The 105,605-nt window shown below is 44.9% G+C and overlaps 2 protein-coding genes across 3 annotated transcripts in view; both read left to right on the forward strand.

Annotated features, from left to right (window-relative positions):
• Positions 1–927: 927 nt before the first annotated feature.
• On the forward strand, positions 928–80,894 carry CORO1C (coronin 1C). 2 transcript variants are annotated; one of them, XM_060118387.1, is made up of 12 exons: positions 955–1,026; positions 17,404–17,645; positions 29,409–29,608; positions 50,214–50,336; positions 69,382–69,511; positions 72,333–72,514; positions 73,698–73,817; positions 74,678–74,782; positions 76,274–76,419; positions 78,417–78,474; positions 78,576–78,821; positions 79,921–80,894. In XM_060118387.1, exons 3-12 carry the CDS (start codon positions 29,414–29,416, stop codon positions 80,038–80,040), a joined length of 1,425 nt encoding a protein of 474 aa, XP_059974370.1. In that variant the 5' UTR covers positions 955–1,026; positions 17,404–17,645; positions 29,409–29,413; the 3' UTR covers positions 80,041–80,894. The 2 variants fall into 2 exon arrangements, with proteins under 2 accessions (XP_059974371.1, XP_059974370.1); XM_060118388.1 differs by lacking the exon at positions 17,404–17,645 and having other exon boundaries at positions 928–1,026.
• Positions 80,895–101,516: 20,622 nt separating this feature from the next.
• The window catches only part of SELPLG (selectin P ligand), a 5,063-nt gene continuing 974 nt past the window's right edge, over positions 101,517–105,605 (forward strand). The window contains exons 1-2 of the mRNA XM_060119245.1: positions 101,517–101,582; positions 105,087–105,605. The exon at positions 105,087–105,605 is cut by the window's right edge and continues 215 nt beyond it. Of these exons, the coding sequence (XP_059975228.1) occupies positions 101,531–101,582; positions 105,087–105,605 (571 nt within the window). The 5' untranslated portion in view covers positions 101,517–101,530. The remainder of the gene's footprint in view (positions 101,583–105,086) is intronic.

The raw sequence follows: 105,605 nt of genomic DNA on the forward strand, positions 1-105,605 counted from the left end.
AATCCCGGTGCTCTGACTTTCAGGCCTGGGCCATCCATTTATTAAGAGAGGGTCTTTGGCCAGGAAAAGGAAGGGAGGGACCCTGTATCCTTCATTTCCTCACCTGCGAAATTGGGTCAAGATAGGCCCTTCTGTGTAGTGGGGGCGGGATATGTGGGTGTGGTCCAGCCTAGGGGCCGCCACCGTGTGCTAGCAAAGTGACAAGGTGTAGTGGAAGGAGGATCATAGCGTCGGGAATCCCCAGAAGTGGTGGTGGGAGGGTGTGAGGGCAGCAGAGGCGGAACTTCGGGAGCCAGAGGCGGGGATTCGAGAATTCTGGGCGGGGCTTGGAGAATTAACGCTGTTAGATGGGCAGTGGGCGGGACTTGCGATGCTGCGAATAGGGTTACCAGCCCGTGGGCGGGACTTCTAGAAGTTGGGGCGGGGGTTGTGGCGCAGAAGGGCCAGTTCTGAAGGAATGAGAGGGGAGCTGGCCTTAGGGAGCCAGGATGCTGGCAAGGGGTTTGGATGGGGCAATGGGCGGGGTTCAGAGCAGCTGATGTTACGGTTTTAAGGGACTCTGGGGGAATTTTTGAGGAGCCGGGGGATGTGCTCCTGCCGAGCCAAACAGGTCAGTGGGCGGGGCTCTAAGGTAACCGCTCCTGGTTCTTTGGGGTCAGTGGGCCTGGCCCTCCGGCCACTCAGAGGACTAGCGGGCGGTGCTTGCGCTTGGGCACCGCCTTCCTCCGCGGCACTCCCGCATCCCTCGGCGCGACCAGAGGGGGCGCTAGAAAGAGTGAGGCGTGGAACGCAGGGTGGGAAGCGGGCTTCCCCTCCCGGAAGTGGGCGTGGTGCTCTGCAACCCCGTGGCCCTGGTTGGGCGCGGTGCGGCGCGGGGGCGGGGCCTGCGTGCAGCGGCGGGGGCGGCTGTCCGCGCCCCTCCCCCGCGCGGCGCTCAGTGCCAGGCGGGAGGCGGTAGCAGTTGGAGGTTTCTCCGGGCTTTGCAGCGGGGACTTCGGCAGCGGCGCCTCAGGCACCTCAGCCCTGGTGAGCTGCGCGCGCCCGGCGGGGCGGCTTGGGAGCGAGCCGGACGGGCGGACGGACCTGTCCTTTAAGCGTGTGCCGGCGCCGGCTGACAGGAGCGGGCGGGGCATGGGACAGGGCTCGGTGGAGCGGACAGGGCTGGGTGGGCGCGCGAGGCGCGGATCCTTGGGCCGGGGGTCCGCCCTGGCCGGTGTACGTGGAGTAGGGGTAGGGGCTGCCGCGGGAGACTTGGGATTCGGTGGGGAAGGGAGTTGGGGACCGAACCGTTCGGCCTGGGGAGAATGAACCCAGGTTCCTGTGGGGAGGAGGCTGCCCTGGGGAGACTTTTAGGGGTCCGGAACCCTCCTGGCCGGGCGAGGAGCCGAGGGGGCACGAGGTTGCCCCGGGAAGGATTTTAGGGGTCAGGGCTCCGCCAGGTTGGGTGGGGTCTTGGGTGGGGAGGGGCTGCTAGAGGCTAGAGCGCAGAGCCTGGGGGGCGCCAGGCCTGGGAGGCGGGACTTGAGCCGCCCTGGGGAGCGAGTGGGTGGGGGGTGGCTAGGGGGCGGGCTCACATGGCGCCGGGGGGAGCTGGTCCCTGCGTGGGAGGGGCGAGGGCGGTGGTCCGGCCTGGGGGTTGCCAGCTTTGGGGTGCGAGGCCGGCTCTGGGCCCTAAAGAGCTGGTTTGGGGGTCTGGAAGGGCGGGGCAGGGCTGAAGCTGGGGTGATGTGGGTGGGGGCGACTCGGGAGGAGGATGAGCCGGGCGTTGGGAGCGGAGGGCTGGGACTGGCGGGGGAGGGGCGGGGGGGCGGGTTGGGAGAGGAAGAATGGGGCAGGAAGGCTGCAGGGTCGGGGGCCTGGAGCGTCCGCGTGAACTGGGTGATTCAGAGATACGCTCGCCTAAGAGCGGAGCAGCTGGCGAGGGACGCAGTAAGAAGGAGCGAGGTGCAGGTGGGGCTCCGCTGCGCCTAAATGACTGAGGATGAACTCAGACGTAGAGGTGGAAATGCAGGGGCCGAGCCCTCTCCCGCCTGTCCCCACAGGCGCGCGCACACAGCTCTGTGTCTCTCAAATGACTTGAATGTGTTGGGGGGAAGTGGCAGGCTGCGGGGAGAGCCGAGAAGAAAGGGGCTTCCTCTTGCAGGGAGGCGCTGGCTCTGCCGTCCTTTTTTGGGAGTGTTCAAAGGGTTTTTGATCGCAGGGAAAGGAAACGTACGCTTTACTGCATGGCGGTTTAGAATCACATCCTATATTTGGCCTTGATGTAGGCTGTCCTTGTTTTGTGGTGTCTGAAGTCCTTGCTCTACATGTTGCAAACGTGGGATTCAGTGTGAGAAGCAAATTGCAAGGCGCTCATCTCCCCCAGGAGAGCAAGAGGCCTTTCTTTCCTATAATACATTAAAACAGAATTGAATATAGTGCGCGTTTGTAAACTGGTACTGGGTGGCGAATGTGTTTACTTTTGCAAATAGTTATCACAAAATATAATATTAGGCCGTCTCACTGCAGCCTTCCTGCCCGGGATTACATCCTCAAGCAGTACTTGTAGGGCTCGTAGTCACTCTATGTAATAATGCATTTCATTGTCCTTATCTGGCAGAGCTCTCCTGACACCAGGGCCTGCTAGAATAGACAGAAACATGATTAAGTATAAGCAGTTGCTTTGCACCGTCTGTTCAGTTGTGAAGGCAAATAGATATCTGTGTATATGACTGCACTTTCTTCATTCCCTATAAAACTGAAGAAATGGGAAAAATCTATTTTGGACTTGATTCTGTATATTTCAGAAAACTAAGGACACTAATTTTTTTTTTTTTTTTTTTGGCTTGGAGGTACATTTCAGAGTCACAATGTTTGGATATGAAGCCTAATAGTAACTCTTGGGTCTGAGAGGTTGCATCATTAAGTGGGGGGGGGGGGGGGAAGTGAAATAAAAGTGGGAATTGTATATTAGGCCTTGAGGTGACATGTTTTGTGGTAAATGTTTGTCGGGTGTACTGGGTGTTAAGGTTGGGTACACACCTTTTTGACAAATCTGGAATGTGCCTTGTCCGTATTTGGTTTTCATTATTTGTGGAAGGTACATAAAAGCTTGATGGATTCTAATAGACGCATACCAATGAGAGATCACTGCACAAAGTATTGAATTTTTCATGATCATTTGTTACTTTGCCTGTAGATTGTGCTAATCAGAAGTTATGTCTATTACTTTATATATAATTTGGGATTAGATTCAGGGTTGACAGATAGGACTTTCGATGTGTGTGCTACTTCATTATTTTTTTAAAAATTGAGGTATAATTGACATGTAACATTATGTTAGTTTCAGGTGTACAACATAATGATCTGATATTTGTATACACTGAAATGGTCACCACAATAAGCCTAGTTACGGTGTGTCACCATACAGAGTTACTTTTATTTATTTTGTGACGAGAACTTTTAAGATTTATTCTCTTGGCAACTTTCAAATACGCACTGCATTATTATTGACTAAAGTCACCGTGTTGTCCAGTACATCCCATGACTTAATTCATTTTATAACTGGAAGTTTGTACTTCTTGACTTCCTTCACCCATGACATACAGCACTTTTTAAATACTTGGATTTTTTTGATGTAAGTTTTGTGCTTAACGCAGCTGTCACTTTTGAGATTCACTCCAACCATGAGGAGGGTCACTCAGATGCCTATGAAATGGAACGTTCAAAAGGATAAGTGATCACTTCTTAGTTATGTCACTGGGGGTGTGGAAATTCTGTATGATGGCAAATTATTTCTTAATACTTTGATTTGTCACAAACGGTGCTTTAGAAACATTATATTAACCAGGTTGTTTTACCTTTGACTTCTTTTTTCAGAGGTGGAACAATAATAAATTTGAGTGCCATTTCAGATTCAGGGTACAAATCCTGTTTGTTTTCCTTTTGATGACTTCCCAGTGTCACCTTATTACTGTCAGAGCTCTTTTCTGACACTTGTATATCTTTTTAAACTTAAGATGCCTTTTCTTTATTAAAACATGGAAATACTCATGAATATTTCAGTATGACCTAGTACCTAGAATGTTAAGTAATAGAATCTCTCTGGGTTTTCATTGCCCTAGTTCAGATGCTTTAAAATGAGTGAACAAGATTCTACACTGCTTTTGAGAGCTTATCTTATATTTCAGTGGCACATAATGGAATCTTTTTTGTTTTATAACCACTTTATTGAGATATAATTTACATACCATACAGTTCACCCATTTAAAGTGTACAATTCAGTGGTTTTTAGTATATTCACAGAGTTGTGCAGTCATCACCACAATTTTATTTTTTTTATTTTTTTATTTTTAAAAATAAATTTACTATTTATTTTTGGCTACGTTGGGTCTTCATTGCTGTGTGCAGGCTTTCTCTAGTTGCGGAGAGAGGGGGCTACTCTTTTTTGTAGTGCACGGGCTTCTCATTGTGGTGGCTTCTCTTGCTTGCGGAGCATGGGCTCTAGGTGCGGACTTCAGTAATTGCGGCTTGCGGGCTCTAGAGTGCAGGTTCAATACTTGAGGCACACGGGCTTAGTTGCTCCATGGCATGTGGGATCTTCCCAGACCAGGCCTCGAACCCGTGTCCCCTGTATTGGCAGGCAGATTCTTAACCACTGTGCCCCAAGGGATGTCCCTCACCACAATTTCAGAACATTTTCATTGCCTCCAAAAGAAACCCCATACCCATTAACGGTCCCCCCCCTGCCCCAGTTCTTCTCCCTCACCTGCCCTAGGCAACCACTTATCTATTTTTTTGTCTCTATGGATTTCCCTTGTTTTGGACATTTCATATAAATGGAATCATGCAATATGTGGTCTTTTGTGTCTTTTATTAAGCATAGTGTATTCAAGGTTTATCTATGTTGTAGCATGTATAAGTACTTCATTCTTTTTCTAATGGTTGAAAAATATTCCATTGTATGGATATATACCACATTTTGTTTTTCCATTCAGCAGTTGGTGGATGTTTGGGTGTTTCTCCATTTTGGCTATTATGAATAATGCTGCTGTGAACATTTGTGTCCAAGTTCATGTGTGGATATATGTTTTGCTTTTTCTTGGGACTTACTGGGTCATAGTGGTTACTCTGTGTTTAACTGTTAGAGGCACTGCCAGACTTTTCCAAAGCAGTTGCACCATTTTACAATCCCACTAGCAGTGTATAAAGGTTTCCGTTTCTCTACATCCTTGCCAACACTTGTTATTCCCTGACTGTTTGATGCTAGCCATCCTAGTGGGTGTGAAGTGGTATCTCATTGTAGTTTTGATTTGCATTTCCCTAATGGCTAATGATGTCCAGCATCTTCTCAAGTCATTAGTGGACAATTGTATATTTTCTTTGGAGAAACCTCTGTTTAGATGCTTTGCTCTTTTTAAAATTGGGTTATCTTTTTGTTGTTATGAGTTATTTATATATTCTAGATACAAGTGCCTTATCAGATATATGACTTGCAAACATTTTCTACAGTTTGTGAGTTATCTTTTAAAAAAAAATAAATTTATTTGTTTGTTTGTTTTTGGCTGTGCTGGGTCTTTGCTGCTGTGCACGGGCTTTCTCTAGTTGTGGCGAGCGGGGGCCACTCCTCGGTGCGGTGTGCGGGCTTCTCATTGCGGTGGCTTGTCTTTGTTGCAGAGCACGGGCTCTAGGCGCGTGGGCTTCAGTAGTTGTGGCACATGGGCTCAGTAGTTGTGGCTCGCAGGGTCTAGAGCGCAGGCTCAGTAATTGTGGCACACGGACTTAGTTGCTCCACAGCATGTGGCATCTTCCTGGATCAGAGCTCAAACCTGTGTCCCCTGCATTGACAGGCAGATTCTTAACTACTGCGCCACCAGGGAAGTCCTGAGTTGTCTTTTCACTTTCTTTTCTTTTTAAATTTAATTTTATTTATTTTTGGCTGCACTGGGTCTTTGTTGCTGCGCACGGGCTTTATCTAGTTGCAGTGAGCGGGGGCTACTCTTCCTTGCGGTGTGCGTGCTTCTCGTTGCGGTGGCTTCTCTTGTTGCAGAGCACGGGCTCTAGGTACGTGGGCTTTCAGTAGTTGTGGCTCGAGGGCTCTAGAGCACAGGCTCAGTAGTTGTGGCGCATGGGCTTAGTTGCTTCATGGCATGTGGGATCTTCCTGGACCAGGGATCGAACTCGTGTCCCCTGAATTGGCAGGCGGACACTTAACCACTGCACCACCAGGGAGGTCCCTCCTTTCACTTTCTTGATGGTGTCCTTTGAAGTAGAAAAGTTTTTAATTTTGGTGAAGTTTAATTTATGCATAATAGAGTCCAAACTGATAATGAGTTAGAAATTATTTAGACCTTAAATCACATCCTTACTGGTAGTTTGGTTATATAAATTAAAATCCAAATGTGAAAGGATTAGGGAAAGATTTGAGTTAGTTCTACATCACAAAGGGTTCATCAGGGAACATATCATTACCTGTTTAAATCCTCTCGTGGTCTCCCACCCCACTGTCTGTGGTTAAAGTTCAGACTTAATGTGGTTGTGGATGAGGACAGCTCTGATTTCAGCCTGTCTCATCTCTCACTGCTCCCCTTCCTGTGTTTTCATCTCCACTGCCACTCCCTGACTGTCCAGCCTTAAGATCTTGTGATGCGCTTACTACTCGGCTCACCCTCCACCTGGTGAATCCCTCTTGTCCTTTGGGATTCTCCATGAAACCTTCCTTAGTCCTCACAGGCAGACATTGTCCCTGCCCTCATGCATCAGACATTCATCACTCCTGTCTGCTACGAGGAACTGGATTTGAACTTGAATCCACTGTCTGAAGGGCGTCTTCCCATAGAAGGCAGAATGTGGGAGAGAAGTTCACATGGAAAGCAGACCGAGATTCTGTTGCTCACAGCGTGGTCTCTAGTGCCTACTGGATATTTGCTGAATGAAAGATTATTTTTATTGAAGTTAACTGGAAAGATCCTGAGGTCAGTGGGTTTCTCTGGTTATTATTTACACTTTTGTTGCCTATGTTAAAATAACTTGAAGTACAGGGGTAATTCCTCTCTGCCTTTCTGGCACCCAAGTCCAGCTCTTACCAAAAAATTGCTCAGATGTAAACCGAGTGTTTGAAACATTTTCCTGAGGGCAGAATATTCTTGTCCACGTTCTTTCCCCCTAATAAACAGTGATGACTGGCGCACAGCCTTCTCAGCAGGGCAGAGGGCCAGGGAGCACATTTGGTTTGGGATGATTTACCAAGACCAAATGCAGCAGCTTAGCCTCGTGGTGTTGAGGCAGTCAGTGCTGGAACTACCCCAGTGCACGCCTGATGGTGGGTGTAAATTGGGTTTTAGAGGTGCATACTTCCTTCCTTTTCATTCTTTTGTTCGTGCTCTTGCTTTTCTCAGAGCATCTGGTTAATACTTCAATTAAAAATACTGCACTTAGTATCTTCTTGAGAATTAGGAGAAACCAGTTGGCCATTTGGGGTATGTTTTCTGTGTGTTCACTGAAGTGATTGGATTGTGGCAAGGTAGTAAAAAGAAAAATAAATTTCAAATTTGTTCTTTGTCTCCTTAGGCTCAATGAGCTATCTGTACTTATATAGTTTCTTGCTCTAAGAGTTCTGTCTAGAGAAATTGAGGCAGTGAAGGGTGCAGACCTTCAGGGCCAGACTGAGCTGGGTTTCACTCTCTGCTATGATTTTGTCAATTAACCTACCTCCCTGAGCCTCTTCTGTAATATGGAGATGCTAACGGTACCTTGCTGGGTTTTGAGTAGACACCCAATAAATTTGTGTTCCGTCTGTCTTCACTCTTAAATGTCTGTTTTGGTTTTTTTTCTTAATTAATTAATTTATTTTTGGCTGTGTTGGGTCTTTGTTGCTGTGCGCGGGCTTTTCTCTAGTTGCAGTGAGTGGGGGTTACTCTTCCTTGCAGTGCGTAGGCTTCTCATTGCGGTGGCTTCTCTTGTTGTGGAGCATGAGCTCTAGGCCCGTGGGCTTCAGTAGTTGTGGCCTGCAGGCTCCGTAGTTGTGGCTCGCGGGTTCTAGAGCGCAGGCTCAGTAGTTGTGGCGCATGGGCCTAGTTGTGTGTGGGATCTTCCCAGACCAGGGCTCGAACCCGTGTCCTCTGCATTGGCAGGCGGATTCTTAACCACTGTGCCACCAGGGAAGTCCTTAAATGTCTGTTAATGAATGGAACTGGGGAGAATCAAGTGGGGTAAGTTTACTATATTTTATTTCTGATATTAAGCTATTGTTGTGTGGATTCCCACTCCTGCCTCAGCATTTTAGACTTCAAATCAAACTTGAATCATTGGAGAGGAAAAAAGTGTCTAATTTTAGGATAGGAAGGTAGTGTTAAAAGTGAGGCAGTTTTTGGCCATCTATCTGAATTGGAAATGTCTATTCAGACAGACTTCTCTTATTTAGGCCTTAGGCTTCTATTCAGTCTGTCTGTCTGTCTATTTTAAGGAAAAAGGTTTAGTTCCCGGCAAAAGATTGATCTTTTTAGGGTTTGGAAGGAGATTGCACTGCAGGGTGTGAGATGCTCATGGGATTGAGTATGATGTGAATGGCAGCATTGTGATACAATGTAACATTCTGTGTGGGAAAAGAGCCTCCATAGTCTCATGGGATGTTAAATTAGGCCTGTCATTTGAATCTTACATTAATGACAAAAATTGTTCCTCCTGTTTGTCATAGTCAAGAAAAATCAAATTAATGCAAAGATCGGAGTAAGAGAAACTACTATAAATGGGAGTAGGAAGGCTTGTATTTTGTATGACTGAAGGTGGGAATTTCACAATACGTGTTTTTCCCCCTTCGGTCATGCGGTTATCTACATTAAAAAAAAATTATGAATAGTGGATCATACTTTTAGCCCCAGTATCTCACCACCTTTTGAAAAATATATCGTACTGGGCGTTTGGGAGATTATTTCTCACGCCCAGAGGTCCTCAACTTGATGCCCGTGAGGCTCAGCTCTAGACCTTGGTCAGTCCAGCTGCCTGGGCTCCAGCTCCCTGGGCTCCAGCTCCCTGGTGACGCTGAATCACAGCCAGAGTGGAAAGTACCTTGCTGCCTTGTTCCTCATCTGATGGACGAGGGGACTGTGGTCACAGGTGCTTGAAAGACTTGCCCAAGATCAGGAACTTGACTGTCCCTCCCTTCTGCCCCCACCTCCTTCCATGGGTAGCGTGAATTCATTTTTGTAGTAGGTGGTGTGGATTTATACTATAGTGTGGATTTTTTTTTTTTTTAACAGTGTGAACCCAGTGTTCTTTCCCTGAGTTTTAGTCCTTGACCCAATGCAACAATTCCCTCTTAAGCTTCTGCCACAGTCTTTTGCCAGATTTACAAACTGAGCCTACTCACTGTTTATCGCTTCAGTTCATCATCACAATTGGTAGTTAGTACCAATGGGTTCCGCCCCCCCCCCTCACATCTTCAGATTGTACATGTATTCAACTATGAAGCTTGGTCCAGATTTTCAGGGTTTCTTTTTAGATGCAGTTTGGGGAAACTTGAAAATACGTGGAATCTCTTGGAAAAGCCTTTGGTAGACTTGATTTCCTAGTTTTCATGTAAAGTTCCTTGACAGTGTTTTATTGATCCCTTTTTGTGTCCTCAATCATGTAACCTGACCATTAGGATGTGGTCATGGTAAGGATTTATCTTGGGTGTTTCAAAGACCAATTAATATCGCAAAGGTCAGCCCTGTTAAGCCATCCATATATGAAAAGGCTCATTTTGACAGGAACAACATCCAGCCAGTACTGGAACTACAGACAGGCATAATGAAAACCCCGTGGCATTGGCCGAAGTTGATCATTACTTCACAGCGTGTTCATTCTATCTCCAGGGAACCAAGGCAGCCTGGTAATCTGGGCACCTGGCAGTTTGGTGTAAGAGCCTTTTTTGCCCCATTGTGGACTCAGATGTGTGTCCCCATGTTCTGACAGTTGCTGAGGCCTTCATTCTGGATGAACAAAGCTGTAGTTTTTCAGTTTCATGAACAGCCATAAACACACATGGGAAGGGAAGTGTTGGGAGTGTGAAGCCTTTGGGGGTGTATTTCCACTCTTGACATTGTCAGGGCTCCCCCTCTGTAGGACGAATGTTTACTCACCATTATTTGCTTACTTCACGTGAAAGATACTTAAATTCCTTTTCATAATGGTCAAGCATTCTTTTCTAGTTAAAGACTCTAATTCCTTTCATTCTTAGGAACTTAAAGAATTGAGGCTGGTTTATTAATGTAAGAACTCAAATGCTGCCTGAGCGGTGACTGAGAAACACACATAAACTTGAGCTATCATCTCCGTTAAGCAGAAGGATTTATTAGGAGACTGACTAGTCACTTTACAAGCTAGATGGTGAATTAATTTTGCGGTTAGTAGTGTCTTTAGCTTAACAATGTCATCCGAGTTTTTCTTGGCAAGCAAGAGAAAGGCCAGAGCCAACAAGTGCTGGCCACAGCTCTTTGGGGTGATATTTAATAAGATGCATGTTGTCTGTATTAGAAATAGAGTAACCGTCCCTTAGGCTCTCTCTCTTATGGGAACCGCTGTTGCTTTACAGTGTTACATAGGAAAAGGGAAATTGGAAGTATTTATTTATTCATTCATTCATTCATTCATACATACATACATACATACCCTGAAACGTCCCTGGTCTTCTTATGCAGTATAGCGCTGTCGTGCATGCACTGGGCTGAATTATTATACATTGTCAAATGATACATCTTACCTGCAAAGGATAGTTGTGAGCCATGTGGCTCTCTAACCATGAAAGGTTGAGAGCCGAGAGGCAGCTTCTGTTTTGGAGGCAACGTGTACATTCAGTCCCCAACCCAGGACTGGGTTGTGTTCCAAAGTCTAACTCAGTTATTTGGAACTGAGAAGGCATTTTTGGGTACAGATTCAGTGTTACAGTGGTGGGTAGGTTCCCATCCTAGAAGAAATCTGTTTAATTCACAGCACAGCTTTTTAAACTGTTAATTATGATAGCTGAATTCCGGATCTTGGAAGCTGGGAGTCATGTGACAAAGAAGTATGGAACCCTGCTCCACCCCAGATGCCTGTCTGTGTAGGCTGTGTGGCATCCAGCAGCCTCATGCCACAGCAGCCCTCCAAGTTCATCTTCCTTCTCTCTTAACTTGAAGCTTCCACTCCCCTGGTTAAGCTGATCTCCTTTAAATAGTAGTCGCAAAGCATATGGTTCAAATTCATTTCTGCTAATGCGCTCCTGGATGGCTACAGTTCCTACTAGACTAGCACTGTTATTCAGTGCTAGAAGGACTACGGGCTTTGTCTTATTTCACTCATGTCTCAACCCTTTTAGAGCTACAGTGTTAATATTTTTACAAAGGAAGCTCCTTATTGATAAACATCATCTCTCTGAAATGTTGGCATGTAGTCAGTATAACAGTGTTTCAAGGGGAAAGTTGAAGGAAGGCGAGTGGGGTCAGACAGAGCCCATATAGAAGGCTAGCCCTGGTTCCTGGAATCGGGAAGGAGCCTTGCCTGCTTTAGAAAGGTTCCTCCTGTAACCTCGAAAACAGTGAATCTGCTCAGCTTTTTTCAAAATACACAGGATCCTTTTTTTTTTTTTTTCCTCTCTTTTCATTTGGGAAACACAGCTTGAAAGGGTCTTATGTTTTAGCAGTGACTTGGTTTCCAGGACCTTTGAGAAGTAGATCAGGGCAGGGTAATGGTTGTGAGTTGGGGGCAACTTGTGCTGGCCAGAGCTGTGTGCTGGTCCCCGTCTATATCTCTGTCCCTTTATAAACTCTTACCACAAAGCCCCTTCTTTCCTCAGAGGGAAATAATTGATCTTTCCTTTTTGTTATTGCCTCTTTGAAGGGTTTGGATTGTCTAGTTTTTAAGAACGTCTTATTCAAGCATTTTATGATGCTAAGTGTGATAAGGATTAGGGACTTAATTTTTCTGATGCAGTTAGAAAAAGTCTTGTTCACAAAGTGTTAATGGCAGGCTTAATATTTTGATTTACTTTTAAACGGTATAATAGTTTTAAAAATACGTTACAAGCTTCTTCTAGCCCCCAAGTATGTAATTCTTGACGCTGAATTCTCTGTGTGGAGCCTGAGCTCTGCGGGGGTTGAGAGGACAGGGTGGTGGGGAGTCAGTGTCTCTGGGACACTGGGTCGAGGCCCTGCCCGAGGGTTTGCAAAATAGCACTGGGCTGACTCAGAGGAGGTGTAATTGGGGAAGAGCAGTGTCAGATGGATAAGGGAGATGGCTCAGATTGTCCAGGGTCATGAGAACAGAATACACATTTATACGGTGTGTTTGCGTAAAAGGTAAGCATAGTTTAGATATAGAGCTATAAAGGTAGCTGGAAGTGTAATTTGTGGGTGTCCCTAACATTATTGATTTCTGTGCTATTCCTAATTACATTTTGGATTAAATGAGTAGAAATTTTAAGTAAACATAAGTGTGGAATTATTATTTTCCATTGTGTGAAAGTGAACACTAGTACCCACTCTATGCCACGTTCCGTGAAGGCAGAGAATGTCACAATGTTTTTGTGCCTCCGTTTCCAAGCGGGCTGCGTGACACATGGTAGGTACTCAGTAAATGTTAGTCGAATAATTGAATTTCAGTTTTACATGGTACACTTGTGATAGTGATTGTTAGTCTTCCCATTTTCCTAGAAGATGAAAGGAAAAGAGGAAATTTTCTGTGGTGTAGAAGGACTACTGATTGTAAACATTTGCCTAGTAAATTATCTTATGATAAGCTAGTCATCATTTTCATTTAAATAAGTGTGTTAGCATATACACACATTTATTTACTGAAACGTTTTATCTGTAAAGCAAATTTTGGAGTTCTGGTTATTTAAAGCGTGAATTCTGATGAAAAATAGGGTGGCATCACATATTGGTACTTTATTGCAAATTTACCTAACTTTTTTTTTTTTTTTTTGGCGGTACGCGGGCCTCTCACTGTTGTGGCCTCTCCCGTTGCGGAGCACAGGCTCCGGACGCTCAGGCTCAGCGGGGATCTTCCCAGACCGGGGCACGAACCCATGTCCCCTGCATCAGCAGGCGGACTCTCAACCACCGCGCCACCAGGGAAGCCCCTAACTAACTTCTTGAATAAATTGAAAGTACTGGTGGCATGGAGTCCTTAGGGCTTTGATTTGTGGTTTGGTTAGCAACTTCGACTTCAGAAAGAATCCATGAAGGAACGTCCTAGTGGAAGTGTGCCTTCAGCTGGAGAGTTTTTGTCAAAACAGATATGGGAAGAACCCTAATTTGTATCAAGATGAGGATTTAAAGTTAAGGTAGCCCTCGAAAAAGCTGAGTTTCCCTTTCTTGTCGTTCTCCTTTCCTCGAGTTTCTTATCTTTTAATCGACTGCCTGTAAAGTGTCTGCATTGGACATTGAGGGGCCCCTAGGCCCAGCCCCAGGGGAATCACAGGGCAGGTCTCAGCTCATTTCAGTGGCTTCTGGATCTCCAAGGATTTAATGTGCTTGGGTTCATTTAACTTGAGAAATTGACAAGAACCAAGTACATTAAGAAAGGGTGAATTGGGCACCCTTTCAGCTGTTGAATCATTTAGGAGTTCATTTGTGCAATATTAAAATTTGAAAATCTGTAGGCTTTGGTTTGTATCTTATTAGTAACATGTGATCACAAAAAAAGAATCATTTTGTAGCTGCATTTTTGTGTGTGTTATTTCTGGCCGTTTTTAGAGGTTCCTACAAACCATACATGTAGTTTGTTTGTTGTAAATGTAGTTTTTTAGAAGAGTACTGTTAGGGGTGGGAAGCCCCTGATCTTTCTGCTAACCTTCTACTCAAAATGCTTAGAAAAGGACTCTTCCTGCTTTCATTTGAGGTGTATGGAATTTCCCTTTTAGTTACTATTATGCAGTCCAATTAATTTAACATAAAGGATTAAGGACTATGATTTTCTTTTCAAATCTTTATCCAGTTTGGAGGGAAATTGGATTTGGGATGGTTAAGGTTACAGTTTTACCAGCTAAGGCTGATAAAAGCTTCTAGTAATAGAGAATCCACTCCCCAAATACTTAGCCCAAATGTTTCCTCCTGAAAGTGAGTTTTGTTTGTCTCCACTTCCCCGGAGGTATTTTCATTTTATTGGTAAAAGGAGATGTGTGGCATTTTCCCCCTAAAGAACTGAGACCTTCAGAAGGTGTTGGGTGGTGGTAAAGTATTTATTTGGTAGTAACTACATTTCCCCCAGTTTCTTGTACTCTGTTGTAGACACTGATATTCTGAGTTTTTTGTTTTTCCCCTCTTTAGAAGAGAGGTGTGCTGATAAGGAAATAGTTTGTAATTTTACCAAAAAGGATCAGACAAAACAAAACAATTCGTCTGAAGGTGCAGTAAGATTTCAAGAGGCACAGGCACACCTCATTTTATTGCACTTCACAGATACTGTGTTTTTTACAAATGGAAGGTATTTGTAAACGGCATTTGCTCACCTCATGTCTGTGTGTCGCATTTTGGTAATTCTCGCAATATTTCAAACTTTTTCATTATTATACTTGGTATGGTGCTCTGTGATCAGTGATCGTTGATGTTACTATTGTAATGGTTTTGGGGCATCACAAACCACGCCCATAAATAAGATGGTGAGCTCAATAAGTGTGTTTTCTAACTGCTCCGCTATCTGGCCATTCCCCTGTCTCTCTCCCTCGCTCAGGCCTCCCTGTTCCCTGAGACACAACAATGTTGAAATTAGGCCAGTTAATAACCCTACACTGGCTTCTAAGTGTTAAAGTGAAAGGAAGAGTATTATGTCTCTCACTTTGAATCAAAAACTAGAAATTATTAAGCTTAGTGAGCGAGGCATGTCGAAAGCCGAGATAGGCTTACAGTTAAGCTTCTTGGGCCAGTTAGCCAAGTTGTGAATGCAGAGGAAAAGTTCTTGAAGGTCTCCAGTGAACCTGGAATGATAAGAAGCAAAGCAGCCTTATTGCTGATATGGAGAAAGTTTTAGTGGTCTGGAGAGAAGATCAAACCAGCCACAACATTCCCTTCAGCCAAAGCCTAATCCAGATCAAGGCCCTAACTCTTTTCAATTCTGTGAAGGCTGAGAGAAGTGAAGAAGCTCCAGAAGAAAAGTTTGGAGCTAGCAGAGGTTAGTTCATGAGGTTTAAGGAAAGAAGCTGTCTCCATAACATCAAAGTGCAAGGTGAGGCAGCAAGTGCTGGTGTAGAACCTGGAGCAGGTTATCCAGAAGATCTAGCTCAGATCATTAATGAAGGTGCTCACTAAATAACAGATTTTCCACATAGATGAAACAATCTCCTACTGGAAGAAGATGCCACCTAGGACTTTCATAGCTAGAGAGGAAAAGTCAATGCCTGGCTTCAAAGCTTCAAAGGACAGGCTGACTCTCTTGTTAGGGGCTCATGCAGCTGGTGACTTAAGTTAAAGTCAGTGCTCATTTACCATTTTGAAAATCCTAGGGCCCTGAAGAATTATGCTAAATTTACTCTGCCTGTGCTCTATAAATGGAACAACAAAGCCTGAATGACAGTACATCTGTTTACAACATGGTTTCCTGAATATTTTAAGCCTACTATTGAGGCCGACTGCTCAGAAGAAGATTCCTTTCAAAATATTGCTGCTTGTTAACAACTCACCTGGTCACTCCAGAGCTCCGGTGGAGAGGTACCACGAGGTGAATGTTGTTTTCATGCCTGCTAACAGAGTATCCACTCTGCAGTCCGTGGATCAAGAAGGAGTTTCGACTTTCAAGTGTTACTATTTAAGAAATACATTTTGTAAGGTTGTAGCTGACATAGATGGTGATTCCTCTGATGGATCTTAGCAAAGTCAATTGAAAACCTTCTGGAAAGGATTCACCTTTCTAGATGTCATTAAGATCATTCATGATTCATGGGAAGAGGTCAAAATACCAACCTTAATAGGAGTTTGGAAGAAGTTAATTCCAGTCGTCATGGATGACTTCAGTGGAGGAAGTAACTGCAGATGGGATGGAAGTAGCGAGAGAAGTAGAATTAGAAGCGGGGCCTGAAGATGGGACTGGATTGCTGCCATCTCATGATAAAACTTGAACAGATGAGGAGTTGCTTCTCATGGATGAGCAAGGAAAGAGGTTTTTGAGGTGGACTCTACTCCTGGTGAAAATGCTGTGAAGATTGTTGAAATGATAACAAAGGCTTTAGATTTAGAATATGACATAAACTTAGTTGATAAAGCAGCAGCAGAGTATCGGCCCCAATTTTGAAAAAAAAGTTCTAGTGTGGGTAAAATGCTATCAAACAGCTTTTCATACTACAGAGAAATCTTTCGTGAAAGGAAGAATCAATTGATGTGGCATACGCCATTGTTGTCTTATTTTAGGAAACTGCCGGGAATTTCCTGGTGGTCCAGTGGTTAGGACCCTGTGCTTTCACTGCCGAGGGCGTGGGTTCAATCCCTGGTCGGGGAACTAAGGTCCGGCAAGCCATGCAGCATGGCAAAAAACTAAAAAAAGAAAAGAAAAGAAAAAGGAAATTGCCACAGCTACCCAACCTTCAGTAACCACCACCCTGATCAGTCAGCAGCCATCAACACAGAGGCAGGACCCCCAACCAGAAAAAAGATTATAACTCTCTGAAGGCTCAGATTAGATAGTTGGCTTTTAACAATAAAGTATTTTTAAATTAAGGTGTGTACTTTTTTTTAGGCATAATGCTATTGTACGCTTAATAGTGTATAGCTACAGTATAGTGTAAACATCACTTTTATATGCACTGGGAAACCAAAAAATTCTTGTGACTCGCTTTATTTTGAGATTTGCTTTATTGTGGTGGTCTGGAACCAAACCTGCAATATTGTTGAGCTGTGTATGCCTGTATACTGCTGCTTTTCCTATAGGATGGCTGAAAATTCATTTTTATTTTAAACAGTGTTAGTTTCATTTTCAAATAGCCCGTTCAATATGTTTTTTGTTTTTTTGGGGTTTTTTTGGCTGCGTTGGGTCTTCATTGCTGCATGCAGGCTTTTTCTAGTTGCGGCGAGCGGGGGCTACTCTTGGTTGCGGTGCGCGGGCTTCTCATTGTGGTGGCTTCTCGTTGTGGAGCATGGGCTCTAGGCATGCGGGCTTCAGTAGCTGTGGCAAGTGGGCTCAGTAGTCGTGGCTCATGGGCTCTAGAGCGCAGGCTCAGTAGTTGTGGTGCACGGGCTTAGTTGCTCTGCAGCATGTGGGATCTTCCCGGACCAGGGCTCAAACCCGTGTCCCCTGCATTGGCAGGCGGATTCTTAACCACTGTGCCACCAGGGAAGCCCCTGTTAAATGTGTTTACCTTCGAGCTCTGGGCACCTCTGTGGGCAACTACCTTAATTTTGAAGCCATGGATCCAGTTATTAATCTGAAAAGGCACAATAAGTAATTTAAATATTTTCCCTATGTTTTTGCTCTTTTCAGACACCCTACTTGTAAAGAGAAGGCTCTTGGGAGCTGCTCCTAAGAAGTGGTTCTTCGTCTTGTATTGACTCCCTGCCCCCGTGAACTTCTGTGTCCCAGTGTTTGTCGCAGCAGCACAGTGACGTTGGTGTGAATAATTGATTGTGGTGTCTCCTCCTGGAGACTGTCAACTTCTTGAGAGCCGGGCCCGTTTCCTTGCTCACCATTGCATCTGCAGCGTCTAGCATCACGCCAGGCGCACGGTCAGAGTTCAGTAAATAGTTGTTGAATAAATGCATGATGAGTGACTGGGATTAAAGACCTCTTCAGCATTCACAGTCGAGTGTATGTGTTATGTGTATAACCCCGTGGGTGCTGCTAACTCTGTTCTCCTTGAATTGTGTGTGTTTTATTAGGGGATGTGGACTGGATCCCAGTGAAAGAAGCGTTCTCTATAGATTTGTAGGCTTTAGATTATAATAGTTATATTAATAATAGGACCCTAGAAATAATTTATTTTAGTTCTCCTATTTTATAGATGAGGAAACAACCAACCATAGCGCTAAAATGATTTAGTGGTTAGGTGACTGTGTCAGGATAAGCTAGTCTTGAATCCAGGCCAGAGTTATTCCTACTCTTAGCTCCTCTTGAAATATGGTCAGGGGTATGTTTATTTAATCACTGCTTGCCCAGGGTATAGGGTATTAAAAAGGGAAGACAGAAATTCTTCAGTTGAAGGAGATTACTCTTTTTTTGACATTGCTACTTTTGCTATGGCTAGCCTTATGAGGGTCTTCATAAAAATGCCTTAAAAAAAAAACCACAAAAAGATCTTGGAGTCCAGTAATTTCATTTCCTGGTATAAGTATATTGCCAAAGAATTATGAAAATTTTATTCCAAGAGACACTCCATCTGACTAAGTAGTGGAAACAGACTTAGCAAGTTTGAACAGTCGTACACAGTGTGCTTTCCCCCAGTTGTTGATAAGAAAAGTAGGTCATCAGTATAGAAAGAGTATTTTGAAACACATTCGTCATTAATTTTTAAGTGAGAGTGCTGGGCCAGTCATGGGGGTAAAAGTTCTGCAGTTGGGATGAGAGCTCTTGGGATTAATTTGGCTCTTTGAAGAGAGCTTCCGAGCCTGACCTCCTGTGGGGCACCTTAGGAAGATGGTGGCAGCCCAGAGGCTTCTACTCAGTTCCACTGCATTGTCTGGGCAGGCAACGCCTGCTGCTGTCTGATGGGGGTTTCTTCAGCAATCCCTTCTCAAAGCTCCAGGGAGGGGTATAGTGGGTGTGTTTATAAAGATGCTGGTGATAAGCAGAAAACTGGGAGATAGAGGGATTGTAAACATGTCATCCTGACACATTATCTTCTGAAAAATCTGCTCTTCCTTTGATAATGTAGTTAAAAAAAATTCTGTCATTGAAGAGCTAGAGATGACCCATACACCCTTGTCATCTCCTGTGTAGTAACTGTAAAATTCGTGTTGTGTCATTCTTCTTTATTTTAAGGGAGTTCCAGGCCCTTTTCGGGCATCTTTTAGTTGTAAAGGGTCTCTTTTTAATACAAGTGTGAGAGAGTCGATTTGAGGATTTGGGGTTTCTGTATTTAGGATCTTTATCTGTTGCTATTTTGCTGTCCATGTCACACTCATTTCTTTTTTTTTTTATTTCAGCCTCACTGAGTGTAGTTGACACACCGAGTTGTAAGATATTTAAAGTGGGCCTCGCGGTTAGTTGATGTACGTGCATAGCTCGTTTGGTCTCTTGTCAGACTGCATTTTCAGCAGTCACTCTGAGAGCTGCACGTCTCACTCTGTCATCGGGAGCAGGGAGCGCCTATGTTGATGGCAGGCAGCCCCCACTTCTTTTTGTAACCAGTTCCTAAAATGAGTACAAAATTGTAAAGTGTGAAAGTCAGAGTCCTTTTCTTAGAAAGCTTTAAAAGGAGTAAAAGGGGCTTCCCTGGTGGCGCAGTGGTTGAGAGTCCGCCTGCCGATGCAGGGGACACGGGTTCGTGCCCCGGTCCGGGAAGATCCCACATGCCGTGGAGCGGCTGGGCCCGTGAGCCATGGCCACTGAGCCTGCACGTCCGGAGCCTGTGCTCCGCAGCGGGAGAGGCCACAACAGTGAGAGGCCCGCGTACCGTAAAAAAAAAAGAGAAAAAGCCTGTCCGTTGCACCTCACCTTTTAGAACTTGTTCTTGATGTGTTGATTCCAGCCTTTTAGGCATGTCGGTTCAGGCTCTTGGACAGTTGAGCACAGAACCCTCTGGCCTAAGCCTGAGGGTTTTCAGTCAGAAGCAAAGATTGGTTTCCTTTGGCACAGCTAATGCACCCTCTCGTTGATCTCAGCATATTTGAATGCGAACAGCCAGTTTGTGTATTGTATAAAGTGTGAGCCAAGCGCAGTTTCCTATTTAAAAATGGCACCAACAGGCCAGGTGGAACTGTGAGCTGTGGAGACGGCACTCCATGGAGCGGTTCTGAGAGGCCTCGCTGGCTGACGTGGGAAAGCCAAACTGTATGTGTGTGGAGTTTATCACTGAAAAAGTATGAAAGTTCAGGGGGTGAAAAGTTGAATTGCCTCGTACTTTGTGGTTCGAGGTCATCGTGTCTCTCTCCGAAGTCCTTTATCTTTGGGCAAGTCACACAGTGTCTCTGGGCTGAAAATGAAAGGCCGGAACTGGTGACCCTTTTTACTCCAGGCTTCTGTGAAGACCCAGCCTGGATGTTTCTTGGTAAATCTGACTTGCATTTCTTTATCTTTTCATTCCAAGAAACGTTTAAAAACCAAAATGATAATGGGTTCTTGAGTCGAAACAGAGTGCACTTAGAGTCGGTATGCCTCCTTCTTGGCATTTTAACCTAGTACCTGGGTGGATAATGGGATGAAAGCGTTTGGAAGGCTATAATGAGCGTGAATTTTCGCCCTTTACTTTCGCCATTCTTGGTGTCATGATAAATTGAACCAACATAAGGGCTGTTCCATACTTGCAGTCAGTTGTCTTAAGTGGAGTGCAAACCTTTCAGCCTTAGCTGCTGTGTATGAGGAATGTTGTGTATCTATCTGACTTTCTCCTGTGCTTTATATAAAGCAAATTGTTGCATGCGGTCTTTTTTCTTCCTTCGTAAAACAACTTCTATTAAGGTAGGTAAATTAGGCGTATTTTTCTTGAGTATCTCATATATGAATCTGTTAATTAAGGAATTGGATGCAGTACAAATGATTTGTTAGGTGAACTCTTCAAGTGTCACTGATGAATTTTGTTTAAGGACATTCAAAAAAAAGCACAGCCGTCTCATATCTAGAATGATGAATGTTGAATTTTTGTATTTAATCAGAGCACCTCCCGTATTTGCTTTCGGTGTCTGCTTTCTTGTGAATGTGTCTTCTATGTAGGCTTACACATTACCTTTCTAACCTCTTACAAAGAATTTTTAACTGTTGGCATTGCCATTGAAATAGCTGATTTCGGGACATTTGTTTCCTCCTCTGCTGTCCTGCTTGCCACTTTCTATTAAATAACGTGTCCGATCTCTCCCACATTAAAAAGGGCCAGAAAAGCATCAACTTAGAGGGAATGCCCTATTGGGATATTCTGGAGTCTCCTGTGGTTGCTACTGGCTAGGGGACGTGCTCAGCCTCCTGAGTCCTTGAGTAATTGACGCTCTGGAATGGTCTCAGCTAATGTGCCGAGCAGGATTTTGCTGCGAGTAGGAGTTTTCCTGTATGTGTTCCTAGCAGGATGTGTTTCCTTTTATACAAACCATAGAAGTGCATCTGCTGGAATCTTTAAACAGGAAAATGTCAAAATTGTCGTCATTTTTTACAAGATTGATGGAAGTAGACAGAAGAGAGAAAAGGTAGTAACATTTATTCAGGTGTTTTGAGTATATTTTATTTGGTGCCATTATAGTATTGTAAACACCCTGTCTTGTCTACATTTTTCCCTCCCAACACCCATCACATTTCTTGTATGGCCTGTGAAATAAATTTTCTCTATAACTTGACTAGGCAGTACCATAAGAAGCACACCTTCACACTCTCCTAGAGGTTGAGGATGATGAACTGACTGTAAGATGGAAATTTTCTTCTGAGAATGATTTTTAGCAAACTTTACTCTGATGCTTATAAAATAAGTCCTTAAACCATGGACCTTATTTTTACAGCTTGTTCTTGGTTAAGATGTTTACCCAACATGTAAAGAAAATTTTAATCATTTTTGTTTCCTTAGATGAGCTGCTAAGTATTGTGGATCTTGGTAGTCGGCTTTTAGATTTTCTTTATTTGGAGCTGAAAACGAGAATATATTATCTACTCATTAGAAATTTATGTGGGAATGTAAAATTGGTGCAGCCACTATGGAAAATGGTATGGAGGTTCCTCAAAAAATGAAAAATAGAGCTACCATATGATCCAGCAATTCCACTTCTGGGTATTTATCCAAAGGAAACTAAATCACTGTCTTGAAAAGATATCTGAACCCCCGTGTTCACTGCAGTATTATTTACAATAGCCAAGGAAGTGGAAACAACCTAAGTGTCCATTAACAGATAAATGGTTGGGAAAATGTGGTATGATGGAATATTATTCAGCCATTAAAAAGAAGGAAATCCCGCCATTTGTGACAACATGGATGGATATTGAGGGCATTATCCTAAGTGAAGTAAGTCAGATAGAGAAAGACAAATATCTTTTCAATATATCAGGGGTCCACAGCCTGTTAGGAATCAGGCCACACAGCAGGAGGTGAGTGGTGGGTGAGCGAGTGAAGCCTCATCTGCTGCTCCCCATGGCTCGCATTACCGCCTGAGCCATCCCCGCCACGCCACCTCGCCTCAGTCCATGGAAAAATTGTCTTCCACGAAACCGGTTCCTGGTGCCAAAAAAGGTTGGGGACTGCTGCTGTATATCACTTACATGTTGAATCTTAAAAATGAAAACAAAAACAAAACAAAACCCAAACTCATGGAGACAGCACATTTTGGTGGTTGCTAGAGGTGGTGGATTAGGGGGGTGGATGAAATGGGTGAAGGGATCTAAAGGTACAAACTTCCAGTTATAAGATAAGTAAGTCCTGGGGATGTAATGTACAGCATGGTGACTATAAAAAAGATAGATAAGTTAAAAAGAGGTTTACTACGACGGCTGCTGGACAATCAAGACTTAACTCTTGCTTGGCCTTCAGTATCATCTAGAACCTTGGGCAGAGGAGACGTGTCTTTGTTTCTAAAACTGAGGTTTCAACCACATCCCAGAGAGAGCATTTCAGAATTGGGCCTGTGCTCTCAACCTGCTCTCACATTGTCTTTCAAAGACACCTCAGTTTTTATTATAATGAAAACCATTCTAGAATAGTCCCAGTCTTATTGGAAATTTGGGCAGGCCTATTATAAGGCCTTGGGTAAGGTTTGTAATTCCCAACATTTTGTGGAAATTAAAAACCACGTTGCATTTTTTCTAAAATCAGTTTATTTTGAAATTTGTAAACATTTCTTTCATTTGCTTAATGAAAGACTTATTGCTACATTGTCTCCCTCTTTATTACTACGAGGATCCTTTATTACAGTGATAATTGCTAAGAAAAGGCCCTATGCAGTTTGAAGAATTTGTACTTGAAAGACCTAATGAGCAGACAACCTCTCCAAGGTTGAACTCTGACAAGACATTTAAAATTGAGGACTTCCCTGGTGGTCCAGTGGTTAAGACTCCGGGTTTCCACTGCAGGGGGTGTGGGTTCTATCCCTGGTGGGGGAAGTTATGCATGCCTTGGGGTGTGGGCCCCCCCCAAAATTGAATGTACTCTATCCTTGGACTTGGTGTCTATGTATTAGTTCAGGATTCTTTCACTTACTCTTTTTAATATAACTGAAAATTAGATTTCTTTATAAAATGCTTTAGTTTTGGGGACACTCTAGTTGTATAATTTGGAACAAGATATTTAATAAAAGGACGCCTAAGTTTGATGATATGACCGTTTGGAAATTTATAGCCAAGCGTTTAAAAAATTGGTGAAACACTAATACCATTTGATAATGCAGGCCTTTTTCTCGAGAAGAGGGTTTTTTTTTTCTGTAGTAAACAGCATGCTGAGGTGGGAGAACATAAAATTTTGTAAAGGTTCCTCGATAACTGATACTAGTTCATTAACATGAAAATCATACTTTTGGCTCATAATCAGTAGGAAATTGATTTGGGTTTTCTCCCTTGGGTAGGGAAACCTATTAGCAGTCTCTTAAGTAATAATTGTTGACATTTATTGGACAGTGCTTATTACTATGCTTCAGATTCTATGCTAGGTACTTTGCAGATTTTTAAAGAACAGCTTTATTTAGGTATAATTCACATATCATACAACTCACCCTACTTGAAGTGTACAGTTCAGTGCTTTTTAATATGTTCACAAATATGTGCAACTATCACCACAAATTACAGAATATTTCCATCACTTTGGAAAGAAACCCTGTGCTCTTTAGCTGTAACCTCCTATTCCGTAGTACCCCTTCCTCCCCTCCAAGCACCGCTAATTTACTTTCTGTGTCTCTAGGTTTCCCTGTTCTGGGCTTTCGTGTGAATAGAAATCATAATATGTAGACTTTTGTAATTGGCTTCTTAGTGTAATATTTTCAAGGTTTATCCAAGTTGTAGCATGTATTAGTAAGTACTTTATTTTATTTTATTTTTTAAATATTTACTTATTTATTTAGGCTGTGCTGGGTCTTAGTTGCGTCAAGAAGGTTCTTTAGCTGCGGCATGCAGAATCTTTAGTTGTGGTGTGCGAACTCTTAGTTGCAGCATGCATGTGGGATCTAGTTCCCTGACCAGGGATCGAACCCAGGCCCCCTGCACTGGGAGCTCAGAGTCTTAGCCACTGGACCACCAGGGAAGTCCCCTACTTTTTAATTTTATTTTTAATTGCCAAATAACATCCCATTGTGTGGATATATCACATTTTGTTTTTCCGTTCATCCAATGGGTATCCAACATATGGGTTGTTTTCACCCTTTGGCTGTTGTGAATATGCTGCTATGAAAATTCCTGTACAAGTATTTGTGTGAATACCTGTTTTCAGTTCTTTGGGGTATATTCTTAGTTGTGGAATTTCAGGGTCACATCATAACTCTGTTTAATCGTTTCAGAACCGCCAGACTGCTTTCCAAAGCAGCTGCACCATTTTACATTCCCGCTACCAGTGTATGAGGGTTCTGATTTCTCTGCGTCCTCATCCATGTTTGTTATTCTCTGGCCTGATATTAGCCATCCTGGTGGGTGTGAAGTGGTATTTCATTGTGGTTTTGATTTACATTTCCCCAATGGCTAAAGATGTCCAGCACCTTTTCACCTTTTATTGTATGTTTGTGTATCTTTTTTTGAAAGATATCTATTCAAGTACTTTGCTCATTTTTAAATTGGATTATTTGTCTTTTTGTTGTTGAGCTGTAGGAATTTTTTATATATTCTAGATACAAGTGCCTTATCAGATACATGATTTCCAAAAATTTTCTTCCATTCTGTGGGTTGTCTTTTCACTTTCTTGATGGTGACTTTGAAGCACAGAGGTTTTTAATTTTGATGAGGTCCATTTTGTACACTTTTTATTTAGTTGCTTGTGCTTTTGGTGTCATATCTAAGAATCCTTTGCCAGATCCAAGGTCATGAAGATTTATTCCTGTTTTCTCCCAAGAGTTTAAAAGTTTTAAGCCCTTATATCTTTGATCAATTTTGAGTTAATTATTTTATATGATGTGAGGTCAGGGTCCAGCTTCTTCTGTATGTGGCTATTCAATGGTCCCAGCACCATTTGTTGAAAAGACTTATTTTTCCCCCCATTGAATGGTTTTGGTACCCTTGTTGAAATCGCTTGACCAAAGATGTATGAATTTATTTCTGCACTTTCAGTTCTATTCCGTTGGCCTATATGTCTGTCCTTGTTCTGATTTTGTCAGATTTCTGCAAGATGATCATGTGATTTTTGGGTTTTATCTGATTGATACATGTTACATTAATTGATTTTCAGATGTCACACCAACCTTGCATTGTGGGATAAGTCCCACTGGGTCATGGTGTATAATCCTTTTCGTATGTTGCTAGATTTGGTCTGCTAGTATTTTGTTGGGGATTTTTGTGTCTATATTTATAAAAGATATTAGTCTAGTTTTCTTGTGATGTCTTTGTCTGATTTTGGTATCAGAGTAATACTGGTCTCATAAAATTTGTTTGGAAATTTGTTCCCGTCTATTCTTTGTAAAAATTGGTGAAGAACTGGTATTAATTCTTTAAATATTTGATAGACTTCAGCAGTGAAGCCATCTGGACCTGGGATGTCAGATGTTGTTTTTAATTCTTATGATGGGTATCATCCCCTTCATTTTATAGATGGGGAAACGGAGGCTCGTAAAGGTTAGTGGCAGAGCTGGGATTTGAATCTGGATTACCTTATGTAAAGTACTAGGATGATAACAATAGCCGACATTTATTGTGTATTTAGTTATGTGTTTTTAACCGGACAGGGTACTTTAACGAAATCATCTCCTGCTATAGTCCCATTAGCAAGTGCTCATTTAATGATCACTTTAACTTTATATGTAATGTACCCATTTCCAGATAGAGAATCTGACACTTAAGGAGATTATGACTTTGCCCTACTGAACCACGGCCAGGAAGCAAATGGTACAGCTGTGCTTCTCACTCACAAGGTTGCCTGACTCTGGAGCCTGCCCTCTTAATTGCCTTTCTCTATTGTGTGCAGCAAAAGCAGCTGTGCCACATGTGGGCAGCTGAGCCAGATCAGATTTGACCTTGGATGTGAATGGCCTGGCCCAGACAGCACAGCACTCCGGGATCCCCAGCTTTTCTCACTCTCTCTGCTCTGTAGCTAACTGTCCTCCATGGCTGTAGCAAAAGAACCTGTCTATCATTCTGACTTCGTGTAGTTAGATGAAAATTTGTGTGACATATGTCACTCTGTAATACAGAAATGACTTTTAAAGGTGTGTCAGCCAGGGCCTCCCTGGTGGCGCAGTGGTTGAGAGTCCGCCTGCCGATGCAGGGGATACGGGTTCGTGCCCCGATCTGGGAGGATCCCATATGCCGCGGAGCGGCTGGGCCCGTGAGCCTGTGCTCCGCAACGGGAGAGGCCACAACAGTGAGAGGCCCGCATACTGCAAAAAGGAAAAAAAAAAAAAAAAAAAAAAAGGTGTGTCAGCCAGCCGGCAGATTTGTGTGATGTCGTTCAGTGAAGACATTCAAAGCACTTTCCATATTTATGTTAATATTCATATTGTTGGTGAGATTAGATGGTATCTTGGCCTATTTGAGTGAAGAGGAAAGATTGTCTCCATTTTTCAGGTTGAAGGGCTTCCTCAAATGTCTGTTCACATTGAATAGTGGGCCCCAAAAAGCTGACCCAATGCCTGTGTGGGTAGGGGGGCTGGGTGGGTGGTGGACCTCACAGAGGGCGGTGAGGGCTGACTTCCTGTGGGGCAGGGCGGGTGCTATCTCAGCCAGGCAGCCAGCCTTCTGGGAGCTCCCAGAACACAGGGCTGGAGGCTCCCCTGTACAGGACCAGGTCGTCTGTGTGGTACCTGCTGGTACCCGTGCTCACCTGTGCTGGTGGTGTCCTGTCCAGGGCCTGCCCTGTGGCTTCTGGGGCGGGCGAGGGGTGGCCCCTGACGGTGCAGCACTGGAGGAGCAGCGCTGGGTGTCTGGCTGCTCCTAGTTAGGCTTTTGGTCAGTTTTCCCTGCAGCCCCTCTCCCACATCTGTTTCCCTGCTGAGCGCTCGGCGGTTTCACAGTGGGCCTGGTGTCCTTCTGTGAGCCTCTCCTCCTGAGACCTCCGCTGAGTGGAGAACACTCACTTCTGTCAGTTACACTTGCCTGACAGCTTTCCTCTTCCACGGTCTTGTGGTCACATTTGCTGTCTTGTAGGCTCCTTTCCAGTGTCCTTTCGCTTGTCCTTTGGTGTTTATACCAGCTTTTATTCCTTTCCTGTCATTTTGTTAGGATTTCAGGAAGGAGTGGCGGTAAATGCCATTTGTGTTTCTTTTGTAAATTAACTCTTCATGTCCTTTGTGTAATTTCCTACTGGGATTTTCATGTTTGGAATCTATAAAAACTTCATATATGAAGGATATCAACTCTTTGGCATATGGTGCAATTCTCCCTTCTTCTTTGTTAACTTTACTTTTGAAACACTTGCTGGAAGGTAATGGCAGGGATTCTGGCTTCTGCTGACTTGTGCGGATGGTGGGGTAGGGAAATGGATCCTGAGACCAGCTGGCTGTACATTGGCTTTTGTGTGGATGTGCTTTTCTTTTGGTTTTCACCACCTCGTGGAAGCTGTCTTATCTCCTCCAGTTTGAGAAGTATTCATACTGTTTCACAGATGGAGGACCCCGGCCAAATGGAAGCAAGTCATTTGCCGTCTCCTCCACCAGGTGATCTCAGCCTCTGGTCCTGGTGGTCAGCTGGGAAGGTCTGGCAGCAGCTGGGCTGAGGAACACGCCTGCTCACCAGCTTGCCTAGGCTTTGTCGCCTCAGCCCAGCCACACGCCCTAGGCTTAGAGAGAGGCCGCTTCTGTACATGCCTTGAAAGGGTAGAAGGAGACTGGCAAAACCAACTTCTCTCCTTTTGTGCTTAGCAGTGGGCCCAGAGCCACGAGGAAGGGAATTCAAGGGGAGGAACTAGCAGCAGCCCCGCATGTGTCCCATTTGGCATGAGTGGATAGGTGTTAGTTAGCCCTCCTGTCCTTGGGGATCAGGGGGACTGGTTTTCAGCTGAGCTCTGAAGGTTTGACTGTGTTCCATCTCCACTTGTGTTTTCCCGTGGCTCCTTCCTCCCTAGCCAGCGTGAATGGAATGTCCTGGCATTAACAGACAGGAAGAGGACACTGTGGTGCAGCCCGGGAGACCTCAGGCAGGTGGGGCTGCTGATCCTAAAGCCTGAACGCTGTCAGTGCGCATGTCAGGTGGACAACCCAGTGGAAGTTGCAGTCCAAAATGACCCATGGGGAAGCCTGGGAACACCAGCTTGGTGTCACTTCCTGTCCCCTAGGCCCTCTGGTTTACTTGGGAAGTGGCTGTGGTGAGTGATCAGCTCTGACATCCTGGTTTCTGTTACCCTCCCTGAGTTTTTCTGTTCCTCTGTCTCACTGCCGCTGCCGGGATCACTCCAGGCCTTTCTCAGGCCTGGTTCACCATCACAGCCTCTTAGCCCAACCCCTTGCTTTTCGCTTCTTGCTGTCTAAGAGGTCCAGTGTGCTAGCGTCAGACCTCTTGTCATCCTCGTCTCTACTTTCCATTAAAATTTTTGCCACTCTTTTCCAAGACCTGGCTTTTGCCCCATGGTAGCAGTCTGACTCCTGGTAGCAGTCAGCACCAGGAGTTTGGTTCCGAGTTGCTCTGATTGTCCTGCCTGTGTTGGAAGCCTCTTGAAGGCAAGGGTGGTTTGCTTGTGTTGGATTCTCCACTGCATGTAGTTGGTCTTGTGGAAACACTCGTGAGCAGTCTCCGCTCTCAGACTAGAGAGCTGATGTCTGGAGAAAAAGCTGAAAAATGGAAAAATTACCTTGGCAGACTGAGGAAAAAGCCACAGTATCATAATTTGGGAGAGGAAGGATTCCTCAGTTTCAGGTCTGTCAGGTAACTTCACTTTGGAGTTTCCTTGTCTGTAAAAGGGGAGGGCGGGTTAGAGTGGATTGTCTTTCCATTCCCACCCAACTCTGAAAGGCTAATTTCCCTTCATTCTTTACCTTGATCTTTCTCTTGAAATTAAAACTGATGAGCTGTTTCTGGATCATGAGTTAGGAATTTTTCATTTCTTTGTCATTCTTGCCCTGACACATTTTGCAGTTTTCTCTGGGTATATGCTGCTAAAGGAAATTTGGATTTGCCATTTGGCTACATTTTAGGAGAGCAGACAAAATGCCATACCATTCTGTTTTTTTTTTTAGCTTTTCATTTGTAAAAGTAAAGCTTTCACTCGGGGGCATGATTTTAATATACTTTTTGTTCTCCCACAGACACGATGAGGCGAGTGGTACGACAGAGCAAGTTTCGCCATGTATTTGGACAAGCGGTGAAAAACGACCAGTGTTACGATGATATCCGGGTTTCTCGAGTGACCTGGGATAGTTCCTTTTGTGCTGTCAATCCCAGATTCGTTGCCATAATCATAGAAGCGAGTGGGGGAGGAGCGTTCCTTGTACTCCCTTTGCACAAGGTAAGTCATCTGACTTTCCATCCTGTGAGACACCCTCCGGTAATCTCTGTTTAGTCTGTAATAGATTGATTTTGGAGATTGATAGTCACTAAGCATTGTGTGATTTCTAGGACCATTAGACTTGGATGTAATTGAGCTTAAGTTCCACACGCTTTACTAACCACATCAGTTTTTCTCTGACAGAGAATCATTAAACAGAATGGCAAATTCTGTTCTGGGTGTGCCCTCTACGGATGAAAAAGATTCTTATAGTGATGCTGTGAGCATGGACAGGCACAGGAATTTTATGATTTGGTTCATAATCATCCAGCCTTCATAAAAGTTTTTCCCAAAAGTGCAATTTTAGAAACAGTTATGTTTTTAAATGGGCAGAAATTGATAAGATTATAAGAAAATCTTTTTTGTGTGTGAGGTCATGAGGACTCAGACCTTTTGGTTTTGCTTTGTTTTTGGTTTTGAATGGTAAATGGGATGAGGGCTCAAGAAAATGTCCCCAAACAATGCAGATTTCAAGTCTGGACAGTAGTAGGTTTCAGCATAGGATCTAAACAGCGTTAACAAGCGGTGGAAATAAAGGCTCTTTATTGAAAGTGGTTCTGTGTGACTTTGAACCCGCTGGGCTTCCTAGTTCTCCCTTCTCCTGACTTTATCCTTCCAGACAGCCCTCTCCAGTATGGGGGAGAAGACTGGAGATCTGTAATTTTCTGCCTGTTCTTGAAAATTGTAGATGAAAGTCTGTACTAGCTTTAACAGGAAATCCCAGAATTGCAAATCTTGGGGGGTGGGAAACACCGTGAAGAGAGATCTTGGAAAGAGTCATTTTCTGATTAGCTTTTAGGAGGAAAATAAGATTGGTGAGTCCTGAGCCCTAATGATAAGGATGCAGATGTTGGGTCATGTTACAGCTGTTTCCACTCTGCTGGGAACAGTGGGTCTCCCTGAGTCGGAGCCATGCCTAGTAGAGGCATGTCTCATCATATTGGACCATGTGATTCTGAAAGTGGTTACAGTAACATGAATTTCTGTCAAAGTATTGTATTTTGGTGTTTTTTCCTTAGGAAAACTCTTGCTGGGAAAACTTCCAATTCTCTTGTACTTTTCATTCTCTCAGATGCTCATGACTAACTTGTTTTATTTTAACATCTGATTTGTATCTCAGTGGCTGGATTGATGTGATATTACACAATAGAACCATCTCACTACAGACGAGATGGATGCCTTTGGGGAACAAATCTGACATACGTTTCCAAACGTACTGTCTTATTGGCAAAGTTGTTAATCATGTTTTAAAGGAGAATCTTTTCATTAAATTGAAGTTAAATTTTCTACTCAGATACGTTTGCTTTTGTGGAGGAGATTGTTTCAGTGGTGAACAATACATTACACTATTGTAGCTGTACTTACCTGATTTGGGAGTGGGGGTTGGAGTTCAGTGCCAGTCGCGTTTGATCTCCACAACTTTCTAGTCGATTTGTTCACCAAGAGCAAGGAGCGTTTGGAAACTTGACTTCTCAGTGGTGGGTCTTATGGCAGCCAGCTGAGAAGACACCTTGCCTCAGCTTGTCAGCCAAGGTCAGGCACTGAAGTACCATGATCTCTTCTGAGTTCAAGAGGGATAAATTTACGACTTTTTGCTTCAAAGAAGGAGAATAAGCCAATTAAGAAGCCCCGAATAAACTTTTGAACGGCTAACCTTCCTCCAAGTTCAGACAGTTCTCTTCAAGTCCCACACTCACAAAAGGCTCTGTGAGTCCACCTTTGCTTTCACAAACCATGGGAAACTTAGAGTTACATTTATACTGTTTAAGGGAGCCCTGTGTGCAGGTCCGAAGCTAACTGGATCTTATGCTTTGGTTTTCAGTTGCATTAAGTGACCAATACCTAATAAATAGGTTTTATTATTTTGTTCTTCAACCAGCTGTATAGGAATTGGGACAGAATAAGTTGCTTCAGAAATTATCATGTTTGAACGAAACGTTGGTTTTTGGAGGAGCCTCGAGGGTCTGTCTTTTTCCCAGGCTTATAATACATTCTGTGTGGCTCACTCCTTAAATATTAATTTGTGTTGGAGGAGGTGACATTGGCATAAACTAAGCCCAGTGACACCCATTGGAAATAAGGTCAGTACTTGGGGTTATTGACTTTTATAATCAATGGGTTCACACGTACTCTGGGATTTTTGTGTATTAGAGTGTGTGTATTGAGCCCTTAGGGTCAGTGTGGCATCGAGGAAGGAACATGGGTCTGGAGCCAGGGGTTCAATCCTGTCTTGGTCCCCGACTTGTGGTGAGACGTGGATATGTCGCTCTGTCCTTATGCTCTCCCATATCTCTATCTGTAACGTGAGGGGCTCTATATAAAAGTGATTTTCTAAATGGTTCTGAAGAACTTAGGGGCAGGATAAAGATGCAGACGTAGAGAATGGACTTGAGGACACGGGGAGGGGGAAGGGTAAGCTGGGACGAAGTGAGAGAGTGGCATGGACTTATATATACTACCAGATGTAAAATAGATAGCCAGTGGGAAGCAGCCGCATAGCACAGGGAGATCAGCTCAGTGCTTTGTGACCACCTAGAGGGGTGGGATAGGGAGGGTGGGAGGGAGATGCAAGAGGGAGGGGATATGGGGATATATGTATATGTATAGCTGATTCACTTTGTTATAAAGCAGAAACTAACACACCATTGTAAAGCAATTATACTCCAATAAAGATGTAAAAAAAAAAAAAAAGTGGTTTGCTACCCAAAATTCAGCAAAGGAAACACTGTTATTCCTTTTTTTTTCCCTCCCTGGTGCCAACACGTAACTTTGGGAAGTAGATGCCTTTTTACTCGTGGCTGCTTTTCCGCCAAGGGCAAGGCTGAGCCCAGCAAAGAAAAGTGGTCTGTGGCTCCTGTAGACAGTTCTGTGTCTTGGGAGCTCTTAGAAGGATCCGCTGTAATGGCAGGGCCTAGCCTGGAGCCCCGAAGTGTCAGGTGACAGACACCCACCTTTCTTTTCTTCATAAGACCCTGTCCCTTGACTACTTACTATCTAGGCTTTTAGAAAATAGAACTATGTTCCACGTTGTCAGAAAACCTAGATTTCTGCCTGCTTTAAAGGGCTGATTGCCCTCTGGATATCTATTTCATTATAATTTTAGTATAATAATGAATATTTGAATAAGGATCGTAAGTTTTACATTTCTACAGATGTTTCGTTGTTCATGTGGTACGAGGTCTTCACTGTTCTTTGACTCATGCACGTGTGGTTTGATCGTCTGTAGACTGAGTGTCTGCCGGGTGCCATCTTCTTTCTCCAGGAGCACTGCGTCTACTTTTCATTGCGGTCAGTTTCCTGACCACCTCCCGGCCCCCAGGAGATTGCTGGTACTGCGGTGTTTGTCTCACCTTTAGAAGTGCAGCCTTGAAGGACAAAAACATTGGGGACCTGAGTACATGGTGAACCCATTGATCCTAATACAGGACTCTGCCCTGGAAAAGAGATCCTACAACTTCAGTGTCCTGGCAACTTTGAAGTAGTTTTACAACGAGGTGCTGCCTTTGTTTAAAGGCAAAGAAAAACCAAATACCCACATATAATAAGAAGTGATGCTTGAAATGAAGACTGTGGGAAATGATGCTCTGGGTGTGTACTGGGCTCCTGTATGTGTTGATAGCAGTCTAGGATTTCTCTAAACATGAACTTAGGGAAGTGGGTATGGTTTTTGTGTGTGTGTGTGTGGTACGCGGGCCTCTCACTGTTGTGGCCTCTCCCGCTGCGGAGCACAGGCTCCAGACACGCAGGCTCTGCGGCCATGGCTCACGGGCCCAGCCGCTCCACGGCATGTGGGATCTTCCCGGACCGGGGCATGAACCTGTGTCTCCTGCATCGGCAGGCAGACTCTCAACCACTGCGCCACCAGGGAAGCCCTGGGTATGGTTTTTAATCACTATCTCAAGAGACTTCTGGCAGTGTGTATGTGTCTGTGTGTCTGTGTCTGTCTGTCTGTCTGTGTGCCCCCGCTGCTTTTTTTTTTTTGCTGGTTATAGTCAGCCAGGTTGGTTTTAGTGATGCTTTTGGGGCCTTCTGTCCATGTTAAAATTGAATATGTGTGTACTGATCTTAAGATGTATTGTGACTCTTTCTGAAAGGCTCCCATTTTGAAACATGGCCTTCCATGAATTCTTCAAAGTTAGTTAGCGTCAGCAGTAAATAGGACTTATTATTGCAACCTCATGAGGCTTATGATTAGATTCCAGGAGAATCATGGTCTCTGTCTTCCAGGACTTAAAATTAAAAATGGAAAGAGTGGTAGAGACAAATACATTGACACATACACAGCAAGAGGTAAGCTTAGGAACGAATATATGTTTATTTAAGTGTATGGTTTATGAGGTTTTTGTTTGAAAGTTTTTATTAGAGAAAGTAGGATTTTAAGAGGTCACTGCTGGAGGAATACGGAAAGTGCTCAGCCCTGAGGTGGGGCGATTTAGATTAGCCCACATGATTCAGGGTTTCTTTTGTAATGCTTCCCTCAAGCTGTGGCATGCTGTTCAGTCATGACTTCTCAAGGTGTGGCTTAGTACATTTTCTTATTCTTTGGTCTTTCATAGGATGAATAATATCAGTCTTGTTGAACAGAAGTTGGCTTTGTGGTTTTGGCCATTGCGTTCTCCCCGCAGCTACACAAGCTTTCTCGTCAGGAGCACACAGGTTCCAGCCCCCTGTGCACTACCACTTGGGCACGAAGGGCACGAAGGGCACGAACGAGCCTCTCCTTGTGCAGGAGCCACGCTCGTGATGTGAGACCAAGGCGTTCCCATCCCTGTTGTGAGCCACGGTGGCTCCTACAAATAGCAATGTTAGATGTCTGTGGGCACAGGCGTGCGCATACACACTAAAACTTCAGATCACAGTGAACCTGGAGCAAGGGTTGAGGGAGCTGGTTAGAATTCTACGCTCTTGATGTCTTAACATCCGCGTGGACGGAGGATGCAAATTGGAGGGCTCCTGTCTTCCCTAATCGCTTTCTCCCTTCCTCCCTTGACTGTTCTTACTTTGGAGGATTGGAGTGATGTCTAATTTGGTCTTCCCAGTAATTGCCTAGGAGAGCAGCTCTGCTCTGGGCCATGATGGGATGGGTGTGGCCAAGTCTTCGTCAGCCTTTTGGGTCACTGTCTCCTCTCTCTTCTTGCTCCTCTGGTGTAGCTGTGAGGTGCCTTCTTATACACAGTTATGTTTCTCTCGTATATTTTAAGAACTGTGTGTGGGAATATTTGGGATCTTGCTTTATTTATGTCTGTGAACTGTCTTTTCAACTCATTTTGTAGTCTTTCTCAACTAGAGTTTTGTGAAAGAATTCAGCACCCCCTACAGAAAATCATTTCAGTGAATATTTTCTTAGTTTTCTCAAGAAAGGGACATAGCTAAGCCTTATAGATGGATAGGAGAGAAATTAATCCATTACATAAAGTAGCTGCCTTAGGGCATTAGGACTTAATTCCTTCACAGAACCCAGGTTGACAAGGGCTGCTTTAGAGTATTTTTCTGTCATATTTATTGAAGAAGAAATTTATTGAGGAAGAAATCTTGGTTCATTTCGGTCAGTATTCTAAGTGCTCCTTCTTGATGTTTAGTATCCAACTCAAATTTTATCTCCAATTTGCTGAGACAGTGGAAATCATCCTTTGGGATTCCTTAGCTGCTTGTCTCATGCCACTAGTACCACAGGCTGCATTATCACATTGTAATGTAATTATTTTCTTAGCCACATAACAGATAACGGGAGGGTGGTTGGAATTATATGCTCTTGATCTCTTGACCTTCGCTTGGATGGAGGATACAAAATGGATGGGTGTATGGTGGGGTTCTCCAGCATCTCACCTTACTCTCTTGTGGTAGCAGCCTCCAAGGTGGGCTCCAATGGTTCTCGCCTCCTTGTGTCTTGCCGTTGTGTGGTTCCCTCCCACATTAAATAGGGCTGACCTGTGTAGCCACTAGGATAGGGAGGAATTGATGGAATGTGACTTCTGAGACTCGGTCATAAAAGCATATGGCTTCTACTTTATTTCTTTTGGAGCTTTCATGCTGTAAGTACACTCAAGCAGCTCTGTGGAGAGGTCCACAGGACCGCCCGCCAATAGCCAGCACTGACTTACCAACCACGTGAGTGTGTCATCTTGAAGGTGGATCCTGCAAACCTAGCTGACACCTTGACTTAGGAGAACCCTCAGCCAGAACCACCCGGATACGCTGCTTTTGAACTCCTGACCCACAGAAACTGTGTGAGATGAGAAATGCTTATCATTTTAAGTAGCTAAATCTTAGGGTAACTCATTAAGCAGCAGTGATAACTAAAACATGTACAGTTGACCCTTGAAAACCCAGGGGTTAGGGGTGCAGACCCCTTGGCAGTTGAAAGTCTCTATATAAGTTTCCAGTTGGCCCTCTGTGTCCATGGTTCTGCATCTGCGGATTCAACCAACCGTGGATCTTGTAGTACATATTTTTTGGAAAAAAATTGCATATAAGTGGACCTGCATAGTTCAAACCCGTGTTGTTCAAAGGTCAGCTGTATTCTCAGGATGTGGCACTTGACTCAGTAATGTTAGGTCACACAATGCACAAATAAATGAGTAATTCAAAGCGGCCTAAAAGCCCTTTGGATAATTTTAAACACTCTTTCCACCTCTCCTTTTAAAAAAAATCTGTATAGTTAGCTACATACATATAGATATACAGCATTCTATAATAAATCTTAAATGAATAATTGAGGGATTCTGTAGTAGTCATATCAGAAATATTACCAAAGCTCTATGAAGAGCTAATTGTTGTTTAAGCTTAAGTGAAATCTAAAACAGTACTTTAAAAAAATTACATTAATTCATTCACATACTTATTTCTCAGACATTTGAGCACCTGCTCTGTGCCAGGACCTGTTTCGAATCTTGCTCTTAAAAACGCTTTGCTAACAGTTGACCTCGATCTCTCCAATGGGGAGGTTTGTCTGTGTCTGAAGGGCTCTGACACAGCGATGGGAGATGAGTTCTAAATGAGGCTCAAGGAAGGTGTCACAGAGAAGGTCCTGTTGGAAGTTGGGTTTCTCCTGAGTGCAGGAGGAGCCAGGGATGAAACGGAAGAGGAGCCCAAGCAACTCACTAAACTGAGGTGTTAGAAGAGGGGCTCTGTTCCCAGGAGGGTGAGGAACGAGGGGGGCCACATTCCTTCTTTCTGCGTTGGGATGGCCTCTTCTCATATTGGAGAAATGGAATGCTTGACTGGAGGGGGATTGGGAGGAGCTGTAGGACAGCTTTTTGGTAGAAAAAGTACACACTTCTTGGCTCTTTTTTTCCTTCACTTCCAGTGTAAATAGTACAAAACTGCTGTTCTCCTTCATCGTTATATGGAGAAGAACCAGGATAAGCACTGCTCTGCATTTTAGGATTTTTGTTAAAACTGGATCTACATGGCATCTTTCCACTGTTTCCGCTTCAGGAAAAGGCGGTGACTTCATGTTATATTCATAAAAGTAAGGCTGCAAAGTGACATCAGAATGTGCTTGGAGGGTCCCCTTCATATATGATGTCTTAGTTTTTGCACACGGTGGGGTGGCTGTCATACCTCTGTTCTACAGTTGCAGAAATTGAAACTCAGGCTGAGTGACTGCCCGGGACTGTGGGGTCTTCCGTGGATTAGAACCTAGGTCTCTGAGTCTTTATTTGGTTTGTACATGTACATTTTTGATTAACATTTTTTTCCCACTGAGTGTGAAAGATTTTTTCATAGAAACCGTGGTCAAATTGACACTTAATCCTTTGCATTCTTTCTCTGGGATTAGAAGGCTTAATAACAAAAACACTAGCCTGTCAGGGCTCTGATTCTGGCAGCTCGGAGAATTGTCTCAGTGTTTGGAAAGTGCTTGGTCTCTACCATGCCTTGCGAGTAGACAGTGGCAGTGATGGAGTCGCAGCAGCTCACATCATTGAGGGCTTCCTTTAAGTGCCAGGCGCCGTGCTGATAAGTGCCTTCTTTCATGGACTAGTTCAAAAGAAATGGCAGTCTCCCGATGGTGCTTTTCTCTGTGACCCCCAGTTACTGCCAGCACCTGCTGGATTTGCATTGGCTGTGCCTCCCCCTTACTGTACGCTGCTGACAGGCAATTTCCATTCCCACAAACAGCGGTGCCCCATTTTGGACAAGGGTGGCGACGCTAGTAGCCCTTTGTACAGATGTGGACATCTGGCACAGGGTAGCTTTGGTGTGATGGGCAGGGGCTTTTATTCAGTGCCAGCGTCCTGATGTGTCCTGGGATGCCCATTCACCGCCTCCTGAAATAGATGCTGTCTGTCTGCTACCCTGAGCACCTTAACTGTCAATTGTGTGGGCTGTGAAAGGCCGGGAGGCAGGGCAGGGACGCCAGTGGAGGATGCGGGGTGGGGGGCACCAGGTGCAGAACAATGACTTCCAAATTACTTCCGAGCTGCCAGCCCCACGAGCACTGCACGGCCTCATTACCACATGAAGCGCCACAGAAGGACCTTTTCATTTGCTCCCAGTGACTGTTTTCCACAGTCTTGTTGGGGGGGGGTGATGGGAGGGGGACACCCTACTCACCCCCAGTTAACAATGGAGCACAAAGTCCTGGCAGAAGGAATCTTACCATGTACCCTGGGGCTATTTTTGATTACAGTGAGTGGCTGTGACTCAGAGTGTGCCCTGGCAGATGACGGCTCCCCCCTCCCCTCCCCTGCCTTCCTCCTGCCCCCTCCCCTGGAGATGAGCAGGCAGCCTGTCCTTTGTGCATTTCCTTGGCCAGCCTCTCACGCTGCTGCAGTTCACTGATATGTCCACAGCAGCCGGCCTGCAGGCCTGACAGGGCTCTGACAGTGGTTTTTACCATATATGGCCATCAGAGCGCTGGGGCTGTCAGCCGGCCAGGATCATTTCCTTCCTTTGCTTTGATTGGCTGCGTGGCTCGGAGAATGGTGGGATCTGGGAGTGTGTGGTGAGGGGAAGCCACTGAGTCAAGTGCAAAGAACATTTAACTCTTTCCTGGTTTTCTGGAGCGTGAGTCTGAGCTGAGCACATGGGCAAGTGCTGCTGCCAGAAGCCACCTTGTATAAACGTGATGATGACCCAAGTCAGGGAAGCAGCGAAGAGCAGGTTTCTGAATACTGATTACTCTAATAAAATAGACTCCAGGTGCAATGGACAGCTTTCTGCTGTCCCCGTTTGTCCAGAAGCCTCTTTATAACCATATGTAGTAAACGTTCTGCTCTCACCAAGTTGAATTCCATGCTAGTTGGGGGTGGGACCTGAGCTGAGTCCAGGGAAGGCTGAGCCTGGAGGGCAAGTGATGAGCACAGCACGTGTTGGCTTTCTCAGAGGAACGGGGACTTGGGTTTCCTTTCTGGCTGAGCTTTAAGTCGGGAGTAAATGATACAGGCTACTGAATTGGGTCTCTGCTCCAGTCCTCCTGCTGTTTACAACCACTGCAAGATGTGAGCTGCCTCGGCCGTGCAGCCCAAGGCATTTGCCTAAAGAAAAAAAAAAAAGAGAGAGATGTGATATTTTTCTGTTTTTCATCCCCACTTCAAGAAGGGTGGGGTTTTGTTCTGAGGCTTTTGGGTAAACCAGTGAAGAACTGGGATTGGAAGGGGTAGCTCTGGGGCTTTTCCTCATTCACCAAGGGTCCCATGGGAGGGATCTCCAATGTCATTGGAGATGACACTCAGTACCAAGGGTTAGGCAACAAGTTACTCTCCTTTCTGCTTGGATATTAAATGCTTTGTTTTAATTTCCTATATTTGTACTTAGTTCGATAGTTCTTTTGCTTTCCAGTTTTTCCTGTCGAGCTGAATTGTATTTTGACTAGGTTCTACCTCATCTTGGGCTCCTAGTTTTTCTTTGTTCTCAGACCAGAGGGATCATATGGAATTACTTGTCTGCATTGATGAGGTTTTTGCTTTATAAATTTTCTGCTAAGTCAGGAAGTTAGGAAATAGAGCTTCTCCATTTGCTGTTGTGTATTTAGGTGTGGTTGAGTAAGGAAATGCCAACTCTTCCACCTTTTTGCTTTGTGATAATAAGATATCCATAGTTTTGTAGTAACTGCCCTCAAGTTCCTAATGGACTTTTAAAATGGTCTGTTCACTCTTCAACCCAGTTTTTAAAGAGGACCTGTGATGCCAAAATGGTTTGCTTGGCATTTTCACTTGTGCCCATAAAGACTGTTCCTTTTCACTCACGGGCAGGGGAGGGCTCTCAGCACCATGCTGCCTCTCCCTGGCAGCTGTGGCGGCTGGCTCACTTTCCAGGACCCGGTAACCCAATCTCTATGTTCTATTCCAGAGCACCTCCTCTCACCCTCAGGGTTGGCGTTTCTGGTTCCCTTAAAGTAAAACCTCCCCAGAATGTTTTATTCCTGGGCCACGAGCTGTCACTCTTGGTGACCAGCCTGTCAGCAGGCCCTGTATTGTGTGCATCAGTCTTCCTGGTAGGCTGCAGGGGTCCCTGTCTTGCTCTTCTGGCCAGTCTCTCTCCCCTGTGCCACGACCACTGTCATTGTAGCTCCTCCCTGTGAGGGAGCAGGACCTGAAGAGATTGCAGTGGAACATGTATCCACATAAATAATACTGTTCCAAGAAAAAGGAAGTTAAAAAAAAAGGAAAACCCACTTCAATAGATATCCTTTTTTGACTCCTTTGAACTCTGCACAATATGAATGGAGGCCTTATGCCCAGGCTGCAAACTTTTTCCTTTGCTTCCGAGCACGTGTTTGACTTAACCGTTCTCCTTGCGGAGGGTTCAAGAATTCTCAGGGTATTACTCCAAGGCCAGTAATGAGGTATTATCTGTGCCTTTGAAAAGATCTTTTAATGTATGGACAATATGATAAAGTTACTGAACTTTGGGCACATCAAGTGATTTTGATCAGCATTTTTTCCTAAAATGAAAACCTGTATGAATATAAAGTAGGGAATGAACAGTTTGAAAATCTTTGTTCCTTGAGTCAGGATGGGGGGTGGAGTGGAGGCTGTTTGGGCCTTACATCTGAGGGTGGTGTAACCAGTTTGGATAATAAGCTCAGATTATAGTAATGGATTATAAAGTGGCTGGATTATAAGAAGAATGCAGATGAGAAGTTTGGAGGGAGGTCCTGGGAGCTTCCTGCTCTGGACTAGCTGAGGGAGATGGCCTAGGAGGCGGTCACAACCCACCGCCCCAGAACAGCTTGCGTTTCTAGGACTGAATCCACAGTGTAAAGTAGAAGGACGTTGTATGTGGAATACCCTGATCATCTTAAAGGGGAATATTTGATTTGAGTGATAAAAGTAATGGGTGTCACTTTTTGGCACCATAGGAGTTTTTTTTTTTAAATTTTGTGGAAACGTATGTTAGTTGTGAGAAAGAATAAGCCTGCTGGGTAAAGTGTTATGTGGCTTTAACCAAATGTTACTTTTGGAAGGAACCAGTAATTATTAGATTGAGCCTCGTTGGCACCAGTTTGGTAGTACCTTCAATCTAATATTGAGTGAGCTAATGTGTGGATCGAAAACAATTACCATGTGAGGGCTCCGTTTTACACTAAGAAACAATCATTCTGAATGATTAATGCAAAGGTCATATGGGAAGCATCCCAATGTTGTATTTTGAGACTTTGAGAGGGTGAAAATGTCTGCACCTGTAAAATACGCCATTAGCTTCCTTGAAAATACATCCCAGGGTGGAACTCCTTTATAGAAACATCTATGAGAAGATTTCTGTACATGTCTGTTTGTATATATTAGAATTCTTTTGATTGAACGGTAGTGTCTTCGGCGTGTGGGATGAGTGCGCTTCCTAAATATGGATTCCTTTTTGAAAGGAGATATGACAGATAAGTAAGATAGGACCTCTCTGGTGGTGCAGTGGTTAAGAATCCGCCTGCCAATGCAGGGGAAACGGGTTCGAGCCCTGGTCTGGGAAGATCTCACATACCGCAGAGCAACTAAGCCCATGTGCCACAACTACTGAGCCTGCGCTCTAGAACCCGCAGGCCACAACTACTGAGCCCACATGCCACAACTACTGGAGCCTGCGTGCCTAGAGCCTGTGCTCGGCAACAAGAGAAGCCACTGCAATGAGAAGCCTGCGTACCGCAACGAAGAGTAGCCCCCGCTCGCTGCAACTAGAGAAAGCCTGCGTGCAGGAGTGAAGACCCAACACAGCCAAAAATAAATAAACAAGTAAAATAAAATTACTAAAAAAAAAAAATAATAATAAGATACACTATTTGATGTAAATGGAAGCAGTTGTGGTTTCCTATTCAAACTAATGGGAAATACCTTTACAACTAGAAATATCATTTCATAAGAGTTACATTGAATTTTGTATGCCTAAGGAGGAAATGTTTTTGCCAACTTATTTAAAATTATAAACATTCCTTCTTAGAGCAGTTTTACAAAGATATGTATTTACTGATGCTTAAATTTTGATTTTTCACCCCCCCACCCAAAAAAAAAAGAAGAAAGAAAGCCTGTAGGAGGAGAGTATTGCCTAACTCTGTGGGCTTAGTTGAAGCATCAGTCTCCAGGAGCTCTGCTGAGGCTTTTGGCTGCTTTGAAATTTTTGAGGACCTTCCCCATACCCAAAGTGAATGATAGTGCCGGTGTCTAGGTGGTTTTCTGCCACCGTAAGGGTTGCTAGCCAGAACCTGTCAAAGCCATCAACCTCAGCTTGGGCCGCCACGTGGAAATTGTGCTGTCACACCTCTCCCTCGTGCCAGCTGTACACACACTTTGGAGGCTGCATTTTCCCTGGGGCTCATATTGCTGGGCCTCCTGCAGGCCACCGGATCTTTTAGATAATAATAGTCCTTAAGCCAGTGCCCTGACCTATTTCACCAGTGTCCCACAACTGTATGAACTGGGGTCTGGGCCAGAGCCTTTGGGAACCTTGGTGTTGGTCATTTTCGCCACTTGAGTTGACTTGCTGGTAATTCTCATCACTTGGAGTTTTAGCTAGAGAGGAACAATAAAAGCTCTATGGCATGTGATCGAGATAACTAGTAAGTAATCAATACATTTGAATAATTATTTAAAGCAAGAAATCTGAACCTCCAACTGGCTAGTCTCAGCTAAACTTTCAATTCCATGCTAGCAAAGTAGTAATATTCTAGGTGTTGTAACTGAGGTGATGCATCCTTAATGAAACAGTGGACTGATTTGTTAGTAAATGAAATTATTCTATATATAACCCTTGGGAAATTGATGAGTAGTTCTTAAATCACTGTTCAGCCAAAAAAGATACTTTAAAAGCTGTTATTAAGTTCTTGTCAGTCTTTCTGCCAGCCTCGGCATTCATTTAAATTTGCTGCTTAGACGTGCAGGTAAGCCGTGTTGTCACCATGACTTGCAATGATGTCTTTCTGAATGGTCCTTCACAATCTAGAATTAGACATGGATTCCTTGGTTTATTCACTGGATGATAAATGAGGATGTGTCATGATTATGAATGAGAAATGCATTCTCATTAGATCCCAGGGCAAAATGACTTTCAGAAGTGATGTGCCCTCATCTTTACCATATAAGGCCGTTATTGTATGGTTTCCTTCAGTTTCCATGGACTTGAGCTCTCAGCAGTTTATAATTGCCCAGCTCCGCCCTTTTAAAGATACATACTTATGGGTGAAATATGTTGTTGTGCTTTGGGTTTGATTTTGTTATGGGTAAGAAGCTATTTGGAGGTGCAAGCCCTTGGAATCACAGCAGCTGATAACTTGACTGTGTGTGGAGCACACCCTGTGTGTAAAACCATCATTGCACATTTAAAACGGCATTTTTTTCCCTCATACTTCTTTCTGTTCCTCTATCACTGTCAGACATTTAGTCGATTCCCTTTCTGTTGTGCTGCAGGATGATGCTACTTTCCCTGTTTTATTTGTTGTAAGGATTTATGATGATGTTATAACCAGAGGAAGCAGCTGTTTGCAGGGTATCATTTTTTTATTAACTTGTGTTTCTGATGACCAGCTGCCACTAATTTCAACATTACTCTTGTGCCTTTTTCACAACCCCATGGCATAGTGAAAATTTTCTTTCTCTGTAGAAACCTAGTAGGATTGTCAGTGATATTTTAGATCTCTGCTTCTTGGTTTTCTCTGTTCCTATTTCTTTATTTAGGAAGTGGGAATAATAGAGTTGCTGTTTCATGAAGGTAGTTGTGATAATGCACATAAAAGATTGTCATACAGTTCTTAGCATGTAACATAAGCACTCTGAAAGCGCTAGTGATTTTTATTACTAATTACTTGTTTTTGATAGAAAGGGGGGAAATAAGTGGCAGTTGTCTTTTAAAGTACATTCAAGTTCCCATGAAAGTGTTGGGCTCTTTATTACTTTTATGCTATAGACTTGTCGGGGCTGAGTTGAGAATGGCAGAAATGCTTCTTACTATTCTCAGATATCTTACTTGATTGAAGAATACTGGTGAGTAGCTATTTACTTTTGGCCAGGGTTGTATAATTTTATCCTTAAAAAGAAAATTCATTTAGTAAGCTTCTGAGTATAATTAAGAACAACTAGTATTTTTTTTTTTTTTTTCTTTTTGCGGTATGTGGGCCTCTCACTGTTGTGGCCTCTCCCGTTGCGGAGCACAGGCTCCGGATGCGCAGGCCCAGCGGCCATGGCTCACGGGCCCAGCCGCTCCGCGGCATATGGGATCCTCCCAGACCGGGGCACGAACCCGTATCCCCTGCATCGGCAGGCGGACTCTTAACCACTTGCGCCACCAGGGAGGCCCAAGAACAACTAATATTAATGTACTTCCAGATTCCCCTCAAAATTGCTGTGTATCTGAGCAAAAGCTCTTCTTAGCCCAGATTGAAAAAAATTATTTGGTGTCCTTGGATGTTTAGAGTTCAGTTACTATACTCTGCCATCAAGGATGCCAGATGGGGTGTGCTGGGGTGAGCCTCAGAATGCAAAGACCCTGAGATACAATAAAACATTTCAGGTAGAAAAACTTTTTTCCTTGGGCTTAAAGGTTTTTTGGGGTTTTTTTTTAGATTTTTAAATTAATTAATTAATTAATTAATTAATGGCTGCGTTGGGTCTTAGTTGCGGCACGTGGGATCTTTGTTGAGGCATGCAAGATCTTCACTGTGGTGCGCGGGCTTCTCTCTAGTTGTGGCTTGTGGGTTTTCTCTTCTCTAGTTGTGGCACACAGGCTCCAGGGTGCGTGGGCTCTGTAGTTGCAGCACGTCGGTTCCAGAGCACGTGGGCGCTATAGTTTGCGGCTCACGGGCTCTAGTTGAGGTGCGTGAGCTCAGTAGTTGTGGCATGCGGGCTTAGTTGCCCCACAGCATGTGGGATCTTAGTTCCCTGACCAGGGATCGAACCCACGTCCCCTGCATTGCAAGGCGGATTCATTACCGCTGGGCCACCAGGGAAGTCCCATAGATTTTTTTTTTAATGTAAATTAATAACAATACATTGGTGTGTTTCTCAACTTTATTATATTTTAATTATTTTTTTAAAATAGGAAACAAAATAATAGGACACTCATGTACTCACCTACAAGATTAAATAGATGTTAATATTTTGCCATGTTTGTTTCGTATCTCCCTTTTTTGAAAACAGTAAAGCATAACATATGTAGTTAAAATACCATTCTCCTTTCCATCTTTTCTCCTTTCCCAGAGGTAATTGTCTCCTCAAAGTTGGTATGTATCATATATTTGTACTTTATTACCTGTGTATGTACCTATAACATAGACTATTATTTTGTATGTTTTAAACTTTTATGTAAGTGATATTTATTCTCATACCAAAGGAAAGTTACATTGCTTTTGCTTTTTTCACTGTTTCCAACAGTGCTGCCATGAATACCCTTGTGCAAAATTTGGGAGCGTTTCTCTCGCACAGACCATCGAGAAGTGATATTGCTGAGGGGTGGGCAACTTCAGCTCCAATTGTTTCCAAATTGCTCTCAAAAGGAATCATAGCAGGATACTCTCCTGAGCGTAGTTTTTATGAGTTCCTCTTTCCAAACATGTTTGCCAGCACTTGTATTTAGACTTCTAAATTCTTGCCAATTTTAATAGGTGTCAAATATTACCTTATCGTTTTAATTTGCAGTTCCCTGATTACCAGTGAGATGGAGTACTTTCCATACATCATTTCAGGCTTCCTTCCCTGTGGATCCCTGTTCATATCATTTTCCCCTTATTCTGTTAAGTTTTTTGTTGATTTTGTCAGGTATATATTTTATGTATACACACATACATATATATATATATATATATGTATGTGTGTGTGTGTGTGTATACACATACACACACGTAGATATAAAATCTTCTCCCAATCTGCAACTTGTCTTTTCACTTTACTTGTGTTTTTTGAGAACAACCCACACTGCTGAACTTGCATTGCTTCTTTTCCCCCTCCTTTTTTGAAGGGAGTTTGCATCAATATTTATAAGTCACACAGGCCTAAGTTTCTCTTCCTTACCCTGTCCTTCATATCAAGGTGGTACATTCCTTATGTAGTGAGTTCAGCAGTGCGCCTTTATTTTTTATTCTCTGGGAACACTGGTTTGAGATGATTTCTTACTTGAATGTTTGGGAAAACTCATCTGTAAAACCATCTGGGCCTATTATTTTTGGTATTTACTGATTGATTTTGGGTGGGCAGTGATGTATGGAGTTACAGTACTGGTTCTTTTTTAAATTTTTTTAAAAATTTTTGGCTGCATTGGGTCTTCATTGCTGCACGCGGGCTTTCTCTAGTTGTGGCGAGCAGGGACTACTCTTCGTTGTGGTGTGCAGGCTTCTCATTGCGGTGGCTTCTCTTGTTGCAGAGCATGGGCTCTAGGTGCACGGGCTTCAGTAGTTGCAGTGTATGGGCTTCAGTAGTTGTGGCTTGCGGGCTCTAGAGCGCAGGCTCAGTAATTGTGGCACATGGGCTTAGTTGCTCCACGGCATGTGGGATCTTCCCGGACCAGGGCTCGAACCCGTGTCCCTGTCCATAGTGACTAAAGCTTTTCTCTGAATTGTTTCTTTAAATGTTAAAATGTAATCTTAAATAATGCATTTCACCTTAAAATCTATTTGTTCTAGTATAACCACCTGGTACATATTTTTATATCCCTTCCCCTCCTTTAGTTGCCTTTTTGTATTATTATTTTGTAAATGTGTCTTATAGCTGGTTTTAATCTGATCTGAAACACCTCGTCTTTTAGCGGGTGAGTTTAAGTCATTCATATTTACTGCAGTTTGTGATTTATGATTGGTTTTATTTCCACCATCTTATTTTGTGCTTTCTAGTTTTCATGCTTTTTCTTGCCTTTTTTTCTTTTTATTTCCTCTTTCTCTTATATTGAATGAGTTTTTAAAATCCCACTAACCTTCCTCCCACTCCATACACTTTTTGGAAGTTATATATTCTCTTTTAGTGTTTACCCTTAATTTTAACATACTTACATGACTTAAAGTCTAAAACTAGTCAAATTTTCTGCCTTTTTCTAGGGAAGTGCCCTGAAACCTTTGAATTCTGATCATATCTTTCTATCTTACATGTTATTGTTGTTTAGTGTTTTAGTTCTGCCTTGTCTTACCTGTACTCCAGTTAGTCATAATTACTACTGTTCTATACAGTCAATGCCTATTTACAGTGACCACATTTACCAGTTTTTTTGCTCACTTCTTGTTTTGGTATCCCAGTTCTTTCTTCTGGTTCACTTTCTTTTCTTGAAATAAGTCCTTGAGCTTAGTTCTTTGAAATTAATTTTGAAATTCTTTGAGATAAGTCCAAGAACTTAATTCTTTGAATAAGAGTCTTTAAATGGTAAATTTTCTGTATCTTTTTGTTTAAAAATGTTGAGGTTTTTGTTTGTTTGTTTGTTTTCTTGGTCATCACTTTTGAATGATAGTTTACCTGGGCATAGAATGCACAGGTGGTTGTTTTTCTTCCCATTTCTGAGATAGTTTCTGATGTCTTTGTTTCTGTACTTGCTTTTGAGAAGTCTGCTCACAGCCAGTCTAGTTATTCTCTCTGTAGGTAATCTGTCTTTTCTCTATGGCTGCTTTTGTTTGAGATTTTATCTTTGTTTTAGGTGTTCTGAATTGCACTAAGATATTCTACTTGGGACCTGTGCCTCTTCAATCTGAAGACTTATGCCCTCAGTTAAACTTGGAAAATCCTCAGCCCTCATCTCTTCAGTGTTTTGTTTCTCTTGCATTCTCTCCTTCTGGAATGTCTGTTGCAATGTGTGTCAGACCTCAACCTGGCCTTTGTGTCTCAGAATGTTTTAAATAACTAAATATCACACATTCAAGAGAGTAACTATATCTATAGTTTAAATAATAATAATACATAATAAAACAGTAATAATATTAGAAAACAAGACACCTGTGAGTTCACCGCCAGCACCTTGAGTAGTAGACCATTATGTGGGGTAGGAACTCCGGGGAGGAGCATCACAGGGGGAATTAGGTAAAACTACCTGGCTTGGGTGCTCAGTAGCAGTTCCTTCTTTAAGGAAGGGTACAGTCAGGGATGTTGGTACAATGGATTCTGGCAGTTGTTAAATTTGGGGTAACATTTTTTGAGCACTAGAGGTGCTGGGACGGTACCAAGTGCTTGACCTTGATCGTCTCAGTTAATTCTCACATCAGCTCTTGAAGAAAGAATTCTAGGGTTCTCGTTTTACAGGTGAGAAACTGAGGTCACCAGATGCAGTAATTTGGCCAGAGCCTCAGGGGAGAAAATGGCAGTGCCACACCCCAGCCCTGACAGCCTGGTCCCTGACCCTCACTGCTTCTTGGCCTGTCAGTGACCCACGTGGCTTCTCATACAAGACCCAGGTTCTCTGTAATATTGTGTTTCTTCCTTGGTATTTTCGTTTATGAATTCCTGTTTTTGGTGATGCAATTCAGGAGACCGAAACTCTGGGTTGAATTAGTTTTGCAAGAGAAAGGGGGAGCATGTGAAAAAACCCAGGCCTCAGGTCCGTAGGCTGGTGCACTTTCACACCTCAACTCAGAACTCACCTTTCTGCACAGAAAACCTTCCCAAAGGCTGGAGCCCCCGCACAGCTGCTTGAATGTCCTTCTTCTGTGTTCCTGCCGCCTTGGGCCTGTCCTGGTGCTGCACGTCTTGTGCTGCGCTCTAACTGGAGCTTTAGATGGACTCCACACTTGGCCAGGACGTAGAGGGCACCCTGCTCACCTCTGTGTCTCCAACACTCAGCTCAGTGTCTGGCCCAGAGTTCACGGATAACACACGCTTGTAATTCTTAATGATTGAGTAAGTTAACATTATACAGGAGGAACTAATAGTAAGTGCAGGCTTTTTATTGAGTATTTACTGTATTCTGGGTACTCTAATTAATTTTTTACACACCTTATACAGATAGTTATAATGCTAGGTTATGATTTACCTCATTTCTCATTTACTCTTCACGGTAATCCTGGGAGGTAAGTATTACTGTTACTCATTTTACAGATGACGAGCTGAAGCTTAGAGAGATTACCTGTCTGAGATCACACACTGTTTAACTAAGAGAGCCTGGACTTGAATCCTTATCTGTCTGACTCTGGAGCCTGTGGTCTTTGTGCTTTAGCACACTGCTTCTCTGGAGATTTCCACAGTCAAGTCAAAGTGGAGAAATCCAAATTTACTGATCTTGAAAATTTTCCAAGAAGCCTGCCCCCGTGTTGTGACAGCTGGCCATAACAGGAGAGTAGCATCAACCAAAAAATAGGTTCACTTTTGCATTGTGGTGATTCCTTTCTGTTCACCTGCGTTTAGCATATGTAGAAGAACGTCAGCAAGGACTGGCATTAACCTTTTTAAAAGGAAGCAGCTTTTGTACAGCTGTTGTAATAGCATTTGTCTTGGTTAACACCAGACAAAATTGGTCCGATAAGCCAGATTGGCTTGTTAGGTTCAAGTGTGTAACATGAGCACGTTGTGATGGTTGCTATGACCAACATTAGAAGTTGAGTTCTTAATGAGATGTGGATCTGGGTAATGGCTGAGAGCTAAGGTGTGGTTAATTAGAAGGCCCGGCTGGCGTTTCTGTTGATGGAAGAGACCGCGACGTTGAAACATACTATGTCCTTCGGCCCCGAGCAGTGGCTAAAGCTTTTCTTTTTATTACCTTCACTTTGCTTGCTCACTGGAAGTGCCATCCACTTCCAGAACTGTTCATTTGTATATTCAAGGGCATTAGCTTATCATATTAAAGGTTATATTTTACATTTTGAATAATACCAGGTTTGTTTTTTTTTAAACAGTAAAAACACACCTATAATTTACAATAGGCTATTGTTAGAAGTGTATTGTGGTAAAAAGACTCTTGTATTCTCTTTTGCTGTGTCTATTAAGGCCGTTGATTAAATAAAATCTCTGTGGTTTTGGAAATGTAGATCCTTAATTTGATGGAGTATCCTTGGTAGTAACTGTTTCTAGAAATGCAAGTTGACATTTCTTAAGAGTTGACGTTGGCTGATATGAACGTCATAATTTGTAGATTCTTGAGAGTTTGGGGTAGAAGTAATAAAGGAGAAGTGGGTCTGACAAAACATACAAACTCTGTGGCATTGATGTTACATAATAGGTCTATTTCTCTCTCCTTTCAGACTGGTCGAATTGACAAATCCTACCCCACAGTGTGTGGTCACACAGGACCAGTGCTGGACATAGACTGGTGCCCACATAATGATCAGGTCATTGCCAGCGGCTCAGAGGACTGCACGGTTATGGTAAGTTCCCTCAGTGTGGCGGGCACACAGGCCAGCGAGACTCACCTACTGCCTTCAAAGAGTGTGTGTGTGGAGGCTTGAAATGCAGAAAATCATAGAGTTTTGATTGTCCATTGGACTATACAAGAATTTAGCGACACTGAAGTTTAACTGCAGATAAGCCGTTTTACAAGTTTATATCAAGGAGTTGTACTCTCTTGTCTTTTTTCTTCTTTTGCTTGTGTGTGTGCACATCCTTGTTAACAGTTGACACATCTGCTTGATGGGAAGATTTTAGGGAAAGTAAAATGACTTTCAAATAATTCTGTGAATGCCATTGCACCACATGACCTCCCTCCCCTCTAAAAAAGGAGAGAAAAAATTGCTAGCATGAATTGCATATTACAGTGAAATACGATGCCAAAGGTTATATAGATAGATGGGATATGAAACAGATATTGAAAGATAGTAAAGAGTTTTTGTAGGTGCTTATTTCCAAGCTAATGTCTATTGGACCCTGGTTAACGAAGTCCTTTTTATGCAGATGTACAAATAACCAACTTGAAAGATTGTTAAAGTAAGTTCTGTATGTTCCCCAGTTTAGATTCCAAAGGTAGGTTATGTATGAAACCAGGCTTTGGAGTACTTGTGAATGTGAAGCTTCTTATTCTTGATTATGTTCTTCTTAGCCTTCAAATGTAATTATGAGTTTGGATCCATTTTTAATCCTAGCCTAACATCTGCTGCAAAGACTGGGCAAGAGCGCAGACAGGGAGCCCTGAAGTTGTGCCTGGAGTGGAGGCAGGTCATCCCTCAGGCAGCCTCACACCTGGCAGGTGGAGAGCTGCGAGAACTGCACTTTGGTTATCCCCCTCTTGGTTTTCTGTGTACTGAACCAGACTTAGAAACATTGTTTGGAAGGCTTTGTTAATTACAGTTATTTTACATAAACAGAAATTAATTCCTGAACTGTGCCATTTAAACGTTTACCCATTTTTCCTCATGGACTTTTGGCTGAGGATAACTCCTCCTGTGATCTCATGATTTTGGCAGCCAAAGTGTATTAAAGAAATATGCTGCTATTAAAAGGAATTGTTCCATTTAACATGCCTTGCTAAATTGATCATTTGAATGGCTACAGACACATTTTGCTAAGGGAAAGGAACAGTATTTAGACCTGATGCCCAAATCTTAAACTAAGAGTCTTAACCTTTCTTGGAGAAGTGGGTTTGATCCATCCCTCCCCATCTCCAGCATTATTGGTCACATTGCCCTTTAAAAAAAAAACCTTTGTATTATAAAACACACTAAACAAACAGTTAAGTGAGTTCAATTAAGTGAAAAAGTGAATTGAGGGACTTCCCTGGTGGCACAGTGGTTGGGAATCTGCCTGCCAATGCAGGGGACATGGGTTCGATCCCTGGTCCAGGAAGATCCCACATGCCGCTGAGCAACTAAGCCCGTGCGCCGCAACTACTGAGCCCACGCGTCTAGAGCCCGTGAGCCACAACTACTGAAGCCCATGCTCCGCAACAAGAGAAGCCACTGCAATGAGAAGCCCGTACACCACAACGAAGAGTAGCCCCCGCTCGCCACAGCTAGAGAAAGCCCACACACAGCAACAAAGACCCAACGCAGCCAAAAATAAATAAATTTTAAAAATTCATAAAAAAGAAAAGTGAACTGAGTTAGGAGATTTATTACTGAGTGAACACCCTGTGACTGCCACCCAGGTCAAGAAATGGAACTTTCCCAGGCTTCTCAGTCTCTTCCCTGTGCCCCATCCCAGTCCCCATCCACCCCTCCCTCTCCAAGTAACCAGTAAAACTCACTTCCTTGCCTTTCTTTGTGGTTTTAATCACTCAAGTGTGCATCTCTAGACGCTAGAGCTTAGTCTTCCAAGTTTTAAACACTTGATATGCCTTTTAAGTCTTTCCTAATCTACAGGTTCCTCCTCCATCCTTTTCTTGTTGGAGAAGCCTGATCTTTGACCTGTTGCTTCCGTAAGTCCAGAGTTTGCTGATTGCACCCTCGTGGTCCAGTTCAACCTGCTACTCTCTTTCAGATTCCTTGCGAGTTGGCAGCTGGATCCTAGAACATGATTAGATTCAGATTCCATCCCTTTGACAAGCCTAGAGCTCGTGCTCTGGTCTCCCCTCAGGAGGCACGAGGTGTCAAGAGGCCTGGTTGTTTGCTCTTTTTTGATTTGTGCAGTTATTGATGCCCAGCACCTAGATCCAGCAACTCATTAGGGGTTCTCAAAATGGCGATATTAAATGCTATGATTTTGTTTTCAGTTTTCACCTGGTAGAATTTTTAAGGTGGTGCTCTCTGTTATCTACTATTTAGTTACCCAGGAGTATAGTTCATAATAGGAAAGCAGGGTAAATGCTTGATTCTTTCCTTTTATTTACCCAGTTTTCAAAATAATGAATTGGTTCTTTATCTTCCTCAGAAGGTGACCAATTAGTTTTTCATTTGGAGGTTTTTTTCCCCTTTCATTTCATTTTGAACTGAAGGGGTTTCGATCCATTACGATTCTTTTCTCAAAGCTCCGGGGATTCAGTCTGTGTTAGTGGGAACCTCTTCACAGTTCCTGAGTCCTCCTGAAGGACCCTACTTGTTTCTGTTGCTTCCTTGCTCTTCGGTATGTCCAGGTGTCCCAGGCCCATCCCTGACCTCACACCTCAAATCCACCACTTCTCTCAGAAGCTCTGGTTTGTTTTAATGGAAAATGGAGTTTCTAGATCACTCTCTGAGTGCTTAGGGATGCTCATTGTTACCGTAGAGATCATTGTTTTTAAGACTTTGCAGTAAATTTGGCTAGAATATATATATATATATATATTTAAAGATATAATACCTTGTGACTTCGTCTTAATCTTTCCAGTTCAAATTCAGGACTGTATAGTTTTTACCTAACTTCTTTAATAATACATCTCTGTCTCCTTTCTTTCACACCAAGAATCCTGGTTCTCAGGGGTTCAGGATGAATTAGAATATCCTAATCTATCTCATTTGCTTTTTCATAGTATACATACAATAGTCTCACACTAAAACTACTAAGAGTATCACCATCATTATGATTACTGAAAGCAGTTTTAAAAAAAAAAGGCACTTGGATCATCTGAAGCTCCTTCTCTGGTAGATTCTAGACCCCAGTACTCTGGAAACCAACCAGAGAGGGCTCCCTTCCGGGACAGGCCCCACCCTGAGGAGCAGTTCCAAGGGATGGAATCAAATAGGAAAGGCTCGTGGGAACTGTATTTTCTAAGTTCTTCTATATTGACAATAGCTTGTTGTGACCTTTATACTTAAAGGTGAATTTTTCTGGATATAAAATTCTTGGCTTGCAGTATTTCCTTGAGTATCTAAGTATTTCATTTTCTTTTGGCATAAAGTGTTGCTGTAAAAATCAGATGATCAGAAAAAATCTGATTTTCTTTTCCTTATAGAGTATATGTTCTTTTTGCCTAGATGTTTATAAGATTTTTTTTCTTAAAATGTAGTAATTTTACTAGACTATTGTTGGTTATTCTGAGTTGGTATTTCTGTGTGTGATGTGCTCTTTCAATATATATGGTTTCAGGTCTTCCCCGCCCACCCCCACCCCCAGGAAAGTTTTCTTAACTTAGAGTCTTCAGTATTTGTTCTGTTCCTTTGCTTTGGTTTTTCCCTTCGGGGACTCCTGTTATCCAAATGCTTTATCTTATTTACCTATCTTCGATATTTGTCAGTTTCTCTCCAAACCTTTTTTCTTACTCATTTCTTTTAGGCTAAAATTTTTCTGCTTTTTACCTTTTATTTCTTTGGGGACATTATTTATGTTTATTTGCTCTTAGTTTCTTTGTTAGTCTTCGTTTCTAAAGTACTTTTCCTTTTATTTCTATTTTTTTTCTTTGTTAGTCTCCGTTTCTAAAGTACTTTTCCTTTTTATTCTAATTTTTTTCTTGACTTCCGCCACCTTACTTTTGAGTTTTTCAAGTTCTGATTTATAATGTTTCCTGTCTTGTATTGTTTTCTTAATAACGTCTTTCGAAATGTGTGTGATAGTTTTTATCTTTCTTTGGAGCTGGTCGTATTAGCATTCTTGTACTGTCTGCAGGGATGTATTCTCTTTTTTTCTCATAGTAATTTTGGAGCCTTGATTTTTTTTTTTTTTTTTCCTCTCTTATTTTTATGTGAATTTAGTTTTCCCAAGCTTTCAGAAGCTGGCTTGGTTCATAAAGCTGTTCTAACTTCACAGAGCTCCCTCTTCTGTCCTTTTCAGGTAGTGTTCAGAAACATGGTGGCTTGCTGTCAGATTTCCTGACCTGCTTTATTTTGATCTTTCTGATTCCTTTGTCCATCTTATTTCTGTCCTGCTCAGATTTGATTCCATTTCTTGGAATTTCCACTCAGTGTGGGCCTGTCTCAGAAGGGAGTCCTCTCTGGTTGGTTTCTAGGGTATTGGGGTTTAGATTTCTCCAGCCCCTTCCTACCTTTTTCGTTTCAGGTCCCTGTTCTCACCTGCTATCGGAGAAGGCAAAGCCCCTTCCTGTTTCCATTGTGGCCTCATATTGGCCTGCTCTTCTCAGATCTGTGGGGCACCCCATTGCTGCCCCATGAATTTTTTTGCACAGAGGCCGACAACACACGGGTTGTGTGGCTGTTGGTGGTTTTCCTCCACACACTTGCACTTGGGTTATCACCTAGTTTTATGTATATATTGTCCCTGTGTTTTTGTTTTGTTATCTGCCTGCTCTGTGTTTTTCTTGAGGGACTTGGGAAGATCCCAAAGCTGTGCTGTCACTGACACCACCATCGTCCCAGAGTCCTCTGACGTTGCCCCCTTATTGGTATTGCCAGAGTGAACATTTTGTAAATTAAATAATGCTTTGGGATAAATGTTCCTCCTAGTTTTTTTTTTTCACTCTCTTAACTATGGTGCTGATATTTTAATCACTTGATGTCCCCCAAATCATTTGTTATTATTATTGGGGTAATTACAAAATGCTCTAACAACTCAGTAGTTGAAAAAAAAATTTAAAGAAGTATTTGATCTTCTACCCCACCAGCTTCTTTTTTTAAAATTTTAAATTAAATTAAATTAAATTTTTATACAGCAGGTTCTTATTAGTTATCTATTTTATACATATTAGTGTATATATGTCAATCCCAATCTCCCAATTCATCCCACCACCACCCCCATCCCTGCCACTTACCCCGCTTGGTGTCCATACATTTGTTCTCTACATCTGTGTCTCTTTTCCTGCCCTGCAAACCGGTTCATCTGTACCATTTTTCTAGGTTCCACATATATGTGTTAATATATGATATTTGTTTTTCTCTTTCTGACTTACTTCACTCTGTATGACAGTCTCTAGGTCCATCCATGTCTCTACAAATGACCCAATTTTTTCCTTTTTATGGCTGAGTAATATTCTATTGTATATATGTACCACATCTTTATCCATTCATCTGTTGATGCACACTTAGGTTGCTTCCATGTCCTGGCTATTGTAAATAGTGCTGCAATGAACATTGGGGTGCATGTGTCTTTTTGAATTATGGTTTTCTCTGGGTATATGCCCAGTAGTGGGATTGCTGGATTATATGGTAATTCTATTTTTAGTTTTTTAAGGAACCTCCATACTGTTCTCCATAGTGGCTGTACCAATTTACATTCCCACCAACAGTGCAAGAGGGTTCCCTTTTCTCCACACCCTCTCCAGCATTTGTTGTTTGTACATTTTCTGATGATGCCCATTCTAACCGGTGTGAGGTGATACCTCATTGTAGTTTTGATTTGCATTTCTCTAATAATTAGTGATGTTGAGCAGCTTTTCATGTGCTTCTTGGCCATCTGTATGTCCTCTTTGGAGAAATGTCTATTTAGGTCTTCCACCCATTTTCTGATTGGGTTGTTTGTTTTTTTAATATTGAGCTACACGAGCTGTTTATATATTTTGGAGGTTAATCCTTTGTCCGTTGATTTGTTTGCAAATATTTTCTCCCATTCTGAGGGTTGTCTTTTTGTCTTGTTTGTAGTTTCCTTTGCTTTGCAAAACTTTTAAGTTTCATGAGGTCCCATTTGTTTATTTTTGTTTTTATTTCCATTACTCTAGGAGGTGGATCAAAAAATATCTTTCTGTGATTTATGTTAAAGAGTGTTCTTCCTATGTTTTCTTCTAAGAGTTTATAGTGTCCAGTCTTACATTTAGGTCTCTAATCCATTTTGAGTTTATTTTTGTGTATGGTGTTAAGGAGTGTTCTAATTTCATTCTTTTACATGTAACTGTCCAGTTTTCCCAGCACCACTTACTGAAGAGACTGTCTTTTCTCCATTGTATATCCTTGCTTCCTTTGTCATAGATTAGTTGACCATAGGTGCATGGGCTTATCTCTGGGCTTTCTATCCTGTTCCATTGATCTATATTTCTGTTTTTGTGCCAGTACCATATTGTCTTGATGACTGTAGCTTTGTAGTATAGTCTGAAGTCAGGGAGTCTGATTCCTGCAGCTCCGTTTTTTTCCCTCAAGACTGCTTTGGCTATTCAGGGTCTTTTGTGTCTCTATACAAATTTTAAGATTTTTTTGTTCTAGTTCTGTAAAAATTGCCACTGGCAATTTGATAGGGATTGCACTGAATCTGTAGATTGCTTTGGGTAGTATAGTCATTTTCACAATATTGATTCTTGCAATCCAAGAACATGGTATATCTCTCCATCTGTTTGTGTCATCTTTGACTTCTTTCATCAGTGTCTTGTAGTTTTCTGAGTATAGGTCTTTTACCTCCTTATGTAGGTTTATTCCTAGGTTTTTATTCTTTTTGTTGCAATGGTGAATGGATTTTTTCCTTCATTTCTCTTCCTGATCTTTCGTTGTTAGTGTATAGGAATGCAGGAGATTTCTGTGCATTGATTCTGTATCCTGCAACTTTACCAGATTCATTGATTAGCTCTAGTAGTTTTCTGGTGGCACCTTTAGGATTCTTTACATGTAGTATCATGTCATTTGCAAACAGTGACAGTTTTAATTCTTCTTTTCCAATTTGTATTCCTTTTATTTCTTTTTCTTCTCTGATTGCCATGGCTAGGACTTCCAAAACTATGTTGAATAATAGTGGCGAGAGTGGACATTCTTGTCTTGTTCCTGATCTTAGAGGAAATGCTTTCAGTTTTTCACCATTGAGAATGATGTTTGCTGTGGGTTTGTCATATATGGCCTTTATTATGTTGAGGTAGGTTTCCCTCTCTGCCCACTTTCTGGAGAGTTTTTTTTATTATTATTATTTTTTTTCACATCGTTATTAGAGTATAATTACTTTACAATGGTGTGTTAGTTTCTGCTTTATAACAGAGTGAATCAGCTATATGTATACATATATCACCATATCTCCTCCCTCTTTTGCGTCTCCCTCCCATTCTCCCTATCCCACCCCTCTAGGTAGTCACAGAGCACCGAGCTGATCTCCCAGTGCTATGAGGCTGCTTCCCACTAGCTATCTGTTTTACATCTGGTAGTGTATATATGTCCATGCCACTCTCTCACTTCATCCCAGCTTACCCTTCCTGCTCCCCGTGTCCTCAGGTCCATTCTCTATGTCTGCGTCTTTATTCCTGTCCTGCCTCTAGGTTCTTCGGGACCTTTTTTTTTTTTTTTTTTTTTTTAAGATTCCATATATATGTGTTAGCATATGGTATTTGTTTTTCTCTTTCTGACTTACTTCACTCTGTATGACAGACTCTAGGTCCATCCACCTCACTACAAATAACTCAATTTCATTTCTTTTTATGGCTGAGTAATATTCCATTGTATATATGTGCCACATCTTGTTTATCCATTCATCTGTTGATGCACACTTAGGTTGCTTCCATGTCCTGGCTATTGTAAATAGAGCTGCAGTGAACATTGTGGTATATGACTTTTTGCATTATGGTTTTCTCAGGGTATATGCCCAGTAGTGGGATTGCTGGGTCGTATGGTAGTTCTATTTTTAGTTTTTTAAGCAACCTCCATACTGTTCTCCATAGTGGCTGTATCAATTTACATTCCCACCAACAGTGCAAGAGAGTTCCCTTTTCTCTGGAGAGTTTTTATCATAAATGGGTGTTGAATTTTGTCAAAAGCTTTCTCTGCATATTTTGAGATGATCATATGGTTTTTCTCCTTCAATTTGTTAATATGGTGTATCACCTTGATTGATTTGTGTATATTGAAGAATCCTTGCATCCCTGGGATAAATCCCACTTGATCATGGTGTATGATCCTTTTAATGTGTTGCTGGATTCTGTTTGCTAGTATTCTGTTGAGGATTTTTGCATCTATATTCATCAGTGATATTGGTCTGTAATTTTCATTTTTTGTAGTATCTTTGTCTGGTTTTGGTATCTAGGTGATCGTGGCCTCATAGAATGAGTTTGGGAGTGTACCTTCCTCTGCAATTTTTTGGAAGAGTTTGAGAAGGATGGGTGTTAACTCTTCTCTAAATGTTTGATAGAATTCACCTGTGAAGCCATCTTGTCCTGGACTTCTGTTTGTTGGAAGATTTTTAATCACAGTTTCAATTTCATTCCTTGTGATTGGTTTGTTCATATTTTGTATTTCTTCCTGGTTCAGTCTTGGAAGGTTATACCTTTCTAAGAATGTGTCCATTTCTTCCAGGTTGTCCATTTTATTGGCATAGAGTTGCTTGTAGTAGTCTCGTATAATGCTTTGTATTTCTGCGGTGTCTGTTGTAACTTCTCCTTTTTCGTTTCTAATTGTTTTGATAGGAGTCCTCTCCCTCTTTTTCTTGATGAGTCTGGCTAAAGTTTTATCAATTTTGTTTATCTTCTCAAAGAACCAGCTTTTAGTTTTATTGATCTTTGCTATTGTTTTCTTTGTTTCTATGTCATTTATTTCTGCTCTGATCTTTATGATTTCTTTCCTTCTGCCAACTTTGGGTTTTGTTTGTTCTTCTTTCTCTAGTTCCTTTAGGTGTAACGTTAGATTATTTATTTGAGATTTTCTTGTTTCTTGAGGTAGGCTTGTACAGCTATAAACTTCCCTCTTAGAACTGCTTTTGCTGCATCCCATAGGTTTTGGATCATCATGTTTTCGTTGTCATTTGTCTCTAGATTTTTTTAAATTTCCTCTTTGATTTCTTCAGTGATCTCTTGGTTATTTAGTAACGTATTGTTTAGTCTCCACGTGTTTGTGTTTTTTATGTTTTTTTCCCTGTAATTGATTTCTAATCTCATAGTGTTGTGGTTGGAAAAGATGCTTGATATGATTTCAATTTTCTTAAATTTACTGAGGCTTGATTTGTGACCCAAGATGTGATCTAATCTATCCTGGAGAATGTTCCGTGTGCACTTGAGAAGAAAGTGTAATCTGCTGTTTTTGGATGGAATGTCCTATAAATGTCAATTAAATCTATCTGGTCTATTGTGTCATTTAAAGCTTGTGTTTCCTTATTAATTTTCTGTCTGGATGATCTGTCCGTTGGTGTAAGTAAAGTGTTAAAGTCCCCCACTATTGTGTTACTGTCTATTTCCTCTTTTTTTTTTTTTTTTCCGGTATGCGGGCCTCTCACTGCCGTGGCCTCTCCCGTTGCGGAGCACAGGCTCCGGACGCGCAGGCCCAGCGGCCATGGCTCACGGGCCCAGCCGCTCCGCAGCATATGGGATCCTCCCAGACCGGGGCACGAACCCGTATCCCCTGCATCGGCAGGCGGACTCTCAACCACTGCGCCACCAGGGAGGCCCTATTTCCTCTTTTATATCTGTTAGCAGTTGCCTTGTGTCTTGAGGTGCTCCTATGTTGGGTGCATATATATTTATAATTGTTATATCTTCTTTTTAGACTGATCCCTTGAGCATTATGTAGTGTCCTTCTTTGTCTCTTGTAACATTCTTTAAAGTCTATTTTATCTGATATGAGTATTGCTACTCCAGCTTTCTTTTGATTTCCATTTGCATGGAATATCTTTTTCCATCCCCTCACTTTCAGTCTGTATGTGTCCCTTGGTCTGAAGTAGGTCTGTTGTAGACAGCATATATATGGGTCTTGTATTTGTATCCATTCAGCGAGCCTGTGTCTTTTGGTTGGAGCATTTCATCCATTCACGTTTAAGGTAATTGTCGATATGTATGTTCCTATTACCATTTTCTTAATTGTTATGGGTTTGTTTTTGTAGGTCCTTTTCTTCTTTTGTGTTTCCCACTTAGAGAATTTCCTTTAGCATTTGTTGTAGAGCTGGTTTGGTGGTGCTGAATTCTCTTAGCTTTTGCTTTTCTGTAAAGCTTTTGATTTCTCCATCAAATCTGAATGAGATCCTTGCCAGGTAGAGTAATCTTGGTTGTAGGTTCTTCCCTTTCATCACTTTAAATATATCATGCCACTCCCTTCTGGCTTGTAGAGTTTCTGCTGAGAAATCACCTGTTAACCTTATGAGAGTTCCCTTGTGTGTTATTTGTCATTTTTCCCTTGTTTTTTTTCAATAATTTTTGTCTTTAATTTTTGTCAGTTTGATTACTGTGTGTCTCAGCGTGTTTCTCCTTGGGTTTATCCTGTATGGGACTCTCTGCGCTTCCTGGACTTGCGTGGCTATTTCCTTTACCATGTTAGGGAAGTTTTCAACTGTAATCTCTTCAAATATTTTCTCTGGTCCTTTCTCTTTCTCTTCTCCTTCTGGGACCCCTATAATGCGAATGTTGTTGGGTTTAATGTTGTCGCAGAGGTCTCTTAGGCTGTCTTCATTTCTTTTCATTCTTTTTTCTTTATTCTGTTCCATGGCAGTGAATTCCACCATTCTGTCTTCCAGGTCACTTATCTGTTCTTCTGCCTCAGTTATTCTGCTATTGATTCCTTCTAGTGTATTTTTCATTTCAGTTATTATTGTTCATATCTGTTTGTTTGTTCTTTAATTCTTCTGGGTGTTTGTTCCTTAATTCTTCTAGGTCTTTGTTAAATATTTCTTGCATCTTCTTGACCTTTGCCTGCATTCTTTTTCCAAGGTCCTGGATCATGTTCACTATCATTATTCTGAATTCTTTTTCTGGAAGGTTGCCTATCTCCACTTCATTTAGTTGTTTTTCTGGGGTTTTATCTTGTTCCTTCATCTGGTACGAAGTCCTCTGGCTTTTCATTTTGTCTGTCTTTCTGTGAATGTGGTTTTTCCTTCCACAGGCTGCTGAATTGTAGTTCTTCTTGCTTCTGCTGTGTGCCCTCTCCCCACCTGCTTCTTAATACCTCATTTTCCCCTTTGTTCTCCTGAAGATGAAAGACCAGTGTACCACAAATCAAATGATTTCGAACAGCAACATTATTAATTAAAAAAAAAAAAAGCAGAAAAGTTCTCTGTAGTTTCCCAAGCATAGCCTCCTGGTAATAATAGCCCAGGACCTGCAAGTGTAGATGGATATCAAGGGCCAGCTCCAGTAGAGAAAGGATGCTGAGATAAGCCCAGGTCACTTAAATGCTCTCAGCCTCAGTTGCCTTACATGCTTAAAAAACTAAATTAAATAAACAAGCCAACTGAGAGGATCAAGGAAGTATAACAAGTTACTAGTTTTTACAGTGAGTTTTGATATATACTTATAGTGGATTCATGGTAGTAAGAATATCTTTAGCAAATAATTCAGTAGAAAAAAACACAGTAGAAACAATTTACCAAATGATCTGTAAAATGATTAACTTAATTAAAAAATACTTTTTGTATTTATAGTATAATTCCATTATGTCCTCTGCATTTAAGCAGCATTTTATTCACTGTGTGAGAATTGATTCTGTGGCAGTCATGTTACATTGATTGCAGTTTTAGAGAGGGAATGCCAGCCTTATGGTACATTCCTCCATCTTTTAGAGATGGCTTCTTTAAGCAGCCGAAAAGTAAATTATATTGGCATGGTTTGCCTTTGGTGTACTACCTTTTTTTTTTTTTTTTTCTGTTTTTTGGCCACATTGCTTGGCATGTGGTGTGGGATCTTAGTTTCCCAACCAGGGATCGCAACCTGTGCCCCCTGCAGTGGAAGCACGGAGTCTTAACCACTGGACCGCCATTGGAGTCCTGGTGTACTACTTTTGAAGTGATGTTTTGTATGAGCAGATAGCAATGATATTAAACCCTCTTCCCAGAAACTATACTCTGCTCCTAGGTTTTCCAGGTTTTTGGTACTGTGAGTTCTTTTCTCTAACTCCCCTCACAGAGAGTTTTAAAGATTGTAGCTGTTAAGTATTTTACTTAGGAAAATTTTAGCTCTAAGAAAATAACAGTGTTTAAATAATAGAAAGGGCAGCCAAGGGGAATTCCCTGATGGACCAGTGGTTAGGACTCTGTGCTTTCACTGCTGAGGGCCTGGGTTCAATCCCTGGTAAGGGAACTAAGATCCCACAAGCTGAGTGGTGCGGTCAAAAATAAAAAACTAAATAAAATTAAATAAAAGAGCAGGCAAGGTAAGTTTAGTGAATGATGTTGATTCAACACTGTCCCTTATCTGCAAACACGGATGCAAAAACTGGTGAATTCAGACAGTGGCGCTGCCTGACTGGTTCTTCCAGAGTCTGGGAGAGGGAAAGATCTTGCAGGAGGAGCATCTTATTTGCCTTTACCTAGATATTCTGATTGGTCCCAAATGATGAAGTTTTAAATGGACATTTTTCCCTTTTCTCAAATCAGTCTTAAACTCCTGTGGAAATCAACAAAAATAAACTCCCTATTTTACCCATTTTTGCTTCTGTTGTAAATTTTCCTATTGCCGTTTTTGCCTTGAAATAAAGGTAGAAGTGATGTGGTTGGTGATGGGAGCACATTCCCCAGGAGTCTGAGCCTACTCAGTCCTTCAGCAGGACTTCTTGTTATTTCCATTCTGTACAGATTGCGTCTGGGCCGTTGGCCAAGTGGGTATTATAACCTTGGCACATCAGAACCCAACTCTCACTTCTTGATTTTCTCAAAACCAATGTTGTTCTCAGTGTCATGGTTCATTTAGGGATGTCCTGACTCTCTGCATCCTGCCCCTTGGGGTGTTGGATCAGTGGCTTCTGCAGGGGGTTTGCTGCTCTGCAGCTGCTGCAGAATCTCAGACTCTCCCTGTCTCTTTAGATCAGCTCTTTCCTTCATTCTGCCTTTGGAATTGGTTTCCTCTACATTTTAAAAATGTGGCGTTTTGGGGGAATAGCCCTTTTTATTGCTGTAACTCTAGTGCCTAACCTGGTAGCAAGTTCATGATGGGTGATTAAAACAGGGAGGCAGTGTCTGGAAACACTTTGTGTTTGCTTTAAATTTGCACTGTGTTTGAGAAATGAAACCATCAAATAAATGTACTTTAAAATGACCACTTAAGAGAAACCCACTTTTCTTAACTTTCCTCGCTTTTTTTCTTGTTAGAACTGTTCTCTTGAGCTGTCCTTTTTCCATATTTAGAAATTCACATGGGAAGAGGATGCCAGTGATATAGTCATTCCTGAATGGATGCTTAAAGTTGTTTTTTCCAGAACCATGTTGGGTTTTCACCGATTGATTCACTTTTTCATGTGGAAGCCCTAGAGACTAACTGTGTTTTTTTTCCTTTCTTTCAAAACAAAACAAGACAAAACATTGCCATAGTAATGTGTTGTCCACATAGAAAATTCCAGAAATACACAGTATTATTTTTAAAAAAAGAAAAGAAAAGAAAAAATCAGGAGGAGAGGGGATAGCTTGTAGTGGCTGCCGTACTGAGATGCCCACTCAGGGCACAGCAGAGGGTGTTTGATGCCACTTTTCCTCTCTACTCACCGCATACGTTTTTGGAGAGCCGAGTGGTATGAGAGTCCTAGCCGCAGCCACGGAACAGAGAGAAGCTGACGGACCAGCCTGGAAATCAGAGCCGATCTCATTTGTGCTAATTGGCCCGAGCATGAACTGGAGCTTTCACACATATGATATCTTGGATATGAACAGGCCTGCAGTTGGGTACAGGGCTGAATTAATTTGAAGACAAATTAATTTCATTCCATAGAATCCTGCTGTCCAGACTTAAAATTACATGTTGGGGTCATAGGGGTCACAGTTCCAGCAAGAAAAATAATCATGAACATATAGTAGATCCTTTTTTTGTCAAGCGCCGTTTTAAGCCTTTATGTGGTGATTATATTTAACCATTGTTAACAGCACAGTAAGGCAGGAGTGTGTCCCATTTTACCACTCAGGAAACACAGGCCCAGGGGGTGACAGTTTTGTCAAAGGTCACCCCGTTTGCAGTAGTTCACATTCGGGTAGTGCTTGGGGGTGCAGAATGTATCAGCTCATTTGACCTTTGCATTAGGGGGCAGAGCCGCTGCTGTCCCCTGTATGGAACGAGGAAATCGAGGCTCCCGGAAGTGAGGCCCCTTCTTAATGCCGACACATCCAGTTAGCGTCCCAGCTCTGGTGGAGACCGTGTCTTCTGATGCTCCAGGCCAGCATCCTTTCCACCACACCAGGCTGCATCCCAGGTTATGCACAAGAAAACTAAACAGGGACCGAATGGGACTTCTGCAACCTCTCCAGTCCAAACTGGAAGGCCGTTGCCGGCTGCAGCAGAGAGCCCTACAGAGGGCCGAGAGCCGCATACCGACAGGCCTGTGAGCAGGGCCAGCAGGCCCGAAGCAGGGCTGTGTCCGCTTCGTGTGGAAGGACTTACAGATGTGCCGGCCCTTCCCCACAGGCTGCCTTTCTCCCCACAGAGGCCGGAATGCCACACTGTCTTTGCATTTTATCGTACAGGCTGTTCTGGTCACTCTCCCCTGCCTCTGGGAATCCTCATGCTGGTGTTATCTTTCTTACTCTGGTGACTTTTCCCTGGCAGCCCCTCAGACAGCCTCTTTGGAGCATCAGCTCTTTAGAAAATTGCTCTCTGCATCGGTGTTTTTTTTTTGTTTTTTTTTTTTTTTTTTGCGGTATGCGGGCCTCTCACTGTTGTGGCCTCCCCCGTTGCGGAGCACAGGCTCCGGACGCGCAGGCTCCGGACGCGCAGGCTCAGCGGCCATGGCTCACGGGCCCAGCCGCTCCGCGGCATATGGGATCCTCCCAGACCGGGGCACGAACCCGTATCCCCTGCATCGGCAGGCGGACTCTCAACCACTTGCGCCACCAGGGAGCCCCTGCATCGGTGTTTTTTATTTTGAAACTGGATCCTTGATTTCCTTCCTTCCTTCTCCCCTTCCATCTCTTTTTTTTTCTTTATAAGTTTATTTATTTATTTATTTTTGGCTGTTTTGGGTCTTCATTGCTGCATGCAGGCTTTCTCTAGTTGCGGCAAGCGGGGGCTACTCTTCGTTGTGGTTCACGGGCTTCTCATTACGGTGGCTTCTCTTGTTGCAGAGCACGGCTCTAGGCACGCAGGCTTCCGTAGTTGTGGCTCGCGGGCTCTATACCACAGGCTCAGTAGTTGGGCTAAGCATGGGCTTAGCTGCTCCGCGGCATGTGGGATCTTCCCGGACCAGGGCTCAAACCTGTGTCCCCTGCATTGGCAGGCGGATTCTTAATCACTGCACCACCACGGAAGTCCCATCTAAGTGCTTTAGATTCATGTTACCACATTGGTCTCCAGACAACCCCAGTGAGGGCAGGTTCATTATTATTCCCATTTCATTGACGAGGAAACTCAAGGCCCAGATAGGTTAGGTGAATGTCCCCAAGGTCATACAGCTGATACGTAGCAGAATCAGGATATTCTTTACCCCTGCACCGTACTGGGGACACTGACTGTGTGCCAGGCACTATTCCAGGACTTCCTTAACTCAGTCCTCACAGCAGCCCTAGGAAGCACAGGTACTGATGCTTACCTGTGCAGTGATGTTGAACTGTTTGCCCAGGACCATCACAGTAAAAGGCCCGAGCAGGATTGGAACCAGGGTCTCTCTGGCTCCAGAGCCCATGCTCCATCCAACTGCTTGTCTTTGCTGTCTTTTTGACTTTCAGCCTCATAGACAGCTCTGCTTTGTTAGACCGTAAACCCTTCGAGAGCGGGACCTGGGTTTAGTTGTCCTTCCCCACTTGCCTGGTAATGGGCCTGCATTACGGTGGCTACTCAAGAAAAGTGCTGCACAAGTGAGTAACCGAGGTAGTGAGATGGGTTAGGTGCCTGGATGAAATACATAAGCCTCATTGAGGGAACCATGGAACCTGCCAAAAGTGAGATAAAGAAAGGGACAGAGAGTTTCCTCATTTTTAAAATTATATAGTAAACGTTTTGTTCCATCATTAACATCTCCTCGCCATCCAAGGAAAAGATGGATGAAGAAGCTAGAGAAAGGAAAAGATGAAGTCCCGTTATGAGCTCTCATGTTTAAGACAGGAAATGCTGCTTATATCCAAAGCCTCCCATCACTCCACGCCTCATTAGGGATTTAGAAAACGCACAGCTTAATCTCGGTCATTCAGGCAGTGAAGGTTTTACAATCCTTGCGGGAAAACCCAGCAGCCCGTGGTCACAGTGCCCCCTGGAGACGGCAGGTGGAATTACCACGCTTTCCGTCCTAAGCCTGAGTCGGAATTCATCTTGCAAAATGCATTTCCTGTTGAGTCTCTGAAGTCTCGTTTCATAATTGTTTCTCTGCCGACTTCGTGCTTTGATTAAACCGGTCGTTGTTTTCTGTTCCTTCTATTCACAGTTTCAGTCCTGCTTTACATTCAAATAGCCAAGTTCAATGTGGAGCTGTTTTACTGTTCATAAACCCTTGAATAAAAATAGGTGAAAGCAAACAGATAGCTCTGGAGGGTAACAGATGCCCACACGCGGAGTCTGTTATGTTTGGTGGAGAGAGGCAGTGGTCTGGGTGAGGGGTTGGAAGAGTCAAGGTAGATTCCCTTTGCCTTCCATTCTTGTTCATATCTGCCGTGTTTAAAATCTGCTGAATGAGGAGCGTGCAGGGGAAATTAGGTGACGTCCTAAATTTACGCCCTCAGAAGGCAGGTTTATGAATGATCACTTAATTCACGACTTTCCTGCAGTCCTCAGACTGGCAACATTTTTGTTCTGATTTTTTTCAGGACAACAGAACTGAGCTGAACCTTAACCACTCCTAATTCAGACTCTGCCTTTCCACCAAGCAGTCGAAAACAGACAGTTGTTTGTCTCCTCCTTAAAAATCCCCAACAAGGGAAAATTCTGTTTCTCACTTGTTCCACTGTTGAGTATGATTTTTTCCCACTGGCAAGTTCTAAATTTGTTATGAACTAGTTCCATAAGATTTTTTTTGGTAGAAGATTTACTCATTTTAATCTTCATACAGAAGAAGATAATTGTTTTAAACTTTAGCCTGTTCACAGACTTAAATGTTACTTAATATCTGGTTTTAACAGCTTTATTGAGGTATAATTCACATACAGCTTACCCATTTAAAGTGTACAATTAAGTGGTCTTTAGTATATTCATAGATATGTACCACCATCACCACAGACAATTTTAGAATGTTTTCACCACCTCAAAAAGAACCCCCCCAAAAAAAGAAACCCCATATTCTTTACCTGTTGCACTCCTCCCCCACCCCCAGTGCTAAGCAACCACTAATCTACTCTCTGTCTCTATGGATTTTCCTTTCTGGACATCTCATATACATGAATCCTACAATATGTGGACTGTCATCACTGGCTTCTTTACTTAACCTGACATTATCAAGCTTCATCCATGTTGTAGCGTGTGTCAGTACTTAATCCCTTTCTGTGGTCATATATTCCTTCACGTATCACATTTTGTGTATCCATTTATCAGTTGCTGGACATTTGGGTTGTTTCCACCTTTTGGCTGTTATGAATAATGCTGCTATAAAATTTGTGTACAGGTTTTAGTGTGGACATATATTTTCATTTCTCTTGGGTAGGTACCTAGGAGTAGAATTGCTGGGTCATAGGTAACTCTGTGTTTGATCATTTGAGAAACTTCCAAACTGTTGCCCAAAGTGGCTGCACTATTTTTCATTCCCACCAGCAGTGTATGAGGGCTCTGAATTCTCTATACCCTCGCCAATGCTTGTTGTTATCTGTCTTTTTGATTCCAAACTCCTAGTGGATATGAAGTGATATTTTATTGTGGTTTTGATGTGCACTTCCCTGATGGCTAATAATGTTGAGCAGCTCTCCATGTGTTTTTTTGCTGTTCATATATCTTCCTTGAAGAAACATCTAGATTCCTTGCTCATTTAAAAAATTTGGTGGGCTTCCCTGGTGGCGCAGTGGTTGAGAGTCTGCCTGCCAATGCAGGGGACACGGGTTCGTGCCCCGGTACGGGAGGATCCCACATGCCGCGGAGCGGCTGGGCCCATGAGCCATGGCCGCTGAGCCTGCGCGTCTGGAGCCTGTGCTCTGCAATGGGAGAGGCCGCAACAGTGAGAGGCCCACGTACCGCAAAAAAAAAATTGGTTATTTTCCTTTTATTGTTGAGTTGTAAGAGTTCTTTAAATATTCTAGATAAAAGTCCCTTTTCGGATAGATATATGACTTGCAAATTATTTTCTCTCATTCTGTGGGTTGTCTTGTCACTTTCTTGACAGTGTTCTTTGAAACACAAAAGTTTTAAATTTTGATGAAGTCCAATTAATGTTTTTCTTTTGTAAGAAGATTTCTTTAGTACATGTTACAAAGCTATTAGCTACCTTTTCATTTTCTCAATGTAAAATTATAGAAAATATGATGTTTGAGAAACTGCGCCACCCCCCAAGAAGGTTTGGTGGATGGAGTTTGCTTTCCCCTCAAGAATCATGGACTTAGCTAGGGGTTTTCACTCCAATGCGTCTCTTCATGGGTGCTTCAGTCATTTTGTATTTTTCTTTCAATTTTTTGGTATGCTTCTAACTGGAGAGTTTTGAACTTAACAGCGAATTTAAAATAAAATCTCTACTGATAGTAAATAAAAGCAGAGAGGTCTAACATTTTTAGACCTTATGGATATTCTGCTCTTTGCTCTCCTACTGCATTTGAAAAACAGCTGTACGTGTTTCACCACATTCTGCCTTTCATCCAAAGACCACTGTATGTTCTGTTTATGTAGAGCAAGGCTTCACACTGGATGGTCACAGTAAATGTGATAACGAAAGACGACCGCTTTCATGTGGATGACCTTTCTTCCTTTGCCAACAGGTATGGCAGATCCCAGAAAACGGACTCACCCTTTCCCTGACTGAGCCCGTGGTCATTTTAGAAGGCCACTCAAAGAGAGTCGGCATCGTGGCCTGGCACCCGACGGCCCGCAACGTGCTTCTCAGTGCAGGTAGGAGCCAAGCTGGCCTCTGCTTTCCCCTTGCCCTCGCTTCTCCTGGCCTCTGTGTGGAGGGAACAGAAGACGCATGCTGACTGTGCTGGCAGTTGTGAAGCAGATCATTGGAGCCCACGACAGGGTGCCTAAATGTGGGAGTTCCCAACACCCGTGTGCATGTGTGTGCGTCGAGGCTACTTGGGCAAAGCCAGTGGAAGCTGTGGACTTCCTGCCTAGAATTAGGAACAGACACATGCTTACTTATATAATCACATTTCAGCAGAGTCGTAGTTCCTGCTGGGGCCCTCCATGCCTCCATGACCCTCAGTTGTAGTTATTCCTGATGTAGTGGAAGGAGCCCGAGTGGGAGCCAGGAGCCCTGGGTTCCAGCTTTGGTGTTGCCGCCAACTTTGGGGTGGTTCTATTAGTCAAGTACCCTCCTTCCTTTTAAAAAATATTTTCATCTTTCTCCTTATACTTGTAGTCCATGTATACTATGGAGAATATATATATAAACAAAAGGGAGAAAAGAAAAATCATTTACAATCCCACCACCCGGAGGAAACATCATTATTACCCTTTGATGTTTCTTTCCAGAGATATTTCTGTGCCCATAAACAATTTTACATACAAAGATGGGTTCAGACACTTTACATGTGACCTGCTTTCTGCACTTGCTGGTACACTGTGGTCCTTTTCAGGTGCCATTACATGTTGTATGATATTTTTAATGACTCCATTAATAGTCCATTGTCTGAATACCTCTGTTTATTTATTCAGTCCCCTATTTTTGGACATTGAGGTTGTTTCCGATTTTTCACTGTTAAACAGCACTGCAGTGAACCCTTGTGACCAAGTCCTAGTGTTCCTATTGGTTTCCCACTTGTGTAGTTTCCAAGTTTCATCTTAAAGAAATCTTTTTCTTTGTCTAAAATCTGAGATTTTATCTGCTTTTTTTTTTTTTTTTTTTTTTCTTTTTGCGGTATGTGGGCCTCTCACTGTTGTGGCCTCTCCCGTTGCGGAGCACAGGCTCCGGATGCGCAGGCCCAGCGGCCATGGCTCACGGGCCCAGCCGCTCCGCGGCATATGGGATCCTCCCAGACCGGGGCACGAACCCGTATCCCCTGCATCGGCAGGCGGACTCTTAACCACTGCGCCACCAGGGAGGCCCTATCTGCTTTTATAGAAGCAATACGAAGGACAGGAAGGAGCTTTGTGGGGTGATGGAAATGTTGATCTTGACTGTGATGATGGCTACATGAATATGTACATGTATCAAAACTTAACCAGTGTATACTTATAATGGGTTCACTGTATTTCATACAAACTATACCTTAATAAGATTGGCTTATAAAAAAAGCAGTGCTAATGTTAGTGGTAGAATTTTAAAGATCTTTCTCCTCACCAGTAAAAAGGAGAGGAGCAGTTCAATTTTCAACGGGGTATGAAAGGTACTTGTGACGTAGTGAGTTAAGTTAAAAATCTAGTGCCTGGAACCTATTGAAACCAAGAACTACTTAAAAAAAAAAAAAAGTAAGACTTTTTAAAAATCACAATTGACTATAACTGGGAAGCCTTCCAGTGTTCTACTCAGAACCTCAGTCTGATAAGGAGAGAAAACAATTCCAAAGGTGGAATTCCCTCATGGAAAATACCCTACTGGCCGCCTCGTTGAGGTCAAATCTAGGGTATCATCAGCAGACTGAGCCCAGTCTCCCTTTTACATGCAGAGTAGAATGGTTGATTGCAGCGTTGTGCATAGTTTAAGACTATGTGATCCATCCACAGTGGCTGAAGTTACTCATTTGCCTATGATGAACGAGGCAGAGGATGGGTCAAATCTCCATCGGCAGAGTTTAGCTCCAACTTTTTATACTGTCTGTCGTACAGTTTTTTTCACCCATTTCCTACTTCTGACCCTAGGTAACTTAGGTGTCCTGGTTATTAGTGGCTAATTTTTCTAAGTGCTTGCAGAATTGGCTTATTGACAAGAATCCATCTTCAGGATGTCCATCCCTTATTTTGCTTCATCCTTGAGCTAATGTCCTGGAAGCAGCAAATTGTGCCTCTTTTTAAAGGGGCCTCGGGGACTTGGGGCCAACCCTGGAGGGAAGGGAGGATGGAGCTGAAGAGCTGAGGGGCTGTGGCTCAGTGGACCTGTGGCCTCTTTGGGGATCAGGTTCTGAATTCACGTGCCTACTTGACGACAGTCTGTGCTTCTCAAATCAGGCCAGTCTTGGCCTATTTTTCTCCCCTTTTAAAGATAAAGATCTGCTGTGAGCAGATGGCTAGGCATTTCCCTTCACTTGTAATTTACATGCTTTTGTGCAAGACCATGTCTTAACAGTATGGTTGATGGGAATAACCTGCTATCCAGTCTTTGTCTTGAGCCTCCTAAACCACCATTTAAACCCTTTATTTTTAGTTCCTCTGGAAAAGAAAGAAGCTGTATTCGTTCTGATGCTTGTTTTACTAGAAAAGGAAACTTAAGATCACTCAGGGTCCACCAGCCCAGTTAACTCTTAAAAAAACACATAGGGTTCTATTTTCCTGTTGTTCTTTGTTTTTGTTTGTTTGGTTGGTTTTGTTTGTTTCACATGAGCCCAAACTTCACAAGCTGTATTTTTCCTTTAATGTGTTTCTTTTACACAAATTTCTTTTTTTCTTGGTCACATCAGTTTTTGACTGCCAGTAAGTAAGGCTTCTTATAATTAACATCTCCATTTCAATACATAGGTGTGTTTATCCTCCCTGTGTTTGTATCGATAGTTTTCACAAATGTGTTGTTGTGCAGGCGTTTCTCATCCCTGAGGGGTGTGGTTCTGCTTGCTTTCAGGCTGTGATAACACCATCATCATCTGGAACGTGGGGACGGGGGAAGCCCTTTTAAACTTGGACGATATACATTCGGACATGATTTACAACGTGAGCTGGAACCGGAATGGCAGTCTGATCTGCACAGCCTCCAAAGACAAGAAAGTGAGAGTAATCGATCCTAGGAAACAGGAGATTGTTGCTGTAAGTATTCTTAGGACAAAAGCCCCAGTATGTGTAGCGCTTTAGGGAGTGAGAACTTTCTGCGTTTTAAGGCAGACCGTAGGGGCTGGGACTGCCAGTCTGTGGACCCTTGCTGTGTGCAGACGCCAAACTCTGAATCAGAAAAGTCTCGGCCAGGCTTCGGCCTCCCAGTTGCCCTTCTCTCCAGAGCTGTGCATTTCTAGCTTTTACCCCAGCCTTCCCTCTCACTTGGCGACCATTTCTCACAAAGAAACAAAGTTTTTTTTTTATCAGTTTGCTTAAGAATGTGCAAGTCTAGGGCAGCTAACTCACAGAGTTTACTGCATGCTGGCTTAGGACTGCAGATGGATCTGTTGATTCCCTCCCCTGCTCCCCAGTCGGTCTTTAAAGGGCCTGACAAGATGCCATGGGTTCTCTCCACAGCTCAGCGTCCCCGTTTCTGCCACCTGAGCTAGGCCTCCACAGAATCACACATCACGGCAAAAGATGGACACTTGGGCCTTTAGTCAGGTTGACGCTGCAAGTGTTGAATCCAGAGGTGCCTCACTGCCACCCCACTCTGTGCCTCGTCACGGCCCTTCTCTGAGAAGGTGGCTCTTAGCCGGTGATACTTCTCCAGAGTCGGGTGGCAGGCATGGCTGGTGCTTATCAAGGCCCCGTACCCCGTGCTTTCTCCACTAGAACCTTCCAAGGGGTGGGGCTGGTGGGCTCCCGCTGAAGAGATGAGGCTAAGGAACGGGTTAGCCAGATTCGACTTTCTGTCCTATGAAATTGCTAGATGCTGTAGTGACTGTCCACCTTCAGGTTATTATCATACTCTTGAGAAACAAAGGCTTGGCAGAGCCGTTTCGTGTGTTTTGTTTTTGCAGAGCCTGGACTTGGTTTGGTGGCAGGGGCTGGTGGAAGGACTGAGGCCTTTCAGTCCCGCCCGACCTGGCGCGATTGCTCGCTCACCAGCCGAGGGGCCTTGGCCAGATCCCTTGGTGTCGCTTTGTTTCCTCCTCCTTCAGAGAGGGGAGGTGGCCATTACTGACACGCTCGTGCACATATGTGCACACTCACACACACCTTTGACATGAGTGCCATGTGGGGTGGCGGGGTTCGCTGTCTGAGCCCCCGCTCTCCCCCACTTTTCCTTCCCGCAGTCTGACTGTGTAAGCTGCCTCTTTGCTCTCTCGCCCAGGAGAAGGAGAAAGCACATGAAGGAGCCCGACCCATGAGGGCCATCTTTCTGGCTGACGGCAACGTCTTCACCACTGGTTTCAGCCGCATGAGCGAGCGGCAGCTGGCCCTCTGGAACCCGGTACGCCCCTACCCAGCCCTGCCACCCCTTCCCCAGCCTCGAGCTTTCTCTTTTCTGAGCGGGCCTTTGGGTTGGTCAGTGGATGATAGGGTTCTCAGTGTCGTTTGCTGAACTCCTGCTCGTCTTAAGTTGGATGTGAAGTTCTCATCCTCACTGGAGACTTACTGCGAAATGTATTTTAAAAATGCATTCTTGATACTCCCAAGGAGTCTGTGTTGACTGTAGATTTTAGAAAGAATGCGTGAAGAATCCAGTGTTTTAGACTTGGGAAATAAGTTCTAAACTTAGTTAAAATATTTCCTAAAGAACATGATCAAATGTCTAAATCAAAATAGTCATGCTTGGGAAAATGTTCATGACAGCACAAGTGGGAAAAACGTACTGAACTGCATATATGGTATGATCCCAATCTGTGTGTGCTTCTGTGTTGGAAGGAAATAGGCCAAAATGGTAATTGTTTCTATCCGCCACTGGACCGTGGGGTTACAGAATATGGGATGATTTTTTTATTTTTCCTTGTACCTTCTAATTTTAAAAGAATATGAGTTTATTTTTGTAATAAGAAAAAAGTACTTTTAAAAAAGAAAGCAGTCACAAAGGAGATAGGCTCTCATCTCTGTCATGGGATCACACTGATGTGTGCATTAATTATGTTGCCAAATCAACACAATTTTCAGTGAGTTGGATCTCATCTAGTATTCCTATTGGTAATTACATGTATGAATATCATATGTGCATTGTTTAAACTTTCATTATTTTAGGGAAATGGCTAACTTAATTAGGGATGAAAAATGCATCATCTTATAAAAATTCACCTTTTAAAAATGTGTGTGTGTGTGTGTGTATTTTTTTTTTCCCAGAAAAATATGGAGGAACCAATTGCTCTTCATGAAATGGACACTAGCAATGGGGTGTTGCTACCTTTCTATGACCCTGATACCAGTATCATTTACTTATGTGGAAAGGTAAACAGTAATTTTGCTGTTTGATCTTAAATTTAATCCTGTAAGAAGAAAAGTTTATCCTTCAGAGATTTAGTAGATGAGCAATTAATTGTATAGAGAATAGTGCTCCGTGGGTACAAGCTTTTGAGGGCCTCAGAGACTCTCCAGAGGGTTCTCGCTCCTGGAGTTCAGTGTTAAGGCCCAGGCCTTGCAATTACATGGCCTGACTCCAGTGTCAGGAGGTGACAGTTGTTACAAGAAGACCCCGCACTGAACTCAGGACACCTTCCTGCTGCCTGGTGATTCCTGCCTAACTGAAGTGTTGGTAGCTTTATTATCAGTACTGTTACCTGAGTTTAGAAGGTAAAGACCTCAGTATTCCTTCTTCTTCTGTAGGCTCAGTTTCCCTTAGAATTTTTGTAGTTGAAATAAATGAATTAATACAAATGGAGCTGTTGATGTGTTCCCTTCCCCAAACCTGTCAGATAGTCCCTTGCTGGGGATGAAGCTGGGGGTGTTTTACTTCTGTTCACAGTTGATGGAGTGGGCTGCTTGACATTTTTATAGGTCAGTTATTTAGAAACTGAGATCTTGTCTGTGTCCTTGAAAGTGATTTTACTTGAGATGTTAACAGCTTCCATAGACTGCATTGTTACCCAGATGTTACTAACACTGGGTGGAAAGTTACTGTGAGTATGTAGAAAACAAATAGTGTATGATTAGCTTGTCTTCCGTTGCTTTAGATAGTTACATCATTGAAACAAATGGAAATATGAGAAAGGAGAGGGTTGTTAGGGCAGAGTACTGCCTAGCTATTTATCACTTCTTCTTACACACACATCTCTCCCCTCAGGCAGGATTGCCTTCATTGTTCAGGTTCACGTAACTGTGCTGCAGTTATTTACACTGAGAGGCTAGCACGTGCTTCAGGTCTTCAAAAAAATCTGACCATTCTAAGCCCAATTATCACAGAACTTGACACATTGTAATGGGATAGCATTCTCCTCTTCTCCTCTGAAGTTAAAGGTTACTCACTAAAACCAATGTCTCTTCATTAGAAAAATCTTACTTCTTATTATCCGATTGTCTGGTGTTAGTGCCCTCAGGTCTGTGCCCGTGGAGGTATGCTGAAAAATCAGTAATTGCCTGCTAGCCCCTCTTGGTCTTCTGTTTGTTTGTTTGTTTGTTTGTTGTCGCGCAGTTGTTGGGTGGAGGTGTTAACCTTTCCGCTCCGACTCTGACTCGGTGCCAGACTCAGTGCAGGAAAGTCAGAACCTTCAGGAGGAGGCGGAGGAGGCTGTTTAAAGGGCGTGCTAGCCTTGCATAAGCGAGGGCTTGCTCTGCCAGGAAGAGAAACCATCATGTGCTCGAGGCAAGCCTCCTAAGGGGAGGAAAGGTCAGCCAGCGTAGCGGAGCCCCAGGCAGTGCTGGGTGTATAGAGGAGAGAGACACCCACCTAAATCAGATATTTCGGCTAACGTGAAACACAAACCTGTCTCCGATTTCTTGTAGGGCGACAGCAGTATCCGCTATTTTGAGATCACGGACGAATCCCCGTATGTCCACTACCTCAACACATTCAGCAGCAAGGAGCCTCAGAGGGGGATGGGTTACATGCCCAAGAGGGGACTCGATGTCAACAAATGTGAGATTGCCAGGTAAAGAATCGGTATCGGAAAGTGTTCAGCCTGCTTACGCCGTTCGTGTCCACTCCTGAGTCTTTCTACCTGTGTGTGTGCAGTAGAATCATAGAATTAGTATCTTGTTTCCTGCCCGTTCTTAGAAACGTGGAGTTTGAGAGCAAGAAGAAACCCTTCAAAATCATTTCATCCAGCTGTGCCCTCCCCATCCTTCAGATGATAAACTTGAAATGCAGCGGTTAAGAGGCTTCACTGGGGCGTATCACACCCTAATTTAAGTAGTGAAACCATGGTCTCTTGTCTTCAGGCTACAGCTGTGGCCAGCGTCCCCTGGGAGGCAACCAGGAAGAGCCTGTCCCTGGGATGGAAATGAGGGATGGTTTTCCTGCCCTGCAGAGGGATCAGCCAGGTTCCAAACCCGGTTGTGGAGCCCACAGATCCGAAACTAGAGAAACAAAGATCCACAGCGGGTGTTAGGTTAGCTTGGCGTAGGAAGCTCAGCTGTGTGTTGTAACTTCCGCCTCTCTGGACTACTCTGTGGAGTTTTTATAACACTGCATTTATATGGACATTTTTCTAAGTGTGCTGACCTGGTCACACAAATAAATAATTGACACGTCTTTAAAAATAGAAGAAATTTTTATGAGCCCTTTTTTTTATATTAATCACTGCACGGGTTTTTTTGTTTGTTTTTTTAATAATACCTTCAACTCTATAGCTAGAATAATGAAGGAAAGCTGTCACAGATAATTCTAAATTGTGGCTTAAATCAAACTAATGAAAATGTGGTTCAAAACAGATTGAATCTGAACTTCAAAATTACATTCAGGATTTGGGAACACATTTATTTTACTGTCATCTAAAAGTTTAAAAGATGTAGTCGGCCCTTTGTATTTGCGAGTTCCAAATCCAAGGATTGAGCATATTTGGAAACAAAAGTTCCAGAAAGTTCCAAAAAGCAAAACTTGAATTTGTGGCGCATGGGAAACCATTTACGTAGGATTTACTTTGTGTTTACAACTGTTCACATAGCATTTACATTGTGCTGGGTATTGTAAGTAATCTAGAATGACTTAGAGTATAAAATGCTGTGCCATGTTATGAAAGGGACTTGAGCATCCGCAGATTTTGGTGCCCACAGCAGGTCCTGGAACCCATCCCCCGCAGATACCGAGGGATGACTGTATAAGGAAGTCATTCAGGACGCCTCCTGTTTCCTCAGTATTTCTGGGGTGTTGGTTACGTGTTGGGCACTGTGCTAATCACACGGCCCGGATCCCCTTTCTCTTCATACCCATGCTGTGAGGCGGGTGCTGGTTTACCCCCCATGTGGATGAGGAGCTTGAGGCTGGGTCACGTGGGCACGTGCCTAGGTGTGGGGGGTGGAGCTGGCCATCCAACCCAGGCCAGCCTTCCCACCACTGAGCCAACCGCACAGGTTTTGGGCTTGGTCTTCCTACTCTTCCCACACCCTGGATAATTCCAGACTTTTCTTGAGTGTTATGCATGATGTGGTTTGCTCGGATGCCAACATTTAATTCGTAGGATTGTTTTCGTTTCCTTTTTAAAAATCCTATTTACACTCAACGAAAGTTCAGCCACTTCATGTTGGCAGCAGACGTGGCATCCAGGTCATAAGTACTCTTTGAGACATGGGTGTTCATTGTCTTCTGGCTTGGTAATTGTCTTCTGACTTGGTAATTTTCTCATAAGCGGTTCATTGTCGGTGGTGTTAATCATTTCCCCACAGTTGATTTGCCCCCAGGTAATTGGAACTTGACTGTCACCATAATGCATAGGCCTCTGTTCGTGTCTCCTATCCGCTGTTCCCTAGCATAGCTACTCTCAGCTTCTATTTTCTCCTCTGTGAAATGGGAATGCTGAATTCTGCCTGCTCCCCAGGATGCGTCAGATGAGGTGATGGGCAAACACAGAATGTACGAGTGAATTATTAAGCCCGTTACTTGGCCTCCTGTTTCACTTAATGCAACTTTGCCTTTATTTCTCCTTTGAAGATTCTTCAAACTTCACGAGAGAAAGTGTGAGCCTATTATCATGACTGTCCCCAGGAAGGTAAGTGCCCAGTTGTCTCTGCAATCCATGTTTTTAAAAAGTTTTAAAAACCCCAGAGCTTCCTTCCTTACCTGTGGATTTCTCCACTGTGTCTCGTGTAGTCTGACCTTTTCCAGGATGACCTGTACCCTGACACGGCGGGGCCCGAAGCGGCGCTGGAGGCGGAAGAGTGGTTCGAGGGGAGGAATGCAGATCCACTCCTCATCTCCCTGAAGCACGGATACATTCCCGGCAAAAACAGGGACCTCAAAGTGGTCAAGAAGAACATTCTGGACAGCAGGCCCACGGCAAACAAGAAGTGCGACCTGATCAGTGTCCCCAAGAAGACTGCAGACGCGGCCGGCGTGGTAAGGACCGCAGGGCCTGGGGCGTGCTGGGCCAGCTCGGCCTGGCCCTCCCGAACACGCCTGCCAGCCTGGGCGTCTGCGGGCACTGCCCCCGCTGGATGGATGGGGTTCAGTCATGGTAACAGGCACTGTTTGTAGGAACCACCTTGATCACGTGACATTTATGAGTTTGACTCCTTTAGCTCTCTTTTTTATGATGACCAGGATAGAAGTCAGTCTGTTACCGATGCCGGGAAGATGAGGTCCCAGGAAGGAGGGAGTGGTGAGAGATTTTAGAAGTTGCTAAGTGTTTGAGTGGCAGAAGGATCTGGGGTGAGTGGGACTTAGAGGCAGAGATGATCCTGGGCATCTTGGCAAGAATTGTTTCAGGGGAGTGATGGAGACCAGAGGCTGACAGTGAAGACCCCTGTGGCCACGGGAGAGCAGCAGGGTCGAGCCAGGGAGGAGAGGGGGCTGGCGTTGGCAGGCTGTAGAATGGAGTTCGGGGGCCAGGAGGGGCCAGGAATTGTCGATGTGGAGGTGGCAGAAACAAGAGGCAAAGTGCCCTCAGGAGCTAGTGTTTTGACTGTGACCGAGCAAGCCACATGAGGCACCACAACTTTGGGGACTGCAGGGTTTCCTGCAGAAGAATCAGCTCCACGAGGGAGAAGCTCAGGCTCTTTAGAGGAGCAGGCAGGGCAAGGGATATATTTCCCAAGGACCTTTCTAGGAGCTGATAGGAGCTCAGTAGCCTCTGGAGGGTCACCCGTCACCCTGGTCACATAGAAGATGCTCCTGCTGGAGTTGGCTGATCGGGGTGGTTGGGATATGGGGCAGCCTTGCAGGGATCAATCTCTTCCTGCAGTTTGGTTGTGTCCCAGGAGTCTCCATCCAAGTAGGCGCACAGGTGGGGCCAGGAGCCGTGATACACTGTTGCTTTGCTGTGGGTGCCAGTTGGCCCAGCCAGCATTCCTGGCCTGCCTACAAGGCTCAGCGGGGCCGCTGCAGCCTGCCACTTCCAAAATGGAAGGTCACAGTTATACCCCGTGCATTCTACCTGTGCTGAACATTGCTGCTTTCTAGTCACCCTCTTCCCTCCCCTCTTTTTTTGTTTCCTTAGCAAAATGAAGCCAAATTGGATGAGATATTGAAAGAGATCAAATCTATAAAAGACACAATCTGCAATCAAGATGAGCGTATTTCCAAGTTAGAACAGCAGATGGCAAAGATAGCAGCCTGAAGGTCCACCCCCCACCCCGCAGACGGAGCAAGAACGCGCGCTCGTGGCTGGTAGTTGGTGTGGTCCCAGGGAGGGCGAAAGGGAGGCACTGCCACTTGGAGACATTTCAGATCTGTCGACCAGCGATAGGCCACATTCCAGTAAGGACTCAACTCGTCTCCCAAATTTGCAGAAACAAAATGTGATTTAAAAGCTGAGCTTTTTACCAGAAAGCTTTTTTTGATGTTTTAAGTGTTATGTGACTTGTGAACTTCTAAAAGACAAAAGTGCTACTTTGAAAATCCCAGATATTCTGAATTTTAGAAAACCAACCAATTCTGATTCAGTGTCCTGCCCAAGTACCTTTGGTTTTTTTTGGGTTTTTTGTTTTTGTTTTTTACAAACAGGGACCAATGCCACATTGCTTTTTATATTTCTTTTTTTTTTTTTTTTAATGTTGCCAAAACCAAAAGTAGCTTTTTTTTCTTTGTATTTTGCTACTTTGCAGTATTTGTGTGTGGGGTTTTTTTTTCTCCTTAATTTGAAAGGGACAGCACTGTGTATGTTTATAAACTAAATGAAGATATTATTTTGTATAAACATTCATCTGAGAACAATCAGAGCAGTAGCCACACTGTGCTGGCTTCTTTGCAGCACAAACCTGGTCATCTTAATGACTGTACAAAAGGAAGACTTGAAAAATCATGTGGATTCATATTCCCACCCCTCCCTTTCCATTGAGTCTTCTGATCAAAAAAAAGCTCATATCGAATCGTTTCCTTTCTCTTTTCTAGAAATTGGGTGGTTGTACCAGAATGGAACTTTGCTTCTTGGTTATCCTGTGCTTCAGATGATTATAATCGAACCTAAACTAGCATGTGTTTCTGCGGTTTTGTTACACACATAGAATCTATTACCTTCATCACTTTAACGTCATGTTCCAGGTTTTGGTCAGTACCTGACAAGGGTGTCCAGGACGAGGAGCCACACGTGCTGTGGGATGTTCCTACTTGTCCCTTTCAGCAGCTGGCCTGGCTCCCGAGTACCCTGGGATGGGGTGAGACAGACTAGGAGACCTGGAGGGAAGCGTTCGCCCCGCGTGATCCTCTGCTTTCCCGCGTGTCCCGTGCTGCCCCCTGGAGCTCCTGCCCTTTCTTCTCCCTCCTGTATGCAGCCCCCTCTCTCAGGGCTCCCTCGGCCGGCCGGCCCTCCCTCCTCCTGCCTTTCGGTGCTAACTGCATTCTGCTAAGCTGAGGCCAGAGGGTGCTGTTGAATATTGATATTGAGACTGGGGTGAAGGGTCGAGAAGGAAGTAGACGTCTGCTGTAGCTTGGATGGTGCAGCTGGTCCCTGCGCACCCTCTTCACGAACTCCCCCGCGCCCCCCTGTAGCTGCACCGTGGCTGGGTCCGAGCACAGAGACTACCCAGCCCCCGGCCAGACACTGATCTCCCATGGCCTGCCCCACACCCGGGTTAGCTGGGACTTCTCTCCATTTCCATTTTCTCAGAGTGCGTGCTTGAGAAACAAGATTTAAGGAGCCTCTGCTTTGGAAGGGCTGAGTGCCTGTGGTGGAACGTGAATCGTGTCATGCATTAGGACCACGGCAGGGACGCTTGCGCGTGCTCTTGCTGGCGTGGGGACGGTTTGGGCCTGGCTGGAAGCGTCTGTGCGCGGGGACCCGGGCTGAGGCAGAGCGTGGCGTCGGTGGGTTGGGCTGCACGGTCAAGCCGTCCTCGTGTCTGGGTAGAGAAGAAGGTACCGTGTTCTTTACCAGTCCTGGGATTGCCGTCTCCATGGTTTCAGGGCATCTGAATGTTTGGTGTGGTTTTGTGTGTGCGTGCATGTGTGTTTTAAATATTAAAGTGGATAATGAGGTGTTAAGAAAACAATAACAGTGGTTTATATTCAAACCTGTATGTGTTTCTTTATCAACATAATCTGCTGAGGACCTTCATTTTTAAGATTCAGAAGTGTTCTAAGGTTCTGACACCCAATTAATTAAGTGAACAAAATTGTTGATGGCGGTGAAACACCGTAGGGAATGCGGTTCGGAGAGAAGAGGAGGGCGAGGGTGAGTTATCCTGATCTTAGTGTGTAGTGTATGGCTTATTTAATGAACGGACTCCCCGCCAGTCTCAGTTGGCGCCTCAAGCTCTGTGGATTATTTTTCCTGTTTTGCCTTTTTTTTTTAAATCCGTGCTATCCCAGAGGAAAACCAGTGAATTACTCCTAGATCGGCTCTTATAGAGCGGCCATCGTATTCTGTCAAAACACTTGCTTCCATTTTCAAAGATAAAAAAAAAAAAAACCATTGATTACCAAACGGTGTCCGTGTTTGTTTTGCACGCCCACTGTCTTTGAGGCAGCGTGCAGCTTGCTGCCTGACCCAGCATCTCTGACTCGGTGGAACCACCCTCTCGGGGGGTAAGTACGGGGCACATGTGGGTGGGCCCTGGGTTCCGCAGGTGGAGTGGGGTCTATCCTGCCTCCAGCCTCTGCCAGGGGCGGATCTGGGGCAGGTAGCCTAGTCTGGATGAGCCCCGAATTGTGAAGGAGGGACGAGACTTGCGTAGAGTTCAGGTGAGAGGAATAGCCGCGTCTGGCCACCCAAGGAGCCCACTGCACGGCCACCATGGGTCCTACGACAAGCTGATTCCCTGGGAATGGGGGCCTTGGAAAGCAGCTCTTTCTTCAGTAGGAAGCCCAGTACTCTTGGCTTAGCTGTGCTTTTTATTCCAGCAGAAGGTTTTCAAGGTCACTCGAATTTCTTGGCCCTCTCTCCGCTTCCCTTTGTGCACTGAAACATTGTCCCATGACATCTCAGTGATGGTAGCAAAGAATTTCCCTCCATTTGGTTTCTCTAAATGTCACTATGATGACTAGTTGGCACGAAGCCTCCCGTCCTCAAACACCCTCTTCCTGAAGTTGCTGTAGTCTGTGAGGAGAACGGCAGCCAGGGTCGTGGTCAGCCCGTCTGTGGTTGCAGGAAGTGGAAGTCGGCTGCTTCCGTCTGCAGCCCCTCGGTGCCCCCAGTCAGGGGGCAGATGCGTGGTGCAGGGCGTTTACGACCAACTGGTTTCTCACCTTGGCCGCCTTGCTCCTTTGCCAGAAGACCCAGGGTTACCACGTTAGCCCCAGACAGCCAGCCAGGCCCCGTCGAGGGAGAACTTCCACTTTTTAAAGCCTACTTCCCTTGCTGTACTTGGTGTTCTGTGTCCAGAAGAATTTTGGTTGGCTCTTCAGAATCAGTTAACTCGAAGCAGCCCGTCCCTTTATGCTGATAGCACGTTCCCACGTCCTAAAGCCATCATTGGGTCACAGACCCGAGACGGTCAAGGACACACACCTCTCCTTCTGCAGGTGGGCAGCTGCACAGTGCCCTTTGTTCCTTTTTCAGATGAAAAACGTTTTTTCCTCCACTGCCGGAGGGAGTGTGTGTAAACTGGTACTCCTGCCGAGGGCAGGTTGACAGGGTATATCAGGAGTTTTCGACTTTCTTACCTGTTAGCCCAGGATTTTCACCTCTGGGAATTTTGTCCCAAGGACAGTAGCGGGAGGCATGTTTGGGAACTGGAAGAGTGAAAATTAGTCCAGCAGAGGGTGGCTCAGTTATTAACCACCCCGGAATAGATTGTTTTTGACAAATCCTTTTAGGGATATGTGCCTATATTGATATAATGAATATTTCTGTGTAGGGTAAAGACCACAAATGTTGCTATGTAGGGTAGCAGTTGTGGGTAATTTTTCATTAATTGGATTTTTTCTGAATTTCTAAATTAGGTTGGGAAGCAGTTGAAAAGCAAGTGGACAGATCTCTTCTGTTACCAGAATCACTAGGTGCTGAGTTTTTTTTTGTTGTTTTTTTAATGGAGGCTTCCTCATGCTGATCTGAAAGACTCAGTGACTATTTTTGGAAGGGATGATGTGGTGGGTTTGGAGCAGCACTGGAGAGAAATGATTCAGACAAAGGCCCGGCAGACAGTTGTGGGTATAGGGAAAGCTTTGGGGTTGAAAGAAACAGACAGTCATCAGTGTCTGAAAGGGGAAGGACAAGGAGCTGGCCTGGTGTCGGGGGCTCTGCTTGAGGGCTTCAAACACAAAGTAAGTACCTTCCGCACCTTCACGGCCAACTAGTCCAGGTGATGCAGACCGATCACAGTGTGAACGGGTCACGCACAGCGTCCCGGGGCCCCTGAGGTGCTGCAGCAGCTGAGGGGGGAGGGCAGGGCAGCCTTCACCTTGTTCACGGCCCTGCTATCTTCTCATTACTCATTTCTAAACCACCCCTCCCCACCATGGTTCCATTCATCTTGGCATTCACTGAGGAAATACGAGATTTTAAGAAGCCTGCAGAAAATTGGAGTGGAGCCAGTGACCAAGTGGCCCAATTGTTTGGACTGAAGCTCAGTTCCCTGAAGGTCGAGAAATCAACCTTCAGGGTTTCAGCAACAAAATCCAAGCTTTGGAGCTCTAAGCAACAAGGTCTGAGAACTGGGAAGTTGCCCCATGTATAATAGGAAGTTGTTGCAGTTTCATTTCTGTGCCAAGTTGCTATTTGGATTGTAGAAGGTAGACAAAGCACCTCTTGGTTAACGTACTGCCATTCTCAACGGCCGTTCCCAAAGTGACAAGCGAGCTCTTACCGCCCTGGCCAGTTTCTACCAGGGCAGTGGATTAAAATGTCACAAAAGACGGCAAGGTGGAGATTCCCATATGGGCATCTGGGCACCTGCCAGAAACCCCCCCCCCTTGTAGAGTGACCAGCCCATTGTTTGAACAGCCTTGTAACTGGTTCCTCTACCTCTGCCCGCCTGTTCCCTTTTTGCTTCCAGAGTGATGTTTTCTAGAACAGAATCTGTCAAGATCTCTGAGAGAGACGCAAGTGGTTCCCCTCTTATCTCCAGCTCTTCAGCTTCCCTTAGGAGAGCCCCCTTGACTTGCCCCTTCCTCCCTCCCACCTGGTTCCTGTCTCCCCTCAGCCACTCATGTTGGCTCCAGCTTCAAAATACATCCATATTCCAGCTACTTCTCACACCGCTGCTGTAACCCTGCTAGTTCATGCCCCCATCATCTCTGAAATGAACTGAGCTTCTTCTGTGTTCTCCAGAGAAACAGAGCTAATAAGATGTGTCCATATACATAGTGAGAGATTCATTATAAGAATGGGCTCACATGATTATGGAGGCCAAGTTCCCATATCTCCAGTCAGCCAACTGGAGACCCAGTGTTTCAGTTTGAGTCCAAAGGCAGCAAAAAACCAAGCTCAGAGGCAGTCAGGCAAGGAGTTCCCGCTTACTGAGCCTTTCTGTTCCAGTCTGGTCTTCAACTGATTGGGTGAGGCCCACCCACTCACACTGGGCAGGGCAGTCTGCTTTCCTCAGTCCACCAGTTCAAATGTTCATCTCACCCAGAAACATCTTCACAGACACACCCAGAATAGCACTTGACCAAATTTCTAGGTACCCTGTGGCCCAGTCAAGTTGACACGTAAAAGTTAACCATCACATCTTCCAAACCAAGCTTCTTGTTGTCCCCTGCTTTAGTCTGTTCTCAACACAGCAGCCAGAGTAACCTCTTAAGGTGTGAAAGCAGGGTTGGGTAAACAAAGGGCCACAGGCCAAATCCAGCCCACTGCAAGTTTCTGCACAGCCCACAAGCTAAGAAGAGCTTTTTTACGTTTTGAAATGGCTGGAAAAAGCCCAGTGACAAGTAAAAATTCCGTCAAATTCAAGTTTTAGTGTCCATAAATTTTATTGGGACATAGCCATGCCCATTTGTTTGAGCAGCATCTATGGCTGCTTTCACTGTACACCCTCAGAGTTGAGTAGTTACAATGAGACCCAATGGTCACAAAGCCTGAAATATTTACAATCTGGCCTTTTAGGAAAAAGTTGGCTGACTCCTGTTTTTAGGCCCCAAACCCTCCATTGGCTTTTCATCCCACTCAATAAGAGCTATAAGATCCTCACAATAAGTTGAGGCTGGCCCTCGACTTCCTGACCTCGTCTCCTGATGTCCCCTTGTCACAAGGCCTCCTACCTCTGAGCTTTCACATGTGCTGTTCTCTCTGGACCACCCATCCTTCTCCCCACCCCCAGTGTCTGCAGGGCTCATAACACCTATCACCACCAGCTCTATCAACTCATTGAGTTTCTGTCTCCCAAATTGAATGAGAACAGGACGGGAACTTGACTATGGTATCCCTAGATTCTGGCATATGGTGTTAAAAAATACTTGCTGAATGAGTGAATTGAAAATACAGACATTATTATCTGAGATGGGGATACCTATTGGATCATCTGGGCAACAGTGCTTTGCTTCCAGATTATGACCCTCCCCTGACCACAGTCCACCCCAGGCTGGACCAGCAAGCCCGCCACCTTCAGTGCTGGCAAATCTGAGTTCTCCTTTACAAAGGCCTGGGATTTGGGGGTGCAGGGAGCTAGCAGGCAGGCAGGACAGGTACCCAGTGATGGAGAAAGCGCTCTGGGTCCCTTCTGCTCCCTAAGTCCATGCCCGAGATGCTGCTGCACTAGTGACCCCAGGAATCCTACTGCCACCTAAGCCGGTTTGACTTGAGTTTGTCTGCGACCAAAACCGCTGCCTCGTGCAGCTCTGTCTCCCTCATCAGAGCCCCTTGAGTTCCGAGGTCCAGAGTTCTACGTCTTTGTACCTTTAGGGCCAAGCCCAGGCCCAGTGCTTGGGGTGGCTCCTTGGAGGCATTGATTTATTCAGCTGCTGTGCTCCTTGGAAAAATCATGGAGTCTGGAGCACTTTTTTAGATTTGACTGCTGTCTGGCCTTCTAGGTCTGGGACCAGCGCCTGCGCTGGCCACTGTCCACCCTAAGCTGACCCAGTGAGCCCTGGAGAGTCCCCGTCCACTCTGGAGGACTGGCTTACTTTGCAGGCTCCCATCCCAGCAGCCAGCTCCTGAGAGGCAGCCAGAATCAGGCTGAATGTGAACTCCTCAAAGTTCTGTTCCCATTTGAGAGGGGAATTGTTGCAGGAAAGGGGACCCCTTCCAGGGCCCAAGAGTGGACTCTTGTCTAACACTCAGAAATGAATTGTCCGAGGGGGCACACGTGCTGACAAAGCAAGAGACTTTATTGGGAAGGGGCGCCCGGGCCGAGAGCAGCAGGGTGAGGGGACCCAGGAGAACTCTGCCACGTGGCTCTCAGTCTCGGGTTTAATGGTGATGAGGTTAGTTTCCAGGTTGTCTCTGGCCAATCATTCTGACTCAGGGTCCTACCTGGTGGTACGTGTGTCACTCAGCCAAGATAGATTCCAGCGAGAAGGATTCTGGGAGGTTGGTAGGGACATAGGGACCGGCGTCTCCTGACCTTTCCCGAATTCTTCTGGTTGGTGGTAGCTTGTCAGTTCTGCATTCCTTGCCAGGAGGTCCTGTTGTCAGCTAACTCATGCAGGTGGTTACTATTGGGCCTTGCCAGGGAGGGCAGTTTGGGTCATTGGTTCCCCTAACAGAATGACGTCCTGGCTGTGGTGGCCCCCAAAGTGGCCGTTTCCCCTTCGGACACTCAAATCAACCAATGGCAGCCTGTGAGCCCTCCCTTGGGCCAAAGAGGGTGTGTGGGGAGGAGGAAGGGAAGGGCAGGCATTTGGGTTTGGTTCCCCTCTGCCTCTCCAGGGCTGGGCCTTTTTTTTTTTTTTCTTGTGGGTACGTGGGCCTCTCACTGCTGTGGCCTCTCCCGTTGTGGAGCACAGGCTCCGGATGCTCAGGCTCAGCGGCCATGGCTCACGGGCCCAGCCGCTCCGCGGCATGTGGGATCTTCCCAGACCGGGGCACAAACCCGTGTCTCCTGCATCGGCAGGCGGACCCTCAACCACTGCGCCACCAGGGAAGCCCAGGGCTGGGCCTTTTATTAGAATATCTCTGTTCTCTGTTTCATGAGATCTTGGCTTTCACTTGAACAAAGGGTCCTGTGGGTAAATTTGAAAACTGCTGTGCTGCCAACTGGACTCCTGTTTGTCTGAGAGGAAGCCACAGGCTTTGCGGTCTGGCCTACCTGGGCCCTTCCCTGAGCCCCAGCTTCCTAGGAGGCATGATGGCCACTTAGGAAGGCAGGCATGATTCTATGGGGACGCCACCCCCGTTTTCCTGCAGTTTTTTCCATTTTCGGGGAAATGGGCATAGGGTCCTACAGGAAGTGGACATCTTGTGAGGGAGGGGCCCCGCGGGTCCCCAGCAAATTACAAAGATGATTGGATCTCAGCTACTCCTGGCCTGTCAGATACAGTCCTTACCTATCCACATATTTCCAGAAGTCCACAAGTGTTTTTTTGTTTGTTTTTTCTCGTTTTCCTCTATAACTGACCAGCTTATGTCTGGTGAATACCACGATGGAGCTAAGCTCTGCTGGCTTTGGGCACCTAATGCTTCCTCTCTTTGTCTCTATGGTATTAAGTTTCATAAGAATGGTTTCCCACCACACTCCACAACCAGAAACGACTAAGGAGCAGCAACCAAATAGGCCTCTGCACAAGCAGAGCTGTATAGGCAGTGGTGAGGCCCACCGTGAGGCCGTGACCGTCACCGTATGGCACCTGCAGCACTTTCACCCATCAGCTGACGGAAGCACGACCGCGTTTAGCGCACAAATGAGCATCTAGGAGGGTCCGAGTATAAGGAGGTTGTGGACTGTTTGGATATCAAATCCTTAGTCGTCCAGTTGGTGCCCAAGGAGCCACGCCATTCCCTTTAAGATGAGGCTGCTCCCGCAGTAACAGGCTTTAGTTAATGCCCAGGACCACATTTTCCCAAAAGGCCCATAAGTGAGCCTTTGTTCCCAGGCTAGCCCACCCCTGGACTCTGATAGAGAAAGGAACTTAACACCCATTGGCTTTGCTGATTGTAAATCCTGCTCCACACCCCAGCTGCTCACTTCAGGTTAGAGGGTGGTGGGGAGCGTTGCATCCATTCCCTTGGACCAATCATCACAGGCAGGGCCAGCCAGGAAAAGCTGGAATTACTTACATATTCATTCAATAACCTTTTATCTGATTGAATGCAGGCTCTGTAATCAGACAGCCTGGGTTCAAACCCTGGTTCTGCCACTAACTAGCTGTGTGACCTTAGGCAAGTTACTTAATCTCTCTGGGCCTTGATTTTTCTCATCTATAAAATGGGAATACTAATAGTACCTATCTCATGGGGCAATTGTGACGATGAAACAAATTAGCATATATCAAGAGCCTAGGACACTGTCTGGCACAGAGAAGCACCTGATAAATGTTAGCAGTCTTTATTCCTATGTGCCAGGCTCTGTGCTTAGCCCAGGATATGCCACAGTGAACAAAACAGACACAGTTTTCTCCTGGGGCTTCCAGGAAAATAGACATTGATTAGATAATCCCATGTACATTGGAGAGGGGCACAGGGTTCTGAGACTGCAGAATGGGGCAGGGTGGGCAGGACAGGCTTTTCCTGAGGAGGGGGCACATGAACTGGGTCTGAAGAGTGAGGAGGGGTTACCCAGGTGATGACCAGTAAAGACTGCTCCAGGCAGAAGGAACTGCGCATGCAGAGACCCTGTGTCAGTGGGGGAAACATAAAAGGAGCTAAAAAAGAGCCGGAGCAGAGAACAAGGGGGCATGTGAATGAGATGAGGCCAGGGGTGAGGGGGGTGGTTAGGCATTGCCAGCCATGCTGGTGATTTGAGTCTTTATTCTAAAAACAATGGGGAGCCATTGAATCCTGCATAGGGAGAGAGTTCCTGCACTTGGAGCGAAGAAGGGGCTTCTGCTCTTATTCATTGAGGAATGGCATCCTGAACCCTATGGCAGGTTTTGCTCTTGAGTTTTAGGGTAAATGGACTCAGGGGGTCAAAGAGGTGAGGTAGTTGGCTTCTGCCTATTTACTCTCAGGCCTTAACTGAGTCCTTCCGTTGTTTTGCACTAAGCCTTCAAATCTCCATTTTCCAGATGAGCCAACCTCAGAGAGCTCAAGAGAATTCCCTAAAGCCACATAGAAAATGTGAAGCAAGGACCCAATTCTCCTGATTCTTAGGGCTGTGTTTTCTACCCGGCTGCATTCAGTGGCCCTACCTGGTAGCTTTTGGCCTGACCACTAACCTGAAGGCCCCAAGAGGACAAGGACAGTGTGTGTCCTGCTTGTGGCTTATCCCAGTGCCCAGCGCTTGTCAGGGCTCAATAAATGTGCCCTGTACTGAGAAAGCCAGCAGTGTAGTCTTAAGGGGACCAGTGTCTCTTTCTGCCCATCAGTGGGGACCAGGTGGGTCCCTTTTCCAATCTGGTTCTCCTCATAGCCAGTGACTCCCATTTTTCTAGGTCAGGAGTCAGCAAACTGCAGCCTGTGGGACAAATTCACCTGTTTTTGTAAATGAATTCCACCTGTTTTTGTAAATAAAATTTTGTTGGGACACAGCCATGCTCATTCATTGACATACGGACCATGGCTGTTTCCATGTTACAACTGCAGACTTGAATAGTTATTGACAAGATCCACAAAGCTGAAAAGATGTGCTCTCTGGCCCTTTACAGAAAAAGCTCCCTGATTCCATTCAAGGGAATGCGTTGTTCTCTGAGAGTTTAGTCTGTGATATGAGCAGGTTCCTAAACCCCTCCAGAGAATCTTCCATGGAGATCTTCCATAGTCAGGCTGAGGAGCATTTGGAGAAGTGATATCATTGGTCCCATCGCTGTGGCCAGGGGGCATTGGGAAACCGTGGCTGGCAGCCCCGAAAAACACAAGCTTAGGGGGTGGGAGGTGCTGTCCCCCAAAGACCCCATAAGGATAGAAACAGACAAAAGCAGCAGATTGTCTAGCCATCCTGAAATGTAGGGTGTCTGTAAAGTCCTCGTAGAATTTAAAATCTGTTTCCTGATAATAAAGCTGGCATATGCATCATTATATACATTTTTCTATTTAAAATTATAGAAAAGGAAAATAGAAAGAAAGGGCCACTGTCATGCTTACAGGGCACTGTAAGCTTTTTTTTTCAGTCCATCTAAGTCCATCCCCTGAAGTATGGTGTTTATACATTCTTATACCCTGCTTTTACACCTAACAAGGTGTGAGGGCTTTACAAGCATTCAGCATAAATGTGACTTTAACACCTGCGTCTTATCCCATTAAGGGACAGGTTTCCATTGTATGGGACTTGAATGTTTCTTCCCAATATTTCTTAGGTGAAATATCATTGCTTCAATCTTTGAAGGCATTCTGGAGTACTTTTCTGGGTTCCTTTTGTGGAAGTGGAAACCTGCTCACTTTGAATGCTTGCATCTTACAGGTGTTTATGTGCCACGAGGTGTGCTGTGCTTTTATGGTCTTGGCACAGGCGCCAAGAACCAGCATCCTCTTAGCAATATTTCCTCCTCTACAAGGCAGATTTAGCGGCACAAGTCTTCTCTTGACATAGCTTTACCTGCTGCTAAGTTATTGCCTTCCCCCTTACATAGAGCACTTGCTGGTATAGAGAAGATTCACCATCACTCACATACTCAGCCAGCACGATCCCAGGCCAGGGGTGGAGGTTGGGGGCTTTTTTCTGGCTCCCTGGACTCTGCCGCTGACTGTGTGACCTTGAGCAAGGCACAGCCTCGCTCTGAGCCTCAGCATCCTCACCTCCAAAGGCTGCTGTGAGCCTACGAGAGGATAGATGCATAGCGTCTGGCGCATAGCAGAGGCCAAGGAAATGTTAAGCGTTTGTATTACGAGGCTTTGCAGGTGAGGAAACTGAGGCTCCAGAAAAGTGACTTGCCTAGGTCACGCAGCTTGTAAAAGGCCAGTTACGAGGCCCCTGGTCTTGAGAGTGGTCCCTTCCAGGGCACTGCTCCTGGATGGTTCTCACAGCTCACAGGGGCATAAGGGACTGGGGGCTGGACAGTGGCAGAATTAACTTTTCCCCAGGCTGTGCCCAAATCTTCTGAGAAGCAGCTTGTAGCTGCATGGGGGTCAGGGAGGAAAGGAGGCATCTGGGAGATGCGGGGCTCTGCATCTGCTTGCTCTGGACCCCCTGGCCAGTACCCCACCCCAGTGCCGCAGGTGAAGCTAACCAGCCTCTGATACCCCATTCAGAATAGAACAAATGACCAGGTCCCCTGGCCCTATGGCCTGGGAGGGGCTGGACCCTGCTCTAGGACAACCAACTCATCCCACTTTGCCTGGAGCTGACCCAGTTTTAGCACTGGAAGTCCCGTATCCCAGGAGCCCGCTCAGTCCCAGGCAGGCCGGGATGGTCAGTCACTCTCTGTGTAGACTGTCAGCCCAGAGCTGGACTCTCACTGGGTCTTGCCTGCTGCAAAGTCATGACTGTTCCCCTCTCCACCCCGACAGGTGGGCGATTGGCCCACTGGAAGTTCCTGTCAGAGCCGCCCTCGTGCCCCTCTGACTTGGCCGTCAGCATCCTCCCCAGTTCTTGGAGAACCTGCCGTCTTTGGAGGTTTCCTATTTTATAGATAGAGAACTGGGACCTGGATGGGGGGAAGTCACCCCAGGGTCACACAGGTCCCTGACTCCTGGTCCGCTCGCTCTCCTTGACCGCTGCATCTTAGGGATCTTGCCCTCGGCTTCACACCTGTGGGTCTGGTGACGGGCTGTGGTTCAGGATGTGCTGGGATTCGGGGTGGACATCCAGGTCAGATCCTAGCAGAGAGACTGTCCCGCCCCCAAAGTGCTTTTGAACCCAGGCTAGAAGAGACGTACCTGGAATGCTTATGATCGGAGATGAGAGGAGTGGCCTTCCTCTCCTGGGTAAGGCTTTCAGAGTTTCTCAGCCCCTGCCCCTGAGGGCTGGCTCTTCCCGGGGAGGAGCGGGAAGTTCTGAGTGTCTCCCTTCCTCTTTGGGGACTTCAGTTTCCCTGTCTGTACAGACTGAGTTTTGGGCCCCTTCCAGCTGTAGCTTCCTAAAGTGATCAAGGTTCTGTCATGTGGACAACCCACTGGGGCTCTGATTTTCAGTTTAAAACAACCTGTGTGCAAGGCAGGATGTGAACCTCTCTCTGCATGTGTCCTGAGCCACACCTTGTACAAAGCCACTGGCCAGACCCTGGGAGACAGCCCTTCCTCCTTGGCTTCCTTGAGAGTCTGTGCGTTCTCAGGCCTCCCAGCCTTGGCTTCTGCTCTGTGCTCTCCTTGGGCCGCTGCTTTCCCCCTGGGCTGCCCGCCCAGCCCACCCCTAGCCCACCCCTACTTGTCAGCTCAAGGGCCACTTCTCCTTGGAAGAGTCTCCTGACAACTCCCCCCCGACCCAGGGTGGGTTAGGGGCCCCTCCCTGGTTCACGCCGGGGTGACGTGACTACACTGTGTCCTAACGGTCTGTTTACTTGTTTACTTGCTGGCTTCCCCACCATCCTCCTTTGCATATGGTCACCCCCTCCCTTCCAGGACGGGTGCCCTCTCACCTCCACACTCCATCCCCGTGGAGTAGTGCTGCAGCATTTCTCAGCTTGGGCTGCCCCCCTCCCCTACCAACTACCCCTCCCCTGTAAGTTTCCATGTGGTTCTAGGTGTTTCCGTGGTTACAGGAACCCAAGAGTGACCTTGGGCTCAGCAGAGCCCTTTCTCCTACTACCCACCCAAGCTTGATCAACGTCCCCAGAGCTGCAACAAACAAGGAGGTGTGGGCCGTCACGTGGCCTTGAGTAACCACACTTTTGCTTCCTTCTTTTACACACGGCCGTTGGGGGTTGGAGCGGTCTGAGACCACGGCGGTGCCACAGCCGTGCTTGGCAGCACGGGCTGGGTCCTTATCGCTAAAGCAGAGACGCCGCTTCTCCTGGGCCCACGAGGCAGCCATCTCATGCTCTGCTGAGCACGGTAAGTGCCAGCTTGCAAAAACCACAGGGAGTGGCTGGGTGGCAGGGTCTCCGGGGAGACAGCCAAGGGCGGGTTGGGGGGGAGCCCCGGGCAGAGCCTGAGCTGCAGCCCCTGGAAAGGACACCCCAAAGCCCTGGGCACTCGGGATTGAGGTCTGCCTGGAGTTGGTAGCCTTATTCTGCTGTCTCTTCCGGATCCTGCTCCCCTCACTTCCACCCTGCCTTTCCTGTCCAGCAGCTGCCGGCTTGGGGGCTGCTCTGAATTCAAAAAACTGGGGAAATCAGGAGCATGTCCCTAAAAATCATCCTACTCCTTCTTTCATGAGAGGTGAAGGGATTTGCTCAGGCTATGGATCCATAAAAATAGTGTTTCCAGGGCTTCCCTGGTTGCGCAGTGGTTGAGAGTCCGCCTGCCGATGCAGGGGACACGGGTTCGTGCCCCCGTCCGGGAGGATCCCACATGCGGCGGAGCGGCTGGACCCGTGAGCCATGGCCGCTGAGCCTGTGCGTCCGGAGCCTGTGCTCCGCAGCGGGAGAGGCCACAGCAGTGAGAGGCCCGCGTACCATAAAAAAAAAAAAAAAATAGTGTTTCCAAAGTGTGTTCTTCACATTCTTATAGGATCGAGAAAGTGATGCTTGTCCACAGCAAATTATTAAAATATTAGTATTGATACTACTGCTAGCAAAGGAGAAAATAATAATGATTAGAATACTCATTACTTTTGTATCTGGGGTGCTTTAGGGGCATAAAAGAGAATGGTGGGGGGCTCGTAACTAAAGCAGTGTCCCCTTACACACACACACACACACACACACACACACACCCATAGACAAGGATCAGGGCCGGCAGGCTCTGGTCTCCTAGAATTCTTTTTTCCTCAGGAGGTGGCTCCCCGGCCTCCGGGCAGGCCACACCCTACGTGGTAGATGCCTCCCTCACTGGGCTTGGCCGGCAGACAGGGGAGATTGAAACTCAATGGAATGGGCTGGGATGCCAGGCTGAGCACTCCCTGGGAACCTAGGCCTTCAGAGGGGCCGGGGAATCATCTGAGAACCCTGCCCCCTTTTTACAAATGAGAAAACCAAGGCTCAGAGCGGGGAAGCAGCAGCCCATGGCAGCATGGCTGGGAGGTGGCCGAGCTTGGACTTGTGGTGGCCCCATCTGGCTGCAGGACCCTCATGGAGCCCACAAAGACCCAAGGCCTCTGTCTCTCAGTCTCCTTTGCTGAGCTGGAGCAGGAAGACAGTGGGGGTGGCCTCTGGCTAGAAGGAAATTCGATTGTTACCTGTTGTACTTCTTGCTGCAGGACAGGCCACTAAATCAAGAGACAAGGTGTTGGAGCAAGGAATAGCAACTTTATTTGGAAAGCCAGCAGACCGAGAAGATGGCCCACTAGTGTCCCAAAGAACCTTCTTACCTGAGTTAGAATTCAGGCTTCTTGTATACTAAAAGGGGAGGGGGTGTGGCTGGTTGTTGCAAACTTCTTGGTGCTGGAATCCTTTGTTCTTGCAACTGTCCACATAGTTCTGGTCGCAACGTTCCTGTAAACCTCCAACAGGACAATTGTTATTTTCTGTTCTGCAACTTTTAAATCTCTAATAGAGTGGAAAAGTGTTATACCTTTAAAGGTCAAGCCCGGGAATATTTCAAGCTATAGGTGACATTCTTTTACAAAGGTGCAGAGCCAGTAGGACTAAGCAGAGGCAACAGAGCACAAAGGTTAGAGCTAAAGGAATAGATCCAACATGGAGTCAGCCTTGTTCTTCTCTGTTACAATTCCCTACTGTCAATGTCCATTCCACAATCTTGCGGGATAAGGGGTGATGACCACTCTGGCTATTTCCTGCTGAACGGGGGCAAGGAGGGGGTGATGGTGGAATGGAATTTATCAACTTGGAACTGGAAGTATTCCTGAGTCCTAGGCTGGGTATAAGCAGTTTGCGTTATGAGGACACTGCTCCCCCTTTTCATGGCCCTGTCACAACACTTAGACAAGCACTTGAACATATATAGAAACTCCAGCACTTGGGATGAGGGCACCTAGGCTGCTCTGCCCTGAGCTGTCGTTGCATGTGTCCCCTGTTGGCCACACAGTTCGCTTTATTAAAGCATTCCCTTTCCAACAAGTACAAGTGAAATGGGGGAGTAAAGTCATTGTTACCTATCTGGTAGGAGGCTGGTAGGATCTTAACAGCAGCTTAAGATCTTCTGATGGCTTGCAAGTCCAAGTCTGCAGACCTATCGGCTACAGATTCTCCTGCCTGGGCAGACACCTGTAATGGCCTACCATCCAATATTTCAAAAGGGCTTAATTTAAGCTTGCTTCTGGGAGCCGCTCTAATCTGTCACAGGGCAACTGGCAAGGCCTTATCCCAAGGTAAATGAGTAGTTTACAATCAATATGATACCTGTTGGGTTATACTTGTAGACAAAAGCAAGCCCATTGTCACTTTGGTGTTAGGCAATCCAAATTGAGGAATAATTTGCCTTTCCTGGGGCACCATCAGCCCCCACTTCTCATCTTACCTTTCTGTAGACCTCAGGGGGATCAAGTTCTGTCTGTTTTTCTGAGTTTTCTAGGAGAGCCCTCTGTAGGTGTTAAAGCATGTTCTGGTGGGACTCTGAAATCAAGTTGTCCTGGTGAAAAAGTCACTTGAGCATTTAGTTTACAGAGGCAATCTTGGCCCAGGTGGGGGATAGGGCATTCAGGCATGTACAAGAAACTGTTTTTTGTTTGTTTGTTTGTTTTTGCGGTACGCGGGCCTCTCACTGTTGTGGCCTCTCCCGCTGCGGAGCACAGGCTCCGGACACACAGGCTCAGCGGCCGTGGCTCACGGGCCCAGCTGCTCCGCGGCATGTGGGATCTTCCCAGACCGGGGCATGAACCCATGTCCCCTGAATCGGCAGGCGGACTCTCAACCACTGCGCCACCAGGGAAGCCCCGAAACTACGTTTTAATATCAGATTTCCTAACTGACACTCCAGTGGTTTGAAAATGGTCGGCTCTGTACTTCCCCTGATACCCCAGTGACTGGAGTAGACTGCGATGTTCTCTGTGCCAAGTTAGTGTTTAGCATGGGATACGTTGCCCCTGTGTCTACCAGAAAGTCAATCAGTTTGCTTCCCACTGTCAATTTTACCCGGGGCTCCTGTGGGGATATTTGAATTGAGTGTCATAAATCCAGAGGAGCCCCTGGGCCTCTTCATTCATCAACTAAACATTCTTCCCTCTCTACCTAATCTGAGAGGCCCCACTCCTTTCCTTTTTTAGCCCTCCTTTTAAAAAAAATTTTTTTTTAATTGAAGTATAGTTGATTTACAAAGTTGTGTTAGTTTCAGGTATACAACACAGTGATTCAGTTATACATATATTTATATCTATTCTTTTTCAGATTCTTTTCCCTTATATGTTATTACAAATTAGTGAGTATAGTTCCCTGTGCTATACAATAGGTTCTTGTTGTTTATCTATTTTATATATAGTAGTGTGAATATGTTAATCCCAAACTCTTAATTTATCCCTCCCCCACCCCTTTCCCCTTTGGTAACCATAAATTTGTTTTCTATGTCTGTGGGTCTATTTCTGTTTTGTAAATAAGTTATTTTGTATCTTTTTTTTGAGATTCCACAAATAAATGATATATGATATTTGTCTTTCTCTGGCTTACTTCACTTAGTATGATAATCTATAGTTCCATCCATGTTGCTGCAAATAGTATTACTTGGTTCTTTTTATGGCTGAGTAGTATTCCATTATATATATATACCACATCTTCTTTATCTATTCATCTGTTGTTGGACAGTTGCTTCCATGTCTTTAGCCCTCTTGTTCTTTAATTTCAGGCATTCTCTTTCTCAGTGTCCTTTCTCTTTACAATAAGTGCATTGTTCTTTACCTAGTGCTGGCTTATCTTTCTCAGAGCCTCCTGTCTTCCAGGAATCCAATGCAACAGTTAGAAAAGTACATTTCACCTCGTGCCTTCTTTTTCTGTTTGTGTTCTCTGCTGTTGAATACCTTAAAAGCAAAGTCTACCAACTGAGAAAGATTCATTCCAAATGTACCATCTAATTTTTGTAACTTTCTCCTGATATCTGGGGCACTTTGGCCGATAAAGTTCATGTTTACCTTTCTAGTATTTTTAGGGCCCTTGGGATTGGCATCAGTATAATGTCTGTAGGTCTGATAAATCCTTTCGAAAAATTCAGAGTGGTCTTCATTCGATTTGTGCTGAATTTCTTGAATATTTTCAAACTCTTTTGTTTTGGGACCCCTCTTCGAAGCCCTGCCAAGATGCACTTAGGGCAATGCTCTAATAAGGGCATTGCTGCCTCACTGAGGATCCCAGTTTGGTTCAACTGTGGGTGCTGCCAGGTGGGCTTTGGGTGTACCATTTGGGTCCATTAAGTGGAGCTGGTACGCTTCTTCCCTGGCCTTATCAGTGACCATTCTCCTTTCATCTCCTGTAAGGATCATGTTGAGAAGAATGTGTATGTCTGTCCAGGAAGGGTGATGGGTGGCAAAAATGGAAGCAAACAATTCTGTCATTCGGAAAGGATTCTCCCTATAAGGAGGATTGTCCAATTAAACAAGTCCAAGGTTGACAAGGGACTGTGCATCCATAGAAACCCAGCCAGCTGGCCATTTTCATTTATGCACCCTATGGGATAATTGCCCTGCTCTGGGACGGCTCCCAGTCCAAATTGGGTGCCCTGTTGGGTCTTAGATGGTGATACCAGACGAGGTCCCTGTGCCCAGGAAAATAATTGATCCCTATAAGGAGAGGGAGCCAGTCTGACTACTACCTGAGCCCCGGGGTTGGGAATTGGGGCTGGAGCAAGAAGAATGGGAGGCGGTGGAAGAGGTGGAGGTACTGGCATAGTGGCTGGAGTGGCTGGGACCCAGCTCAGCCAGGGGAGCGTTGAAGGTTTGGAGCAATGTATCCTCATTCTTGTTCCCTTCCTTTTCTTCCTGTGTGACAGCTCTTGCCTTGGGTTTCTTTTCAAGCCTTTATACCGTAAGGCGACAACTGTCTGACTTTTTCTCATCCTGATGTAATAACACAAATGCTTGCATGCAGGGGATTTTATCATTCTCCCCTGCTTCTTCGCAGAATAGCTCTAATTTCAGGATTGTATTGTAATTTAGAGAGCCATTCAAAGGCCACCATTCCTTAGATCCTAACAGGTACTGTGGCCACACACTGTTACAATAAAATATCATCTTCCTCTTACTCATGGGTTCATAGCTGTAATCAGACCACTTATCCAACATGCACCCCGGAGAACTTTCTTTAGGGATAGTTGAAACATTCCCCATCTTTTAAAGACAGAAATACAAGATGGAGTCAGGTTTGTTCTTCTCTGTTACAGATGGCTGGTGTGTGTCTGTGTGTTGGTCCCTCTGTCTACAGACAGACAGATATCCTCTGAAAATTGTCAGTCGTTATACTAAAACCAGGTGTAAGTCTCAGTGAATTCATTTGTGAAAGGACCTCACTTCCTCTGTACCAGGCCAGCAAATGTGGGTACGACAGTTGAGAGTTGGGTTATTTGGAGGGTGGGAGGGAAGGCAAAAGAAATCTTAGCTATCACTATGGTTTGTGTCCCTGTAAAGGGTCACAGAACATTCAACAGATATATCTGCAGTATTAAAATTTCATGGGGGCGGGTGGTAATTAGGGAAAGTAATGTCCGGAAAGGCTCCTTGATGGGGCTGGGGTAATTGATTAGAAAAGGTTGGGAAGTGCAGGATGCGAAATGTGAGGCCAAAATCCTGCAGATGGCACGTCCTGTGCAGCTGTATGCCTGTTTCCCTGCCTCACTCCTGTGTCCACTCCTGCAACACGCCTTTAATGAGCCCCCAGGACGCCAGGCCTGTGAGGGCCAGGGATCCTGTGGAGACTTGTGGTCTGGTGGGGGCGGTAGAGCAGCCACAGTGCCTGTGCTCCAGTGGGCCAATGTCACAGCGCCCACCAAGCACCTGCCCGTCTGCTAAGCCCTGGGTGTGTAGCGTGAGCCGTAAGGTGTCTGTGGTTCCTGTCCTCTTAGTGTTTATGAGCTGATGGGAATGAATGTTTTGACAGTAAACAAACATTTTTAAAAAAAGGTTTAAACAACCGGACTAATGATGCCTGGGCAATCTGGGAAGGCTTCTTGGAGGAGGCAGCATTTGCTTCGGCTCCGGAGAATGGCCAGGTCATGTTCACAGGTGGTACAGAGCTGTGACTATGAGGTGGGCTCTGGAGCAAGACCAACCAGGTTTAAGTTCCTGCTCCTTCTCTTACTGGCCATGTGACTTTAAGCACCAAGTGGACCTCAGTTTCCCCATCTTTCATGTGGGGTTAATACGAGGAGGCTGTGGGGCCCAAGTGAGCTAATAGTTCATGCAGAGCTCTCAGAACAGCGTCCAGCACGTTGTCTACACTTGATACACAAACCAGAGGAGACCAAAGCTGTGTATGGCGCCCAGGACGTACTGTGGAGACAGGTTTCTGGGGCTCCCGGCCCCAGCTTCTCTCTGACTGACAAGCTCAGAAGTGTGTCAAAGCTGTCCCAGGGTTGTAGATTTTTCAGGGATGTGGCCTTACATGCAGAACGACAATGACAACACCTGGCCTTTATTGAGCACTTACTTTGCGCTAAACGCTCAACCTGGATCAGCTCGCTTCAACACATAACAATCCCACAAAGTGTAGGCGCTACTGGTATCTTGTGCTCCAAGTGAAGAACCTGTGGCTCAGAGAGATGTGTTCAGTTGCCCAAGATCACACAGCTTGTAAGCGACAGAGCTGGGACTGGATCTGGTTGGTTACTGGATTTGATCCTGAGCTGGGCCAGGTCCTGTCTGTTACTAAACCAAAACTGGGGTCTGCTCGCTTGTGTGCAGTAAAGCCAATCTACGGACACCATGTTGTGGTGAAGGAAAGTGCAGTGTTTATTGCAGGGCGCCAGACAAGGAGTCCAGGACAGCTAGCGCTCAAAAAGCCCAAACTCCCCGATGAGTTTTAGCAAAGCAGTTTTAAACGCCAGGTGAGGGAGGGGAGTTCCAGGGACTGTGATCAGCTCGTGCACAATTCCCTGATTGGTTGATGGTGAGGTAACAGGGTGGCATCACAGGGGTTAACATTATCAATCCTCATGCGCCAGGTCTGGGGTCATCAAGTAGTTAATTTCTTCCATCTGGTGGGGGTTTTAGCATGTGTAAAACAACTCAGGAAATGTGCATCAGATACTGTTATCTAGGTACTTCAGGAAGGAGCTAAAGCAGAGGAGATGGGGGAGGGGTCTGTCCTGGGAAGGCCCCACAGGGTCCTGCTGGGTTACATGTCCAGTGCAGCAGGACTCAGACCTGTGCTGCGATCTGGGGGGACACCTGGGCCTCCGCTGGATCCCCTCTCTCGAGGCTGCTTAACCCACACCCTGAGACGCTCAGTCTTTTGGATCCTGAGATTTCAAGCTCTTGAACGCTGGGACTCCTGGGATTCAGGATTCCAAATGGGAGGTCCCAAGCTTCTTGAGTCCTACAAGCACCTTTCCTGAGTGGTCCAGGGCAGCCATGTGGCGCAGTCTCCAGAGCTGGGGTGTGGCCCCTGGCAGCTCGCTCCTCCACACAGCCTGGGTGGGGCTTGGGGCAGAAGCACCCTGGTTTCGGGTGAAGACAAAACGGGCAGTGTCTGACCTCCTCCGTTAAGCAAGCAACAAGAAAAATAGGATGTGGCATCTCCTTGCCCCTCTCTCTGAGCCCTGCCCACCCCACTCCTGTGGTAAGTGACTGTTTTCCTGCCATCAGAGGAGAGAAGAGGTGAAAGGTGGGGCCTGAAGGAAGTGACTTCTCTGCCCTGAGCCTTGCTTCCCTAATCTGTGTAATGGGAACCATAGCAGCCAGTGCTGGAGTGAAGATGAATGAGGCCCGCAGATGATGAGATGATGAAATGATCCATCCGCAGTGGGGGTTTTATAACGCATCATAAATGTGTCTTAGCAAAGCTTAAAGTGATTATCCTACCTGCCGTACACAGCGCTTACACTCTGCTCCTCTCCTTGTTACCTGCGTGGCTCTCTGGAGCCACAGAGCCTCTGGGAGCCGTGTGGGTTTCAGTCACATGGGCTGAAGCCTGCCCAGCCACGGCCTGGCTAGAGGCTGCTGTGTCCCTGGTCCCTTCCCCTTGAAGCCCACAGTATGGCAGGTACTAGGCACCTGGATTGCCTGAGACTGACTGGGACGAGGGATTTTCAGTGCTAACACTGCGGATGTCTGGGATAAGCTGGTCGCCTTAGACAGGCCCAGGCAGGGAGATGCCGGTTTTCCCAGTGCTCACGGTTGCATCCCAAGCAGGCGGGGAGGTCTCTGCTCTCACACAGGTCTTTGCAGCTTCCCTAACTGCTTCCCTAATGTAGGGAGGTAGGGAGGTCGCCATCTCTGTACTCTCCCTGAGTTGGAGGCCCCCCTCTCCTCTGCGCCTCTGTCCACAGCGCCCCCTGCTGGATGCCAGCATCTGGGGATTTTCCCTGCCGCATCATTCCATTCTCATCTTTGAGACGGTATCGCCCATTTTACAGATGAGGAAACTGAGGCTCAGACTTGGTGAAGCGATCTGCTCAGGTTACACAGCGGCTAAGTGGTCTCTCCTCCACCCCAGGCTGCCTCTGTGTGCAGGGGACTGTGGGGATGGGTGCATGGGGAGAGCCCACATTGGGGAACACAACCTGGTCCCTTCCATAGTACCCTCCCAGCCTCCGTGACTCGCCTAGTTACCTCCCCGACACAGGAACTGGTGGGTTGCGTCTTCTGTTTTTGTTTCTCCCTCTCTGCTTCCAGGAAGTGACTGAGGGCTCTGCCTTCCAGGAACCGAGAACTGCCCAAGTGGGGGTGGTGGGTGTGAGTCTTCATAGTTATGAAATATGTCCCAGAGCTGGTGGCTTATTCCTAAAGTCCCCCACCTGCAGGAAAGTGGGGCAAGGTTAGGCCATATTCTCTTCCCCCAAGAAGGAACTCGACCCCCTGTGCAAAACAGTCTACCTCCCAAAGGCAAGTTCAGAGGCAAAGAGTGTGTGTGTGTGTGTGTGTGTGTGTGTGTGTGTGTGTGTGTGTATAACACACTTATTAAGCACCTACTGTGAGCCTGGAACTTTTGAATTCCTCATCTCATTGCATTCTCCCAACAGCCCTGTGAGATGGGTAGTGTTTGTTGTTCCCATTTTACAGATAAAACTGAGGCTCAGAAAGGCAAAGATCTGGGTTAAAGTCATTCCTCTTGTAATGGACAGAGCTGGGACCTGAACATCATTTTGTTAGACCCCACAATCTGTGCCCTCAATCTTGTGCGCTTCATAGCACCCAGTACAGAGGGGGCTGACCCTTCTGGATGATATGGCCTTCAAGGTCCTCCTTAGTCTTACTTTGCCCTCCATTCCCCAGCTGGGTCCCAGTAGCAGCCACAAACCCATCAAGCTAAGCTGTTTTCCAAGCCTTTGCTCCTTCTGCCCCTCCAACTAGATCAGGTCTCTCCACAAAGCCTTCCTGAGTCCTCGCTGGCTTTGAATCTGATCTCTGCCACTCGGCAGCTGTGTGGCTTTGGGCAAGTTGCTCTACCTCTCTGAGCCTCATCCCTCCTCAGTAAAGTGAGGACAACTGTGAGAGCCAGATGTGTCTGGTGCAAATATCATCAAGATTGGTTTAAGAAATGATTTTAAGATAAAATCAGACTGGCATTTTAGAAACCATCATAATTCTAACTAACGTGAGAGGTTGGATTGAGCCTAGAAGCTGAGGGATCCGTGAGTGAGTTACAGTCACTCAAAGAATGATGAACAATTGCTCTCTGCCCCGAATTACATGAAGTGCAAGGAAAGGTATTGAATAAATGGAAAAGAATTTGAAAAAGAATAGATATATGTATAATATATGTATACCTGAATCACCTTGCTGTACACCTGAAACTAACACAACATTTAAATCAACTATACTCCAATTAAGAAAACAAACAAGGAAAGGTACTGGAAATTATCCAGGCTCTGCCCCAGACACTGTGCCTGGGACTGCATATTGCTGAAGGGTGCTATGTCAGGGAATCGGGTGATATATGAATCCTGCCCCAGGACACAGCTGTTGGTCACCACAGGAGTCTCAGCTGCAAGATTTTGAATCCCACAGATACCAGCCAGTGCCAGGGGAGTGTAAGGGGAGAGAGGGAAATCCAGAAGGCATGAGCATTCACAAGGCCAAGTAGAAAGATCAATGAGATGTCCAAAGGGAAAGGCACTGCCCTTTCTGGCTACCTGTTCGGGAGGCTGAGGGGTGATACCAGGATGGACAGTGGCCCTCCCTACTCACAGGCAAATGAGATGACCGTCAACTCGCTGAGGATAGCCTCTTCAGAAAAGATTTGAGTTTATCTCCTGGCCCCAGATAGAGCAGTTGATGGCTCTGGGTCCTTGAGGACTTATGGGATAGATTTACTGAAAGAACTGAAGTAGCTGCCCTTTGTGGGAGCTGGAGATGGGAGCAAAGTGCTAAGGGCTTTGCAGATATCACCTCATGTTATCCTCACAATAGTCTCTGGATAGGTGCTGTCATTCCCATCATGTAAGTGAGAACCCGGCCAAAGGGAACTGGGCCAAGGCAAGACACCAATAAAGGATGAGAAATCTGAGAATCTGAGGGACAGGACAGGGCTGTGTGGGATGGGAGCCAAGATAAGGGAAAGTGGAACAGAACGATGTGGAGAGAGGAGTCAGGATCAGACTCTGAGAAGCCTCAAAGGGCCAAATGAACAGCTTTATCCTGCAAACCTGCAGCCACCAAACTCTTGCTCACAGACCCCATCAGTGGACAATATAGGAACATTGATCTATTTATTAATTGTATAAAGTACCACTGCATCCGTGATATATTATAAATGTATACAAAAATAGAAATGAAGAAGTGACATAAAAGTTAATATAACTAGAAGATCTAATATTATCTTTCTGCACCCCAATAGATTGTCTTGCCCACAAATAAAAAGTTTTAATAAAAAAGAATAAGGAGGCAAACACATTTCTATGCACCATGTAGAGGGAGTTAAAGGGCTACCCGCCAGATGGATTCACTGATGTTGATAAGTAATAATAGCTGCTATTTGCTGAGGGTCTTCTGTGCACCAGGCATGTGCTGGATCACAAGGATGCCCCAGGCCAGATGAGCTCCCAGCTGTGGCCATTGAGGGTGCTTGGCAGGTTCAGGGGTACAGCTATCCTGACACCCCTCTGTCCGTATCCCCCTCCAGGTGCCATGTTTCTGAAACTCCTACTGCTTCTGGCCCTGCTGGGCCCTGGCAGCAGCCTCCAGCTGTTGGAGACCTGGGAGGATGGAGCCGAGGAGGCCCCAGGCCCCCTGCTTGTCCGTGGCCGGAGAGAAGTGGATGAGGACGACTCCGACATATATGACTATGACATGCAGACGGACCCTCCAGAAATGCTTAACTATAGCACCGAGGCCCCCAAGCTTCTGCCTGTGATGGGAACATTGGAGCAGAGAGAGTCTGCAGGGCCTTTAACACCTGAGCCAATCACTCTGGAGGTGGCCACAAGGGACCCTGCTGTCCTGGATGCAGGAGGGGCAGCCACTGGGAATCTGAGCATGGAACTGGTCATACGGGTCACTCTGACCAAAGAACCAGCCACTGTAATCCCTCCCGTCATGAAGGATCCATCTACAGAATCAGCTGCAGTGGAGGCCCTGTCCACAGGGCCAGCAGGCAGAGTGGCACTGGCCACAGAACCTGCAGCCACAGAGGCTCTGTCCA

This window comes from Mesoplodon densirostris, chromosome 15 (assembly GCF_025265405.1).
Source record: "Mesoplodon densirostris isolate mMesDen1 chromosome 15, mMesDen1 primary haplotype, whole genome shotgun sequence".
NCBI lineage: Eukaryota > Metazoa > Chordata > Mammalia > Artiodactyla > Ziphiidae > Mesoplodon > Mesoplodon densirostris.

Excerpts from the sequence above, each read along its gene's own strand:
- CORO1C (XM_060118388.1), top strand. The coding sequence starts at position 29,414 with ATGAGGCGAGTGGTACGACAGAGCAAGTTTCGCCATGTATTTGGACAA. Across the intron at positions 72,515-73,697 it reads GGAAACAGGAGATTGTTGCT|GAGAAGGAGAAAGCACATGA; the intron begins GTAAGTATTCTT and ends TCTCTCGCCCAG. Across the intron at positions 76,420-78,416 it reads AACAAATGTGAGATTGCCAG|ATTCTTCAAACTTCACGAGA; the intron begins GTAAAGAATCGG and ends TCTCCTTTGAAG.